This window comes from Physcomitrium patens, chromosome 10, assembly GCF_059467195.1.
Source record: "Physcomitrium patens ecotype Gransden chromosome 10, ASM5946719v1, whole genome shotgun sequence".
Classification (NCBI taxonomy): Eukaryota; Viridiplantae; Streptophyta; class Bryopsida; order Funariales; family Funariaceae; genus Physcomitrium; species Physcomitrium patens.
The window spans coordinates 7,041,744-7,185,922 of NC_143419.1; the positions used below are offsets into that span (position 1 = coordinate 7,041,744).

A 144,179-nucleotide genomic window follows, 5' to 3' on the forward strand; every position below is an offset into this window, starting at 1 on the left:
CTATATCAATAGATTCAAGAGCCTCTACTTATTTTTTAAATGAAGAATTTGTTAAAAGTTATAATATACAATTAGTACAAAAAATTAAACTCATACATGTAGAAGTCATAGACGATCATCCGTTATCTTTTAGAGATGTTAGTCATGAAACACTTCCTATAGATGTAGTAATAAATGGTCATCATAGTCACATAATTTTTAATATAATTAGATTTCTCTCTAATCCAATCATTTTAGGTTTATCGTGGCTTGAAAAAATGCTATCTTATGATAGATTGAATTTCTTATAAACTTGACTTTTCTTCAAACATCATTATGAGTTTTTCTAATCTAATAGAAAGCCATGAGTCTAGTGTAGCCAAACCTATACTTATAGGTGCAAAAGCTTTTTTGCGTGCTCCATAAGAAGGTTCGTTTCTTGTTATTGACACCACACCCATTTTTAATGATGAAAAGATTTTAAATGAAATTCTAAATTAATATCAAGTTTTTTAAGATATTTTTGAGAAGAAAAATGTAGATATTCTTCCAAAGCATCATCCATATGATTCTTCAATAGTTCTCAAAGAAAGAAATCAGATGCTATTTGGTCCAATCTATAATTTATCACAAAATGAGTTGGTTGAACTCAAGAAGTACATTGATGAGAACTTGGCCAAAAATTTCATACACTATTAAAAATCTCTTGCAGAAACTCCTATCTTATTTATGAAGGAAAAAGATGGATCATTGCAAATGTATGTAGATTATTGAGGACTCAATAAGATTACCATCAAGAATAGATATCCTCTACCTTTGATATTTGGATTTTTTGATCAATTAAATCAAGCTAAGATCTATAGAAAAATAGATCTACAAGGAGCATATAATCTGGTCTACATTAAATAAACAAATGAATGGAAGACTACATTTTGAACAAGGTATGGACACTTTGAATATAATGTCATGCTTTTTGGACTCACGAATGCACCAGCTACTTTTCAATATCTTATGAATGCTGTTTTTTATAAATTTTTAGATGATTTTGTTGTCTGCTACTTAGACGATATTTTAATCTACTCTAAGAATGTAAAAGAATATAAAGTTTATATTCATTGTGTGTTACAAAACCTTAGAAATGCGAGATTATATGCAAGATTTCAAAAAATTATAATAATATGTCAATTATAATTATCATCCATGACTTGATACTTTTGACTTTTCAAAAGTTGATAATCTTGTAGCAAGAGATTTGGCAAATTATTTGTTAGAGCTACATACAACAATGAAGGCACAGTTAAAAGAAGCTCAAGAACAATAAAAGATCAATGCAGATGTCTATAAAAAGGAACAACCACAATTCAATGTAGGCGACAAGGTATGATTACTTCATCGTAATATCAAGACTACTCATTATTGTAATAAATTGGACTATTGTAGACTTGGATCTTTTATTTTTATTTTTGAACAAATCAATCCAGTTACGTATCGATTATACTTACCAGAATCAATGAAGATTCATCTCGTATTTCACATTTCTCTTCTTAAACCATACAAGAGAAGAAGAAAAGTGCCACCTCCTCTTATAGAATTAGATAATAATGGCGCATTTGAAGAAAAAAAATCCTCAATTCAAGGCGGTGCTAAAATAGGTTGAAATATCTTATTCATTGGCATGGATACAATATTAACAAATACATATAGGAGCCAACAAAGAATCTTATAAATATAGTAAGGAAGGTAGAAGTTTTTTATCAACGATATTTATCAAAACCAAGATAAACACCTTTCCTATAAAAGAAATAAGATCTGGATAAGATAATATTCTACCTTCTATACTTATTTGTGGTTCTTATATATTCATGACGTTAAGAAGATGGTGAATCAATAGCTAGCAGATTCAACTCAAGAGCCTTTATTTGCTGACCTACCAGATGAGACATTGTAATTGTCACAACCTTCAAGTCAATACAATTAAGATGAAGATCCTTAAGAATGACATATTTTTCCTCAAATAGATGGCAAGATATAACATGTTTGGTATCACAACCTTGGAAGAGACTCTTGATGTTTGATAATTTTATTAGAGGTAGGACAAGTCTTGACGATGTTCCAAATGTTTACTTTGAAGGAAGTTATGAAGGCTTCAACAATGATCAAATAACAAGATGGTCTTCCCGCCCTAGTATAGGACACTATCGATGGCAGAGAGGTCCTATCAACCATCTTTGAACAGAACAAAGATCTAAGTATGTGGTGAATACAATTTGTAACATCATAGATTTTCTCAATATATGATGACCACTACTCATGGAACTCATCTCTAGAGGAGAGAGTAATGTCATGGACATACACATGTAAGCCAGTAATTACTTATATAAATAGATAGAAGTAAGTAAAAGAAAGTAAAAGTAACTTAATTCTATAAAATCTTCTAAAGAAGCTTCATAGATGCTGCTTTGATTTTATAGGTGTCTATAATTGATTTTTTGGATTAAAAACGTCGTCAACAAGTTGGCCATGTGCCATACATGTTGTTAGCTTGAAGACTAAGCTAACTATGTGGCATTTACGTAGAAAAACTTACCTTATAAGTCAAGACATGTGACTTGTAAAGTCAACTCATATTGGAAGTCTTATAGAACATTGCCATGTAGCGCTTAGTTAGATAATATATATAGAGACAAGATTGAAGCCTTCTTTACTCTTATCAACTCCTTTCTTGCTTTTAGTCTAGTTTCAAGAGTCTTATTTTTTCTAATCATTCGCAATAGCTATTCCAGTTCTTCCTTGAATATACATACTTTTTTCTATTTTTTCACTTTCTTTTTGATATAGATTCCATGAATTTATGCATCTTTTTTTAGTTTATTTCCTTGACAAGTAACAGTAAAGGCCTCTTCACTCTTGTCAATGCCTTTCTAATCTTTAGTCTAACTTCAAGTCTTTCTAGTCTTCTTGTTTTTGGTAATAGCCATTCTAATTTAATATTATATCATCTTTGAGTGACTTTCTAGTTCTCTTCAATGGCACAAGAGTGTATTAAAGATTTTCTTTCTTCAAGATTCATGTCTTTGATAATGCCTTGAACTATTTTCATATCGACTTGGGTTTCTTTTTAAGACCTTTGAGGTCTCTTAATAAGCAGGCCTATTTTAAAAATTCTTCTCATTATTAAAAAAACCTCCAACCGTTGTCGTATTACGTGCTTTCTTGCTCGAGAATACACCGAGCATCTGGTTGTAGGAGGTAGTATGGAGATTCGCTAATATTCAAGCAGTCTATCAGTTTTTGACTGTTGGAATATAAACAATTATAAAAATATACCGTAAATCTATACGGATGTCCTTCGACTGCTCGTCAAAATCCTTTTTACCCCAGCCGGTAGGTCTCTAGATATTACAGAGAACCCCAAACAATCCAATCTGCTAAACTCCGATACCGCTTTATACTCACGACCTTGTATCCACTGACTGTTTTATTAGATTAACCCAAAAATTTTCATTCACTCAGCATACTCAATCCTATAGACATTTTTTTAATTCTTCAATCACAGACGTAACTTCGATTTCACAAAACAGTCAAGAGTAATCACACCCACTTCATTAAAATCCCGATTCATCAGTACAACACATCGACTATTCAGCATTGATTGCCAGAAGTTCCTTTTCTGACCCTTACCCAAAAACCTTGTATTCTCCATTTTTCTTAACCTCCCTAATTCCCAAATCTCTAAATCTTCTCCTCCACCTTAACCATTTTCGAATGTTTTTTTTTCTCTCTTTCAAAAAAAAAATCCAGTTCACCAATAGAACACTGACTTTCAGCAACAATTGCCTTAGTCTTTCCAAAATCCTATGAAGAAAAAAAAATCCCAATTCTCTATCTTTTTTCCTCCGAAAGCATGAAGATAGCTCTCTCCCCTTAAAACCCTAATTCTCCCCTCTCTCAAATCCTAGCCTCTGAATTTCTTCAATCTTCCATCTTGGATCCGGAATTGGCTCCGTCGTCAGAGCTTTCTCTTCTATTTTTTGCCTTTTAAAAGGTTCTTTTTCCAGAAACAATGTTCCTTGAAGCGACACAGAGAACAGGATAGCCTGAAATGGAATCGAAACCCCCGTAATCGGAACCACATTGAGTCGCCCGACCAAATCAGGTCTCATATTAGTTAAGAGGCCCGTAGTAAGACCTAGATGTTCCCATAATTGGGTCAAATCTATCCTTCACGTCAGATTGGCTAAGAGCCCATAGTAAGACTTGGATGTTCCCGTAATTGGATCAAATTGGTCCTTCGCATCAGGCTTGCTCAGTCATCGATTTAGTCCTTTCAATTTTGTTGCCTCCCACTATTGCACTCGAACAGAGCATTTTGTTACTGGTAAGTATGCCCTCACCGACTGTGACAGGGTGTTTGAATTGGCCCCTAAATATTGGCACTAGAATCAGTCGTTGCTCCCAATATTCGAGGTAACTGAACATTAATAAAAGTCCCCTTTCTTTATATTTTCATGGTATACTCGTGTTACAACACGACATCTACCCCCTTTGAACCTGTACATCCTCCGGTATGCACCAATTTACCCAATTGCTGTTTGATTTAATATATTCTCTACGTCTTTGTCCAGTTCGTCTTCGTCACCTTCATTATCCAAATCACTTTCATCTTCTTGCTGCAGAATCTCTATACCTTCATTAAGGTCTTCCATATTCATCTCCGCGTGTCTTTGTTTAAATATTTTTACTCGCTTCCTTGCAATTGGTATTTTCAAATTTGTACCATCTAACTTCCGTAATGAGTAAGTCGCATTATCATGAACAGTTGTTACTACATATGGTCCAAACCAATGTTTTAAAAATTTCTGCAAAGTACTATATTAATTATCCAGACTATTGTCATAAACAAATACCCAGTCACCTTCCTCGATTGCTTTAGGTCTCAATCGATGTTGCTTATCGAATCGCACCTTGTTTTGTAACCTCGCTCTGTTTAACCTTTCCAATGCTATCTGCACATCTTCCGATCTTTGCTCCAATTATCAAATCCTAATAGCCAGAAGTTCTTCTCTTGTCAATCCATCTTCCCATGGTAGCATACTCCAAGTAAGTACCTTTTCTTCAATCTGCATAATTGGTTTTCGACCTGTCATAAGTTCTACTGGCATATATCTTGTCACCAAACTATGTGTTTTTCGATCAGCCCATAATACAAATAACAAAAGCCGTAGCCACTCTCTAACTTTCCCATTACAAGCTTTAACTAATGCTTTCACAATCGGTGGGTGACCACATTCGCTTTTTGCATTCCCTTTCGGATTATAAGCAGTAGTCAGTGATAGTTTGACTCCACATCTTTCAAAGAACTTACGAGCTTCTTGTGCATTTAATTCTCCACAATCTGCAGTGATTTTTCCTACGCACTCGTAGTGGCAAATGACATCTTCAAGCAAAAACCTACAAATCTCCTCTGTAGATTTTGTCTTCAATGCTCTTCCTTCTACTTGATTTGATAAATCTTCATGAGCTAAAATCAAATATCTCATCTGCCATAACCCAATCGGCATAATAACCAAATCAACAACCCATTTAAAATGAATAGCCAGAGGATACGTAGGATGAAGACCATCTCGACGTCGGATATTAGAATACGATTGACAGATTTCACATGACTCTACAAATGAGAGCACATCTCGATACATATTTTTCCACCAATATCGTTCCTTGAATTTAGCAAAAGTAGCCCAGACTCCTCTATGCCTTGTCCATAAACTATCATGAAACTCTTTTAATAATTTTAGTTTTTCTTCCTTTTTGCCTATCACTTGTTGTGGCATCTCAATTCCTTTCTTCGGTCTCTTCTATAAGAATCCATCTCGAAGAAAAAATCCATATGCTTTTTTTCTTATTTGTTTGAATTTTTTCTGTAGACCAATTCCCCTGCTTAGTCAAGGTATTCAAGTAATGACCAATATCCAATAATTCTCCTTCATAAGATTCTTCAAGAAATAGATTGTCTTCTCTGTTGAGATTTGATATTGAATAGAATTTCAATCCGACGTCATCAATGTCTTCAACCATTTCGTCCTCCCTCTCATATCTTGCTCGAGATAGTATGTTTGCTACTAAATTGTCCTTCCTAGTAACATGCTTAAATTCCGGATTTAGTGACTTAATATAAGCAATCCATCTCAACATTGCAATATCTGGCGTTGAACAGTTAGTAATCATTCCAAGCAATGGCAAGCAATCTATTTCAATTACTACTACTACCCCAATCAAATACTCCTTTTCAACTTTCATAGCCGAAACAACTCCCCAAAGTTCTCTTTTCACTTACGAATATACATGCTGATGAATACTTAAAACTTTAGCTCCAAATCGAACTGCAAATCTATTTCTACTTGAATCATCTTGACCCACAGCCCATCCAATAGCAATTGGACTAGCGTCCACAGTAAGAATCACTGGTCTATTGCACTTATAATCAACCTTCCTCAATATTGGAGGTGACATCAATAATTTCTTCAATCTTTGCATTGCCTGAATATGCCTTTCTTCCCATTTAAGTCGGTAGCCCTTGCGTAACAGTTCATATAATGGATCCGCTATGTGAGCATAATGAGGGATCCAGATTCGATAAAATACACATGCACCTAAAAACCTGCGAACCTCTGTTAAAGAATCACAATCCTCTTTCATCCTTCCAATTACATCAACTTTAGTCGGATCTGGTTTTCTTCCATAAGATCCACATAAATGTCCAACAATCACAACCTCTTGTATTCCAAATATGGACTTCATATCCGATAATGTAAGATGAACTTCTCCAAGCCGAGTTAAAATCTTTTTACAATCTTGTATATGATCAACAACATATTTGCGACACCCCCTCTTATCTAAAGTTTCATCCTTGTCTCCTTCTCTGCACCCTTTTATAGGAACATCATCCAGAAAAGGCATAGTCTTTTTCGGAATAAAATCTCTCAATACCTTATTCATCCCATTCATCATATGCACAACTGAGTTGGTCGTGCCTTGAGGAAGAATGCACATTCAAACCAATCCAAGTGGTGTCCTCATCGTTGTCATATCTCTATTTCTTTCAACAAGTTGAAATTGATCATAACTTGAATACAAGTCACCCATTGAATAGATCGCCCTTCCTGCAAATGCCTCAGTAAATTCATCCACAATAGGTCCAATTCTTGCATTCTTGACAGTTACTGTATTCACCGGTTGCATGTCTTGAATAAATCATAGTGACCCATTCTTCTTAGGTACCGTAAACCATCGACTAGAATACAGTGCAAATGAGGGTTTTAATATTTTTATCTTCATCTTTTCTTTTAATAGTTCCATCAATTTAGGTAAATGTGCCCTTGATACTGGAATCGGTCTTAGATTCTAAAGTACATGTGATAAAGTGAAGATAACCATAGGTGTTATAATATTCGGATCTACACACCCAATTTCATAAGATTCGAAGGCAAACAATCTATCTTGTTTAGCCAACATCTTTTTGAAGCAAGTAATTTCCTTTGGCAATAAAGAACCATCAGAATCAATCTTCAATTCTTCAAAAGTCTCTTTAGTAAACTAATGTCCAATTCTCATTAGATCTCTTAAACTTGCTTCTTTTGATGCTTCTTCCATTTGTTCTTTAGAATCCTTTGGTAATGGTCTGGCAACAGGCTTTACCTTCTTATCTTCCATTTTATATCTCGTCTCTATAGTGACTTCTGGTGCTTGAAAAGATTCAAGTATGGTATAAACCTCTCTCGAATGAATCTCAACAATCTTATCATTATCTCCTAATCCAATAGATGTAATCAATTCCAATGAATCTTCCAGTCCATTTTCTTCATAAACACCTAAAATCCTCTCATCATCTTGTAATGTACCTAACTTGTATAATTCTCTTTCAATATTATATAATCTTTTTCTTTCTTTTCTTTTAAAATCATCAACTTTCTTATACATAATATTTCCATTCTCCAAAATACCAATAAAATTTGCATCAAAGGTACCTTCATCTCGCGAGAATACCTCCTCTTTTGTACCTCCATAATCTCGCTTTATAGTGATACCTGTCCAAAATCCTTAAATCCTTCAACAATCTTTGGCAATGGTTTCTCCCTCAACCTATCTCGATTCCGTTCATGGTTAGGAGGTACTCTTAGAAATTGTACAGATTTCCTCCCATCTTTGCTACGTATCCTTGTATAAGCAGAACCATCGTTAAGTACTTTTGTTTCCATCCGTGTTGCCATAATATAAGGTTGTCCTAAAATCAACGGATAGGACGTTGTATCTTGAAAAAAGAAATGTTGCTCCGTCGCAACATTCCCGATCCAAATTTTGACATCTGGATAAGCTCCATATAATTTGTCCCATGTGTTATTAGTTGCTTGTATTGCCCATCCATGTTCCATATCAATTGGCTATTTTTGCTTCTTATAAAGATCTTTAGACATAAGATTTATTTCAGAACCATGGTCAACTAAAGCAACTATTGGTTCTTCTATATCTCCTACTTTCACCAATATCTTAGTAGTTGTCCTTGCTCAATACTTTCGAGTATAATGGCTCAAAGTTTCTATTTCTTTATCACTATAATCTTCAAATCGTACACGTTGATTATATCCATTCTTTTTATTTGTTGGTTGCTTGTAACCAATATCAACCTCTTCTTCATCTTTATATATTCATGCATCAATAGCATGACTCATTCCAGTTTCGCCCATTAATTACCTCTTTCGCTTAATGTTGTCAATGATAACATCATGAAACTCCTTCTTTGCAATTCCCAAAACTTCTTTCAATGTGAATTCTACCTTAATGTTTAATATATGTTCTTCCAACATCCCTTTCAAATTTGTTGCCGCTTCAATGTCAAAAAGTAGCTTATAAGCAATTGATTTGCCATTATATTTTGTCTCCCTTGTTTTTTCTTCCAATGATGTTGAGATATCCTTTACAGGCAATTCTTGTGAAGCTGCCTCCCGAGCCTTGTCTCCTCGAGTTTGCCTCTTAGAAGAATTTCCTTCTCTTGTATCATCAAAATTTCCTTGTCTCTTTTCTTCCATCAAAGCTTCATGTTGGCTCTTAGCAATATATGCATGAATTAAAAGAGACTCAACAGGATCCTCCCAACCTGTTGCACCTCGTATTGTAGCTGCAGTCGTCAATAACGCTTCTCGAGGTAATTTTCCTTCTTTCATTGTAGAAACAACAGAAGCCCAAAACTCACTAGTTTCCGTACTTCTACCAAGGTCATCATCTACTCTAGCACCATAACTTGCACTTTCTCGTGCTGTTGTTTCATGCTCTTTTAAGTAATCTTGAACTAATGCTCTCATTCCTCCCTTGCCAAAATTGGTTTGAAGAAGATCCTCCCTATCTTTCAATGCTATCTTCCCATCTTTCCAGCAAATAATTCCTTACCGTATCATATTATTAAATTCATTGCAATCTTTTCTAGTGTATAAACCGTCATCACACCAAATGCATCTTTGTACATATCCTTGTTTTGAAACATTCTTCAAATTATTTGTAGAAGTATTTTCTTCAAGTCTTGCCAATTTGATTTGAAGATCTTGCATTCCTCGTATAATTTCTTCTATCCCCATATCTACTTTCTTTGATAAGGATGTCGAAGGTTGAACTGTAGGCATTGTTGGTCGTGTTGTACGTACTGGAGCTTTGGGTGCTTGTACTGTTTTTGGAATATTGCTCCTATCCTTCCTCCTTTCTCTTTTTGTAAGCAACCCCACCGCATCTTCAACGTTCTTCCACTTTGTTGTCAATCCTTCATCTTCTTCTTTGTCTTCAAGAAGGAGTTCTAATTTCCCTTCCAATTTTCCATCAGCAGCTTGAAGAAATAGATCAACTTTGTTCGGCTCCAATGTCAATTTTTCTACCTTCGACAATTGAGAGTATTGTCTCTCAAATTCCCTTAGTAGCTCTGTTGCTTGCAAATTCTTATTGGGCCGTTCAATCCATTCCAGAAACAGCTTCTTAGTAACGCGATTAGCATCTTCCAAAAAATATTTGTCTTTCAATGCATGTGAAAAAACCTCCCATGAATTCCCATAACGATCCGTAATCGATGTAATATGGTCTCTTATCTCTGATATCATGGCAAGTCCAAATAGTTCAACCATTTTCTTCTCAGAAACCCGATTTAATTCCATTTCACGAACATAACATCTTAAATACCTTGAAATATTCCTTCCATTAAATTGATCAATTTTATTGACCACTACTTGCAATGCTTTGGTTGCCAAAGCTTTCTTTCGATCATTGCTTTGCTGTTACTGCATTGATAATGAGAAGGCTTGAAACATACTAGCAATAGATGGATCCATGTTCATACATTGTCTTTTAGAAGAACCCCCACCAGAAACTCCTCCCAAAGATCCTTCAAAATTTTTATTTTTGTTCTCCATAAAAAAATAAAAATAAAAATAAAAATAAAATCAAACGAAATCCAATATCTTCCACCTCAAGCTTTCACGTCGGGTTTACCACTTATGTCATATTACGTGCTTTCTTGCTCAAGAATGCACCGGACTTCTAGCTGTAGGAGGTAGTATGGAGATTCACTAATATTCAAGCAGTCTATCAGTTTTTGACTGTTGGAATATAAATGATTGTAAGAATATACCGTAAATCTATACGGATGTCCTTCGACTGCTCGCCGAAATCCTTTTTGTCCCAGCCAGTAGGTCTCTAGACATTACAGAGAACCCCGAACAACCTAATCTGCTAATCTTCAATACCGCTTTATACTCACGACCTTGTATCCACTGACTGTTTTATTACATTAATCCAAAAATTTTCATTCACTCAGCATACTCAATCCTATAGACATTTTTTTAATTCTTCAATCACAGACGTAACTTCGATTTCACAAAACAGTTAAGAGTAATCACACCCACTTCATTAAAACCCCGATTCACCAGTACAACATATCGACTATTCAGCATTGATCGCCAGAAGTTCCTTTTTTGACCCCTATCCAAAAACCTTGTATCCTCCCTTTTTCTTAACCTCCCTAATTTCCAAATCTCTGAATCCTCTCCTCCACCTTAACCATTTTCGAATGTTTTTTTTCTCTCTTTCGAAAAAAAAATCCAGTTCACCAATATAACACTGACTTTCAGCAATGATTGCCTTAGTCTTTCCAAAACCCTATGAAGAAAAAAAAACCCCAATTCTCTGTCTTTTTTTCTCCGAAAGCATGAAGGTAGCTCTCCCTCCTTAAAACCCTAATTCTCCCCTCTCTCAAATCCTAGCCTCTGAATTTCTTCAATCTTCCGTCTTGAATCCGGAATTGGCTCTGCCGTCAAAGCTTTCTCTTCCATTTTTTGCCTTTTAAAAGGTTCTTTTTCCAGAAACAACGTTCCCTGAAACGGCACAGAGAACCGGATAGCTTAAAACGGAATCGAAACCCCCGTAATCAGGACCACATTGAGTCACCCGACCAAATCAGGTCTCATATTGGTTAAGAGGCCCGTAGTAAGACCTGGATGTTCCCATAATTGGATCAAATTGGTCCTTCACGTCAGATTGGCTAAGACGCCCATAGTAAGACTTGGATGTTTTCGTAATTGGGTCAAATTGGTCCTTCGCGTCAGGCTCGCTCAGTCATCGATTTAGTCCTTTCAATTCTGTTTACTCCCACTATTGGACTCAAACAGAGTATTTCATTACTGGTAAGTATGCCCTGACCGACTGTAACGGGGTGTCTGAACTGGTCCCTGAATATTGGCATTGGAATCGGTCGTTGCTCCCAATATTCGAGGTAACTGAACATTAATAAAAATCCCCTTTCTTTATATTTTCATGGTATACTCGTGTTACAACACGACACCGTTGACCTATGATTATATCTACCTTGATTTTTTTTAAGTCATTTCACAAAACATAAAACTCTTTTTGATGTTTTTTAAAAAAAAATTAGAATATCATATTTTAGTTCTAAGATCCTACAACCTTCTCATTCTTCCATAGAAGAGAATTTTCCAGAAGGATTTTTTTCTTTATTATCTTTATTTTTAGATATAATAGTAGATTCTAAATTATGAGGTATTTATCTTAAATTCTTCATATTATCTATTGCATCTTTTGTGGCTTTATTTAAATTAAAATAGTGTAGACAATCTTTTGAACTATTCTCACTCTATATTGAAGTTAAAGGAAAAGAGCTAGTATATTTAGATATTATTATAACTACCAATGTTAGCATATTAAGAAGATTTTTAACATTACTAGGAACTTCTTTGTGGAAGATGTAATGTATGTGAAAAGACAAGGATTAGTCTTGAATGAATTAAAAATCTTATTCTTTAGTTGGTATTTTCAAATACCTTATAACTTGTGAAATTTTTCTTTCATTTTTTTTTTTGCCATATTGAAGTTAGCTTACATTTAATGTAATAAATCCTTTCTATGTATTTAAATTTGAAGGTAGATATTGAATTTGATAATTATTTTTATAACCATAAAATAAATTAAAAAGTCTTAAGATATTATCCAAATTTGATGTTCTGTTTCCTTCAAATAATCTTTGGTTTTTTATTAGTAATTTCTTTATAAAAATTTTAAAAAAACTATCTTATCAGATTGTCTATATACATCGATAGGATGATTTTTTCCACAATTTCTACATACAATTATATTTCCTATTCAACAATTATTAAATGTATGGTTTTATTTTTAAAGGTGGTGTATCTCTTATCATTATTGTTGCTGGTTCCTTAAGCCTTGGGTGGGGTTTTTTTGAGGTTGGAATTAAAATTTGAAATCCACTATACTTTAATTCCTATGAGGTATAGGTGATTGCAAGATTTGAATTGAATCTTAATTAGTCTTATTAGAAAGAAGACTTAAAGATGCATCTACCCTCAAAATTTTGCATTCAAATTTGGCTAAGTGATTCTAATATCACAACTCAAAGTTGATGCTTAAATTTAGCAAGGCAGCAGATCTCCTTCTACAAAATTGAGTGTTGCAGCTTAGTCTTTGATTGCTCTTTAATAAATCTAAGCTTTTTAGAATCATAACTCTAAATGGCATCTATTCTCAAAATTTTAACTCTTGGACTATCTCAAGCTTCCTAATCTTGTCCTTGAAAGTCGTGCCTTCACTTAATCACTTGAATTCAAAGGCAATTGACCCTCTTTAACAAAAATCATCACTTCTACTATACCTCAATTCTAATATAATTGAATCTTAGCTTTTTGAAATCCATACTTCATCAATTTTTTAGTAAAATAATTCTTGTAGCTTTATAACTTATGAACAATGAGGAAGAGCCTTCCGAAATAGAACTACCAAATTATGAAGGTAGAATACCATCTTTTACTAAATTAGATGTCTCTTCTTTATAAAAACTCCAAATTCTAAGATTTTTATATCTAAAAATTTTCCAAAAGAATTACTACTACTATTTAAAATTTTAAAATTTTATTCCAAAAAAATAAATAATAAACTAAAATAACCAAATGCTTACAAAACCTAGGAAAAAATTGGCATAGCTTCATCCATTAATAAGAGAGAGAGAGAGAGAGAGAGAGAGAGAGAGATCTTGGCTACCTAATTTTTTTAATACAAGCTTGTATTTAAAGAAGAGCATTGACTTTTAGCATTCTCTTCACTTCTTAAAATTACTTGAATCTTCAAAGATTTGTAGAATAATAATCTCTTGAAGTCCATGATCTTTGTATTCAAGCTTAAATCTTAGAATACAATCTTGAATCTATTCAATAAAAGAAGGAAGAAGAAATAATAATAATAATAATAATAATAGAAATAAATAAAATAACTAAGAACTAAAAATTAATACAAATTTAATCTTTTTTTATGAAAAGGAATTTAATTTTAAGCATTTAGAACTTATATATTATCTAGGTTACTATAATTAGTAATTTTTATATTAATACTAATTTTTCTTCATCTAAAATCCTTTAAACTAACCATTCATCTAATAATTACAATTTGACATTCTTAATGCATCTTTTTGTTCTAAAACAATTAATGAGTCAATTTAATGCCTCACACGAAGATGATAATATGAATTGTGGATGATATTCATGTTTGAAAGAGAGTTGTTTGGATGAAAAGTGGTGGTAAACTCCTCTTTTAAATTACATTGTTGTTTGCATCAATCTAGAGATAAATAATCATTAGACTAGTGACTAGAGATGATGTGTTATGGATGAACGTCCATAGTAGATATTTACAAAAAAAAAAAAAAAAAAAAAAAAAATGACTTCTGTGCTTGGCTTATTAGCCCCTCTCATACCAATGGGATTACTTTGTTTTAATGTGGAAAAAGCACACTTTGGAAAAATAAAATGGAACCAATGTGGTGCCCAAAGAAACTTTAGACTTCAACTATCATGTTGCATTTCATCATCATTGTCTCCAGCTCATGCTTCTTCTTTTCTTTTTCTTTATTTTTTGTGCATTTAAAATATGTATCCAAATAAAGAATCTCTCTCCCCTCCCCCCCTCCTCCCTCCTTGGTTAATAAAGGCAATTGTGGTCTTAGGGCAGCAGGCAAGGGCAAAGAGGTTTGCATTACACACATGCCAAACTTAAAAGACATGAGAAGATAACTAATTTAGGTTCCTCCAAGCCATGTCAAAGCTAGAGTGAAAATTTTCATATGAAGGCTCAATGTTCTTCAAAAGTTGCTAAATGAGCTTTACCTGAGGAACACATAATCCTTGCTCATGCTGGGAGGTATCTACCACAGGCTGTGTTCTTAAAGACTCAGCATGCCACACCTTCAAATGGACAAGGCTTCAATAGGAGAGTTGACACAGATCAATAGAAGAAGAGAAGAAGAAAAAAAAAAAAAAAAAAAAAAAAAGCCTCATGTGAATAGTAAGTGAACTGGCACAAGACAATGTAACAGATGGGACATCAATTATCTAATCATCAGTCTGAATCTCTGCCAGTCTGCCCCCACATAGTAATGGAGTTGGTGATGCCACCTTATGCCTCAGCATGAAACAGACTTTAGGAGTTTCATGCAACTGGGTTCAAGCCTCTCCTTAGTCAGCTCTGTTAACCAGCTCACCTGAATAAATGAGCTTCAGGTGGACTTTTTCTCATGCCACAGCATCCTGCTAAGCTCTGATTTCAAGGTTGAACCCTAATTTGACATACTTTTGGCAAAACTAATGTCTAAAATGCTGCTCAAGGACCAGCACATGGAACAACAATGAACATACAAAAGTTGTGCTAGGGAGAGTGAAAAAGAAAGAATCCTGCAGATTCCAAGAAGGAGCATGAAGCTGAAGCTACGACAGAAGCTCTTCCTTCAACTTTGCATATGCAACAAGCTTCATCCATGGCCAGCAAGAAACCCTAATTTGTTTTGCTAATCCTAGCTGAGAACTGTACCCAGCAGTGAATAGATTCTCACAAAAATCCATGCTTTCCTTGACCATGACAACCCAAAACCAGCAAACTAACATGCATTATTGTGTGGTGGTGGATTATTACAGAGAAAATAGTAAGTCCTCATAGACATTGTTTTAACCAACAAGCAGAACTTGTACTTCTCACTTGCCAGTGGCACAATATACACAACATGCATTATTGTCTGTAAAGTTTGAAACACTTTCTTTGTCACTGTTTATAAATTGTTATTAAAACTAATAAATTAAAGACATAAAATGAAACTTGTTCAGTTACAACTCTTAGATTTCCTTCAACCTCAGGGTCACCTTCCCACAGACTTTTTAAGAATCTTTTGAATGTGAGGTTTGGATTCATTTGGATGGAGCCAAAGAAGAGCACAATTATTGGTATTATTATTTTCATATATTTGAATGGTCTGATATTATAGGACATTTTTTCTCTCTAAGCGCTATCACATATGAAATGTAGCAATAGGAGGGCTATTTAAGACCAAATAAATAATATTGATGGCTAGCATTCTTGTCAAATGTACTTCATTATGTGGCACAAGCCTATCATTACCGGTGTCTTTTAACAAAATCAAGGAATCAATAAAAGTATTAGCAGTCTCTTGTGGGTTAGAAACAAGATCTTTACAAGGATACTACATAGAAAGAAATATCAGTATGCAATGTGATATATCTTCAAAATCATATTAATGCAAGCATAACATGTTACAGTTAGTCGCTATTTTAAATTTTATCATTATCACTTTGGGTGCGGGAAGAAAGTTTGATTTAGAGGATATCATCACCATTCATTACGTTATCGTTTAACGTTTTAACCCTATTGACAGTAACGGGACGGTAACATCCATTTGTTTGTATATTTGAAAGGCATCTCCATCGATTGAGAGTTGAATATTGCAATAATTCTGTGGACAACCATCAACACAGCCAAACATATCCTCCGTGCCCATTTGTTTCTATTCTAGATATGTTTGCAGTCCAGATAGCTTTAGTGAGTCATTAGAAGGGCCCTGTAGAATTTAGAATTCCTGCTTCAAGCATTTTGTGGCTTGCCCGCTTTGCATTCGGTTACCAGCCAAAAAAAGGAAATAAAAAGAAATGGTCATGACTCCATTCCAGCCTGTCCAAATCTGCCTAAACCTCTCACAGAGGTCACCACGAGCCTGGCTTTCCTCTGCGGTTGGTTCCATGATCCTAGCGATGTGGCCTGACATTGGATGTGCTACGAAGGCTTGGTGATTACTCAAACAGACTCGCTGCGCACCCTAAAACTCCAACGAAAACGTGTTCGAAAGGCTCAGTACAAGTGAAACTGAGAAGCTATAGACTTCGATTGGTGAATCCCCATCTCACACCGACTGCAAACCTTCACCTCCAAGATGTGCAGTTGTAATGTACAGTAAAAGAGTCCATAAATGTATATGTATGCTGAGAGGGACCCAATTTTGCGCATGAAAGTTGTTAAAGTCACAAGCCCTTTTGCCCAGAAGATTTGTTGTACTATTATGTCCAAGGGTTGCATGCTGGAAAAGCAACACCAATCAGAGGCTCGTGCAACTCGATTGGTGATTTGAGATGCACAGGAATCTAGACAACTGTGTTTCACAATTGTAATTTCTTGCAAAGCGTAGTGGATATTGGGGGTTCATTTAAGAGGTTAAGGAGCTCAAGCTTTAGGCCGTGGCGATTCAGCTATTCTACACGTTCAGCCTCTGACCTTGAAGCTCCACACGAAAGCATTCAGGGCGATAGCACAGGAAGTGAAGAGAAGGATAAGTTCGTAAATCCATGATAGTTTTTTTCTGTACAATTGGTCCTCTTTCTCCGGCACAGAGCATGGAAAGCAAAGGCTTCCAACCGAAAAAGAAAATTAAGAGTCACGGTCAAATGTGCAACCCCCCCCCCCCCCCCCCCACACACACACACTTCCTACCATATCGTTTGCTCGGTCAGAGCCAAGCTCCAAACGTCCCACCATCGCTAGCAACTCAGGCTCGCATCTAAAGGCCACCACGGGACATGGGCCTGCAAAAGTATACGTCAGAAGAAGAATAAGCTGAACTGGCGCGAGTTCACACCACAGCTTCCATCCCAGCACTTTCCCAACTGGACTGGAGAGTACATGCTATCAAATAACCATCTTTACAAAATAAGTACAGGCGATCTCCAGTTGGGATGCCGCAGCATGTCACAGCCTCCAGCTGTACGAGGTGCATAAGTCCAAGCGAACGCTGCAATCAGGTGGCGAGAAGTAAAATCTTCACATCGCAACCCATGGCTGCCAATAACGTCAGGTTCTGGGACCTATCTCGCACTGATACCCGTCATGAATGAATGCGGACGCAGGTGAATGTCATTGGCCGCCGGAATTCACTGTAGAATCCTCGTCGAGCGAGGCCGACGAGGTTGGCTTGCTGCCGTGTGGCTTTTACTTGGATGTAGATTTCATGGAGAAGTTGCGGCTCATGACCTTCACAAAGCTGCCCACGTAAGAGTCTTTGGCGCCCTTCACAGACTTGTCTGCAGACTGGCAATCCCAGAATTCAGCATCAATGTCACCATCCTCAACCTCGAGAGGTGTGTCGATGTCCCACCACTTATCTTTCGGTGCACTTTCAAAGCTCACATCACATGGAACTGTTCTCAAACACGAAGAACTCAGCATTCGCAAATCGAAGGCAGCGAGCGAGGCGACGCTGTCTCGCACAAAGAGCTCATAACCCTGAGCGCAGATACCATAAATGTAGCTTGCAGAACTCAAATTGACTGAATATTGTCTGTTGCTTGACCTACTGTCCCAGAGTGAGACGGTACACCCTGGATTGGTAATTGCTGGTCCACCTGAAACACGTATCGCACGAACTTATTAATGATGATAACGAGTTGATTCAAGTATAATGGTTGCAAACTGCAGGTTTCGAGGGAAAGGTGACCATGCTCAGGAACTAACCTGTGAACAAAGTTTTCGACAACGAGCTTCTGTCCAAGTGGACAGACTGCACCACAGGATGAAGAGTGTCGTAGGTGGTCTCCAATGCTGCGGACTCGAGATTTGCAATAGACACCAGTCCTCCGAAATCTCCGACAGCAGCAACCTTCCGCTCCCAGTTCGCATCAAAAGCAGTAGCCGCGCCGGCGTGAGTCATCGGGAGATGCAGACCCTTTATCATCAATCTCGTGTCATTGTCCCATAATCTGACAATATTATTCTTGAAGGTTACCATGCCGGCGCCGTTCATTGCAACGGGGGCAATCGGTACTCTCGTGTGGTTGATGTGGTGATTGTCGCAGACGACAGTATCGCGCATTCTGAGCTTCAACAGAGGATCCCATTTGAAAGAAGAGGCGCAGGGAACTATACACGATGGTGATGGAGGAGCTAAGAGGGCTAGGGCTTCTGTGAGAGACTGCGCCCACGAGGGTAAGAAGGCGATGACAATGGAAGACTGGGAAGCAGCGGGCAATGTACCCCACTGAATTCCCGTGCGCTTCACGACGGATGCATCACGTGCAATGCAATGAGGAAGGACTAAAAAGGGTAAGTCTTCGAGTATTCGAAAGTCCTCCCAGTTCGATCGTCTAACAAAGATCTGGACACATAAAAAAGCACGAGCTCAGTACACAATACTAATCAAATCTCCCGCATTTAGAGGTAGAAATGCAATTGATTGTTTTGTGGTCAAGACAAAGGGTGGGAAGAGAGAAGACGAGAAAATAAGCAGAGAAACTGTGCCCGCAGACAAATTGAAGATGAGAGTAATGAGTAATCACCCTGATAAGAGGGGGAAAATTACGTTAATTCAACGTTTCTGTGTCAGAAACACACTGAATTCCTTAGTCGTGCTGGATTTCGTGTGCCACACATTGAGATGGCACACAATTGATAAATAAGCATGTATTACGTGGAGCCATTGGTACGATAGCTAATACAGTTTCACTTGATGAACGAAGTGCTTAGAACACTGAAGAGACCACAGGAATCCAGTGCTGACGAGAGGAAAATACCTTGTCAGAGTAGTCGCGAGCAGCGAGTACATCTTTCTTGGCCAGCAACAGGTTCGGCGGGGTCTTCTTCTCGAAGATGAATACCATTTCCGCTGCAACCTTGCTGGCGGCCTCCGACGCACAGTCGGAAGAGCTCGACGCGTCTTCACTGCAGGAATCCCCGGAGCAGTTCACAATCCCGGCACTAAACATTCCGCTGGCGGCGACAATGCTGCCATCGGACATGGAGGAGAATGAGTGCACGCGTACGCGCACTTGACCAGGCTTGGCCCCCCACGTCCACCCGACGCTCACAATGCTTACCCTCTTCGCGGAGACAAACATAACCACAATGGTCGCCACAATCGCGACCCACGCCCACTCCAACCCCTGGAAGCCGATCGAGCCCAGCCCCATTCCTGAGCCCGGCATCACGACCCCCCTCACCAACATGTCCATATTCTCCATCGCTGAAACTCCAGCACAAACCCACTCACTCCCCTCTCAGAAACTCACACCATCGACTACCAGCTACGCACTCAACCTAACTAGACAAACACACACACAAATACCGTCGCTGCTTAAGGAACCAGAGGTCGTGCTCGACACTGAAATTGTGAGAGAAACGGAAGAGGACAGGGGAGGATGCGGGGGGTATTTGTAGTAACAGGGACCACTGGGGAGCTGCAGAAATTCGATGCGAGTGTGGTAACTTGATGATCTGTTGGCGATGGCTGGTTATGATGGTGGGGACCGAAAGCGGCTCTTTCGCTTTTACGGAGGTCCGACGGGTAGATGCTGCAAAGATGCGCGCATTCGATGGTTTTGCCTGCAGCGCACTCGCATCGTTGCATCCGCAGGATCTCGAAACTCGTGGATGTAATTGTCGGCCACGGTTGCTGTCCCCCCCCCCCCCCGGGCTCTATTTCCGCCAGGGAGGTAAGCCCGTGTTGGGCTTCCTGCGGGGGTGTATTATTTCCGCGAGTGAGGGGGTAAGTCCGTGTCACTGCCTCTCCCCCAGGCGCTGATATTACTACCATTTGTTGACTTTCTCGAACTCGTAAAACGAGCTGTTAAAAGTAACGAAAAGTATGTGGTTAAGTGAATATAAAAACATGGTTGAATATTTGATAAGCGGAACTGTTTTAATATTATTATGAAATTGTAGGTATTCTTATTGTTAGAGAATGCACAATGACTGGTTGAAAAGCTGACACATGTGATTGTACAAAAAAATTGCAACATTCATATTTGTACAAAACTTCATTGAGTATCTTCCTAAAATTTACATAACATTTCTAAAGTTATTGTTGATATGATACATATCATATTAGGCATATGCATATATGAGTATCTATTATATAATAGCTTGGGTATAAGATACAGAGAACAAGAAGCCTTCTCATTGGCCAAAATCAAAGAAATTATTATTCAACAAAAAGCCATGCATAACATGTAGAAAGACCTCTCGTTCATTATCTACATATCACATCATTTCACAATATTTATATGCCCAACAGCACAAGACCTTGCTAATATATATACATGTATATGTATATATATATATAGAGGACATTGTAGGTTTAATCAATTCTTTTGCATATTGTGCCAAAAGCTTTATTCTTCCCCTCTTTCTTTTCTTTTTGATGTTTGTGCATGTCTGTACATATTTAGTTACTAATAGTGTATCAATCATTGATATACTATACATGATTAGGATTATTACATTTTTAATGTTATAATTCTAGTTGATATTACACTGTATAGTGAAAATCAACTTTTGGACTTTATCACATATTATATTAAGAATATATATGATAACATCTATAATTAAATTAAGTTAGAATATCACTCTTAGATGGTTTTAACATTTTATCATTAAAGTAAACATTAAATGTTTACTTTAGTAGCAAAAAATAATATTAAATATATTACTAGATAATTGATTGCAAATACAATACAATATATATATATATATATATATATATGTATTTTGAAGAAAATTTAGATATTAAAATAGCTATGCCAATATATAATTATAAAACATTTATGAAATGAATAATTCAAAATTAAAGTGGATATTTTTTTTACCTATAGTTTTAATTTTATTGGTGTGTTTAAAAATCATTTAATAATATTAATGTTTGAAATAGATGGTGATTTGTTTAAACATGTCTCACTATAATTTTTTATCATCATCTTTATTTAGAAGTTATGAAGTATAAAAGTTATAATTGAGTTGAATTCACCTAAATAATTGAATTATTTTAACTTTACAAAACACAACTTGAGATATATTATTTTCATAGATATTATAATAGTTCAATATATAGAAAATTAGGCTTTGAAGTTTGAAGCATTTTGTAAAGCTTCTAAAATATTGCAAAAATAAAATATTGTCAAGGACATGAATCTCAAAGAATTGAAAAATCAATACAATCTAGTGACACTTGAAAAGATTGAATAATCATTCAAAGATGGTATAATATTAAACTAGAATGGCTATTGCCAAAGACAACAAGACTAGAAAGTCTTGAAACAAGACTAAGGACTAGAAAGGCATTGACAAGAGTGAAGAAGAAATACAATTTTTTATTCTTCTTATTTTGTGTATTTCTTTGTACGACAATCTAGTATAATGCATAGTTCGAATTAAACTTAGCCATCATTCTTTATTAACTTTTCATTACTCTCCATACCTCAATTGTATATTTGATATAATTACTGTTGGATTTTTTTTTTAAAAAAAATACATGTATTTGGATCTTACTTATTTAGCAATTGTTGGTGTTTTAAACTATCCAAGTACTTTTGAATTGCATACATAGTATTCACTTGATTGCATTAAGTAAACCCTCCTAAAAATTTGACACACAAATCCTGTGAAAAACTTATGATCTATTTCAAACAACTTCTTGTGCAAAAATTAAAGTAATCTAATTTCAGTATCCACCCAATGTTTAATTCTAACAAGATTCATGCCATAAATCACATGGTTGTAATAGGGATTGTAAATTATGAGATAATTGATGATCACTAGAATGCTTTAAATATTTCATACAATATATATTTTCAATAAATAAATGCCACCAAAATAGCTCATACTAATGTAATTTGAAGCATGATTATGACAGCAACAGCAACAGTTAGCACATCCACAAAGCTTGCATTGGATTGCATGTTGAGGAAAAAGAGATAAGGATGGCCCTTCACCGTGGCATGGCTTGACACCGGGCTCGTGGTCCAGCACTCGCCTGCCTCACATGACCGCGTATAAAATACTGTGATCCCCGTCGCTGTGCCAGTCATCGCCCAGACCTCTGCTCGAATTGCACGACCTGCGTTGCAGATTTGTTGAACAATACCAGCACCAGGCGCAAAGAATTACCAAGTCGAAATCCAAGTGACAGCGTTGGAATTTTCATTCTCGGGTATAGGTTCCGTGGTGAAGCAACGAAGCGCAAGAATACGAAATACCCTTCCGCACATGCTTCTGGATTTCCTCTAGATGCTGTGTTTCCCTTCCAGCCTTCGAGTAATTGTCGACGCTTGCTTGTCGTCCGGACAATGCTCGCGAGGTCCATTCCTTGAAGCGGCACACGCGGTGGTCCAGGTCGTCAAACGACTTCGAAAGCAGGGACTTTTGTTTATTAATTTTCCTGGCTTTGAGAAATGAGCTGCTAAATTGGGGGGTGGGAGAAAATCTTGCATGGCAAATTGGTTAACTGGAGAATCATTGCGTGGCCGGAATTAGGACGAGAGTAATTTAGGACCTGGAGTTGGAAGGATTTGCGACATGGGCATCAGGTTCCTGCGAAGGGTAAAAATTCTGCTCTGCTCAATGGAGCATGAAAATTGTCCAGTTGGTGGGCCGGAGAGAGAGACTGATGCGATGATATTGGACTGAAAGCAGCCAGAAGCGTGACCAAATATAAATCGCAGAAATTACTTGACTCGCTATAAAAAGAGGATTGTGTGTTTCCTGCGTCGCTGTCTCGTGTCCCCCTCCCTCCCCGAAACCTCCTCTTCATTTCAAAACGCTAATGTAATGGCTTTCTTTTTTTATTCAAAATGTTTTCTTGTGTGGATTTTGGACCCGCAATGGCAGCCTACCGTTGTGCACATTCTTCCGGGCCGGTATTTCTCAAAGTAACAGCGTATATAGTAGGCTTATGATTTTTATAATGAGGTTGTGTGTCACCACTGTGCGCATCACGCAGGAAGCAGTAGAGCATCCCCAGCTCTTGTTGCTGTATTTACTCTTGCACTCGATGATTAGATTCCAACACAAATTTCAGAAATGGATTTCCATGTCAGAAGGTAGCTCCAATCGTAGCAACCTTCGCGAACCATGATCGATGGACGAAAGAACCCGCCATTGGTGGGAGAGCAACCACGTAAAAAACGTACTCATTACGATTGCTGAATTGGGTCTTGGAGCATGAATCCGAACCCAAAAGTTCCAAAGTTAGTGCATTTATTGAATTCTAAGTTACCTAGACTCATGCATATTACTAAAGGACCTTCTCAGAATCAACCTGAATTTCTTTCCATATTCTGACCATGACACATGAATTTCCAAATAATTTTGATTTTAACCACTCACACAGGACAAACGATCGCATATGACACCCAGGCATATGTTGAATTTTCCGCAGCGTTAGGAATAACTGCAATCACTCCTGAATTCACAATCAACCTTCAGCACATTCCACCGGGTTGAAACGAATTATTCGTCATCGGGTTCTAGTGACTCCACCGCATTTGCATTATCTCCACAGCGTCAATATAAACGCCGCGATTGGTCGCGCATCTCCGAGAACGGTAGACCTGCCCAGAGAATGCGAAGGAATCAAAAAAGGCTGCGATGGGAAAAGGGAGCGGCATCAAGCCAGCGGCATCTTAGTTGGTACCTGTCCGCATGGAAGATTGGTTGAGCGCAATGAAAGTGAGAGAGAGAGAGCTCGTGTCGCAGCTACGGCTTCCGCTATGACTTACCCGCTACGAAGAACTCACCTACGAGCAAAGCCAATTGCAATGCAACGCGTAAGGGGCAGTGTGTAGCTTTAGATTCTAGCAAGGGCGAGGATGATGCCACAGGACTCAAAGAAACTCTCGACGATCTCGATCCCTGGAAGCTATTTTGTGTGTTGCAGCTGCTTTGCCTTCCGCATCCGCGCGACACCTCCTTCGGGAACGCACGGGAACATGGGGAACACAGAGCTGCCCGTCGACGAGGTTGGCGACGTGGAGATGAGGACAAGCGTGGGGAACACGTGCTTTTTGATGGGGAAGCATCGACCACGAAGTCCAACTCTGCAGACAAAGCCCTGGGAGCCTGAGAACGTGATGAGCATTCATCCTTATCTCGATATTCTCTGCAGCTCCAGGTTGAAGGGGCTATGATGCCTTTTTTTATTTTTATTTTCTTTTATTCCTTCTTTTTGTGTTTCGATGAAGTTCCGAGGTTGCAATTCTGGGTTCTGATTTGGACCCCCCCCCCCCCCCGTTTTGGGTTGTGTGGAAGCGATTCTCTTCCGTGCCTATCGTTCCAGGTTGCGAAGCGTTTCTTCTTGTGGCAACCTTCAGAATCATTCGCTGGGAATGTCGCGAAATTTGACTACACTTCAGGGTTTTCACATTCACAGCATTCTAACCTATTGTAAAATTATTAAAAAATGCTGCAAATTTTCGCGAACTTTACTGCTTCTGAGGAATTCACGATAGGCGGGATACAAACTTCGTGAAAATTCGGGGAATTGACGAGAACTAAAGCGACAGATGAAAGATGTGGCAATCGAACATTTGTCGTCGAAAGATTCCGCCCATGAGGACGAAAGAGAAGCACTGCTCCTGAGGCCATGAATGCAGATTGCTAATTAATTTGCATGAGTTGCAAAAGTCCGCTTTTCCGAACAGCGTGCTTTCAGAGAGTCATACACCTCGGCGGCTGTATATTGCCATGTCAGCAGTGATTGGCTGCCAGATCAGAATGCCAATAGGGGTCGAGAAGGATGGCTGCTGGGAAGACGAGAACTACAAGTTTCCAGCGGCTTTTTGATTGAGAACAGCGTTCCATTCATATGGGAACAAGTGGGCGTGTTGGAGAAGCCAGTGCCACAGAAATAAATTGCAGGATCTGACCTGGCACTTGGGCTACAGCCGTGGCGCCACCTCAGTGGGAAAAAAGACCTACCCAAAAGTTGGGGCTGACATGGCATGTAGACTTTCACAGTAATTGCCCTTGCTCACTTATCGATGAAAGTTGTAAATCTCTGAGCGGGACTAGGGATAGGGATGCAGGTGATTTGGCTTTTAAAATGGACAAAGGAATGAATAAAGGACAATGCAGTTACTTCCATATTGTCACAGGTCAAGCGTGTTACATTTTAAGGAGATTGATTGATTAAAATCCACCTTCTTGCTGGTTGGCTTGACTCGTGTCAACAGCTTGTTGTTGAAGGCTTTAGTCTAAATTCGCGGCCAGGGTTGTGTTTTTACAGCATAAGTGAGTGGGCATTACTCACGTGGGGTTCAAAATATCTGTGGGCACGTTGTGATGGGAACAAAGCTATCAATGACATGATCCCAAGTGATTGCTGTAATCCTTAACCCACGAATAAAATTCTTGCTGAAAGGGATTACTTTGAGGGAAGTGGTGAATGAAAGTCCTCTCTCTCTTCATCTTCGTTTGTTTTCTATTTTAATTTCATCCATCATTGACGTGTGTGTGGACCTCATTCTGACAATATTGATGACGAGCTTCCATTAATTTCTTTAATTATGTGATAATATTCAAATTTTATACAGTAGGATATTTTGGAGCTCGAGAATATAAAACGAAACTACGATATCTTGGACTTCAATCGCATGTATCAAAATGTTTCAATCACACATAGATGTTTGAAGCACACCAAAACTTGCTGCTTGGCGTCGCAATTTTCAAAACACTTCAAACCTAATTTACTGGGTTGTATTGAAATATTAAAAATAAAAGTGTTCATCTTGTTGAGAGAGAAAATAAGTTAGAATGATAAGCCATTAGAATTCTGTCTAAACTAGAAAGTAATGTTACAATGTAGTTTTTGTACCTTTTGAACCTATTTGTACTTTTTATTTAATCTTTTGTTTGTTTGAATTTTAAAACATTTATCATTATTATCATTATTACTATTATTATTATTAAAGAAATTCTAAATATAATAATTTGAAACTTCAATGTGACCACTAAAGGTGGCATCAATGTTTCTATTTTTATCCATGTTGTTTCACTTTTTATTTTTTAAATTTTTACATTGTAATTTTTTTAATGAATCCATATATATACATGTACATAGGTATATATATATATATATATACATATACATATATACATACAAACCATTGTGGGAATCTGTATCAAAAACTTAAACAGAAAGTTTGCATAGTTTGTTATTTAAAAAATAAAAATAAAAATAAAAATGTAACCAGTTTATTTTAGTTTTTGAGAAGAATTTTAAATTTTGTTGTTTATATTTTCCTCCATGTAGTAGAAAGGAATTCATACACGTTTTAGATAATAGCAATAAATAAAATTATATTTATATATCAATGTCAATTTAAAAATGTATTTATTATTGTTGTTATTATTATTTAAACCCTACAACTATTTAGAGGAATATTGCGGCATATTTAGACTACAAAGGTTAGAATATAAATTTTAATATCTTACAATACTATACATAGAAATTAAATATTCAATATCAAAATAAAATAATTGTGGTATGAATAACCAGAATAAATCATATCAAGTTGGATAATATGGTATTTCTTTATATTAAAATTTTATCTTAAGAAGAAATTTAAATTTGGTATTTATAATGTTTTAGAGTACAGATGTCATAATCTGTATTTTCTTAATAATACAATTTACTTGAATCCACTCAATTGTTTTTTAATTTATAATATTTCAACTAGTTATAAATGAAAATAATTGTGGCTTTTTTAAGATTTAATTTAAAATTTTCTAAACTTTATGTTGGTGTTATAGATTACTATATTACTATCAAAATTCCATCATAATTTGTGATTTTTTTTTTTTAAATATAAATACATCATGTAGAATTGATGTGATGTGATTTATTTAGAATTGGATAAATAATTAACTTAATACATTATTCAAAATACATAAGTAAATTATAATAATATATAAATATTCATTATTTTAAAAAAATCACATTTTATATATAAATGTAAAATATCATAAAAATTAATAATACTTTGGATTCTCAGAAATTTCCAGTAGCATCAAATTTATGAGCATTAGCATGTTGTGCCACCTTATATGTTGTGTGCTTAATCTGAAGTGACTCATATGAAATATCTAAGACTATCTCATTAATGCTTTTAGTTTCAAAGTAACAATGTAATGTTTTTTTGGAAATAAATTTTAGACTCCTTAAGGAAAAAGAACATGTATGTTTTTTTTTAAAAAACTCCTTCGAAGTTCAGTTTTTAGGATTATGGATATAAATGGAATTTTGAGATTTTTCCAGGAATTCATCAAAATTCTATCTCTTTGATAATCGTAATGATAGAAATATTGTATGATTTCACTTATTAAAACTATTAATACATTCTATATATATGCATATATGCACTAGAAAACCTACTATTTGAAAAATTTAAAAATTACTTAGTGATTTAAAAAGATCCAACAATAAATGTGAATTGTTAGTTCTAATGACAAAAATGACATGAATAACTTAACTGTTGTTAGTTCCCTTAATTTTTCACTTAACATATTTGTACCATATTTTGATTTCTTTCTTATTCAATTAACTTCTAAACCATAGTTTTAATTGACCTTTTTCACTTTATTACAACTTTCTAAATTTTGTTGTTATTGTTATATGTATAAAATTTACCATCAACTAATAGTGCATTGTATCAAGTTATTTTGGATATCTTTGAATTTATCAAAAAATGGCCAAAAGATATGTATATATACACACATTATCACAAAACATATTATGTATTTTTGAAAATTTTGCCAAGAGAGGTCTTTATGGCTATAAGGGATTTTTAAATAACTTGATATGCAAACAAATTAAATTGTTTTCTTCAATAATATAATTTTAGTTTAGTTAGTTAGTTATTTATATTCTATCATAAATACCAAAAATATTAAAATTTAATAATAAGTAGATATTGTATAATCTAAAAATATTATGCATGATTCTATATTCTACTTATTAATCAAAATTGCAATAAACATGTATAAAAAAAATATATTCTTTAATAATTGTGCAAAGATTTTATTACCATTATTCTTAAGTATATGGAAAGTATATAATTTATCATGAATCACCAACTTATGTTGTAGTCATTCTTTTATACAAAACATCGCTCCTTATGAAGGACATGAATCTCGAAGAAAGAAATCCTTAATACACTCTTGTGACACTGAAAAGAACTAGAAAGTTACTCAAAGATGATATATTATTAAATTAAAATGGCTATTGCCAAAAACAAGAAGACTAGAAAGTCTTAAAACAAGACTAAAGACTAAAAAAGCATTGACAAGAGTAAAGAAGGCTTCACTCTTGCCTCCATATATACTCTTAACTAGGAGCCACATGGCAATGTCCTATAAAACCTCCAAAACATGTTGACTTTGCAAGACATGTATTTTAACTTGCAAGGAAAGTTTTCTATATGTGTGCCATGCAGTTAAATTGTTTTGCAAGCTATCAACATGTGGTTAACTTGTTGATCAAGTTTTTAACCTACCAATCAACTACAAATACATGTAAAGTCAAAGCAATGTCTATGAAGCTTCTAGGAAGCTTTTCTAGAAGGTATTATGAAATTAACCTATTTTTATCTACTTTTACCTACTTCTATCTAATCATATAGATATTTATTAGAACACCTTTGTATATTTGTAACGCTCATATATAGAATTTTTTTTTATAAATACTATGAAATATCACTATTATTAAAACAATACTTAATATTTATATAGGAATATCTTTGTAGTAAAACTACTAATTTATATTATAATACTTTTTATTAATTACAAAATATTACAAAAAGAATCATAAGATATAAAATAAAATATGAATATATGATTTAATTCTAATCTATTTTTTTTATTTAATTATTTTTAAATATATATACATACAAAGATTGAAGAAATAATATTTTAGATTGAAAAAATAAAACCATATTCTATTACAATTATTATTAAAGATGCTTGTGTTAGGCTTTAAAGCATTCAAATTAACAATTCTAAGAATTATTTCTTCTTTTGTACTATATATATATATATATATATATATATATATAAATAAATAAAATTTATGATTTCTAATATAAATTTTTAATATTTTTAATAAAGCATTTAAGCTACACATGACTAGTGCATGAATTATTAAATTACACTTAAGACAACTTTATATTATAGCTATTCAAATGACAATTACCAAAGGCTAGATAACTAAAGACTCTAAGAACTAGACTAGAAGTAAGAAAGAAATTGACAAGAGTGAAGAAAGCTTTATTCTTACCTCTACATATACTATTTATTTAAATATTATATGACAACATTCTATTTGATTTTCAACACAAGTCTAATTTGTAAGACACATGTCTTAACTTGTAAGACAAGTTTCCTATGTGTATGTCATATTATTAGCTTATTCTACAAGCTATCAACACGTGTGACATGTAGTTAGTTTGTTGGCTAAGTTTCCAACCTATCAATCATCTATAGACATATATAAAGATGAAATTGTGTCAATGAAGCTTTTAAGAAGATTTTCTATAAGATATTATCAAATTAATCTACTTTTACCTATTTCTATTTATTCATATTATTTAGATAATAATATATATATATATATATATATATATTCATAATAATATCCCCGTTTTTAGGAATAAATTCTATGAAGAGCGATGATTACATGTTGAAGAAGTCCAAAATAAAGCAAATTATATTTGACACATATTCTAACTATTGTTCTTTTTAAAGGTAGTTGATAGATCTTTTAAGCCATCATTAATGTTCCATTCTAAGGTAAGAAGACCACCTTGGTATTTGATCATTATTAAAGCCTTCATAACTTCCTTCAAAGAAAACATTTAAAACACCATTAAGAGTTGTTTATACCTCTAATAAAATCACCAAACATTAGAAGTTTCTTCTAAGGTTGTGATACTAAATACATTGTATTTTACCATCTATTCAAGAAAGAACATATTATTTTTGAAGGTCTTTATCTCAATTATGTCATCTTGAAGGTTGTGACAATTGCAGTGTCTCATCTAATAAGTCAATAAACAATGGCTCTTAAGTTGAATCTATTGGCTATTGATTTTCTATCTCGTTAGTACCAAAAATACACCAAAATTACAATCAAGGATAGAAAGTTGAATGTAAACTTTTTTAAATTACAATTCTTTTATAGCAAAGATTTATTATTCTTTATTTTTATTTTGAAAGATTTTGTTGATGAAAAGTATAAACCTTCTTTGGTGCATTTGCAAGTTTCTTAGTGGGCTTTTATGTGCATTCACTAACATCATATTTCTTCCAATGAACAAGATAATCTAACAGATTTTGGTGCCACCTTGAATCTAAGACAACTTTGACCTCAAACTCTTCATTATTATCCACTTTTATAGGAGCAAGTAACACTTATTATCATCATGGTTTATTAATTATCTTGTACAGCTCAAGGAAAGTCACATGAAATACTAGATGGATCTTCATTCACTCCAGTAGATATAATCAATAAGCAAATATATTGATTTTTTTACAAATAAAAAAAGGTTCAATCTTATGATAATCAAACTTGTCTTAAAGATAAATAGTCTTAATATTACAAAAAAGTAATCATATCTTGTCATTTACATTAAATTATAGTTGTTTCATGTAATAGACATCCTTATTCATCTTTTATCATTCTTGAGCTTTTTTTAATCATACCTTCATTTTTATATATAACTCTGCCAAATAATTTACTAAAGCTTCTATCATAGGATTATCAACTTTTAAAAAGTCAAAAGTATCAAGTTATAAAGAATAACCATAATTGACAAATATAAGTGTTTGTAGAGTAAGAAAAGTATATCAAATTATTGTATACTAATTCTACTAATAATAAAAGAATTGTCTATAGACTTTGTGATTTTTATATCCTAAATAGACATCTATTATAAAAGAAGGTGAGGGATTTGAAGAGATAACAAGATCTTTATTAGATGTTGCATATGATTCTAGCAACATGGTGCCTATTATAGCTAAAAAAAATTGTTCTCCAATACACTATCTTCTTTGGCAACCATTTTCTTCATTTTGTGATTATATTGTTTTTTTGGACAATGTTAAGCAATATTCTTAGCTTCTCCATAATATAGGTATAAACCCTCTTGATGACGTCAAGCATTTTCTCATTTAATAAAAAGTTTAAAACATATCATATCAATTTCTATTTGTTTTGACATTGATAAATAAGTTTTTGAAAACTTAGGAGCTATCGTCATTATTTGACTTATTCCTCTCTAATCAAATTTTTATTCTTGATATCTTTTAAATATTTGATTGTTGTATGTAATGGCTTAAGCAATAAATTGTTCCAAAAAATCTGCTTTCTACATTGTCAATAAAATAAAAAAATCTTTGATGTTATTTTTTAATATATATTAAAATTAATTGATAAGGGCTTTGTTATTCCAATCTACGTGACAAGCAAAGTTTTAGAATTCACTAACATAAATGGTGGCTGACCATAATCCTTCTCGTAAAAATAAGAGCTAGGTCTTTGCTACTCTTTTTTAATCTCTTTCTCTAAATATGGCTATAAATACTTCTAAGAATGAATTCAAATCATAAAAGAGCTATAAATCTTTTTATTATCAAAAGTACAAACCAAGAAAGAGTGTGAATTAAAATAAATCCCTATTAGTTAGAAGCCTATATTAATTCATAATAATTTTAATTATATAAATCATATAATAATTCCTCTTAATGTTTGATTTATATCCAAAAAGTCTTATAACATTCCAATTGTATTTTAAAATAAACCACTTTAATAAGTAATTTATTCTAAATCACATCTACCAATTAACTTATGAGTGATTAAATAAAAGTTCTTCTTACTTCTTGTTAAGAAAAATTAACTTCTCAAACAATTTGAATTCACACTCAAACAATCACAATCCACAATATAAGCCACTTAACAATACAAAAAACCCATTTATACAACTTATAAAATCACACTTGCAAGAGAATTTTTTTATATAATTTAATTTAATTTTTTGACATTTTTAATTTTTAATTTTTATATGGTATTAATTATCATCCAAATTTCAAATTATATCTAATTTTTTTCATCTACAAATAATTTTCATCCAAAAATGACTTTTCACCTACACACAAGGATTCATCCAATTCGAAATAAGATCCATCTACAATTTACCATCTACATTCAACCTAAGTTCATCTAAAGAAGTTGTCGTCTAACTTAATTCAAATTTATCATCAACTTCATCCAAAATAGTTGTCAAAACCTAATTTAACATCAACCCTAATAGCTTGGTTTTAATTGTATTTAAATTCACTTGATTGTCTACACATACTGTCCTTGGAAATTCTCATAGAAGATAGAAGCGTCGTTGATGAATCCGCATGAAGGATGGAAAGCGCCTCCAATTTCGATCACCCATGGACCTTTACTTCAACCGTCCCTCCTTGAGCAAGCTCCACACAGGAATTCAGCTTCAGCAACTGCTCATCCACAGTGGACAGCTCTTACTATTAGAATCATGCACAACCACATTTGGCCTGGTGAACAACCTTGTCAAACACTTCAGTCATACCCACTTAATCACCAATTCCCAAGCTATGAGCTCAGATGCTTTGGCTTGGTCTTCCCTTACTCAATTAATGTCTTATGAATTGTTGCTTATAATGTTAGATTGATTGAACAGAGCTGGAACAAAAAGAATACTAAAACTGACCTTTATAGTACCGCCACACTAACTATTCACTACCACTATGAATGTGGATTTGTATTAAGCGTTACCAATACTTTTTAAGCTCCCTACGTCTATTCTTACTACAACTATAGTGTATACCTTCGTTGCAGCTACGGTTCTTGTTGCTACTCAAGGCATGACTAGTGTATTGCAAATGGGACACAATTGGAGCAAGGCACCACAAATTGTCTTGTTTGAGTACCGGTTGCAACAATGCAAAGATAACGACGACTTGAGTCAGTTTAATAGCACTTGTCTTGGAAGCGTCGAGGCTCGTCGACGACTCAAACTCTACCAGTTTGACTTCACTAAGGAGTCCAAATTGGATCCCACACAACTATTCATCCGTGCAGCAACTAATCAACAATGTTTCTGAATTTGATGATGACTTCCAACGTTGACACCACGCCACACTTTAAATTCTGCCAACAATTCGAAGAGGCCTTCGTGCCGACCTGCACCAAAGATTGTTAAAGAGAGTCTACGAGCTTCAAGTCCACCTTTCTTCGCAGTGCCACCAATGATGATGAAAGTAGGAAGACGGCATTGAACTACTGAGGAAATATCAATCAAGAACTACTGGCACAAGTACCGCTCACGATGAATCACAACCATATGATGTAAGGAGATTCAACAACTCCTCTCTTTCGTTCAGTCGCAATGATTTGAAGCCATCGTACTGAATCAATAAGAACAAAGACTGACCAAGCCCAATTGCCTTCGCCGTAATTCCGCAACCTCCGCTGAACCAATCAAATCGATGCCGCACCGCAAGAAAGCCACGCGTTACCAGTCTTCTACTGTAACAAAATTAAAACTAGATTCTGCTTCCCTACAAAATCGCAGATATTTTTTTAATCCATAAATTCATCCGCCACAAATCACCGCTAGAGTGTTGCACTAGCAAGGGCAACGCGATTACGAGCAGGACGCCACAACAGTAGCTAACTAGAAGGCTAACAAAAAGAAGACAAAAAACTAGTGGCTGTCAACAATCAATTTTACGCCACCACCGTCACACGAAGGAGTTTTCGGAACCTGAGCTGCACTGCAGCACCTTCTTCAACAAGCTCCAAGTTCCTCCACAATACACCAAGGAAGATAACAATGCCGTAGGAGTCGGAGCTTACGCACAAAGAATTAAAAAAATGAAAGAAGAAAAGATAGGGGGTCCGAGGCGGCCAAAATTCCTATCGGCAATGAGGCTTCATCCGCCCAGATGCTGCACTTGATTTCCGGGGTCGATGCTCACTGAGTTGATACCCGGTTCCGGATAACGTGTTGCTATTCATACCTGATACACATATCAATCCTCGTATCCATATTGCATGTGGAATCGTATACCTATCATATTTCTATTATATAGTTATTATATATTGTATTGTATAACTACTCTATTCTGACCTATATATTACTATATTCTGACTATATATGCCCCATATTTTGTACCATATCTACTATTGTATCTGGACTATAAACTGATCATATACAATCATGTAATACTAGAATCTTAAATATTCTAGATTTCTTTTAGATATTCTTAAGATGCTAAAATGAAGCTTCTATTGATTTTTAAATTTGGTTCTAAGGTCAATCTACTTGCTTCCTTCAACTACACAACTTCTTGGCATAGACTCTAGACTTTTATCATAGGCATAGGAATAGTGCTTTCATGGTTGGCGCTAGTAATGTATGAAATTTCTACCTTAAGAGTATTGACAAGCTTGTAAAGATTTGCGATAGTTGCAAATCTATTCCCACTTCTACCAAATATAACATTGATGATTTTTTCTTCTATTTCAAATAACTTAATAAATTCACAAGTCAAATTAGAGTAATTTGCAATGTATAATATCAAATTGGCATGTCTACAAAGAAGGATAACCCACTCTCATTTAGAAAAAAAATAATGTTCAAAAAATAAATGTTAGTTCAAGGTGAATAATTGGCAACCTTTGAAATATAATAATAAAAGTAAGGTAATCCACTCACTTTTAAAAAAAAGAAAGAATAATGATTTAGGACTCTTGTCAATCTTTCAATGATAAGAATTCAAAATAGATATACAAACAAGTGAAAAGTGAATAAAAAAAGAAATAAAAAATTAGAAATAGGAAAGTAAATATATTTAATAAGAAACTAGAATGGATATTGTCAAAGGCTAGAAAATTAGAGACTCTTGAAACTAGATTAGAAGTAAGAAAAGAATTGATAAGAATGGAGAAGGCTTTATTTTTGCCTCTATACATACTATCTACTTAAGAGCTACATGGCAACATTCTATAGACCTCCAACATATGTTTAATTTGCAAAACACATGTCTTAACTTGCAAGGCAAGTTTCCGATATGTGCACCACATCATTAACTTGTACCACAAGCTACCAATATGTGTAATATGTGGTTAATTAGTTGGCAAAGTTTTTAACCTATCAATCACTTTTGGACATGTATAAAGGTGATACCCTATTTATGAAGCTTCTAAGAAGCTATTCTATAAGATATTATCCAATTAACCTACTTTTATCTATTTCTACCTATTCATATTATCTAAATAACTATAAGTATGTCCATGACATCCACCCAAGTGTCACAACTTTGTGGATGTTTCAACCATTAAAAGTTGTAGAGCCTAAAGAATTGACAGTGATGGTGATAACAACACTACCAATTGTTTAAGCAATGATAGCTGAACATTCTGAAAGAATCTCAAAAGATTGTTTTGGAATGCTCATCATGGCTGGAATGTGTTATATTACAGGCACATGATTTTGGAACCATTTGATAGTTCATTTGGCTTCTTCCACAGCATTGTACTACCTAATTGGCATTTATTAGTAAGTCGCATTGCTCACCTAATGGGCACATGGGATTTGGTGGGAGTTCTATCTCATGCTTATCTAGGTTTTTGTCTTAATAGCAATATTTGAAGCAGGTTTGGAATAAAGAATAGTACTCATGAGCAACAATAGGTATCAACAATCATATATGTCACAAAACCTAAATCTTCTATCATTTGTAGAATTTTTTATGTTCTAATAGAGAAATTGATTCTACAATATAAGGTCTATGATGACTAATTCATGCTAATCACCTTTTTAAATTATTATTATTATTAATATTGTGGATAACAATATAGACATAAAAGAATGTCATGATCTGAAGATAGTTAAGCTTCCAAAGCACATTTGAAGTTCCTCTATGTTATATGATTGTTCTTCAGCTTTATGGAATCAGCTGGAAAATCCACTATGAGCATTATTAGCATTTAGATGTAAAATGGAAAAATGATTCTAACTTTTTGTAATGAGTTTTCAGATCACTATTACAATGAGATTTCTGGCATTATTATCACACTCTGAGCAAGTTCTACTTTTAAGGTATCAACTTTATTCAAAGCTTGGACAGTGTTGTGCAACACCCTGGTAGCCTTTGTAGATGAGGGACCATCTACTAGCACCAGCCCTAGAAAAAATATTTACCTTGGAAACCATATGGTCAAAAAAGAGCCTACAATGTACTTACAAAGTGGAAAGTACTTCAACCGACTCAAAAGCTAGTCAAAGGATGACCAAATGGAATCCCACAACCATCCATTTTGGTTTTAAAGGGAGTTTATGGAAAAAATAAAAATAAAAATCTAGTCTCATTTAACATCGTTTCTGGCCACTACTTCATGACATGGCTCCTGCTTTCTTTTGCCATTTAGCCTTGCTCACCATTTAGGGCGGTGATTTTGTTTTATTTATTTCATTTTTAATTTTATTTCGTGAAGAAGCTTCTAGAGAAATTTTTTGCCATATTTGTGGCATAGAACAAAGCACTGCTCTATAGTATACCAATAAGAGAAACTTGGGAGACCTTGCGTCTCTAAACGCAGATTGTGTGTTGAGAGCTTTGGAATTCAAGGCACAACCGAACCGAGGTCAAACACTTTTCGCAGAGAAAGGACACCATGCACAATGCTGCGTTGAGTTCATGTGTGATGATGACCTCGCAGTTGAATTCATCTGCAACCCAGAAGCCCATGGTTCTCTCCATGACACTGATATATTGGCAGATTTCCCTCCAGCAGGTGGCCTTTCACAAGTAAAGTTCAACACACAAGTCCGAAGTGGGTGCTCAGCATATTTCAGCAAACTTCCAACACGGCAGAATAAGAAAAATCTCTAACTGATTATGTTACTTCAATCAAGTTTTGGAGAAACAAGTCGATCGGGCTACATCCTACCAGAACTCCCCACATAAGCAATTCTCACCCAGTGCAGAACACGGAGCTCGCTTTGCCTTCTCTTACCACAATGGCTCAGGTCCAGAATGAACCTGACACGACGTTTACCTTGTACTAGACTCTAGACATGCAGACTCGTGAATGCATCCTCTCAGTGGCTTCGGATGGCTTGTTGATGTATCCTCCTGGTCCACACCGAGTATCAGCTCTTCCAACCCATCCTTGACTGCGAGGACCACGTCGAGAGTGACTAAATCCGGGCTTCATTTCCTCGTCTAGACGGTGTGGATATCATCATATCGGTATGTAGGGGCTTGGCGACTGAGTCAACGAGATACACAGACAGACAGAGATGATGTATTTGCCAGTCTCGGACTCAACCATTGTGCTTCGTTTGTTTGGGATCGAGATTGATTGCTAAACAACGATGGGAGAACAGGAGAGAGGGATTGTTTGGCTTGGCTGTTGGATTCTACCTTTTGCTTGCTTGATGCAGAGCAGTTGATTTCATGTTAGATGAGAGCAATGCTGCAATCCTTGGTGCTTGATTGAGTGTTTATAGACTTCTAAATCAACAAGTGCTGTAAAGTTTAAAATGAGCGTAAGAATTAAAATGTAGTGAGATTCAATTAAAGGTTGAATTCTAATGTTGTATGGAAAGACAAGTTGGAATTGAAAATCAAGGTGAAATAATCATAAGCAACGGATGAATGCATAGAAAAAACAATAAATGATTGTAGAAAAATTGGATGTTCTTAATTGGATTCATATAGTTTTTATATTAAAAGTTAAAATGCTAAATATTTTCATCCTTCATGAAAAATAAAAATAAAAAATGAAAATGAAAAATCAAGTAGAAGTATTAAGAATTAAACAAAGGTTGTCATTTTGAATGACATAGTATTGGTTTTTTGTCACTCCATGCATAATGATATTGCATAAAGAAACTATACACTTCTACTAAATTTGCATCACTTTCTTCTCTTCATACTTTTAGGCATCTATAATTTGTTCTAATGTCAAATTAAAGCACCACAATTTTCAAGTTATCTATCAATCTTATCTTGAACAACTTTCAACATTACTTTATTATAATATGTTAGATTATTTTATATTTTTATTTTTGATTTGAATGTCTTTATAAATAAAAATGTTTTTTTAAATCCATATTATTTTAATATTAAATATTTTAGAATAATTTTATTTCATGTCAAAAAAAATGAATATAAAAGAGAGTTTATGTATAAAAATTCCTTATTGCCAAACAAATGTTTTCTAAGGCCCTAAATTCCTTCGACTTGAAGCTAATTTATGCCTCAACGATTTCTGAATCCATACACATTTATTTTAGAGTATTTCCAAAACTAATGTAAACTTGTCTGTATTGTTTGGTGCATACAGAGAATTTTCTTTTATAAAAGTTTAGGATTGTCTTTTACTCTCTACTCATTTATTGCCATAAACTTTTGCCAAATTAACTGTATCAACATTGCTTCTTCTTTTTTTACTCTAGCTTTAAACTACACATCTTTCTAATTAAATAAGAAGTCTACAATTCATATATTATTCTACTTTGTATCTCTTAAATTTCATTGAATATGTGTAAATTACATATTTTTTAATATGTTTAAATTAATTTAAAAATATGTGTAAATTACATATATGAAATTCACACATATTTACATATGTGTAAATTTACACATATTAAAATATATGAAATTTACACATTTGTAAATTAATTTTGTTTTCAAAAAATTTCATGTATTTTAAAAGCATTTGAAGTTAGTCTTCTAATATTACATATTTAGATTAGAACACAATTTATTTATTGCATCCAAAAATATTTCTAAATTCATTTTTATCCATGCTTCTCTTTTGATTTTAGAAATATTTTAAATTTTTTGACAAAGCATTCTATAAGTTGGAATTTTTTTCTATTACTATGCTTACTATCATCTTCTAAAGATATGGATAAAGTGAGATTGTAGTGTAATACTTTTAATTGTTTCCAACTTGGTACATTTTTATTTTCATACATAATAGAAGATAATATAAATAATGCCTGTATTTTATATGGATAAAAAATGCCACATATTTATCATATTTGATCAAACTTATATGCTCAAATTATACCTAATAGATTTTAAATTATAAAAACTGAGAAAGAGTTTTTTTTTGAATAAATCAATCTAAATTTATGTTTGAGAAACAAAATTATATAAAATTCATGGTTAATTTTACACAACTTATAACAATATAAAGGCAACAAAAAATAGAAGTCCATATAAAACAAAAAATTATTTATAGTAATATATGTATAGATATATATATATAGATATATGTATGTATATCAAATATAAGAATCAACCTGAATAATAATTTTTTTATGCATTTAAAAAAAATCCATAATGAATCTTTTAAATCATATTAAAACTTGATTTATTAAATAATTATTAACACGAGTTTTTGTACATTGATTTTATATATCTATTCAATAAATTATTTATTAAATTAAAATCTTTTGATTGTAAAAACTGTTCATAAATTATGTAAATCACAAGATAAATGATGGCAAGAAGAGTTTTGGATGAAATCAAATTATTTCATAGAGAGATTTTATTTTAAAAAGTCCTTGAATAAATATTTATTTGTACAATATCCTCCACAAATCAAGGAAGAAGTATACCCAAAATTTAAAGAATTTTATTAAATGATATTTCAACTTATAAAAGAATAATTCTTTGTTTTTATATAAGATTACTAAGGTAAAAATACCAAGTTATAATGAAAATATCTAATGATTTTTAGTATGTTTTCTTTTTCTCTTCTTTTTCCTGTTTTTAGACGATAAATATCTATTAAAAAGGCAAAATAGATAAACTTACTCTAATGAATTTAAGCACAACTTGTGCACAAACCAATACTCTTCTTTTTCTTTTTCAAATAAACATCCATAAAACTATAACATATAAATTCAGAGAAAATTCGAAGTTGCTAAAAATCAACAATCAAATTTTCTCGTTTTTTTCCACACATTAATGACAACATTCTAACCACTATTTTTTGATGAAACATTTCATTAGAAGGAAACATTAAGCATTCGTAGTCCCTAGCTTCAAATAATCATTGCTTGATATTTTGTTAGCTTTGGAGAAGGTGTGCCATTTAATTGTCTTTTCATTCAAAGGATTTGTGCGTGGAACAAATAATAAAAAAAAATCGTGAATCTGGAGTTCGCTACTTTCATTTCTTGCGTACTCACATCCTGGCCGACCAAGATATATAGTGGAATGCAGAACTTAGAACTAAGCATTTGAATGAAAAGATCTATCAGACTACATATAATTCATATTAACTAGGCTATACTCTACCCACAGGTCCGAAACTAGTTTCCAAAGGAAGCAAAGAGCCGGCATACTCGAATACTTCAGCGAGCTTGAATCTGTCACACATCATCGAAGCTCCACTGAAAATGCCCCACAATTTTTCTTCGACGGCTGGTTGCTTGATGCCATGAAAGAATGTTGATGGAGTACTGTAGAGGAAAGATCGAAGATAGCGGAGCCGATTGTCGAAAGGAGTGAGAAGAATCAGTTAAATCAGCACCCACATCATCACATGGCTTCTGTTGAACTATACTCGGCGGAGAATTAGGAACGATTCATTGACGATAAGGATCAGATTAGAAGTTACAATGTCAACAACGCTCCAGTTTGCAGCATATTGCACCAACCTGCAGGTTGTAGAGCCTTCGATTCGATGTACGCTGCAGCTTCAGCTACACATACTAAATTTGAATGGCTTCAGGTTTGGAAAACTCAAGAAAAATTGGATGTGCTCAAGGTGCTGGGGCCTGCTGGCATGCTGCTCCCAGTTGAGACCAATCTCGACCACAAACGTTCGAGAATCATTCCACGGGAGCTTGCTGACGTCCTATCTTGCAGTTCCTCTCATGTAGGTTCTCTCTGCTCTAGAGCTTTTCGATTGGTCATTAGCAAAGTCGGTTGCGTGAAATAGAAGGTCTTGTTGTCCCACGGTCATGGTATCATGCTGGGAATTCTCCTTAATGAACACATTCTGCTTCTCAGATGCGATGAATTTATCTGAAGATGCCATTCTCGTGACGTCCTTTCCTGGGGTTGAATTTGCGATCGACGTCACCTCTGGTACAACTTCTGGTTATTCAAAAACAGGAAACACGATTCAGCTCTGAAGTTGTGACAAGTTCTCTGCACGGGTGCAATTCGAAGAGTACCTCAAGGCGGAGCCAGCGATTTAACGAGCCTTTAGGATCATAACACAATTGAATTCTATTTTTTCTTATACAAGAACACAATTCCACAAAATGGTAGCTGCCTAGTCTCAGAGAATTACAACAGCCAATAAGCCACTTAGATTTGGTTTCCTGGAAACAACACAGAAAACTGAAAACCTCTTGACCTCTACGGGAGTTAGCTACTACTCTAGTGAGCACAAAATAAATAAAGAAATAAGCACAGAGATAGAAAGAAATACCTGAAGATCCCACCCACAAGATGAAGAACACTAACAACATCAAGATTGGAATGCAGTGGATGCGAGACACAGGGTCAGGCCTCAATGCCTTCTTGTCGGGTGAATACAATTCCATTCCGTTAGGTTTGAGTCGCAAGTCGATGTCGCCACGGCTGCCCATGTCCACAACAATAGTGCCCAGCGAGGTTTTTGTGCGAGGCATAGATGGCGGACTCATAATCTGATCAGTTGACTGGAGAACTTCGCAATCGCCCGAGAGCTGTTTCATAGTCGAACTTGGTTGTGGTTGAATCCCTCACACCCTAACCCAAGCAAAACAGTTTTTTAACAAGATAACTGTGAACCGAGACAAGATAGATTCAGGCCCAGTTGATGGATCTCACACGAGAGTGCGAAGGAAAATCCCACAGACAAGCCAGAAACCCTCACAAACGCACTTCCCGACATTTCATGGGGAAACACAGACAAATCCTTGCACAGAAAACAGCCATGGCCTGCAGCGAAAGACAAGAACACTTCGAGCCTTTGCCCTCCCAAACATGGAGAACCACGATCTAAGCCATCAACTCCGTCCAACTGCTTTTGACTTCTGGACCCTCCCTCCTCTCACAAGAAGCTTCAAAGGAGCTGCAACGTGTGAATAAAAAAATGATCAAATAGTATCAGATCACACATCGGAAAAATGAAAGCACGCGTTGAGCAACATGAGCATCAGACGACTGAACTCACCCCAACTTGACCAAAGTGCGAACGGCTCTGACCCTTGCCGAGTGCAGCGAAGTGGAAGCCAAATATGGCAATGAGGAGAGCAGCACACTCCTACCCAGCTACGTGGAGTCGCAATTGTGCACAACAGTAGCTACAAGAGCTTTAAATCGCTATTACCGAATAATAAAGAAATACTAGCTTTCTATTGCTGCGCTCTAAGCAACCTCGTGGTGAACTTCCAGGGCGTGTTACAGTTCACGAGTCAAACAACTTGCGACTACCATCGACGTCTCTAAAACTGAAACTGTGGGCTCGCTTCAAAAACCCCCACACTAAAATAGCAAACACTTGCACACTAGCATGGTCTCATCGGGTGTCACTTATTGTCTAGCATTTCTCGCCCCACAGGTGAGCCATTACTGCAAATGTAGGCTTACAAGAAGATTGGGGACACAGTGTCCTTGGAGATTCGATGCGTTCCATGTGACAGCCTTTGTCTTCAATTCGGTGCTCTGTGTGACGCAACCGGAAGGTTTGTTCAGATGCGAGAAGCTCTGACACTGGCCTCAGCATTCCAGGATCTGTAAGAAAACAACCCCATCGCGGCTTTGGATGCAGTGAGGCTGTCAAGACCAGCACAAAGAAGACCAGGACTTGGATTCTACCGCAACGCTGTTTCCACTGTGCCGGTGTCCGCTCGGGAATATGCTTCGGGAGTGAGCGAGCGAGCGATCGCCCGCGCATGGGCACTGAGCTCCGAGCTTGACCCACCCAGTATGATGCGACCGGCAACCGACAACTGGATACCGGATACTGGGTACCGGGAAATGGAAATCGGTGACCGGAACGGCAGAATTGAATGGAAGGTGGGTGGGAGTCTGTCAGGCCGCCGAGAAGAAACTTTCTGACCGAAATCTCAGGGCATTCGTCCGTCGGTTATTTAATGACCTCGCCCTGGAAAGTGAAACGAAACTCCTGTTTTTTCGCCATGAACTAGTTACATGGTTTTGTTCAACGCTTATGGAAGTTGGATTTGTGTTTAATAAATATGGTTTCTTGACAATCTACTTTGTTGGTCTTGTAAAATGATATTTTTAGGATTACATTGGTATTAAGATCTATTAAATTGTTCAAATTTTTTTACAATCTTCTTTTTAATGAAATTAAATAAATAAATTTAGATAATTTATTTTAAAAATAATAAATCTACTTTAAATTACATGATTTATATTTTTTCATAGATTCAAAATAGATTAAAGAATATAGTTTATGTTTAAGTTTGAAGTATCCTGATTGATATGAGATATATAGATGGAACGTACTTTCTTTATCTATATTTCTTAAAAATTATTGCAATTCAATATTTACTATATATTTAAAAAAATCAAGAATTAAGAGCCAACAAAGCATGTTGGCATAGAATTTTGATTGCTATTATGTTTGAAGTGTTTTATATAGGTGCAATTATAATTGTATAAAAGCATATTTAGGTGTTAGAGATCTCTTATTGACTTTATGAAGCAATATATATATATATATATATATATATATATATATTATAAATATAATTTTTAATATGTAATAGCAACTTATATAATGCAAGTCAAGTTTTTTTTTTCTTATTGTATGATTTGGTCTTATAAATAGAGATTTTGTTGTACTACATACATCTTTCAACATGCCAATAGACTAGTACAAGAAATATAAGTTAGTTGTGTTATATGACCAATATTGCTAAATTGACTATCTACACCTTATACAATACATTCTAGGTTAGTGTCTTTTTTTTTTCTTTAGATTTTTTAGAAGTTATATCAGTTTTTTCTTGTATATAAAACCACCCAAACTTTCTATGGATTAAGAGCTTATGAAGAAAGAAGTAGATGAGTTATCCTAAAATATTTTAATTGTGTATTTTGTAGGTTTCAAATATGAAGAAGGAAGATTTAGAGTTTGACAGGATGACTTCGAAGTATTAGCAAGTGGATTTATCTTTCTTAGCAAAAATCTTTACTGAGCTTACTTCTATCTAAAAACAACTTGAGAAGAAGTCACTCATTAGATGTTATTCAATCTCTATACAAATCTAATATCAAGTTTTGCATGTTTTAATCTTAAAGATTAAAATTTTGATCATTAAGTCATTTAACTTCCAAACTGAAATTTTTATTTAAGTTCATTCAAGATCCTAACTTGGATTGTCTTAAAAGATCTTCTAAAAGACTTCTTTAGTATGGCATCACAATTTGTAGAAAAATAAGGATAAATCTCAAGGTTTATTCTTATTAATGATTTTTCTTACACATAGATCATCATATCAAAGGTTATTCAACTCTAGCAAAATAAATCCAAATATAAAACTACTTAGACTTAATATAAGAGAATGATTTAGTCACAATCTAATCATCTTATTATAACAATAAATTATTTACAAAAAGTTCAGGGTATATTCTTGATTCTTATTCAAAATACACATCTTGCTGATGTTGTAGATTCTAGTAGTTTTACATCTATTAGACATAAGACAAGGAAGAATAAGAAATGATTGTTAAAATAATAGCAAAGAATTAACTTAGATCTTTTCTATCAAGACTCTCTCAGATTCGACTTATCATATATAACATTCAAAGAAGCACATGAGAATTTTATTTAATCTCATAGTGATCATTTTGAAATCATTCAAAAGATGGTTGTTTTATAGAAGATACAATAAATAATAAAAATTATAATAAATTCTAATGCATTGTCTCAATCCCTCCTATTTAAGAACACTTCAACACAAGAAACCAATATAAGAGAAATGTATTATGATACATTAATGCCGTAAGCTAACTAAGAAATAAAAGTCATAATGTTCTACCACCAAAAGACAATGTTGGAGAAGAGTGTTGCTTTGCACCATTGTTACAATTGTAATTACAAACTTGCCAAAATAAAATATTAACAAAGTAATTTTTAATACTTTAATGGTAGCATGAGGTTGTCTTAAGTCATTTCATTGCACAATTGATTTCAAGGTGTTTCCAAATCTACATAGGAGTTTTATTCAAACCTAGTTCAAGAATGCATGATGTGAAATATGGAAAAAATTACAAGGTGAATAATAATGCATAATAATATTTTATTAGAAAGAAAAAAAAATTACAACATTAAAGTGACTAAAGATCTTAAAACATATAAATCTAAGAAATTTGAAATAATTTCTATATAGCTTTTTGCCAAACAATATAATTTCCATGAAATTTTGTGGTCTTACATTATTATAGTTGATATAGCCATAAATATAAATCAAAGTGATCAAAGAACTTTGCAATTTGAAGCCTTGATAAGAGCTTAGATAGCAATGAGATCTTAACTTGATATAGCAGAATGCCTTCAACTTGGTTCTTTAAATCTACATTAAACAATAGACCAATAGATCCATCTACTAAAGATGATCCAAAAATGGATGATCTTCTATTCATATTATTATATTCTAAATTTAGATTTTTTAAAATTAAATTTCTATCATAAAAAATATTATAATGTATAATATTATGGCTTGTTTCATTACTTGATGCTCTATTTTTAACAAAGAAATTATCTATGCCTACGTAGGCCAATGAGAATTGGATTACTAAGGCTCTTTAATTTTGAGCTGATATAGAAATATTCACATTTGGATATATCCTTGGAGACAATAATACTTATATCTCTAAAATTTATAGATATAAAACTACAAGGGCTTGCAATCATGTTAGATCTCATAGCTATAAGAATACCTTTCTAAATAGACCAAGAAGAACTCACTAATAAGATCCAAGTTATAGAGCTTAATATTACTCAAGCATCTTTTTTAGCTATGTTTTTGTCTAATAATTTACTTTCACATCAATCTTATGATGGCCTTCTTTCAACTTTATAGTTTTAAAAAACCTTGTTTTTATCTCCTACAACAAATTAAATGGCTAATAATGAAAATAAAATAAATAGATAAAATAAATATAACTTCTATAGAAAAGACATAGGGCTTTATCTTATTAATTATAATAAAATAAATAGATCAAGTTTTTATTTCTATAAGTATATAAACTTCTATATTATTTATTCAATCATAAATAATATTAATTATTAATCTTCTATAGAAAATAAAAATATGGCCTATATAAGAGATCTTTTTCTTTGAAGCTTCTTTGTAATGAAAAAATGTTGAATAAGCACTTATTCATCTTAAGAGTAAGAATATGCTACATCTTTAAAAAGTTAATTATTAAATAAAAAATTACAAGATGAACTTTCTTTCCTTAAAATTGTATGAAGTTGAAAATCATCTCTTATAACTTTTTTTGATTAAATGATCCACTTAAAGTTTTCAAATTGAGAAGTTATATTCAAAGATTTTTTCCAAAATTCAATATTTTTTTGCTCAAAGAACACAATCTATGTTATACAAGAGCTTAAGATCTAAACAATACTTTATGGTCTAATATTGTCTTTTTCATCTTAGAGGATGTCATAAATTATGTTAATAATTCTAATAGAGCTACATTGAGAGAAATATGTATATTTGTATTTCTATCAATAAAAAAATTAGTAAATAATATCAGATCTTTTATGCATATCAAAGTATTTTTGATTATTCTAAAAAATATTTTAAGAGACTCTATTGGTATTGTAAACATATATGCTTCTAATAAATAGAATAAAAAAATTCAAGTGTAGCTTAATAAAGCAAAGATTCTTTCTACTAATATTTTTTATATTTTTAGTTGAGATTAGAACATGGTAGCATGTGCCTATGACATGTCTTTTTTATGGAATTGATTATCATCTTCCTATAAAGTAAATTCTTTATAATTACTAAAATTTCATATTTTTTAATTGACTTCTTTAAAAAATAAATTATAAAAAGATCAAATTTAAAAATATTAAATTTAAAAAATAGTATAAAATCTTATTATCTTTTAATTAAATTTATTCTTAAATTCAAAAAAATTTAATCTATATAATCTAACTTTAAGATGAATATATTATATTTTAATGTATTATATATATATATATATATATATATATATTTATACCAATAATCATATAAATAATATAAATAGGTAGAAATAAGTAAAAATAGATAAATTTAATAATATATTATAAGAATGCTTTTTAGAAGCTTTATAGATATAACTTCATGTCACGGCCATAATCATGTAAGCTAATAATTACATATAGAAATAGGTAGAAGTAAGTAAAAGTAGATAAAAGTAAGTTAATTCTATAATATTTAATATAAAAGCTTCCTAGAAACTTCCTAGACGCTGCTTTGACTTCATAGGTGTCTTTAATTGACTTTTTGGATTAGAAACGTGGTCAACAAGTTGGCCATGTGCCACACATGTTGTTAGCTTGAAGATCAAGCTAACTATGTGGCCCACACGTAGAAAAACTTGCCTTGTAAGTCAAGGCATGTGTCTTACAAAGTCAACACATATTGGAGGTCCTATAGAACGTCGCCACGTAGCCCCTAGTTAGATAGTATATATAGAGACAAGAGTGAAGGCTTCTTCACTCTTGTCAACTCCTTTCTTGCTTCTAGTCTAGTTTCAAGGGTCTCTAGTTTTCTTGTCTTTTGGCAATAGCCATTCTAGTTTCTCTTTTCAATATACATACTTATTATTCATATTTTGTTACTTTTCTTTGAGTGAAGGCTTACTTGTCTGAACTGTTTTTTCATCGAGTTCTTGTCCTTGACACTTTATCTTTATATGTGTTTGATAGGTTGAAAATTTGGCCAACAAATTGGACATGTGGTACATACATAAAAAACTTGTCTTGCAAAATAGACATTGTCTTACAAGTAAGACATATATTGGAGGTCTTATAGAATGTTGCTATATAGCTCCTAGTTAGATAGTATATATAAAAGCAAGAGCAAGGCCTTCTTCACTCTTCTCAATTTCTTTCTTTTTTTTGATTTAGTTATAAGAATTTCTAGTTTTTTAATCTTTAATAATATTTATTTCAATTCTTTTTGAATATATTTATATTTTTTAAAAAAAATGTATCACTTATTTATTTACATTCTTAAAGTCTTTATTTTGTAATACAATGACTTTCAAATCTTGCTATATGTCAATAATATCTAAATTCAATATATACTACGAAAATTCTTTATAAGTGGAATGAAAAAATTCATATGCTTCTATAAATATTTTTATATAAAATAATTCTTTCTAAGCTTATAATATTCTATTGAAATTCAAGGTCAATTATAACATGCATATTCAAACCTTCAAGCTTATTTTTAAGGTTTTTATGTATAATCATAGTTTAAAAAGATTAAATTTAAGTCAATTAATTAGAACATTAAAAATAAAAAGATCACAAAATTAAAATATAATTTAAACAGAGATAATTTAGTAATATCAAAGCAACAAATCCTTTAAAGATGCTAAGATTAAACATCAAAGACACATTAACAAAAAACTAACAAATTCTTAGGATATATTATAATGAGAGCTTGTCAAGGACATGAATCTCAATTAAATAAAAACTCAATAAACTCTTGTATTACTCAAAAAGAAAATATATTCATTCAAAATTAATATTATATTTAAATTAGAATGTTTATTATTAAAGACAAGAAGAAAAAGTCTTAAAACAAGACTAAAGATTAGAAAGGCAGTAATAAAAGTGAAGAGGGCTTCACTCTTGCCTCCATATATATTATCTAACTAAGAGCTATTTGGAAATATTCTACAAAATCTCTGACTTATATCCAACTTGCTTAATATGTGTCTAACTTATAAGACAAGTTTCTTATATGTATATTATATGGTTAGCTTGTACAACAAATTATTAATATATCTAACATGAAGCTAACTTATTGGCCAAGTTTTTAACCTATCAATTAACTATAAATATGTATAAAAACAAATATGCTTCTATAAAGCTTCAAAAAAGCATTGCCATAAGATAATATCAAATCTATCTATATTTATCTCTTACTTAATATTAAATAAGTAAATATATCCCTGATACTATCTTCTCTTTCCTTCCCTCTCCTCTTCTTCTATCTTTTCTAGAAACAAGTTTCATAAGAAATGTCAATTATATTTTTAAAAAGTCCAAGATGCAATAACTTTTGTTTGTCACATATGCTGATCTTTGTTTTTTTTAAAAGTGGTTGATAAGTCCTCTCAACAATTGATAGTATCTCATATTATGACAAGAAGTCCATCCTAATATTTGATCATTGTTGACACTTTTGGAACGCCTTTCAAATAAAATATTTGGAATACCATTTAGGGTGGTTTTTACCTCCAATAATATCATCTAGCATTGGAAGTTTCTTTTAAGGTTGTGATACTAAATACATTATATTTTACTATCTATTCAAGGAAGTATATGTTATTATTAAGCATTTCCATTTCTATTACATTCTCTTTAAGGTTGTGATATCTAATATAATATCTTTGAACAATCTATTATAGTGTGGGTGATATCCAATATAATATCTTTGGACAATCTATGATAGTGTGGGTGATATCCAATATAATATCTTTGAACAATCTAAGATAGCAATATTATTAAGAAAAAAAACTTAGTTTTTTCTTTACTTGTCATAAACTTTATACATGGTACAAAATATATCATCTTGGTAATATAATCTACTATTATAAATATAAAATCATAAAAAATTGAAATTAAAAGATCCATGATAAAATTTATAGAAATAAAAAAACTATGATTGTTTTGAAATAGATAATGGTTGAAGAAGTCTCTAAGATCAGTAATGAGGAGTTTTTAATCTTCAATAAACATCATACAATTATAAAAATTCTTTAATTGCCTTTTATATTTAAAGTTATCAAAAATCTCTAAACATTAATTCTAAAGTCTTATTATATTCAAAATATCCAACTATTTAGAAGTTGTGACAAACTTAAAGAATACATAATTATGCTTTATCTTCTAGAATATATAACAAATCCTCAAAATAGAGTAGATTATTTTTAAATTTGAACTTTGAAGTATCATGATAATTAAAAAATATATATTTTTTATATTATAAAAAAGAAGATTAGATGACACATTTCATTATTTTTTTTTGAAAAAGTTTGAATGGATAGTCAATATTGATTTCATTACTAAAAGATAAAATTACTTAAGCTTTAAGAAAATAATTTTTTATTGATTAAAAGTTGCATTTTTTTTTTCTTTTAGTATAAGATAAGAATGTCTAAAAAGATATTTGATAAACTTTATTATTTTTTAGTCAATAAGTAATCTTTAAATCAAATCTTAATAAATACATGCTCCAATGGGCTTAGTAATAATTCATAGCATGTGCTAATATGAAATAGTTAAGATTCTTGTGATCCATATATACAATGATTGGATTAGAAGTGCCTTTTAAATAATGACTCTATTCTTAAAATGAATCTATAATTTTAAAATTTTCTTTTTTTGTGGATCATATAGTTAATTTTAATTACTAAAAATTTCTTTAAATAAAAAACTATTAAATAGAGTTTGTTATCTGCTCCCATTAGTAATAATATTGTACCAAAGGTAAAATCTAATGCATTTATTTTCATAAAAAAATACCTTAGAGAAGTTGATGTAATATAAGATTGGTACAAAATTAAATATTGTCTTCAAAGCTTCAAACAATGGTTTAGTTTTTTTAGTCCACTCAAGTTTATATTAAAAAGCCAAACATGTAAATAGAGTTACAACTTGAAAGAAGTTTTTAATGAAGATTTGATAATAACTGACAAACTTCAAAAAATATTATACATTTCTAATTTTTTTTGAAAACTTTGAATCTATGATAGTTTGAACCTTTTTAAAATCCATCAAAAGAATATTATTTAAAATGATGTATCTTAAAAAGTCAACTTGAATAATATGAAATATACACTTTTTTATCTTAGAATATAATCCTATATTTTTAATTTTTTATAATATATGACAAATATAAAATTTATGCTCTTTTATATTCTTAAAATAGATTAAAATATTATTTAGATAACATACAAAAATAGCATCAAGAAAGTCACAAAAATAATTATTTATTAGATATTAAATAGCAATTAGTCCATTAGTGAGTCCAAAAGACATGAAATTATATTTGAAATGTCTATGTCATTTTTTAAATATAATATTTTATTTCTTTTTTTGATGTAGATTGAATTGTATTTTTTTCATAGATCTATCTTTTTATTAATTTTTTCTTAATTGAATTAATCAAAAACTCCTAAAATCAAAGATAAAAGATATACATCTTTAATAGTGATCTTATTGAATCATTGATAGTCCACGCATATTTATAAAGATCTATCTTTTTTTTTCACAAATAAGATAAGAATTCATGTTGGAGATTTAAAATGGCATATAAAATTCTCAATCTAATTCTTATTAATGTATTCTTTAAGTGTAGCCAACTTATTTTGTAATAACTTATAAATTGATCAAAATGGCGATTGAATTCTTTCTTAAAGTTCAATTGAACAATCATATGGATAATGCTCTAAACGAATATTTAGATTTTTTTTCTCAAAAAGATCTTAATAATCTTACTTCTAGCTTGCAATGTCACTTAAAGTCTTTCCACTATTAGAAATAGATGCAGTATATATGGCAAAAGATGACATTTTTTTTATATCATGTATGAAAGCTCTTATACCTACTAGTGAATATTTGGTTGTATTAAATTTGTGGATTTTAATATGACTAAATTTTTTTTGAAATAATCCATAAAAAAAATTAAAATTATAAGATATTTAGTCTATTTTAGGATTATACTTCTCTAACCATGGTAATTCTAAAATAACTAGATTGAAAGAAGATTTAATAAAAATAAATATTACTAAGCTATTATGTTGTTATATTTAAAGAAATAGTTTTATGGATAATATATCTAAAAGATAACAAACAACCATTTATGATTTCTTCATGTATATGTAATTTTTCTTAACTAAAATTATTTCTTATTTTTTAACAAAGTTTTCACTTATAAAATAAGGTGAGGTTCTTGAATCTAACAAGATTAAGATTTTGTAGTTTTTTGGTCCTAAAAAAACTTCTATTATAAAGTAAAGTAAAATATTTGAGGAGAGAAGAAAAAATTTATTAAGTGTTGCATTAAATATTAGTTGCATAATCTCTATTGTAGCTAAAGAAGCATAATTCTAAAGTATGAAGAGTATGGTTTTATAATATATCATCTTCTTTTGCAACCATGCTCCTTATTTTGTGACTATCTTGTTTCTTTGGGTAATGTTAAGTAATGTGCTTAGATTATTCCAAAATATAAGCATAAACCTTCTTAATGATGTTAAATCTTTTCTTGCTTAATAAGAGGTTTAAAACATATTGTGTCAATTTATGTAGGTTTTGGCCTTGATTTATAAGCTTTGAAATATTTAAAAGTTGTTGCCATGACTTAAGTTGTACTTCTCCAACAAAACCTTTATTTTTGATATCTTTCAAAGAATTGATTATGATGGCTTGAACAATAAATTATTCCAATGAGTCTTTTCTTGGCATCATCAACAAAGAATCTTTGCTATTATCTTTTAATCCATACCAAAGCTGATTAATAAAGGCTTTATGATTCATATCCATATCACAAGCAAGGTTTTGGAATTTTGCAGCATATATGGTAGCTGAATGTGATTTTTATTGTAAATATACAAATTAGGTCTTTGTTATCATTTCTTGATCACTTTCTCTAAATGTGACTATAAACACTTCTAAGAATGAATTCACATTATAAAAGAGTTGTAAAATCTTTTTGATCAAAGTTATAAATTAAAAAAGAGTATTCTTAAATAGAGGCATATTTATGAATCTAACTTGAATAAATCCATCTAAGTATTGAAAAGGATGTAATTTTATATAGAGCTTTAATTGTTGTAAAAATCCTTGAAACTTTGATCTTTTTCCATTGAACTTATCCAACATACTTATCCTTGTCTTTTACATACTTCTATTATAAGACTTTTTGGATTCTCTAGTATACTTGATCTACTTGTCTCTCTCAATTGCATAATTTTTTGGTATAGACTTTAAACTTTATTATTGATTTTTTACATAGACATAGAAATAGTATTTTTATAGTTCACATTAGAAATACATGAGATTTCTACTCTTAGAATATTAATAAGCTTGTGAAAATTTGCAATAGTTACAAATATATTTTTATTTTTACCAAAAATAGCATCCAAAATTTTTTCTTCTATAAAAAAATTGAAAAAAATCTATAAGTCAAATTAAAGAATGGTAGTTTGTAACTTCTAATATCAAAGAAAAATTTCTAAAAATAAAATAGTCTACTTTCTTAGAAAAATCAGAATTAGATAATTAAAATATTAACTTTAAAGATTGATAATTTGCAACCTTCAAAATACATCAATAAAAGTTAAATAATTTACTAATTTTTAAATAAAAAAAATATTAAATTTGAAATATTATCAAACTATCAAAAAAATTAATTTAAAATAAATAAAAATCCAATACATTCTTGTATCATTTGAAAAGAATAGATATTTATTCAAAGTTAATATAGTATTAAAATTGAAAGGCTATTGTCAAAGATAAGAAGACTAAAAAGTCTTGAAAATAAGACTAAGAATTAAAAAGGCATTGAAAAAAAATAAAGAAAGCTTCACTCTTATCTTCTTATATACTATTTAACTGGGAGTTATTTGGCAACGTTCTACAAGACCTCCAACATGTATCTAACTTACAAGACAAGTTTCTTATATGTGCATTACATAGTTAGCTTGTACCATAAGCTATTGATACATACAACATGATGCTAATTTGTTAGCCAAGTTTCTAACCTATCAATCAACTATAAACATGTATTAAATCAAATATGCTTCTATAAAATTTCTAAGAAGCATTGCCACAAGATAATATCAAATCTACATATATTTATCTTCTATCTAATACTAAGTAAATGTATACATCCATGAAAAAGCCTCAGGAAAACTTATAGAAACAACATGTGAAATTTTAAAAAAAATATGACACTTATATTAGATGGAAATAAGATTGATTTTTTTAGCACATTATTTGCAACAGTTGTATTTCAATAGTTACTTAAGATTTAGAAAAAGATTACTTTTTATAAAGAATTATTAAAGGCTATATTATTTTCTTACATAAAAAAGATGTTAAATTAAGGTTGAAAAATTAGCAACCTATTATCTTACTCAAAACTATATATAAAACATATGCCAAAGTAATTCAAAAATATTCTTAATATATACTAATAGAAGTGATTCATCAAATTCAAACAATCTTCTTTTTCTTTCAATACATTTTAAGCAACATATTAATTACTCAAAAAATTATTAATTGATCCAAATTGATTTAATCAACATCTTTTTCTTTTAAAAAATTAATTTTTTTAAAGCCTTTGATAAATTCACTTGAAATTTCTTATTTTAAGCTATAGATATATTTAGATACAATTCCTAATTTTGTTACATGATTAAAATTAATTTTTAAGATAGAAGTACAATAGTAGGCTAATATGTCATGTTTACAAAATATTTCATAATTTATAGGAGGGTAAGACAAGGATGCTCCTTAGTTCTATATCTATTTATTCTTATTGATAAAAAAAAATTAATAAAGCCATTCTAAAAGCACTTTAAAGAAAACAAGCTTCATGGTATTAACATTCTTTAATGTATTGACCAACAAATAATATGTCAATACTTACAAGACTCTACTATTACAATTAAAAGGAGAATAGCATACATACTTTGATAAAGTTCATCAAATAATTCAATCTAGCCTTTAGTCTTCAAATTGATTAATCTAAATCTATAACTTATTATTAATTCCAAAAAATCAATAGATCCACTTGGATTAGTGATTTTTGATGGGCTTGTACTTCTCCCAATAACATTAATAAGCTCTTAGATACCTCTTTTGACTTATCTATATATTCACAAGACATCAACTAATTTTTTATTGACATGATGTCTTGTAAGCTTAATTATTAGTGATCCACAAAAATTAATGTAATTGATAGGATAATAATAGCAAATAATATTTTTTTTCCATTACTAGACTTCTTTCTAGCTATTTAAAATGGCTCTTTGAAAGCAATTTGGTAATTAAAATCCATGATTAAAATTTTCTTATGTGATAACATTTCTTTCTTGACTTTCTTAAAAATTACTTGATCAATCTACAATAAGGATAGAATAGAAAAAGGCCTTAGTATAGTTGATTTTTCAGAGGCTACTAAAGCATTCCTTATCAAATAGATTGTAAGAGCTCATGCTCCAAAATCTAGAACAAAATTGGCAAAGTCTAGTCTTAAATGTGCGTATTTCTAGGGTATAATCTCCCAACTTCTTTTTATGAGATATAGAATAGATTTTAATAGTGAAATATTGAATTTCTATTGATTGACTTCCACATAGATGCTCATTAAGTTGCAACTCTATATTCAAATTATCTCCAACAAGTCAAAAAAAAAATTTAAGACATAATACAATTGCTAACTATTCAAGAAGTTAGATCTAAATATCTACTTATTAATCACATTAGTTATGCTTGGTCGTTTTTTACATAGGTATTTTCTTAGAACTTGAAAAACTATACTCCAACAAGATAAAACTTATTCTAAATTCCAAGATTAGATTGGTTCATATACCTTGGAAAAGAATCAATTGGTTCATACAACTTGGATGAGAATCAATTGTTGTATTCCAATTCTCTACGCAATACAAAAGTGTTGAAGAAGATAATTAGTTCTTTTTACTAAAATTTATAAAATTAAAATCTTCTAGATAGGTATTTAAGCTTCTATACTACAATGATATTCTCTCTTAAAATCAAGCAAACCTACAATCCAAAAATAATGAGACTTTAGTCCTTGGTTTTAAAAAAAATAATTAGAGTGGCTTATAAGACTTCTTAAATACAAAAAAGAAAAAAGAAAAAAAAATGCATGAAATTTTTCTATGGCCCATTGTATGAGCTGATCTTTGAGCCTAAATCATATTCTTAGGCAATAATAAAAGAGTTCATAATATATTCATCCAAACTTAGATAAAAGCTTCTTCAAAGAAATATCTCCACTACTAACCTAGAAACAAAAAATGCAGTATACTACTAAAACATACTTCTTGAAATAAAATGACATATGATCCCAACTACAATCCAAAAAAGAAACAAACTTTATTTGGTTGCAATGGCAAATGAAGTGGTTGTCAACACATGAAAAGGCAAATTAGTTTAGTTATTGAGATTGATTGCGTCAAACAAAATTGGCATGCTGAAATTCAAAACCATTATAAACTGAAGCATGTTCTATTGTTTGTTCAAAAGTCATGTTGACATTCAGACAGGTATTTCTTTTAATGATTTTCATGTGATCAATAATCAACTCTCACAAGGATGAAAACAAATAAATCGAAAGTATTAAGTAGAGAATTCATAACGCGTATTGTGAACATAACATTTGTTAAGATCCAGATCATACTGTTTCAATCATACATAATTTAGTGTGTTGAAGGTGACATCAAATTGATTTGTAAATACATGATTACTCCAAATCAAAAGTGCTCACACAATACCCACAAAAAGCAGAAATCACGGCGACATGGGCTAAATGAAAGCACTAGGGAGCACAATTCAACTCTGAAATTTGACTTGAACACAGATTAATGCTACAAAATTCCCACGACAACAATTCCAACGTGGACGTTCTGACGACGAAGACGACAGCTATGCATTTTAACACAGCAGATAAAAACCTCAGGTGATGAAAACAAAAGTCACATATTAAATGCACACTGAACATGCTTAGGGAATCCAACTTTGCATGGAAGTTAAGCAGTAGTCTGCTCATTAGCACCCCGGGTGCTCAGCTTCTCAGAAGGCGAGAACGCCGGGTCTACTGCGACTTACAATGCCTTTCCATAACCACTGTTGCAATAGTTACCAAGCTGAACTAATCTGTCCCATTACAAAGTGGGTGAGAGAAGAAAAGCCTTGTACATATTGCAAATCTGAAAAGCCTGATGCAACAAAAGCTTGTCAGTGTTGATGAACTGCCATGCTTGGTTGCTCCCAAAAAAGTAAGTATCTGCCTCTGCTTGCGAACGTCGACTGCTAGGTTAGACTCCACTAAAAGCTCTCGAGATCAACTACAATGTAACTACTCTATCAACGATCAAGGACCACTAATTTCGTTTGGGTGACGATTCTTATGTCAATTAGGCCATCACTTCCTTCGCCTTCGCCACCACGTTGTCGACGGTAATTCCGAACTCCTTGTACAGAATGTTGGCTGGGGCACTGGCACCGAAGTGGTCTACTCCGATCGCCCTGCCCTCCAGGCCGACGAATCTCTCCCAACCGAACGTGGCGCCGGCCTCCACCGACACACGGGCCGTCACATCAGAGGGCAACAAAGATTCCTTGTATTCCGCGCTCTGCTCCTCGAACAACTCCCAGCAAACGAACGAGATCACCCTCACGGTCTTGCCCTCGCCCCTGATCACGTCCGCGGCCTTCGCGGCGATCTCCAGTTCCGAACCCGAAGCCATCAGGATCAGGTCGGGTTTGTTGTCCTTGGAATCATCCGAGATCGCGTATGCGCCGAGCTGGACATTGTCGATGGAGGTTCCGGGCAAGTTGGGCAGTTTTTGTCGCGACAAAGCCAAGGTCGATGGTCTCTTCCTGTTCAGCACTGCCACCTTGTAAGCTCCCGAGGTCTCGTTTCCGTCCGCAGGCCTCAGCATCAACATGTTGGGCATGGCCCTAAAGCTGGCCAAATGCTCAATGGGCTGATGGGTGGGACCATCCTCTCCCAAACCAATCGAGTCGTGGGTCATCACGTAGATCACACCAGCCTCGGCCAAGGCGGAAATCCTCATCGCCGCCCTCAAGTAGTCAGTGAAAATGAAGAATGTGGCGCAGTACGGGATCAGACCACTCAAGTGCTGCAGCATTCCGTTACAGATAGCTCCCATGGCGTGCTCCCTCACTCCAAACCTCACGTTGCGCTCAGCCGGGGTGCTCTTCTGGAAATCTCCGAACATCTTCATCAGGGTCATGTTCGATGACGCCAAATCGGCACTGCCACCGATCAGCCCTGGAAGGGTCCTGGCCAAGGCGTTCAAACATCTCTGGGACAAGTTGCGGGTGGCGTCACCAGCGTCCTCGGGGGTGAAAGACTGCATCACACCCACAAATTCCATTACTCTCGATAAAGTACCATCAACAGCCTGTTCAGACACCAATTACAATTTCACTTCCACTCACATTGCACAGGCACATAATCGCAAACCTACCCAGTATCGCAAATGTTAGATCTTGCCAGACTTAACAGACCACAACTGTTGAAATCTTGCACTACCAAGCAGTCTGATTTACTTACAGGAAGAGCCTTGTCCCAGCCTTCGGGCAATTCACCGCTGATCAACTGCTTGAACTCGGCACCTTCTTCAGGGTACTTCTGTGCGTACTCCTCCACAGCAGCTTCCCACTCGCTCTGGTACTTGGTTCCCAGGTCAGTGTGCTTGCTCCAGTGGCTGCCACAAAGAAAAACATGCAGAGACATGTGAGACACCCTGCGTTCTAATGTTACACCTTTGACACATCGCTACATCTGCTCAAGAAATTTACTGCAATGGAACTACAATCGACGACTTACGGTAAACACTCTAGAACAGCCCACCCCCTGCAATCATCGTCCACAGAGCCACATTACAACCACGTGCTCGGGAAAAACATCCGCAATTACACTCACCTCTTGACTTCATCGGGCACGTGGAAGGGCTCATATGGCCACCCCAGGTTCTGCCGAGTCGCCTCCACCTCCTTGCCTCCCAACGCCGCACCGTGCACAGCATACGAGTTCGCCTTATTCGGCGATCCGAAACCGATGGTGGTCGTCACCTTAATCATCGTTGGCTTGTCTGTCACGGACTTAGCCTCTTCGATTGCGGCACGGATCTCGTCGTAGCCGGTGTTGCCATTCTTCACCCAGATCGTGTGCCATCCCAAAGCCTCAAAACGAGCATCCACGTTCTCCGTGAAAGCGATCTCGGTGTCTCCGTCGATCGAGATATGGTTGTCATCATACAAACAGATCAACTTGCCGAGTCCCCAGTGACCCGCCAGCGAAGCCGCCTCGTTAGAGATACCCTCCATGTTGCAACCGTCTCCCAGAATACAGTAACTGCATTGAGAAAACAATCCACATTGGTCATCGTTCGATTCAGCAATCCTCTTCAGCGCTGTAACACAAGTCAGCCTCTAACATTATATGAGCGGAATTAGAGCAAGTTACGCCACAACAATCCAGGGGATACCCGGATTATACCGCCTTTCACACTAGTGCTAGCGCAGCCAGCAATGCAATGTGTCTCTTACGTGTAGTGGTCCACGATCTTGGCGTCAGGCTTGTTGAAACGGGCAGCCAAGTGGGCTTCGGCCAAGGCCAAACCAACGGCGTTAGCGATACCCTGGCCGAGAGGACCGGTGGTCACCTCAATACCGGGGGTCTCAAAATTCTCGGGGTGCCCAGGGGTTCTGCTTCCCCACTGCCTAAACTGCTTTAAGTCTTCTTCCTGAGAACACAACACACAGCGCCAATCAACACACTTTCACGAACCGCACAATCAGTCCTTTCCGGCAGACAGTGTCTAACTGTAAGACGTTGCTTTTCGGAAAATCTAGGACCACTCCTTTTCAGCTTAATACCTTGTACCCATCTGAAGGAAACATCCTGTTCGACACTGTTCAAAACGGATTCGGTTCGAAGTCCCCATGTACTGGTGCGAATTCGGAATACGGAAGCCTCAAAAACTCTCAAATACCTCATCTGAACAGATTGTAATCAGCCTAAAGTTGGCGCTAAAAAAAATTCCCAAGTCTATGCTTCCCCTTGTCCAAAAGGCAGCAGTCAAAGAGTACATACATATATTTACAAAAAACCTGAGACGCTGTACACCAGTCTCGGTAGGTCAATGAGTTCGTAAACATACCTGAACACTGTCGTACCCAGCGAGGTGGAGGAGAGCGTACTGGAGCATGCATCCTGCCGGGCCAATACGCATTGTCAGTCAGTGACAAATCTACGGCATTGAGAGTTCAATTGGGTTCCTTCAATTTTCACATGCGGCTAGCGACATTCAAATTTGAAATAGCAGTGATTAATTCAGATCCCAGATCATGAATGAAATGATATTAGCCGCAATTGCTCACCGTGGCCAGCAGACAACACGAAGCGGTCCCTGTTAAACCAGTAGGGATTCTTCGGATTGTACTTCATCACCTCATCGTACAAAATGTGCCCCATGGGAGCGCACCCCATAGGCAGACCAGGGTGACCAGAATTCGCCTTCTCCACGGCGTCGATAGCCAAAAATCGGATGGTGTTAACCGACTTCTCCACCAAGGCGTTATCAGTCTTCTGAGCGGTCTCCACAGAGGCAGTGGCGCGCACGGACACCTTCTTCCCCTTGCGTGCATTCCGAGCTGGCACGGCAGCGTCACTGCTCACGCCCTTGGAAGCAATCCTCAATCCAGCAAACTTGTTCAATCCCAATCCCTGCACGGAAGCTCCCAGGCGTTCACCCTGAGCAGTTCCGCGCACGGCAGCAGGCGCCACAGCGCCTGCAACCGCAGCCACATTACACCTCGCCGCTGCCATGATTCCCAGCGCTCCTGAACCCAAGATCTAAGCAAAGAAGAACAACTAATCTCAGGGAAACGCGACGTGACGAGGGAACCGGGAGCCAGCCCCGACGCAGGTGACGAAGCTAAGGAGAGAGGGGGGCAAGAGGCAGGGTTAAAAGGATTAGCAGGCGAGGGGGAGGGGACAGGGATTGATGCGGAGCAAAGCAGTGCTGGGGTAGGAGTGGGATGATGGGCGAACGGGATCCAACGGGTCGTCGCGGCGTAGCCGCGAAACGGGGGAGCGCGACACAGAGGGCGTGAGGGTGAGGCCAGGTGAGGCTGGTGGGTGAGGATAGGGCACTCTTTTTTGCGAATGCCCGGATGGGTGGGTGGAACGAGTGGCTGCTGGTCCGCGGTGAAGGTGGTCCATGGCTGTGGCCGCTCCCCCGGTGACCGCCCGTGCCTTCCCCGGCCCCCATTCGCTCTCGCGTTATCCTCCTCCCCTCCTCTGTCTCCGCATCGCCCTCCCCCTCTCTCACTCTCTCTGCCCCTCTTTCTCTATGTGTGTGCATGACTGTGAGTCTTTCACATGTGTTTCTGTACATTTGGTTGGGAAATATCTCTCACATGTTCTTGTGTTGTTCAAGGTTGGAACCTCGGCGACGCATCTTGGTTGTGCATCTGCCCTGCCACTTGCCTGTCATTTTGCTATAGATGCTGGTTTTGCCATTTACTGCACCTCAGCGAGTGAGATAACGAGTCATGTGGTTAGCCAAAACCCTTCTGATGTTTCTAAGCATCTTGTGTGCGTACAAGAAGGAAAATTAGTATTTCCACTGTTTTTTCCACATTTGTTCCTAAAATATAAGTTGCAATATGTGCAGTTTAATTGATTTGTCATTGTCATCAATTGTGTTTAGTTTTCATTTATGTGATTGTACTTAGGCATTTGTCAATTACTAATTCTTCCCTTCTGCTTTAAATATCACCAAGGTCATAATTCATGAATAAAAGTTATGTATATATATATATATATATATATATACATAAAGAAATTCTCTACGTGAATGTTGCGACATAATATTTTGAAGTATAAAAATAAGAAATCAAGAATACCACATCTCACAAATACTTTTAGTATGTAAAATAAATAAATATATATATATATATATATATATATGCTAATGCCTAGATCAACTTATTTATTCTGCAATCTGACTTGATTTATTTATTTTCTTAAGAAAATGCTCTTTGAAAATCTCTCTTGAAATTGGAATATAAACAAAAAAAAAGGTAATCAAAGCACCTAACTAAGGTGTATATAAAATTCCGAAACTAAAGTAGAATTCAGGATTTCAACATATTAAATTATTATATTTACAATGATATTTTGTTTTTAGATTTCAATGAAATTTATAAATATTAAAAAAACAACATAAATAATAATATTAAAAAATTTACGATTAAAATTAAATTCATCTATACAAATATTTTTTTTAATTTTATATTTTAATAAATACATATCAACACATATGTATATATATAATGAACTTAAATGAACTAAATCAATATTACATCACATAATGTTGTGAACTAGGTCTTAGAATACTTGTTAAAAACAATTATATGAAATTGGTCAAAAAAAACTAATGCATAAGTCTTAATTTGTTTTGGAAGATTTAAATATTCTTAAAATATGTGACAAAAAATCCATGTAAAAAATAGTTAATTAAAAAAAAAACAAAAAAAAAAAAACAAAAAAAAACAAAAAAAAACAAAAAAAAACAAAAAAAAATGATTTGACATAAAACACTGAAATTAAATATTGTAGATGCTTAAAAATTAATTTTTTGGGTCTTAAAAATAATAAATAAATAAATAAATAATGATAAGATTTACAGCAACTTTTCCTTTATGAATTTATTATATTTTTAAGATGAAAATAACACGAATTTGTTTTTTTATTATAAAGTATTTATAAAATAAAATAAAATTTATTTATTTATTTATTTATTATATAATAAAAAGAAAAAAATTATACTTGAGATGATGAAATCTATAAATTGATTATAAACTTGGTTTAGATAGATTATTTTTCTAAAATTTGGAGCTTTTCCTTCTAATTGATGTTGTTGTCTAATCAATTTTTTAAAGTTATGCTTTTATAATCAAAATAACAACGACCTAACTAAAATTCCAAACATATAAATTACAAAGTGATTTTTAAATATTACCAAATCTTTAATAGTAATGTTATTTAACTATAAAGAATTAAGGATACATAAACAACATATACATGATTTATTATTAAACAATGATAATAGAATGTGCACTATAAACCTCAAACTCTAAAGGAATTTTGACAGGGCATGTATGGTTTACAAAACACAATAAATAAGTATGTTATTTGTAAGCATAACTTAAGAATAAAATAAAAAGTTGGCCATTTGTAAGTATTCATTTTTTTTAAAAGTATAATTAATTATAAAACCTATTTGATTGTTCTTATATAAATCCTAAAAACTACAGTTCCATATATTATAATGATCCAGATACAACTTAAATATAAAAAAAAGTATTCTAATAAATATTGTCTAAAAAAAAATTAATTACTACAATACTTATTTTTTTTTAAAGAAAAAAGAAAAAAGATACTTATGCTTGTTAAAAAATAATAAAAAAAATCTTTGGTTGTAACCAGTAATTAATAAGTATAACACTTTTTTTTTTTTTAAATGAAATGATACTTTCAAATAAATAATATTGAAATAAAAAAAAGTGTTTGACTTTAATGCTATTGTAATTCTAGGATACAAAGAACAAACTGTTTATATTTTAAGTATACGTATATTTTTTTTTCTTTTCTTAATGTAGCATTTTTTAAACATTTGTATATTGTTTGAATGTTAATTGGCTTATTATTTGTACAAATCAAACATTATTTTTTTAATAAAACCACATTGTTTATAATAATAAATACAGGTTATATATAGGTTATATATTTTTTTCTTTCACTTCTAATGATATATATATATATATATATATATATGTATATGTATGTATGTATGTATATGTATGTATGTATATGTATGTATGTATATGTATGTATGTATGTATGTATGTATGTGTGTGTGTGTGTGTGTGTGTGTGTATGTGTGTGAGATACTATTATCTCTTTCAAAGTTTAAAATCCTTGAAAAAAATATTTCTTGTCACATTGGTGTATGAGGAGCCTATGGAAATAAATATACAATAATTATAATATCTATGTAAAATAGTTTATTTTTTATATTTATAGTTGTATATATTAGTGAATTATTATTGATGAATAAAAATTACCAATCCTTGAATGCTTTTAAAGTTAAGACACAAAATTATTTTATATATATATATATATAGTAAAATACTAAATAGAATGTATTATCGTATTTATTATTATATTAAATTATTTTTTACATTAACATATCTTTAAAAAATTATTTATAAAAATTTATAGCTTATATTAAAACAAATAAGATATGTGTATAAATAAGTATAGTTATATTTGATTTTTGCAGAAATCTATCAATATTATTTCTTTAAATAATAAATTTTATTAGTACATTTTTTATGTTTATTTTTTTTTATTAATTTAAAAACCTTTTTGTGATATTTATCAAAGAAATTCATACTCAAATATTTTTTTCATAGAAAATCTAAATATTCACTAAAATAACACAAGATAAAAAATTTTAAAACATGATGCTAAGTTGGTAGTTAAAATGAATGTACGTATATATATATATATATATATATATATAAATTAAATTTTCAGAATATCATAATGATAAAAATAAAATATATTAATAAATTGATAACAAAAGTATTCATATTTTTATTTCTTTCCATAGTTACTTAAAGATAAAAGCTATATTCTGAAACTAAAATATTCCATCAAATAAATAAACCAAATTTTATTTGCTGCTGATTAAAAATATTCTATACATAAATTTACATTTAATATACAAAAACTGGCTATTAATGGTCTAAACTTGATTTTGTTTCATTTATAAATATTTTTATCAATTAAAGTTATTATGACCTACTAAAGCTCACATTTTTGAAGGGGACAATTTAATTGATTTCAGTTTAAGTGAAAGATATTAACATCACTTTTTATTTCATACATAACACAATAGGGGGTTTCAAACATTGCACTTTCACAAAACCAAATAACTAAGATTCAACACGTGATATTTCTAGGATCACTCAAAATATCAAATCCAAATATTACCATTCAAACTTTATTATTCCTTGATATTTTGATTTCAAAATCACCCACCTCACAAGATAGGTGATTTGGTGAAGTATCAAGTGATATTTCAAAATATCACTAGATACTTTGAGCAAATATCATGGATTACATATTATCCAAAAAGGCCATGTTTGAAACCCTCTAATGTGTTGAAATTTTTGTAACATAGGACAATGACACAAATATCTTTAGCAAGTTTGAAGCTTGCAAATTTCGGACTTATTGAAAGCTAGCATTGAGATTGTCGACATTGTTCATTCACATGTTAACGTCACTTGCTACCTGTAGAATTAACTTGAGAGAGATTAATTGATGGAGTTCGTAAAATCATCTGTCATTCACAAATGAGAATCCTAGAACTCTGGTTCATTTTGTCTTTATGAGAGATTATGAATTTAAAGTGGGTACTGCTTACAGAATTCTAAGCATCCCCAGATTCTCATGGCCACCGAACAGCAAACTCCAACATCCATAGAACCGATCCTTAGAACCGAGGTGGAGTGCAGATGAGCAGGTTTTCAGGTTCAGAATATAAGGGAAGCAGAGACTCGGGGGCCCCCTTAAATTTTTTTGTGTGCCATTTACCTTTGTGTCCGTCACTGAACCTCTCTCTCACTCACATATATATATATATATATATCTAAATGTGTTCAAATAAAACTGAGATACACACAATGTGTATTAGATAATGACACCCTCAACCATACAGCGTGGGTACAGCTTAGAAGGTAGGAATTAAGCTGTCACTGCCTCTATCAAAAGTGTAGTTTCAGCAGACAAGTTAAATATAGTCCTGGTTAATGACATGCATCCAAGTAAAGGTATTTTCTCAAGTTGGGCAAGACTTGTCAGAACTACCCCACACAGTAATCAAAGCTAAACGCACAAAAAAAGACAAAAAAAAAATAAACTCTTAACCACTACATGTAAGAGATACTACAGCATACATGACAAAGCAGGTACATAAAAGAAGCTGAGTCACGGGCCCAAAACAAGGCACTCAACCACACAAGATGGTCATTGAATTTCTAAGCACAATATGCTGCTCTCATTACTACATGCTAAGTAGACAAAACAAAAATGAAAAAAATGAAAAAAATGAAAAAAAAAAAAAAATGTTGGATTTAAGTTCCTACCTACCAGGATTGTTGGACCAATAGACATTACTATTTGGACCAGGAGTCATCATGCCCGGACGAATGGCTCCAGGCTGCATATAAACAGGCTGTGGAGGATTACTGTAGCAAGGGATTCCTGTCACTATACTAGGACCATTCACGGGCCATTGACCAACAGGTCCCCTACCATCACTACCTGGATGCACTGAGCCTTGCACTTGTCCCTGTCCTTGTGACTGTTGCATTTGCCCTTGTCCTAGTTGCATTTGTGTTTGTTGCATTTGGTTAACTTGTGAATTTCTAGTATACTGTGCTGGTGGAATGAAAACTCCAGTCCCAACAGGCTGATGTGGAGGTGCATACATACCCATTTGCTGGGGAAGAGGATAAGAGGCTATGGGTACCATATTAACCCTTGCTTGATACATACCTTCTGGATGTTGGTAATCACCTGCACGATTGCACACCGCTGCCAGTAAGAATTACGAATAAGAACTCAAAATTACAAACGAATCTGAAGCACCCATAGTGTGTAACATTAAAGAGTTCATGACAGCAGCTGCATCTATCCAATAAAATAGAGCAAGAAGAAAGCGCGAACCTCGACTTAACGGTAGATGCACACCAGAATACAAACCTGCTGCTTGATGAGACCATCGAACATTGGAACCTAGATATGGAGCAGACTGAACTTGGTGAACCTGAGGAACCTCCCCGTGAAGTGGTCCACTTGAAGGGCCCCAGTGTGGAGGACCACCTGACCTTTGTGGTGAAATTTGTGGAGGCTGCTGCTGGATAGGCCTTACCCCAGAAATAAAATCGTGATGTGGAGACTGATAAGGCAGGGGCTGGCGCTCATTGTAATTAATCATAGAAGACCTAAGGTCAGGAACCTGGGAGTAATTCATGTCAGAACGAGGGGACCTATTCCAGGAGTTTTGCCTGTCTGGGGAAGGATGGAATTGTCCTCTATGATGTTCACCACCAGGTCCCTTGTCTCTAGTAAAGTCTCGAGAAAACACTGGTGACCCTAAAGAGTTGCTCCTCTGATGCCCCCTTCCAGCGGCACGTGCCTTGATTGCATCGTCAACTTCAATCTGCACATCATGTGCAAACCATGTGTTTGGATTTGTCACCTTGAGAAAATCGAGATCGAATTTCACGTTCTTCCTAACTAACTTCTCAAAGAGAAAACATTTTTCGAAGTAATGGAAGATTCAAACCCATTTGAACATCCAAACTGTATCCAGAAACGTTCCTCAAAGTCCAAATTACAACGGCATCAAAACTACCAACACGAACTTCTGCTGCAGTAATCAACATGCATGCTTACCATGCTAGCAGAGTCACTTCTTGAAAATCTACCTCTGCCACCTCCTCTACCTCTGCTATTACGTCCACCTCCAGGCTTGTGTCGATTACCACCACCTCGACCCCCGCCCCATCCGGCATCGCCGCCCACCCCGGCTTGATGACCCTGCTTAGCAGCTTGCTTCTTCATCCTTTTCGCCTCTTCCTCCTTCTCATCATCAGAAAACTCCTCATCGTCTGATAATTCCTCGTCATGCTGCCCGGAAGCGTCATACCCTTTCTTCCTCAACTCTGTGTCATCTTTAAGAACAAAGTTCGCAAATTCTTGCACAAATCCAACCGTCACGCCTCGTGAAGCTTTGTCCGGCACATCGGCCGCCTTGTTGTATCGGATGACGTAGTAGGGTTTCTTAACGGGTCCGAATACTTCATCTACTATCCCTAAAGGTTTTCGCTGTTCACTTAGCCACAAAATTGAGCCTTCGTTCAATACCATCTCGTGTTCAACGGCTTCCACAATAACTTGTTTGTCCATGATCTGTCATTGAGAGTGCAGAGTGTAAGACGAACTTTTGCAAGTCGCAACACATGCAGAATACGTAAAGACGAAGTCGGCGTCGTTGGTTCTCCTATTGAAATATCTGACATTTTTAACACACACCCACGGCAAGGCTCCATTCTAACTCTAGACTGTAACGATATGTTGAAAGAATACATTTTTTAACAGTTACAATGGTCGATCTAAATGTGCTAAAACGTTGACCGCAACATAAGCTCAATTGTCATGTAGCGTCTTTTCACCCGTTCGTTACTAGAGGTGGGGAAGTAAAACTAAACGAGGAGCTGCTTTACTTTCCAACAAAGGGCATTGATGCAGTAAAACTAAACAGAAGTCTAGGGAAGTTTTCTAATCTCGCACAAGATCAGACTCACAAACAAACCGTCGCTACTGCGACTTTTTCTCCTGACTCTAATCTAGCCCTCAATCTCAAGCCCCGGCGGCGTCAAGCTTTTAAAATTATTACGCTTCAGTAAATGCGACAAATTATTTGCGAAAGACTTACAGAGGAGACAACGCCAACTTCACGTGGAACTTGATTAGGCTCCAAGACTGCATCAATTTCTGACACAGGAGGCAAGTCCTGCATCCCAACCCCATTCACCACCAAGACCTTCAATTCAAGCCCTAGATCTCATGAATCCCGATCCAGAACTTCTAAGAGACCAATGTATGTTACGCAAAACAAGTCAAGGAATAGAGTATGAGTATTCCCCAGAGCAGGCAACAGGTCAGGTGCTCATCAGTCCTGGACCTCAAAACAAGAAATCACTTAAGCTCAAAGTCATGAAGAACACCGTCACTTCGTTTGCAGTGCGGGGAGGCTCTGAGGAATCATCTTCCTCGTCACTATCCGCCTCATTTGCTCGCCGAACCATCTTCTCCAGATGCTCAGAGTTCTCTATAAAACGTTTCTGCATATCAGCAGCATTCACATCGTCTTCCTCGTCGCTGGATGCGTCCGACGACTCGCCACTGTCCACAAGCGGATCACTATCTTCTTCCACCATACCCTTACCATTTTTGCCGGCTCCCTCCTCATCCTCACTCTCATTCTCCTCCTCGCATCCTTTCGCAACCCCGTGGCCGTTTCCATGAACTGGGGTCTGACTGAAAGCCTCAGCAGCTTCTGCAGCAAGAAGCACATCCTGTGGAATACAACCATCTATGTCGCCCGTAAGCAGCACCTGCTGGCTGATCTGCATATTGGACTCTCCTTCCTCCTCTTTGCTGCATCCAGTGCGTTCCTCCAGTGCTTTCCTACTAGTGATCCCAACGTCACCCCGCGATCCCGTGTCCGACATCCTCCCACCTCCGTTCGATCCCAGCATTTCTATGTCATATGTCTCCATAACTATCTCCCCCGCCTCCACCTCCATCTCCGATCCCCCCTTCCCCTCCCCCGCCATCATTCCTTATCACGCGTCTACCCTGCCTACTCCTTTTTTTTTTCACAACCTCCCCTGGCCAACCTAAACGCCCACCACTCCCTTTGCACAAAAGCCGTCCATCTGCTCTCAAACCAAACCTTCACAACCCTTGACTTCCCACACTAACTCCCTTGCTCCGCTACTCCAAAACCCCCGGCGCTTCCGACACTTCCCTCCCTTCACGCACTAATCATTCCCGTGCCACGCCTGCCAAATCACCCACACTCGCCTCCGCCACCGGAGCTGCGTGATGAACTCACTCTGTTTCGCTGTGCCAACTCTCGTCTCGCTCTCGTCTACCGATCTCGTCTCCCCAGCTTTGCATTTTTTTTCTTTTTTATTTTTCGTTCCTGTGCAGCAACATCCGTCGCCTGCCCCAGCTTCCCTTTCGCATACTGTAACTCATGCCTTCCAATCTTAACTTAATCATCCCTGTCGTCAACTCTGCTTCTGTCGTCATTATCAAGGTCGCCCTCCCCTTCCGTGCGTGGGGCCACTCCCGTCTGCTCCCCTCCATAATGAAGGTCCCCAAACCCCGTGATTGTCTTTCCCCCTTTCCCCCCTCTCTCACTCTCTCTCACTCAGTCGCCCTCTCTTTCCTTGTCTCTCCTCTCGCAGCAACACTGCATCTACACAGCACCCATACTCTATTCCCAGCATGTAAACCTTTTCTACATTTTTCCTTCACGGCCTTGGGGCCAGATCGACCAAACCGACTATGCCTTTGCATCATCGCTGCGTCATGGTTGTAGGAGAGCACCGCGAAAAGCAAGGGCTTTCTTTACATAGGAAAACATATCCTCATGTTTCCCGTCATACTCGTCCTTTCTCCCGTTAATTTATCAATTTTTGACGCTATTATGCTTCGGCATCATTAAAGTGTCAGGGGGCTACTTTTGCGTTTGGTAGCATTGGCGTATCGAGTCGAGGCTTCAAGCTCACGCTTGAATGCATGCTTAGCAGTCGATGGACGCTCTCCGTGTCGTCCGGTCACGCCTTCTTTGCATTTAGTGAAGATTCGGGAAGGGTTGAGCTCCACATGGCGAGGTGATTTGGAGGGCTTCCATGGACAGGTCACTGTTGCCACAATGAACCGGTCTGTCCATTAAAAATACCCTCGATTTCAATAATGGAAACACTTCCGCATGGGTTGCGATCTGTTGGGTGAGAGACACGCCCACATTGGAACACTCCAATGATACCGATGCGGTCAAACGATTTTTTTTTTTTTTTTCTCACAAACTGTCGAGATCATTTCCCGACATTCGGGACGCCCGAGCGGGTCTCTTCCGCAACAGGTTTCGGCTCAAGTGTACGGTGACTGCAGTGAGGTGCATGTTTCTGGAGACGAACTTATCCAGCGATGCATGGTACTTTGCAGCCCCTCTGTTGCCGCATTTATGGAACCACTCAAGCCTTTGCACAACTAGATATTCAATACGTTTTGGAATTATGTTTCCTCTCTCTCGTTAGACGCAACTTTCACAGTCATCATGTCCGAAAAGCGTTCCATTTGCATGATCCAGCTAATCTGACAGTGCAGAACGGTTCCCCAGTAGACTAGACATTCATGTACCATTAGGGGGAATACCAAACGTGTTGAAAACCGTAGACAGGCGCATCAGAGAAAATATCAAACCTGCACAGCGAAGCTCTCTGAGTTCCTGCTCAAGATGCACGCGCTTTGGTTCACGGCGATCATCACCGTATTAATTCAATTTTGCTCATTCACGACAGGAAGAACCGTTTGGTACGTATCGACTTGGCGCTTTATGTCTTATTTCTTCAAATGTTCTTAACGACTGGGTCTTAAATTATGACTTCCACATCCTCACATTGGGCAGCTCATGCTAAGCTTTTGCTGATGCCTTAGAGTTCTGACAGTGATGCTCTTGTTAAGCTACTTTCGTTACAGAACTTTACCAACGTAGGAAATAGGCAGGCTCTTTTCCTTAGACACGTATCTGACAACCTTCGGTTGTCTACTTCGTATAGCCTACATCTGCGTGGCATTGTCTTGCAAGTGTTTATTGACTGGTAATGAAGAGTACTCAAATAAAGCCCGCTGCAGAGTCAAAAATAGAAATCCTTCTATTGCGACAGGGGTCGCATACTGCACAACCTACTCCACATGGTCAGATGTTTTCGGAGAAACCCTTGCTGGATGCACTGTTACACTCACTATTTCCGGCTGGATTGTGGCTGGATTGTAACACCATTAAGGAATGTCAATATTGTTGTGCAACAGAGGTCACCGAATGTTTATCTGTACAGGATTCAACAAGAATCCATTTGAACTTCTCCATAAATTGTTAAATTCAAAAAAAAAGGTACATGAGGATGCAGCTAGACTCGGTAGTGAAAAACTGCATCCGCTGCATTCCTGAGATACGAAGTCATTTTCATTCGAATCGAAAGAATTCGATTCGTTCACACCACCACCAGCATTCAGTATACAGTAGTACTGATCACTGCAGCAATGACTGGCTTACGCAGGGGAGGCGCTTAGTCAGAAGAGAATAGATTTATATAAACAATTTGAGTCCTACTACTAGCCCTGTACAGTCCCTAGCAAGGGGACTCAAGGCTCGACATGGACTGGCAACAGTGGCTCTCAAACGCAACCTAAGCTATGTTCAAACAAACGCGAAAGACTATCCACTGTCCACTCTGAGCCCTCCCAGACCGATGCTCTCTTACAGCACTCATGGCTGGGGCACCTCATGTAATCACTTACTGTGCAAACAACTGAAGCTGCAACTCGTAATGGTAATGCTCTAATCGTACTCCAGCTTTTCTACAGTCATTACGTTCTTAGGATATACAGATTTGAACTCAAGCCTTGAAACTCTTATCAGCTATAACCTGAGATGACCCTGCAGGTCACCTACGGAAGTCAGTGAACTGCCAATCTTCATTGGTAAGCTATCATTCGTAAGCTTCAATTACAGCAGCAAGGTACATGCGCAAGGTCCTTTTTAACTCGAGCGTCCAATTTGAGAGGATCAATGAGAAAAATTAAAAACAAGTTTACCGGCACTCCTTCAATAAATACATGGATGGACTGAATTGCTCACAGCCACCTCCTCCCACCATGAGGGTATCCTCCCCTCCCACATTCAAACCTAGTGCCGATGCTCCTCGTACTGGAGTCCCGGTAATTCCATGCTCTGGTGAAGGCTGCAACAATGATTGACAGTTCAAATCAGTTCATAACAAGGGCGGGAACACTTTCAAGGTCACAGGATCAAAGAAGAACAAAAGATAACTTCCAATGTGTTATCAATGTGATGCAATTCTTACCAAGAGCCAACTAACTAGGGCTGATGCAGTTCCGTCGCTCTCAACCAAGCTTCTCCTGTTCTCCTTCATACTATGCCCCTTGCGACTTGAACTAGTCCGCAAGCGATATAGAGGAGAAGGCATGGGCTGAACTGGAGGCTGTTTGGCAAGCACTTCTTCCGCTTCACTGTAGGCAGGGGTGTTGTGTTCATTACTCTGCCGCATTAAGCCTAACGCATCGTCCACTCCATCTTCCGGAGGAACTTCCAAGCCCTGCTCAAGAAAATACATTCAATAATTAATACCTTAACCATGTGATGATTTTCAATTGCAGTGTCAAGATCAAGAAAGGACAAAATTCACTAAGTCTCGTTTGGTCGGCACCCAGTGGGACCAGATGCAACGTTCTAATGGAGGCGCTCTTAAAGTGAAAACAGAAGGTGCTTTACAACAAGAAGAGAAAAGAGATTACGATGAACAAGTAACTTACGTCCATGAAAGCCAAGGCTCCCTCCTTCTGAGCTGACGGAAGCGGGTCTAGCCTCCATGGTGACCTCCATAATGGAGATGCAAATCTAGGCGAAGGAAATCTAGGGGATGCAAATCTGGAATCACGAAGAATTACACCACCATTACTGAGAACACCAACGACGATATCGCTATATACAAAGCAACCACATTTCAAAGTCGAATACAATAGCATAGACGCTGACCCAGAATTCAGGTCAGGTATGCTCACATATTAGTGGTGTCGAAATCTTGTAGCCAATCTTTTCCAGGTGTGTGCTGGAGAATTGTAACACCAGGGCTGAAGCAGGCTGCCATAGCACAGGTAACAGATCCCCAAGAACTGAGCGTGGCTGCATTCCCAGGAGACATGAGCTCCCATTTATTCGAGACTTTAACAGAAATGGAACCTCCAACGCTGTCTCCAGAACCGACAGCACTGGTGTCGCATGACTGTCTTAACTCCCCACGTCCATGTTTACCTAGAACCATAGCACCCCCGTGATTTTCTGAGCTATTCGGATGCCCTTGCCCATTCTGTCCGTTCTGTTGCTGCTCTGTGAGTACTGAACCTTCCTGCTGAATCCAAGACACTATCAGTGGTGCTGTCACAACTTCACAGACGAAAAATATAGTGCTAGACACGGCGAGTAGTTCGGACGAACCCTACGCCACAAAATATGGCACACAACGAAGCTTTGCGCAGGCTGCACTGTCAAAAGTGAACAACACCAACCTGAGATTTGAAACCAAAGTGCGATTCTCTAGCACCCGCCCTAAATCCTTACCTTGGATGTTTGCGCCCCATTCTCCCATCTAGAACCAGTGCTATACTCGAGGTTTGATCCATGGGATCTGCCTCTCTTGTTAAATTTTCCACCGGCATTTTCACGAAGAGCATTACCAGAGACGGATCCCTCCCTGCTAACTCGCGCAGAGAAAGTTGCGCCACAGCCCTCACCACCGCCATTACTACCCGTAGTGCAGTCCTGAGACTGGTTACCGGTATTTCTAGTAACTTCAGAATCAACCCTGTTCGACAATTTGCTTGCAGGAGAAACAAACAGAGCAGTCCTTGCTAGACAAGTTTGATGCAAACCAGCTGGTTTGGATGATTTACCAACTAAGGTCCCCTGAGAAGCTTCAGCTGTCTTAAGGTTATTACCACATGCACCAGCAGCATCCACGTTATCTGCAGTGGTCTGGGCTTCCTTGAACTTCGCGTCTAGCTTTTCGCCAGAAGTTCCGGTTTTCAAGGGTATTAAAATCTGACGTGGCCTCTTGCGCAAGATTGAAGGCGACCCACTGAAGCTCCTGGCGGCACTACGTAGTTTAGACTGTGGACTCTTGCCTTGGAAAGGTGACTGAAGGTAATTGGGAGGCGTGATGCAGTTGCCAGCAGGCATTATCATATGGCGTACACCCAGGGGACTGTACGCCTGAAGCGAACTCACCAAATCGTAACTCATAAAAGGAGAATCGGCGATTCGAGGAGGCTCATAGAATAAGCCATCGCTTCGTTCCAGGACTTTACTTTTGTCTTCCAGGTCTTCTTCCGTAACCATGGGGGATTGTAACTGGAACTCGTCCACTGCTTCACTAGCAGCTCGAAGGAGATCGTCAGATGAAAACTCGGACAACTCTTGGTCCATAGCTTGCTCCAGAGCTTGTCCCATAGGCTCCTCATGCTGAGATTCACAGGGAACAGAGGCTCCGGAATCTTCAACAGCGGTATCAGCCTCAGTAGCTTGACTGAGAGGAAGGTTGCACCTACTCAACTGCTCGTAGCTGGGCATGGAACCCGTCATGGCCAAAGTCTCTCCACCAGATGATACCATTCTGCCACTGAAAGAAGTCATTGGCTGCATGTTACTGAGAGGCTCCATGGACATGTGACTGGATGCGAAAAATGAACCCAAGTTCGGCAGCGGAACAGGCATTGCTGAGCTCATGTAAGAATGCGAACCAGACTCAGGCGCTGGATTAAGAGAGAAGGAGTTCGAGAAGGAAGGTATCCGAGTGAGCTCAGCATTAGACAAAGATCGCTTATTTTGCATCGATGTGACCAACTGATTGGTAATGGAATTTGATTGAGATGATGAACCAACAGGAGGAACTCTAGAAAATCCTCCAGAGTACATCGGGGCTTGCCCAGATGACCAACCCGAGAACCCTTGCGTCTGCCCATTTGGGTCATTCTGAGACTCCTCTTTCTTCGGTTGCAGATGACTCGCATTCCTCTGTTGATCCTTCCCACGATTCGAATACATATCAAAATGAGGAGGAGGAGGAGGTGCCGAACCGGTCGATTTCGTATCTTGCTCTCCGTAGTGGGATGTGCGCCCCACAGCATGAGCATTCGAATTATGTCTGCTTGGGCCGGAAGATGTGGTAGCCTCACTCATGGGTGGACCAGGTCTTCCTCCGATGCTTCCAGAGTCGGCTTGCCCCGCCCCAGCACCAGAGTTCATGGACTGTTCTTGCTGTGCTTGATAGACAGCCAGCGCTTTAGAGATTGGATCATTTGCCGTCAAGGGATCCACTTTCTTCTTCATTGTGCTGTTCCAGTGATTTTTTATCGAATTGTCCGTACTGCAAAAGTCCGGATGGGTACAACAAAAATTATAGTAAGGATCAATGATAAGTGTCCGCCAATTTAGACTTCGGCTGTGCATGGAAGTGGAAGAACAAAATCTATTTCTCAGGTAGGAAAAAATCAAATAATTACCGCCCCGGCAAATATTTGGCGATTTCAGCCCACTTGTTTCCATATAGTTGATGAGCACGGATCAATGCCAAATCCTCTTGTTGAGTCCAAGCCTCGCGCTTTATACTGGGATTGAGATGATTGTGCCACCTGAATCATTCAACGAACTGCAGTCAGACAGGCTACATAAGGTCAACCGTGCGACAAAACAAGAAACCCTGAGGACAGTTTTGATAATAGAACCCACAATTTAGGTCCTCGTGAGCCCACCTTTCTCGACATTGTTTTCCAATTCGACCGGGTAGGTTCTGAGCAATCACAGACCATTTTTTCGCTCCATATTTGTTCACAAGTTCCATGATACGATCGTCTTCCTCTTTAGTCCAGGCGCCCTTAACCAAATCCGGATTAAGAACCTTCTGCCATCGATGCAGGCATTGCACATCTGTTCGATCCGTGAAGAATTCCGCTGCAAAATGAGGAAATTCAAGGTTGGTGGTTCTTTCCCAGGTTAGGAGGGCGTTGGACTGGGAAACATCGAAATCACACGAAAGTTGTGCAGAGTGTATGACAATTGAGATTTACAGCAGACAACTCACCAATTTTCTTCCAATTTTTCCCATTGAAGCACTGTACGGCTCGCCTCAAAGTCTCGTCCTGCAGAGTCACATAGCACGGTTTAGGAATGGAACAACCTTAACCTCTAAAGAGTGATCCTTCGGATGTGAATTATGTAGGCGCATGTATGGTACTAGCTCGCTACCTTTCATAATCAGGTCTGTGACATACATATGTTCAGATTGGTGAAAATGGTCCAGTGGCGAGAATAAGACACTATGCATGAAATTGTGATGAATTTTCTGTTGTTGGCGGATATAAGGGGAACAGGAAAAAAATGTTTCTCACTCGTCACAAGAAGGGCCTACCTCTTCTGGTGTCCACCCCCCCTTTGAGGATCTTCGAGTTGGACCTCCTGTTCGACTGTCATGTGAACACATTCAGGTCAGAGGCGAAGGCCATGTCCGAAACAACTATCACAGGACATCACATACTGTTCGCAACATCCTCCAAATCTCATTCCCATTATAAAATTACAATTCCGAGTGTATTACGGCTTGAGCAAAGGACCCAAGTAGGCCATGTCAAACATAAGCTTCCCAAATCATCGAACATAATTGGCGGCACGGTAGCACTCATTCTGAGGGCCAAGAGTACAGAACGATCTAACAATTATTTTGTTGGGATACTTGAACAAAGTTTAACCTGGCTTAGGAGATTGCGGTGGTTTTATCAGACATATTTAAAAAATAAATATATCTGTAGGCGACGTCAGGGCCCAACTGACATTGTCATCTTTCAAATTGGAGTACACGGTTAAGATGTCGAAATTGATTCCCGCATTGAGTAAAACACAAGCATTAAACCTCTCTCTCCACAAGCCCGGACAATACCACTGTCTCATCTTATCGGATTCCTACATATATCGGCGACACGCTCCATTGAACGCATTGCGAAACACCAGTTCAACTTTAAAAACATTGAAGATGAAGACAGCTCAATGAAAGCGTCGCCGATAGTAGGTTAAGGCACATTGGTACGCTAGAAGTTACCAGGTCCTCTGATACTAAGCTTAAATGCACATGTTTTGCAAACGCCCATGTGCTTCGCGTTCTAAGCTTTCTCAAAGTATGTTGTGAGAGAACCGCTACAGAAGTGAAGACAGGGCGGCGAAGGAGAAAGAGAGTGAACATGGAAGAAGTGGAAACAGAGTTTGAGAGACAGGAAGGAGTTTGACTCAGGGCGCATGCGCTTAGGTACCCATGAACAGGAGGAAGGTGGTGGGAGGTATCCTCGTCCGATTCTGGGGCAGATGTGCAGGCTGAGGACCTCTGCTGCATATTCTCATTGCTACTAGAACTCTTCCCCTTCACAGTCAAGCTCGCCATCCTCCCTGCACTACCCTAATCCTCCGTGCAGTGAGCACAACAATCCGTCACCCGCTGGCGCCACCACGACGCGCAACACCCTCTCCTCTCCTTCGCATCAGCACCCTCCTAACCCCCTTTCTCTTTCTCCCCTCTCTCCTCCTCCATCCTTCGCCAAATTCATTCAATACATGACATCCAAAAACAAATTGGTGATTCCAACCCAACACCTGCGTTTGCACTCAATCAAGCTTCCATCATACACATATACACTTGTGCGCTGCCCCGTTCCCAATGTCGCAACACTCCATCATTGCAACTACACCAAAACTCACGCGCCTGTCGCCTCGCAAAACCGAAAACCAGAAACGAGGCTGGGCTGAAAGCCAGTAATGACAGAACAACGCACCAGAAACCAGCGTCCACCCCTTACTGAGCCTTTCTATCACTCAGTCTCCTTTTTGAAAAAGCTCCTTCACTACGACCGGTCGCCCACCCCTTACAAGGCGGCATCCACCTCCGACCCCCAGACGCCATAACCTCCCGCCCAGTGGGACTACCAGGGCGCTTTCCAAACGGTCGAATGTGGAGATGACCTAATTGGGCGTGTAACCGCGACTCAACTCTCAGCCACCGAGTCCCGCCCGCTCTCACACCCCATCTCGCATTTCCTCTTCTGGCGGGGCTCCCCGCATTTGGCAGGACTAGGCAGGTCAGGGCAGGGCAGGGGCTGTGAGATTCAATTGGCCCCTGGTGCGGCCCACCCCAAATCTGTTTCGAACTTAGTTACTGCGGAAGAACCGTTTCAAAACCCTTGCATCCTTCCCTCATTTTGAATTTTCACTGTGTCAGAATCCTATGGAGACCTCGTCAGCACCTACACAGGTCCTCCCCCTCTACTTCCCGTTTCCGTAGGGGTCTACTCACCTCTCCCTTGCAGCCCGCTCCTTCACTTCCGCTTGCTAATTGCTCCTCTATCAGTATCTTGTATTTGCCATTTTTGCTGTATCTCCCCGTTATTTTATGATTTCACAGCGTCGCCATTATTTTTGGGCACCAAAGCGCAGACCATTGGCCACCCGGAACGATGCCGGTGCCGGTCACATCAACGTTGCTCGGTTATAGGACTCTTGTCTTCCCTCAAGCACCTGAACTTCCTTGTTATTTCTGACTACTTGAATTCCGTAGAACCGAATCCATTCCACTGTTACTCGAGCAGCCTACATGCATTCAAGAAAGTGTGGATCACGACCACGAGGTGTTTACTTTCGAAGCTTTCCCTCTCTGACGTCTCCGTTGCTTTTCCCAGAGTTTGAATGTGACGATGAAGTCTTTTCTCCTCCTTTTTTTTCCCATGTCATGCCCTCTCTCACAGACCACGTCATTTCATTGCATATCATCCCTTGCTTTTGCCTTTTCATGACGTGTGCAGGATTTCAAATATGGACTAGGTGGCATGGTGCAGAAAAGCATAATCCAACTCGAGGCTTGTTGGAGGAGGTTTGTAGCAACTCTTTCTTTCTTAAAATTTTCATGTCTCAGCGAAGCTTCTGCATCGATCGCCTCATGTCTTCAGCAATATTGGATTTGTTGCAGACATTGCAACTGGTGCTCACTCACATGACAATCTGGATTGGATATCTTTCCAGATGTCCATTACTCTCTCCAGCAAACGCCAAGTTGGGTTTTTGCTATTGCTATTTTCATTGTATATGTGTCGATCTATCTTGTTAGATTTTTTTAGTCTATTCATAAGTGTGGAATAAAATGTGTGTGTGTGCAGAAAATAGTGACAACGATGTGTAGGCTACCATATGAGCAATGTCATTACTAATTTGAGTACGAATTTGTTCTAGATTTGTGATTATGTATCATGGTTAAATTAATAATGGTTCTCATTTTTTAGATGTTTTAAGTTTCTATTAACAAAAAGTATAATGCTGAATATCGTACAACATGGTAAGTTTTCTTCGCTTTGGAATGAATTTTTATATTTTTAATCCCCTTTGTCATCTCATTGATACTACGCAATACTGTTTGAGAAAGACAAACATGCTGCAATATGCTGCATCGTTAGTTATAATAATTTTGAGTACTTCAGAAATCAATAGGATTTTTGTAGAAGACCCAGCACTGTACCCAGCAAACCATGAAAAAAGAAAGTAGACAAAAATATACTGGTCAAAACCAAAATCCAAATGTGAAAAGCTGAATTCTCCGAGGGATGTTTTTTTCCACGGTGGATCTGCAAAAGGCCACCAGCAGTGGAAACCATGGAACTGTCTTCCTCCGCAACTGTTCCCAAGGCTTGACATCAATTGACCCCCACCCCACCCCACCCCTTTGTGGATGGAATTGTTGTGCCCTCCCACAAGCCATCCGAAATGCAACGACTCCCGGCCCTTCCCTCCTTTCAAAAGGACTCTAGTGTGAACAGAGGACCCCCTTCTCAACCCACATGAATAGGCACCTGCTTCAGTGTTTTCCATTCAAACTTTCAAATTTCCTTGACCTTGGGGAATACAATTACCCCGTGGTCCGCATCATCATCCATTTACCCCTCCGATTAGGGTGAGAGGAGGGCCCATGGTAAACACGTGTTTCAACGTCGAACCCAACTGAGAAAGGCTTTCGGGAACGTGCACAACATTCACCGACTGATGGGTGTTGATGGATGAATGTACCGGAAACTGGGGGTTGAAGCCGAATGTCCGAATTTAGATGAAGTACCCTGTGCTTCTACCATTCCGGGTTCCAAACTGTAGAGCACAAGTAATGCCATGTGGCAAGACAGTGAGAGAGAATACATTGCTTTTGTGGGGAACTTGTTTGGGCCGAAATAATGTGGCTCGAGAGTTTCGAATTTTGAATTTGGAGGGCAGAGGTTTGGTGCCTCGGTTTTCACGGTGACTGTCCAGGCACTGCTTGGGGGTGTCTTATCATTTTCATTTAATGTTATTATATAAAATATATATATTTTTAAATTGGTGGGTATCATTCTCTCACAGCCACACACACACACACGAATGTATTTGTATGTTTGTATACATATATATATATATATATATATATATATATATATGTCAAATGACACATCCAATCTCATTGGTGCTTAAAAGAATGGTTCCAAGTAACAAAAGGATGAATGCAAAACATTGACTTATTATTTGTGCTAATCATCCAATTTTATTCAACATCAAAATTAATTCAACTGTATGATTGCAATGGAATGTGGTGTAAGTCGCTGTGGAATTATCAATTGGTTTTTATTGTGATAAATGATGATCTCACTATGTTAAAATTCAAAAATATCTCCCTCCCGGGAAGAATGTGGTTTGAAAGTTGTGGAGTCATGCTTGACCTCTCGTTGCACTTTAATATTATTTCCGAAAATTGTATTTGACTTTCAGTAATAACTTCTCGAGTCTGATTTTAACAGGGCAGTCAATGAAAAATGATAATTTTCAACCACTGCTGTCTTCAAACTTGGTCTTTGATTGGTTTTATGAAGCCGATGAGCCCATTAATTCACAATTGGTTGATTGTGTTCACAGACAACAGAATTTTGTAGAAAACTAAGTGCATTTGTAAAAACTTGATCAGTATACACAAACAACTTGTAGAAACCTTTTTCTATTTTTTGCTGTTTTAAAAACAGAATATCTACCTATCTATTTTATTTCATTTTACACCTTCTTGGTGCTCTAAGTCCTGAATGAGAGTGTTCCAAAAACAGCTAGTCTTCATTAAAGTTTCATCTGGTTAAGTAGTATTCTCATGATTTAATGTGTTCAACCCTAATTTTGAATCCTGCTGTAATTCAAAGCATATGAAATGAAGACTTAAAATCTAATGCTTGCAGTTTGTGGTGTGGGCTCTCTAACAATAGGAATAAGTTTCATATCTTCTATGATGTTTTCTGCTCCAATTCCTCATTCATGTAGGTGGATGAAGTTTTTGGTTTTCCAATGAAGTGTGGAGTATTCAAATTCCCAAAAACAACAACAAATCCACTGTTACGTTACAATAATACTTAAAGTATAATAGTAATATGATAGTAGATTGGTAGTGTAATGCTCTGACATTCACATTTCCACAGTTTTCTTTTCATCAATATACACTCACATGAAGGACTATGTTTTGGTTTTACAAATAATGTGTTCAAGAAAGTTCTTAATGTGTAATAATGGACCATACATTAATGAATGTTGTCCATACAGTGTATCCAAAAACTATACGGAAAGCTTACTAAGCAAATGAAAAAGAAAAAGAAAACACAAACAGAACAAGTAATGAATAAAGAACAAATAATCAAAACAACACATATGCATGAATCTGATGGTTTCAATTTGTACTGTATTCTTGAAAATTTTATTAAAAGTATACACTGTGAATTTTTTTAGTGCAGTAATAATAGCATGTGTATTTTCTGCACTTATATATAGAAATCAACTTTTTGCCTTTAATTATTAATAAAAAATCAATTTTAAAATGTATTCAAAATAATTTAATAATATTAAAATTTTTATTCAAAATTTTATTATTTTTTCAAAACATTATTCTAAATTGTATTCAATAATTATTTGAAATAAATTCATTATTTTTTCAAATTTTATATCTTATATAAATAAATATACGTAAATTAAATTGTAATTTATATAAAAATTAAAAAAATTGCATCTTAGAACTATGCATATAAAAATATCAACTTAACAATATTTCATTTATTAACCAAATGTTTTAAAAAATTACAACATGATGTAAAGTAATTTTAATTGAGTTTTAACACTTCTTCAATGCACTAGTTTTAGTTCAATGTAATAGTCTTGTTAGTATAATTTCTTACAAATTCCACTCCTAAGAAATATAAGAACTTTATCTAATGACTCATCTCATATTAATTTTCTAAGTTTGCTTTCAAGAAATTCATTTTCTTCAAAGTGTAGATCAAGATGATTAAATCATCAATATAGAACACAAAAATCAATAAGAATTCTTTTGATTGCATCATATATATGAAATGATTAGCATCACTTCTTATAAATATCATATTTACAAAGAATGTGTCGATACTTTAATACCATGCTTTGATAATTTCTTGAAATTATATAAAAATTTCTTCAACTTATAAATAAGGTATTGTTTTTCTTCTTTAACATTTCCTTGAGGTTGATTTATGTAGATGTCTTCTTCTAACTTTCCATTCAAAAAAACCATCTTTACATCCATTTGATGCATATCTAAATCCTTTGCAATCTTAATTGCTAGAATAATTCTAATGGTGGTGAATTTGGCTACAGAAGCATATGTCTTATTGAAATCAACACCAACAACTTAAAACTAGCCTTTAGCAACCAATCATATTTTATATTTTATAACAACATCCATTGCATCTTTTTTGATTCTAAACATTGACTATATTTAATTGTCAATCAATTAAATATCAATTTGATAGAAATTGAAATAATTACTATGTTTTATTGTCCATAAAGAATTAATATACCTTTTTTATGGTTTTTTTTACTTCATAATACTTGTGGATTTCATAATATTATACAAATTTAATGGATAAAAAAGAAATTTAATAGTGACATGTTTTTGATTTATTTGATAAAAGTTGTAATTCTTCCATTATTCATTAAGTAGTCTTTTTTTTTTTTTTTTTTTTTTTTTTCTTATAGAATATGTCATTTCATTTGAAAAAGATTTGCCTTAATGTATTCAATTGTCTCTTTTAAACTTCTTTTCTTTTTAAGCTTGTCTTTTTTCATTCAAGGATTGATATTCTTTATCATTGTCATCTTCAACATCTTTATTTTCTTTATTATTAGTCCAAATAATTGTAGAAACTATGCTTTCTATCTTTCTAGGCTCTTCATCTTGTTTCACATTTTCAACATCTTCATTTCTTGTTCCTTGCTAAAATTAAAGATATATCCACAAATTTATTATTATTTTTATTATAAAATATCTTCAAGTGCTCACAAATATTTTTAAGGATCTTCTTCATATTTAAACACATCAACCTATTATGAAGGACATAAATCATAACAAAACTTTAAAGAAGCAATTTACCTCTTATAGCACTTAAAAAAAAAAAGTTGAATAAATCAATAATAGATATAAAACAAAAAACAAATTGATTATTGATAAATATAAAGAGACTAGAGATTCTTAAGTTAAGACAAGAATACAAAATAGGTATTGACAAAAATAAGAAAGGTCTCACATTTATTCCATATATACAATCAAATTATAATATTATGTGACAAATTTTTATAGGTCATCTAATATACATCCAAATAGAGAGACATATGTCTAATTTATTAGATAAGTCTCCAATGTCTTTATTACATGGCCAACTTTTATCACAAGTAGTTAACATTTGCTACCTATGACCAACTTGTAAAACTTGTGGTCAATATATGTCACACATGGCTAATTTATTGGCTAAATTTTCAACCTATTAATTACATATAAATAATAATAAAGTCAAATTTACATTAACAAATCTATTAAGAAGACTTTTTTAAAGCTATTATGAAATTTAATTATTTTTATTTCTACCTAATTCTTTTTATTCTTCTAATTACTAATACCAATATTCATATCTCTGATACTTTATATGCCTTAATACCTTTATAATATCCAAAAAATAATAATTTTGTATTTTTTGCATCAAATTTTAACCTCATAAAATCTAAAATATTTGCAAAAGCAATGCATCAAAAAAGTCTACATGTATAAAATATAAAGTTTTCTTCTATTCCATTTTTTTTTATAGTCATTGATGTAAGTGTAGTTATAGAGCACCTATTCCTTATATTTAGTACATTTACTACAACTTCCATCTAAAAGTCATATCCAAAGTTTTAATCATGAAGCACACTCCTTGCCATCCCAATAATGGTTCAAATTTTTCTTTAAGCAACTCCATTTTTTTGTAGAGTGTAAAGAATTGATATTTTTTTGAAAATATTTTTAATTTTTGAGAAATCATAAAAAATCTTTAATAAATACTTATAAGTACTATTTGTATACAACATCTTAATCTTGTATTTGTATTGCTTCTTTGCAAGTGTCATAAATTCCTTCTATCTTAAGAAATACTTATTTTTATTTTTAAGAATGATAATCTATTCAATTCTTTAAAAATTATTAATATATTTGATAAATTATCTTATTTTTCTTATTGATGGCATCTTTATTGGTCAACTAACATCCAAATGCACAATTTTTGATAACTTATCTATATGGATTGCAACTCTATTTAGACATGAAGCATTTTTTTATTTGGCTTAAATCAAGCCTTTACAATAAGAATCATTATATTAATGGATGATTAAATAGGATCCAAACTATTTATTATAGATTGAAGATCTTTCATCTTTTCTTCATTCAAATGACAAAGGTATCAATTAAAAATACCAAATTTATCTTGATCTTGTGGAAACCTAGCAATTACATCTATTTCAATTGTATTCACCTTCTTTCAATAGATAAAGTAAAATTTTTCATCTCTTAAAGTTATGGAAAAATTATCACAACATAATGTCTTTACAAAATACCTATTTGTATTAAAATGCACCTTAAAACCATTTAAAACAAGTTTGTTCATTAAAAAGAAGTTTTTCTTTATATTGAACATATGTAAAACGTCTTTCAATCTGATCTTCTTAGTTTGGTCTTTTACAAAAATCTCCACCATAAGAAAGTACATTTTAATGGCTTAGACCATGCCATTGTTTTCCATCAAAATTCTTGTTTCTAAAATTTCTTTATAAGCAACAAACATATAGTTTTATATTATTATGTCCTTGGTGGCATCCATATCAACAATCTACTTTGATGTAACAGCTATGGAGATGCCTTTACTTGCCATTAATAAATATTTATTTTATCTATATTTATAACATATATTTTACTATTTTTTCTAATTTATTTCTTAACTATGTAGTAATTTTAAGTAAAATGATATAACTTTCTACAAATAAAAAAGCTCCTATATTACTACATTAGTTGAAATAGAATTCTTTTTTTTATCTTAAAAAGATAGTCAAATCTTAATTTGATTTTTTTTTTTTTTTTTTCCACCTTAGTCACTATATAGAGAAGTCTAATTATCTATCAAAGACAAGAACATGATAAAGAAAATTAAACAAGTGAGACTGCTTTCATACAAAGATGAAAAAATAGAAATAACTTTATATATATATATATATATATATATATATATATATATATTAAGAAAGAAACTGGAATGGCTATTGCCAAAAGCCAAGAAAACTAGAGACCCTTGAAACTAGACTGGAAGCAAGAAAGGAGTTGACAAGAATGAAGAAGGCTTCACTCTTACCTCTATATATTCTATCTAACTAAAGCTACGTGGCGACATTCTATAGGACCTTCAATATGTGTTGACTTTGTAGGACACATGCCTTGACTTACAAGGCAAGTTTTTTTACATGTGGGCCACATAGTTAGCTTGGTATTCAAGCTAACAATATGTGTGGCACATGGCCAACTTGTTGACCACGTTTGTAATCCCAAAAAGTCAATTAAAGACACCTATAAAGTCAAAGCAGCATCTATAAAGCTTTTGGGAAGCTTCCATATCAAATACTATATAAATAACTTACTTTTATCTATTTCTATTTACTTCTACTTATTTATACATATAATTATTGGCTTACATGTATATATCCATGATATTACCCTCCTTCTAGGGACGAGTTCCGCGAGGAGCGGTAATCATATGTTGGAGAAATCGATGATGCGACAAATTATATTTGCCACATACTCTGATCTTTCTTCTCTTTGAAGATGATTGATAGGGCCTCTCAACCTTAGATGGTCTTCCCACCTTAGTAAAATCACCAAACATCAAAAGTTCCTTCCAAGGTCGTGATACCAAACGTGTTGTAACTTGCCATCTATGCGACAAAGAACATGTCATTCTTGAAGATCTTCATCTCGATTGCATCATCTTGAAGATTGTGACAATTGTAATATCTCGTCCGGCAGATCAGTAAATGAAGGCTCTTGAGTCGAATCCGCTGGTTATTAGTTCTCTATTTCTTGAGCGTCACAATTAGAAAGAAGCTACAAACAAGGATTGAAAGTAGAATGTTATTTTGCCTAGATCTTATTTTTTTTATAAGAAATGTTTTAATCTTGATTTTGATGGATGTCATCGATGAAAAGCCTCCACTTCCTTTGTTGCATTTGTAAGATTCTTTACTGGCTCCTATGTCTGTTCACTAATATCATATTTGCGCCAATGGACAAGATATTCCAATTTATTTTGACTCCGCCTTGAATCTAAGACTTCTTCCAATTCAAACTTTTAATTATTATCCACTTCTATAGAAGGAGGTGGAGCTTGTCTTCTTCTTAGTATGTCCACTGTCTTCTATGGTTCAAGAAGAGATACATAGAATACTGGATGGATTTTTATTGATTCCAGTAGATAGAAACAATATGCGACTGGATTCATGCATACAAAAATAGAAAATGATCCAAGCCTTCGTTAGTCCAACTTATCAAAAAGACGAGTGGTCTTGATATTGCGATGAAGTAACCATACCTTATTATCGATGTGGAATGGTGGTTGTTCATTTCGATAGACATCCGCATTGAACTTTTATTGTTCTTGAGCTTCTTTTAATTGTGCCTTTATCGTTGCATGTAGCTCTAACAAATGAAGTGCCAAATCTTTCGCAGCAGGATTATCAACTTTTGAAAAGTCAAAAGTATCAAGTTGTGGATGATAACCATAATTAGGAAAAAAAAGGTGTTTGTTTTGTAGAAGAACGTACCATGTTATAGTAAGCAAACTCTGCCAATGGCAAAAGAGTTGTCCAATCATCTTGTTAGTAGTTAATGGTACATCTTAAATACTGCTCGAAAACTTGATTAACATGCTCCGTTTATCCATTAGTTTGAGGATGGAATGTCAAAGATAGTTTTATATCCACTTTTAAAATCATGAAAAGAGTGTGTCAAAATCTTGATACAAATTGAGTTCTCTTATCTCATAATATCATTGAATAATCTATGATAGCAATAGATATTGTCAAGAAAGAGCTTAGTTGTTTCTTCACACGTGATAGATTTTGTACATAGTAAAAAATGTATCATCTTGGTAAAATGATCTACTATCACGAATATAGAGTCATAAGAACTTGAGATTGGAAGATCCATGATGAAATCTATAGAAATAGAAGACTATAGTTGTTCTGGAATGGGTAATGGCTGAAGAAGTTCGTAAGGTCTATGATGAGGAGTTTTTGATCTTAAGCAAACATCACAAGATTGTACAAAATCTTTGATTGCTTTCCACATTTGTGGCTACCAAAAGTCCCTGGATTTTAGTTCCATAGTTTTATTGTATCCAAAAAGTCCTCCCGCTGGAAAGTCAAGACAAGCTTGAAGAACACTTATTGAGCTTTACCTTCTAGAATATATATGCGTCTCTCAAAATATATTAGATTCTTCTTGAATTCAAATTTGGAAGTATCATGAGACTTTGAAGGATTTTTCTTAGTATCACGGATAAGAGGATCAGAAGATATACTTGACTGAACTTGCTTAATGAAAGTTGAATCAAGAGTTAATATTGATTTCATTGCTCGAAGATGAAGATGCTTTGGCTTCAAGAAAATTATCCATTGTTGATCAAAAGTAGCATCTCATTCCTTTGGTACAAGATAAGATCGTCTAGAGAGTACATCTAACAAACCTTGTTGTTTTCTTAGTTTATAAGTGATCTTGAATTTGAATCTTGACAAAGACATACTTCAACGAGCTTGGCGACCATTCAAAATACGTACTAACGTAAAATATTCAAGGTTCTTGTGATATATATACATTGTGACTGGCTAGAAGCACCTTCTAGATAACGGTGCCATTCTTGAAACGAATTTATAATTGCAAGAAGTTCTTTGTCCTAGATCACGTAGTTAATCTCGGTTGTTGAAAATTTGCTAGAATGAAAAGCTATTGGGTGAAGTTTATCATGTGTTCCCATTTGTGACAATACGGCATGCAAAGCAAAGTCTAATGCATCTGTTTCCATAAAAAATGGCTTAGAAAAATCGATGCGATACACGATTAGTGCATAAATAAAGGCCGTCTTTAGAACTTCAAATGCTACTTCTGCTTCTTGATTCCATTGAAGTTTGTCTTTGCAAGTCAAACGTGTAAGTGGAGCTGCAACTTGAAAGAAGTCTTTGATGAAGATCCAATAGTAGTTGGCAAATCCCAAAAAGCATTGGATATCTGTTACCATTTTTGGGATCTTCCAATCCATAATAGTTTGAACTTTCTTAGGTTCCGTCATAAGTCCATCAGTTGAAATGATGTATCTTAAGAAGTTGACTTGAGTAATATGAAATACACACTTTTTTATCTTGGCATAGAATCCTGCATCTCTTAGTCTTTGTAATACTTGGAAAATATGAAGTTCATATTCTTCTGGGTTTTGAGAATAGATTAAGATGTCGTCTATGTAACAGACAACAAAATCATCAAAAAACTCCCAAAAGACATCGTCCATTAGATGTTGGAATATTGCTCGTGCATTTGTAAGTCCAAAAGGTATGACGTTGAATTTGAAATGTTTGTACTTTGTTCGAAACGCAATCTTCCATTCATCTCATTCTTTGATGCGTACCAAATTGTATGCTCTCTATAGATCTATTTTTGTATAGATCTTAACTTGATTCAACTGATCAAGAAGTCTAGATATCAAAGGTAGTGGGTACTTGTTACTTGATAGTGTTTTTGTTGAGTCCTCAATAATCAACACACATCTGCAATGATCCATCTTTTTTCTTTACAAATAAAATTAGAACTAGTGCTGGAGATTTGAAATGGCATACGAAATTCTTAGCCAAATTCTCTTGAATATACTCCTTGAGTTCAGCTAACCCATTTTGAGATAAATTGTAGATTGGTCCAAATGGTGATTGTGCTCTTTCTTGAAGGTCAATTGAGCACTCACAAGAACAATATTCTGGAAGAGTATGCACATTCTTTTTCTCAAATACATCTTGAAAATCTTGATATTGGCTTAATATGAAACTTGAAGTCTTTCCACTAGTAGAAATAGGTGTGGCATAAATGACAAAAGGTGATCCTTCTTTTGCAGCATGCATGAAAGTACTTGCACCAACAAATATATGTTTAATTACACTAGAGTTATGACTTTTTACTTGATTAATTACACTCTTAGTTATACTTTTAGAAAAGTCAAGACTATGAGAAGTCTAATCTATTTTAGGGTTATATTTTACTAGCCATGATAAATCTAAAATGACTAGATTAAAAAGAGATCTAATGATATTAAATATTACAAAGCTACTAGGACCATTAGTTGCTATTTCTATAGAAAGGATTTTTTGAGTAACATCTCTTAAAGGCAATCGACGACCATCTATGACTTCTACACGAACAAGTTTAGTTTTCTTTATTAAAAATATGATATGTCTTTTATCAAATTTTTCATCTAAGAAACATGTTGAGGCTCCTGAATCTAGCAAGGTTGAGGGTTTGAGATGTTTAGGTCCTAGAATTACATTTATCGTAAAACATGGAAAGGGTTCTGAGGAGAGGATAGGACCTTCATTAGGCATTGTATAAGGTTCTAGGTGCACGGTCCCTATTGTAGTTGGACAAATTCACTTTCCGACATGCTATCTCTTTTGATTGTCGTACTCCTCATTTTATGGTTGCGTCGCTTCTTTAGACAATGTTGAGTAGTGTGCTTAGGTTCTCTGTAATATAAGCACAATTCTTCCTAATGACGACAAGTCTTTACTTGTTCAGTGAGAGGTTTGAAACGTACTGCATCATTTGCATATTCTCTACTTCTGAATATATGTATTGAAGAGATGTTGGTGTTGCTATTGAATTATAGTAATGTTGAGGTTCACTTGTACGGTTCTCAGATCGAAATTCAAAAAGGTAATTGTTACACTTCACAACAAAGTCAATTGTTTGATTTAATGTTTGAGGATCTGGTAAGTTGAGCATTAATTTTTTTACCTCATATTATAATCTATAGAGAAATTGACTAATAAGTGGAGCATCATTCCACTTGATATTAATTACAAGTTGTCAAAATTGTAAAGCATATAATATTACTGATCGATTGTCTTGTTATAAAATACGGTTGCAATACGAATTGTATCATGTTCTCCATACAAGGATCAAAACTCTGCCAAAAAAGCCTCTAGATTATCCAATATTCGATCTCGTCATTCAAAAAAAGATAAAAATCATGATAAGGTTGAACTTGAAAGAAGCGTACCAATGAATTTAACTTGTGATCTTGAAGTTGTATAGCTTTGGGATTGAAGTTCAATCACAAGTTATACTTGATTAATAAATCATCTAAACTTTGATCTAGTGCCATCAAACTTCTTGAGTAGGACAATTCTTGGTTCTCTAATATTGGAAGGATATTCCACCATAAGAGAAGGAATATGATTTGGTGTAGATGTTGAAGTAGCTCTAATCATTTCTACATCTTCACTTTCTGCCAGTCTTGTTGCTCCCTATAGTGGTAAATTGAGTTGATGCATCGTAAGCATTAACTCCCTCAATTGCTCTTGCATTTGTGCCATTGCATTCTTCATTTCAATAAGTTCTGCTATGATAATACTTAGAAAAGAGAAGATGTCTAATATTGTTCAAGACAAATAGAAGAGAGGACTTGAGAACAAAGAAAATACTAAGGATAATATAAGTTTAGAAGAGGGTAATCCGCAACTTCTAATATGCTTATGTCTTATCAAGAAAAATAGATAATCCACTCTTAATCAAGATTAGACAAAGCTCTGATATTGTAAGTATACTCTTATCAATCTGTGAAGGACAAGAACATGATAAAGACAAATAAACAAGTGAGACTTCTCTCAAAGAAAGATGACAAAATAGAAATAACTTGATATATATTTATTAAGAAAGAAACTGAAATGGCTATTGCCAAAAGTCAAGAAAACTATAGACCCTTGAAACTAGATTGGAAGCAAGAAAGGAGTTGATAAGAGTGAAGAAGGCTTCACTCTTGTCTCTATATATACATTCTAAGTAAGGGCTATGTGGCGACGTTCTGTAAGACCTCTAGTATGTATTGACTTTATAGGACACATGCCTTAACTTACAAGGCAAGTTTTTCTATATGTGGGTCAGATAATTAGTTTCGTATTCAAGCTAATAACATGTGTGGCACATGGCCAACTTGTTGACTATGTTTCTAATCCCAAAAAGTCAATTAAAGACACCTATAAAGTCAAAGCAACGTCTATGAAGCTTCTGAGAAGCTTCCATATCAAATACTATTGAATTAACTTACTTTTATTTACTTTTACTTACTTCTACCTATTTATACATGTAATTATTTACTTACATGCATATATCCGTGACACTATCACATAGTACATTGTGATTTTTTTAAATTTAATAGACTTTATTGCTTCAAAGAGGTCATTGTAGAACTTTAAAACACTCATAAGCAAGGTCATGATAATATCACAAGTCATCTAAAGCCTTCTTAATAATTACTTATTATTTTGCAATAGCCTTAAGCTTGTTGACATGAGACATAATATATATATATATATATATATATATATATATACATATATATATAAATATCTTTCTCATTGTAAAAAGTATGATAGATTCTTTTTTTTTTTTTTTTTTTTTTTTTAAGTATTAGAAAGAGTCTTCTGTGCTATTGTTGGTCCTTTATAAAAGATGAAATTAGCAAAATTGGCTTCATCCAAATTGATAGCAATCAAGCCAAAAATCTTCTTTTTATGTTATTAAAAATTATTTCTTTTATTTATATTAACATGCATACTTGAAGGATATTCACTTTCATCAATACTATCCTACAAATCCAATAAAGCCAACAAATCTTCTATTTTTATTTTTTAATCGTAAAACTTTTTTTTCCTAAAGCTCTTAAAATTAGCAAAAAGATGTTGCTTCAAATGTTAGAATTTGCTCTTTGTAAACAAATTAGTGTTTTTTATTTTCAAATAACATTCAACATCATGTTTAAGAATTCACACAAGTTCTATAAGTAATATCAACATTTCAAACATTTCAGATTAGTCACTTATAGATCACTTCTTTGCATATAAATCATCTCTTATTATAGTAATCTAAAACATCATTTTATTTGGATTTAGATTCTTAAGTAATATTCGATGTTATTAATACATTTTTATTTGTATATATTTTTTAAAATAAACATTAATAATATTTTAAATATAACTTAAACATGTGAGTTCTAAATAATCAGTTAAATTTAACTTTATTTTTGCCACTATTATAGGTATATGTATATATAAATATAGAAAGAAAGAGAGCCAAAGAGAGAGGTTTTATTTATTTACTTTTTATTAAAATTTTATTTATTATTACAACTCTTACAAGAAATAAATGCAGATTATATATATATATATATATATGAAATTTTTTTTTATTTTTATTTTTATTTTTAAACTTATTAAATTTCATTTGTTTTGCTTTAAATTAAATGAAAATTTTTCTCTTCTTGACATAGAATTTTTTTATTTGAAATAATATTTATGATTCAAATATTATGTTTTCTTTTGAATTTTGTGTAAAATACTTGTATTATAAAATTTCTTTTAACAGAATAATCCTTTTCTATTAATTATTTTATTAAATTTATTTTCTATTTGTACTTTTAAGTAGCTTGTATATAAATTACACATCATAATGTATTTTAATGTTGAAAACAGTTTTGGATTTTTATTTTTCTTAAAACAAAAATATTTGAAATCATTCAGATTGCTTAGTTTAAAATGTGAATATTTAGACTTAAAAAATTATTAAAAAATTAAGTAATTGTCCGTGATTTTAAAAAAAAATCTCCTTATTCTATAATTAAATTTTTAGATTCTTTATAACCATTACAAATTAATTGTAGAAATTTATAAAATTTATATGTACTCAAGATCATGAGTGTTTCTTTAATGAATTCATTTAAAAATACCTTCCATATTTATTAGATAATTTTAGAAAATCCAACATATTCTTTGATAAAACAGCTACAAAGATAGAAAAAGATAGAAAAAGGAATAAAATGAAAACCGGACTTCTCTAAATCATTTTTTAAAAATATTTTCTATTTAAATTTAAAAATTATATACTTAAGTTTTCTAAATATTATTACCACAGCCTTAAACAACCTCTGATTTTTTAATAATATAAATATTCACCAGAAAAACATATTTTAAATGGTCGCAATTGAAATCCTGACTACAAAATATCAACCTTCTTTGAATGATTCTAATTCAAATATGTGACATTTTGTTGCATGAGGATAAAGGAAAAGAAAAATGAGGAAAATGCACCATCAATAATAAAATAATTGTCTTGTTTTGTTTTTCTCTTATATTTTTGCATTTAATATCATATCCGCTTTATTACTAAACTATCCCAGATCATCAAAATAAACACTTTAATACAATTGTACTTTGAAATAAATGTATTTTAAAATTAAAATTTAAAATGAGATATTAAAAAGTGTCATGCTACTAAATCTCTTCAAAGTAAGAATTTACCAAGGAAAATATCTCGCCACTCTTTGCCTAACTTGTAGGAACTCAAATCAACTCGCAACACAACACCAGCAAATGCTGGACTTAATGCACAAAGTTGTGCAAGTTGCTTTTAATCTGGTGAGCACACTGTGCCTCTGTGCAAGTTCGGGAGCGCCACCACCGACCCACCCACCACTCCTACAGGTCAGCTAAACTTTCACTTTCCCATCCAGAAAGGCCGTGCATGTTTATATTATTCATCCAATTTCGATGACGTTCATCTAGAATTCATCCAACTGGACAGTTTCTTCGTAATTGAGGTCCCCATCTCGGTGGGCTGCAGTAACAAACGGTCATCTGCATCATGCTCTAGGATCCACCTCCACGTTACGCTTTGAAATAGTTGACGAATTCTGCCGTTGTTTGCTGGTGGTAAGCCGCATCCGATTCCCATCGCTGCAATTTTCTCGGCATTTTATAATTGGGTAGGATTGTCCTTTTTGACCTTGTTCGAGACTTTCCACAAGGGATATTTTTTAGTGGTGGAATTAGGGTTTGTATCTGGAACGGAAGTTACCACTTGCGACAAATCGAATTGGGTGTGGGAGAGATTGAGGTCAGAGGGTGGGGATGGGAAATGAATTGGGTCTTAACGAGATAAAGCTTTTTAGTAAGAGGGGCCAAAGATGTTGGGGGTGTTTGGCTCTGTTGGCCACGTTGCATGTATTGGGTGGAGGGATTGCCTCTACTGGGACAGCCAGGACTTGGCCTGACAGTGGGCGAAGAATAATCTGTCAGGTAGGTACGCTTGATCGGACCTGTTAGTGAAAGTTGTGGAAAAATTGATGCGTTTTAGTTGTACACGGGTAGATGGTGGGAGTCACCTATTGAGCGGGGAGGTTGGATAGTATTCATTTCACATGAATGCTGGGAATGATGGCTCCAGAAAGCCTTGAATGCGCATGTAGGAGGAGTGATAGACATGGCGACATCTCAAAGAGGTTTGGAGAGCTCTTGATATGAAACGGTGAGTGAGCGTTTTGCTGCGTTAATGCACTATGTTGGAGTCATTGTCACATGGAAGTGGCTTTCTCTGGGTACTCACGTAGGGGGAGTGGTTTGTAATGTTGCAGCATGAAGTAAGTTCTTCCAGGTTGTCCGAAAGTTCAGTCATTTTGCAGTGTATGTCTCGGTGCAGGTCTGAATCACTGCTGTCCAGTGTCATGGTTGCTTAGGTGTGCGGCTTCGAGTCAATTACTGGAATATGTTTTTGAAAAGAGGTTTGCAACAATCACCTCTATTGGGATCGCGCGGGGGTTGTGTCGTCATCCTTGACCCCAATTGTGTCAAACGTGCCTCTCGCTTTCATCTTAGGGGAAGACACAGAATGCTTTTGTTTAAGCATATGAAGCACTGAAGATGCCGGTCGAAGGATGGACAATGCAGATTGTACCGCTGTGGCCTGGGAACAACATTTGCGACCATCCCGGGATGATCCAGGTATGTGGAGTGGTGGATGGGCGCAAGGAGTGTGGGGTTTTGGGGAGTGGGTTTAGATGTGTAGAGTTTGGTATTGAAGGTTGGAGGGAGTGGAATTCATGTTGCTAGGACGCAGTGGGCGGAAATAATTGTGCATCCGAAGTTGATGAATGCGCGCGTGGGTATTGCAGATGTTTTTGGGACACAGCGGGGTCACTACACGGAGGGGAACGAGCTGCCACGGCTGGTGTATGTGTCTCTAGAGAAACGACTCGGGTTCAAGTATCACAAGAAGGCCGGTGCCACGAACGCGTTGGTGCGGGTGCCTGCGGTGCTAACGAAGGCGACTTTCATCCTGAGTCTGGATTGTGATCATTACATCAACAACTGCAAGGCGCTCCGGGAAGATATGTGCCCTTTGATGGATCCCATCGTGGGAGGAAGAGGGTGTGCTACGTTCAGTTTCCTCAGCGGTTAGATGGCGTTGACAGGAACGATCGAAATGCCAATCACAACACCGTTTTCTTCGACGTAAGTGTAGAAGACAGCGTGAATTCCGACATGGACAGTCGTGAGGGCGGGAGTGTGCTGCATGTTGTGGATATGTCCCGTGGTTGTGAAATATGGTTTGAGAACGCGGTGGCGGTGCAAGGTTGAGGTGGGGTTCAAGTCAAGGGGTGTGAGCTCTCACAGGGGCATGTACAAGGTCATAAGGCGTAGAACGCTCATTTCGAATTCTCAAAACCTCCTAAGCACTGGTGTAATCGATCTGGCGTACTGTCGCATCTTGCTTTCCCAAAATTTTGACCTTTACGCCTCACCAGCTGCGATGGATTCACTACAGATGAGATCACAGAGATTACGAAAAAATGAAGTTATAAAATTTTGCTCTTTACTTTTCATCAATGTCATTTGATGTAGAAACTTACCAGGGTATCATGTGACGAGTGTTCGCGAAGTTCATGTGGGCTTCGAGCAATCTTTCCACATGCCAAACCAGAAACGGGCTTTGCATTTCAATCTTCAGTCATGTGATTAAAAGTCGATTCAAAAGCACCAACGTTGTTGAGATTTACGAATGTGCAGGTACTCACAAACTTGGTGAGTAATGCAATTAAGTTCACTGAGCGAGGCGACACAAAGAGCACATGGAAGCGCGTCAATGAAATGATTGTATGAGCAGACCAGGATAATCCAGTTGTGGTGCAAGCAACTAATGTTCTTTGCTGACCAAGTGCGTAAAAGTGAGATGACCTAACGTTGTTGGATGTATCCTCCAAGTGAGTGTGACCAGCACAGGTTGAGAAAGGTTTTCTGTTTCTCATATAATGGCTTCTTTGAAGCGCACAGGGGCATTTAGAAGATGATAAGGCCCAGAAAGTTCATTTCGCATTCCCAAAACCTCCTGTGCACTCCGATACTGGGTTATCACATTTCTTAAGTGCTTTGAGTGGGGTTTTGGGTTTTTGGTTCAGTGGCTTTCCCTTAGTTTTGGAGTACTGAGCGGAGATGGTTTCCGAGGCGGTGGTCGGTGTGGCCCTTGTGGCACAGGTGGACCTTGTTACCCTTCGCACCAATCTCAAAAAATCCGTGGCCAGATTCACTCTGTTTATTCCTTTGTCTCCCTTTTAGTTTTTCAGCTCCTAAGTCGTGTTCACTGCAGCACGTGAAATATCCCTGCACAATTTTCTTCTTCCCTTTTCTTTTCAGAGGCAAATCTGTGTTTCCGTTTTCTGAAGCAACTGTGCAGGGTGTGAAGTGCTCAGGGTAATTCTCTGGTACACCGTTGCACTACAACATTGTATGTTTTGCATGACTGCCGTGATTTATACGTGTTTTTGCAGCTCCATAAACGTCGATTATCGATCTGAATCTTTGGGTAACATTGTGAAGACAACATTAGCTGTTGACCCTGAAGTACACTACTCTTGATGGTGCTTACTGTTCATGGATGTAATCTATACGTGGCTTTTGAGATCTATGCAGAAGGCATAGTCTGGGAAGTATTAGTGGATTGCAATGCGTACTTTTGGATTAGGCAAGGTTCTATCTGCGAATTGTACATCTCTCATTCTTGGTCAAAGCATTCCTTATGCTTAACATTTGTTACATTTGCTTTACAGTTGCAACCAGACAAGGTTCAAAGGGAAATGTCAGTTCAAGGGGTTCGTGATCAGTTTGAGTGATGGTGCATCTTGCTGCTTTACAGTGCGTGGGACTTATACTGGGTGGGTGTTTTCGAGTATTCATGTTCGAGACCTTGATGGCGAGTCAGTATTTGAATTGAACACAAGTTTGTGAAGAACGTCGGTTTGCAAATGTAGAAACTCTTCATGTGCCCTTTCTCAAGCGGTGAAATAGAATCAAGTGTCTCTCTACAAGAGGAAATGTGCCACGATCTCAACTTCCTTTGAGGAGAGATGCACGACATGAACATGTTGGACCATTATGAGGAAAACGTGGGTTCCGGAGTGGTTTGGCAGTTTCGGGAGCAATGAAACTGACACTCTCTCCATCTGATCAGAAACTCTAGAATCTATCACAAAAGATGTTCTTTCAACACCTTTGTGAAATGAAAATTCTCTCAAATGAAAATTTTAGAAAATCATAGACAGCGTGGTTCCAACTGAAGTTCACCTTTAGCTTGTGTAATATTATTATTCATTAACGAACTTTACTCCACCCGTTGTTACTTCGTGTCAAATACGCTAGTTTATCGTATTACAAAATTGTGCATTTAGACACTTTTGCTTAAATTATATTACTTTGGAAAGGTGCAGAGCTGAAGCCTCTTCATTGAAGAAGATTCTAGGAATTCCTAATCTTTATCGCACTCTCCTCTGGCAACTTCACACATAGCAATCACAGGCGGCAGGAGGTACCACCTCGAACCCATTTGTGCCAAGTCGATTGGCTTCGATCAAAAATATCGAACATCTGGTTGACGTGGCTATGCCACGACGGACGGCGGGGAAGATTCTCAGCTTTGTGTGCCAACCATGCTGCCGGGAGCCTGCTATTCGCCGATCCGGTGTTGGCTTCCATCATGCTTCCAATCCTAGAAGCCGGAAGCTATTGGACGCACATCATCTGGACGGATGGAGATCCCGGTCTGCGCGACGGAAGCACAGCACCTCAACTCTGGCGACACAGACCACAGAGTAAAAGTTTGTTTGGCTTTGTGGGGGGAAACCATTGCTTTTCAGCCGTGATGCTCTGTTTAATGGATTGGAATGAACTGGTAAGCAGGTTCGTGTAACCTTGCCCGATCGATGGGAGCCGTCGGGGTTGTAGAGGTCGTTGACATGAGACCGTCGGATATGGATTTTCTCTGACAATCATCTGGACTTATCACTGCCTGTGGGTCAGTTGGTTTGCAAGAGGATGCTGCGGAGGAGCTGTAATTAGCAGTCGAGGTCTTCACACGCGCCGTAGAAAAGTGTCCTTATCCAATTCGTGCCACGTGAGTCTAGTTGGGGGAGTTCGCATGCTTGGCTACAGCATTGAGCCGTCTCATTCGCCGACGGTTTCTACATAAGGGAAGTGCACATGCTGACTGATTAGAGTTCTCTCACTTACAGCTTCGTCGAGAATTGCATCTCTATTGGAGTAGCCTGTTGTTTGTTTCGGGAGGTCGATTCTTGGGTATTCGTTGCAGATTTGGAGTGCAAGAGGTTCGCGTCTCGGCTTGAGATCCAGAGAATTTTGGAAGGCAATCGGAAAGGTTTGTTGCTTTAAGGTATTCATGGCTTTGATAATGCAAGCGTTCGGGTGCTCGTCAACCTTCACTAGTGGAGCGCCATTGGTAGGAGTGCGAAGATCGCCTTCCGTGTGCAAGCGAGCTGGAACTTTGTCTCCACGAAGCTCTCTTGTTTTGCCGGTACCTAGCGTCCTCCTGGAACAGATGTCTGTAGTCGTACATGCATTGTGATTACGCAGGTTGATGTGTGCTATGAAGATCACAGGATTTGATCATTTTTCAATGTGAGTTTTAGAGAAGTAGGTTGATTGTTGAAGTTCTCATTTATATAATGTGATTAAGCAGGGTGGGGACGAGTGCTACTTGTCACGAGTGGACTACGAAGACGTTTCCAATCAGTGGCTTTCAGCAGATTTCTTAGACCTGCGGTTGCGATCTTCAGGGTATTTTCTCTTCTGTAGCTTTGCATTTCGGAGTACCGTAACTTACCATCAATATATCACCAACTTTTCGTGAGTCATTTATATTCCTTTCTAACTCCGCCTGAAAATACGTCAGGTTGATTTGCAATGAGGCCGTTCAAGCTCTTCAAAAGCATTTCCAAAAGAAGGGCGTGAAGCAACCCGGTGTTCACGAAGCGAGCGTCGCATCAAGCAATACCAATCAGCAAATTCTGGTATGCCCTACTAACACTCCTTCCCTCCTCTGCTACACGCATTGTCACCATAATAATCTGTTGCCGCCCTTCGCTTTGCCCCTAATGTACATGTTCGTCGTGCTGCAAGAGCAGGCCTCGTCGTCGGCATGCCAAGTGAAGGCTCCTGCTATACCCCGGGTGGTTGTATTCGACGAAGCTCTTTTCGCTCAACTGTACAACCCCAGCACCATATACACCACGACGTGCAGCATTTTGGACGAAACATTCTGTTGATCGACACCAGCGAGTTCGACGCACCTCGAGGCGCAGCCCTAACCTGCACCGTTGACAACAATGGGTGCAGGGAAGCTGTTATGACCTCGACGTGGCTTGATCACGCACTCTGTACAAATGAAAAATTGTGCTGCCATGCCTCTACATTGCGAGGTTGTAACATATGTTTATAGAGGTCAGATCTTCCTGTATAAAACTGTCGTGCTTATCAACTGCATTTTCTCAACCTGCTTGCTGCATGTGGACTATCAGTGACGGAAACGGAAGGCTACTGACGATCATAGCTATTAGAGTTTTAGGTTCAACAGGCTTGGCGTCGGTTCGAGGCATACCTTTGTGCTCGTTTCACTGGGATGGGCACTTTAACTGCAAGGCTAGAGACTATTTAGGGTTTTACTTTAACCTTTTCCCCCTCCATGTAGCAACACAGATGAGCATTTCGTCAATAAGAATGCATTTCTAAGCACCTTTTGAAGGATTTGCTGCAACACCTTTAATGGTTTGTTTTTGTGGCCCTCAGCATTGTTGATTGTTGTGATGCTATTGCACTGGGTGATGACTCATTAGCCACATGTTCCCAAGATTTTAAGCCCAGATTTTGTTAACGAGACGCCCTTCTGTCTAGGTTTCCTATCTATTGTGTCGGGTATGTACTTGTAGTCTGGGTATCAATTTTGGACGTCGATAACTTTTTTTTGTGTAAGAGAGTTGGACTCTCCTTTTCTCAGCAGTAAAGATTGAAGGCTCCTGTAGTGGAGAAGTTGAGTCATTGTAGAATGTTTGTTTTCTTTTCTTGGTTCTCTTATTTCACTATAGAGCTCTGTTGTGTTATGATACTATTATTACTTGGTATGCTTAATATGGTATCAGAGCGGACAACTTAGTAGAGAGAGTCACGACATGAATAACTTGTATGAACAGAGATGTGCACAATAGACCTAGTGATAGCACAATCAAAAATGCGAGCTGGACCAGAGAAGTACGAGTCATGGAAGAGCACAATTCAAAGTGTATCAGAGAGAGGATTTATGGGAGGTAGTTGCCCTGATTAAAACCATTTCACAGAGACAAAGCACATGGCAAGCAGTGTCTAACAACGAAGCCTCACCAAACACGACAACGATAAAGCATGAGCTGGAGGAAACAGTCACACTTGAAGCAGTCGACAACATCACCACGCCTTAAACATCTCATGAACAAGAGCATCTTAGAAGGAGGAAAACGAGAGCTATAGGCTTCCTGAAGCTGTCACTGATTGACATGATAGAATTATTCATCTTAATCACAACCGATCCTGCAATTGCATGGAAAATTCTTGCTAATGTTTACTCAACGCAGACAATTGCGGATGTCATGAAAACTCTTAATAAATGGGAGAACCTTAGGATGATGGATGGAATGATGGTATCTGTTTTTGTAAAATACGTATACAACCTCAAACAATTTGAGAGAAATCAATGAACTCCCATCAGATATAGTGGTAGTTCAAAAAGTGCTGAAAATTCTTCCAGCAAAATTTGAAACCTTTGTAAGAGTGTTGCGATCTGAGGACACACCGATCCTAGCAAATCTGGCAAGCCGTTTGCACATGGAGGAAATGACAATAAATCCGGGCAAAGAGCAGAACGGAGAAGCACTTGTATTGAACTTTAGCAAGAATGGGTTATTGATAATGGCGCATGAAGGCACTTTTCAAGAAATCAGAATGTATTTTCAAATATGTAATTACCGTCTCAACATAGTGCAGAGGCCACGACGGATGGCAAATCGCACAATGTGAGAGGACGAGGAAATGTGGATATAATTGTTTAAAACGAAGAAAAAAACTGCCTCCAAGATGTCCTTTACGTGCCAAGTCTGAAACAAAACTTGCTATCAGTTGGAGAGTATGTACAAAATACTAATCAGTTGATCATATTTTGGAAGGAACAATGCTTGCTCTTACTCAAACAAATCCGCCAAAGATAGTGATATAGGGCTATTGAGACGAGAAATCATGACTGTACAAGGTCAATAATCAGAAGAACCTGTAGTTGGCAGTCTTCGTGAATCAAAATCGAACGCTAAAACCAAAATAGTCTGAGCATCAAATCATGTATACTTTGCAGACTTCGGATCAATTTACTCAATTATGGCATTGCCCCCTTGGGCACGTGGAAAAATCAACAATCATTTGATAAACTTAGAGCTTACTCCTACATTTACTGCAACTCCAATTGTGTGTTAGTACTGCCTTGAAGGAAAGCAGACCCACGAATCAATAACCAAAAATGGAGCTAACAGATCCAAAAAAATACTAGAATTAATACATGCAAATTTGTGCGGTCCATTGCCAGTTATGTTATCATGTACAAGATTTTTTTTTCTCTTTGTTGATGACCACTCTAGAAAAATGAGTATTTGCTTTCTTAAAAATAAGAGCCAAACTTTTGGTAAATTTGTTGAATTTAAAACCATGATTGAAAGGCAAACAATCATGGTTCAATCATGGTTTGAACATAGAAACAAATCAAGCAAATAAGGACGAATAATAGAAGAGAATTTACATCACAAGAATTTTTGAAATATTGCTTGAAATATGGTATTACATGACAATATATGCAACCACATATACCCCAACAAAATAGAGTAGTAGAAAGAAGAAATCCTACCATCATATAAAAGATTTGAAACATGTTATTATACAAAAAATTACCTATTTATAGCATGAAGCAGCAAAAATGGAAATATATTATTAAATATACTACCAATGCATATGAACTATCAAAATAAATTACCAAAAGAGACTTTTTGAGGTAACAAACCTCAACTCAATCATCTAAGGATTTTTGGTTGCTTATTTTACATACATATAAGTTGTCATTTAAGAAATAAATTACAATCAAGATTAATAGTTGGCAATTTTATAGGCTATGACAAGTAAATTAAAGCATATATGATATATCTACACCATTCATGTAAAGTTATACTGTTTAAAGACAATGTTTTTGAGAAATCAATTTTTTTGAATTATGAAAAATCTAAGTAGAACAATGAGCTAGAACATTCTTCATAAGAGTACCTTGATCCTAAAAACTATGATAAAACAACATTAGAAACTAGCACCATACTAGATTTGTTAGAAAAATCATCGTCTCACCATATTATTGCTAAAAATATAAAAAATGGAAAACATGTTGTCTTATTCAGATCTACTCCATTGACGAGAATCTTATGATGATTGGAAAAGGCACTGCTTTATCTTTAGATCCTCTTCCAATAATATAAAAAATCATATCGTCTTCATCATTAGCATCTCTATACTAGGCCAAACCTACATGGTTGGCAACAAAAATAGAAAAAACTTTGCTATCCATAAGATTCAACAAAGTAGAAGACCCCAATATTTTGAAAAAGAAAATTCAAAGAATTTTTTTGTTTTTACCTCAAAGAAGAGATAAATGAATGATCCATCTTTGAAATAAATAATGACATATCATCCTCTAAAGAATCTAATTTACTCAATTCTAGCAATAATTTGTCAATTCTAGCATGAACAACTCCTATTGTGATAGGAGTTGATAGATTAATCCAATATCCAAGTTGGCTATGTAACTATTTTGTAGAATTTATGTAGAATCTAAATTTAGAACCAATATCATATTACAAAGTTTCAAGACAACAAAGATAGATGCAAACAATGATAGAAGAAATAAATTCTACATATAAAAATGAAATGTGGCATTTTGCAAATCTTTTGCAAGATAAAACTACTAATTCTACAAAATGGATTTACAAAGAAAAATTAAATACAAATGGATCACTATAAAAATACAAAGTCAAATTAATAGCTCAAGGCTTTGAGTAAAAGAAAGAAATTGACTATAAAAAAAAATATTTGCACTAGTAATAAAATGGACAATAATTAGAGCTGTGATATTAATTGTAGTTCAAAAAATTTAAAAATTATGTCATATGGATGTCAAATTTACATTCTTTCATAGAGAATTAAAAGAAGAAGTTTATGCAATCCAACTTCAAGATTTTGAAGTATGAGAAAAAGAACAAATGGTCTGTAGATTACAAAAGGTATTATATGGAGTTTGACAAACACCTCAAGCATGGTATGAAAAAATAAACTCTTACCTAAAGAAGTAGGCTTTTAATAAAGTACAAAAGATCACAATCTATACTCAAGACTATTACATGGAAAAATCATTCTTCTTGCCTTTTATGTAGATGACCTTCTCATGATTGGTAACTTTAAAAAAATATTGGTGAAATTCAAAAAAATAATCACATGAAAAATTATAAATGTCAAATTATTAGAAAGAAAAGTTACTCCATATTTAAAATAAAAATACATGTAAATAAAAAAAGATATTTATGATACAAAAAGAATATATTCAAAATATATTAACAAATTTTGGAATTAAATAAACCATTACCAATACTTCTCTTTTTGTGGTACTATAATTTCTTTCAGCCTTGATTTAGTAATAAATATGCATAATAAATGAATGAATCTAATTATGCAATAAAATTGCCAAAAGACTATCAATTGCTTTATTTGTAGTATCGCAATATTCATGAAATGTTTTATTTCAATATGGAGTAATTGAAATTGAAATAAATAAATATATATATATATATATATATATATATATATTTTTAAAGCCTTAAAAGCTTTTGATATTTAATGATCCATATATACTTAATACTATATTTTTTAAAGTTTTTTAGAAGTTATGATTTATTTGCAAAATATTATACAAATCTTTGGTGATAACTAGTAGAATCTATAAATTTTTACATTCTTTTAAAATTCTTTTGTGGTGATAAAACCATTATAACTTATATCTTGGTGGATCTATTAGTAGTCCTTCTTTATCAATAATATGACTCAATAATTCACCTAAAATAAATGAAAGGTGCATTTTTTTGAATTAAAATTAATTCCATATTCTTAATATCTTTGAAGGCACTTTTGTAAAGACTCCAAATATTTGATTTGAATTCCATACATACTAAAATTGTCAGGAAAAACTTGCATAAAATCATTCAAATATTCTATTAAGGCATGCATAACTATTCTTTGAAATATATCAAGTACATTTTTCAAATCAAAGGATATTATTCAATATGCAAATGGTTCTTATTTTGTAATAAAATAAGTTTTAAGCTGATTTTTTTTATAGCCATTGGAATTTGATTATAATCATTGAATCTATCAAACATAAAATACAATTTTTATCCAATCACTATTTTAAATTATTACACTAGTAAAATATAATCGAAAAGGATCTATTTTTGTGACTTCATTAAGTTTTTTATAACAATATAAACTTGGATCTTGCTATTATTTTTAAAAATAATAACTATTAGAAATAATCATTATATTTGATCCACATGATAAATAAATCCTATCTTAAGTAATTTATCAATTTATTCTTTTATTTTAACAGCATAAGTTAGATCCATTCAATATATTATTCATTTTTTTTTTTTTTTTTTTTTTTTTTAAGCATTAAGTTCAAATTCAATTCAATGTTCACAAATATAAATAGATATTTATTTTAAATCTTCATAATTCCATGAAAAATTATCTTTGTATTTTTTAATTTTTTTATTATTTCTTTATTATAACCTTCATGATTTTGTTTTTTTTTTTGTTTTTTTTTTTTTTTTTTTTATCTTTATTGTTCTTGGTTGAGCTTCAATGTTTAGATTTACTTCATCTATTTAGTATTTAATGCTGATAGTCAAACTTATGATATATTTTTCTTTAACGACCACTATTGCTAGACTTGTATCTAATTCTCTTGCTTCCATTCTTATTCTATTTTTTAAAAAATTATTAAAGTATTATTAGTCCAATCTTGATTAGACCTTACTTTTTTAAGCTATAGTCGACCTAATAATATAGAATAGCTTTAATTTTTTCTATTTTTAGAAATATCATTATAATTTTGTAAATAAATTTTCTTACTTGCATTCATAAATCTTTGATAATCTCGATTGGAGTTATTTTTTATTAATTAGTTGTTTTTATTATCAAAGATATTGATTCAATCTTATTATAAATTAGCTTTTTATACAATTCACTTGAGATAATATTTATTCCTAAATCTCTATCTAATAAAACATCTTTTATAATTTGATGTTTAATTTTTACAATTATTATAGACATTTTTGTATCATGATCTTGATTTATAATATAAACGTTTGATATACTAGATTCAAAATTACTTTAAAAAAAAATGCCTCTATAATCTTTTTTTTGCAATATAGAGCTAACTTCAATAATTGTCCTTTAGATATATTTTCTTTTATTTATTGAAATAAATATCCTATTATTCTTTCAATTTTTTCACTTTTTTTACTTTTTTTCTCTCAATATTTTTACTTACTAATTCTTCTTTAGCCTCTTTAAGTGAACATGTTTTTAAAATTAAAATTTCTCCAAATTTCTTTTGTAATTATTGTACTTCTTTAGTTATATCTTTGTGTATCCTTCTCTCACTTTTTCATTCTTAAGAAGCTTTTTTCTATAATTTATTTGAGTTAATAAAATCAAGTTAGTTTCTATTTCTAACTTTTTCTTCTTCATTACTACAACTATTATTTGGTACTTCATTCTCAATTCCATTCTTATTACTTTGAACTTGGATTATCACTCAAAATTTTGAGATTATTTTATTTGTGGCTACAATAGGATGTTTACATGTTTGTGCCTCTCTAGCCTCTTTGGGTATTTGAGCCATAATTAACAATCTACTTTTATATGTCTATTTTAATGGCAATAATAACATTGAAGCTTGTCACCTCCTTGTGCTTAATTCACATAGCCTCTTCTTGATGAATTTATATTCTTGTCTCTTATATATCTTCTTTCATATCTTGGCCATAATTTATCTTCATAATAATTGGATCTATATTTTTTTTTATAAGAATATATATATATTTTTCTAAAATAATATTATTCTTTATAATATCTTTATTCTTATAATATTGTTGATTTATAGGTCTTTGACTTCTATCTTGATTTGATATATATTTCTTTTTATTAATTTTATTCTTTTTATATTATTTAATTATGATTATACTTAAAAAATTTCTAAACTTTTATCTTTATAATATCAATTATAAGCACAATCATTAGTTTGATGTATGAATTTTTGTATTATATATCTTCTTGTTTGAGAATGCACTGGACACTTGGCTATAGAAGGTGAAGTTGTATATTGCAATTATCTAAGAAACTCTAATAGGTTTCAACCATTAAGAAATAAGTAATTTTAATTTTAATGTAAAAATATTTAAAGTCAATGAAAAGTTTTCAAAAATATTATTTTTAATTACCTCAAGAAAATACAATTCTAATTGTCTTATTATTATTATTTTTTTACAATTTCCATTTTTTTTTTAAATCCTAATCTTAGGCAATGAGCTTCAATAAGCTATAATACATAATTTAATTTTTTAGTTGATGCAAATTTTTTCGTACTAGTGAAATAATACGTCTTTTACATGCTTAATAAATTTCAACCTAATTCAGCTTACAAATCATGAAAAAATTGCAAAAGAATCATGTTGGTGTCCCTTGACTATCAACTTGAAGGTTAATGACAAAGTTTGAGCTACAATTTCTTTGTCTCTAACTGTTAACTTTAATTCCAAATTGATATTTAGCTTGATATGTTAGTCTATTAAAAACACACCATTTTTTTTTAGTTCCAACAAGTAGATCTTTAGATATTGCAAAAATCCTACTTAACCCTAAACTACCAAATTTTAGTATCTCCTTGTATTAATAACTAAGTATCTCTCAATTACATCATTAAAATAATATATAAGTTTATACACAATTAGCACATCCATTCAACTATTTATAAATAAAATTTGAACTATAGAAGTCATATGCATTTCATAAACTAGCCAATAGTGCTAGTCCTAATTTTTTTGCAAAAATCCAAAGTCACCAATATAAATCATAACTTTGCACAACAATTGCAAAGTCATCTCAAAACCTATGAAAAAAATTTTACAACTTTATAATGAGCTTAAAGCCAATTCTCCAATTTAACTCTTTGATCTCAAAAATCTCCCTTACTTTGTCCTAAGCAGCCATTTTAGAGGCTAGAGGTTTGACTTCAACCCTGACCTACAAACAATCATTTCTTGAGTATCAATCCAACCTTTTCTAAGAGTCTTTTAGAATGACACTATTCTTAAATTTATCTTAGAATTGACCATACTAAATATTTATCTAATGTATTTTATTTTTATTGATTTGTGGCATTTTAAAGATACTAGAAGAATTTTTTATAACCTAAAAGATAAAATTTGAACCAACCTTTAATCTATTAGCTATTAAAATAAGAAAATAATATAAGAAAATAAAATAAGAAGATTTTATAAAAGCCTTGTTTAAATATCTATAATTATTATTAAATCAAAATAATAAAATATAAATCATAATATTATTTTTGTTTACATTTTTATCATATAATCATGTTACAACTTAATAGCGTGTTATTATTTATATAAAATTTCATATGATATTCAAAAGAAGAATGCCTTTTATTATTATATTTCTTACAAAAAACATATATTCTAAATTTCTTTGATTTAATACTTAATTAAAATATCTCTTTTTTTAATTTTCTTAAATTTTCTTTAATTATCTTTTTTTTCTTGAATTTTTTATTTCTTTTCTTTTTCATTTAAATCTTCATTCAAATCTTTTGAATTTGTACCATAAGTTTTTTCATCCCTATATATACTTAGTTCAATCTTTCTTGTTGATTGTAGAGCTTCTTTTCATGTATCTATTGGTAATAAAGCTACATACTTGCCTATTTTTCTTTTTATCCTATTTAAGAATAATTTTTTTAAAAATAGGTTATAAAATTGAAGAATAAGTTTATTATTTTCTTATATTATTCTTTCAAATAATTCTTTTATATGCTCATCTTTCTTTTACTTGAGATATAAAAGACTCTATTACTCTTCTTTTCTTTGAAATGAATAGTGAGTGCATTTCTATGTTCTTTCTATAAAAAAAAAATCTTATAGGATATTGAGCATACTATTCAAATGTCCTCTTTTTAAGTATTACTAGAAAAAATATTAATTTGTTTTTATCTACTATTTCTTTTTCAGCTTAAGAAATTATTAGATTTATTAATATATATATATATATATATATATATATATATATATGTTAGTAAATTTAAAATTATCTTTAGGTAGTTATAAAGTAATTACTGAGAAGTTATAATTATTTTTTTCTACAAGATATTATAGAAGGCTTTTATCATTATAATGTAATCAAATTATTTTATTAATATACTTCATGCTTATTTTATTATTTTTAGTATTTTTTCTCTTATATAATATGAGAGCACTAATTTTCTTTCATTTTCTTTAATGTAAGTAGAAAACTCCATCCACTAAAACTTCTCATAATTCTTTTCTTACTCCAATACTACCTTCATTTTTTGCAAATAATTATTGCATTTGGAGTATTAAAGTGGAGGCTCTCTTAAATCAAGTAGAATTATGGAAAATAATTAATGGCTTTGAAATTGCATCCAATACAAGTAATTTGGTGCAACATTATGCGTGAAATTTAAAAGATGTCAAAGCTCATGCAAAAATATTTATGCATTGTGGAGTTAAGAAAATTATGATATTACACAAATTACCTATATTAAAGACAGTTTGAGATTATATCAAGCATATTTACAAACAATCTAATAAAGTTTCTTAGATACATTTGCACAAGAAGCCTTATTATTTAACTATGGACAAAAATGAAGGTCTTTATTATACTTCCGTATGGCAATATATGTTGATATTCTTGATCATCTATGGTATCTAAATTTTGAAGCTAGTAACCACATGTCTACTTTGAGAGACCTTTTTAATAACTATATTCTACTTACTACACCAAAATTTATTTTATTAAAAAATAATTATTTTTATACTATTTAAGGCATTAAATTTATTATTTTATAATTTAAATTTGATCAATAAATATAAATTTTAAATATCTTATTTTGACTCTTGCCTAAGCCAGTATGGCTTAAGTTAGCAAGGCCAAGGCATACATGATCTTAACTAGCATGGTTTAAGCCAATGCAGCCCAAGGCCACATGGTCGCGTTTTTTTATCAGTATGACTTAGCTCGGCATGGTCCATGACCACAAAATTCAAGTGAGTGGAGCTCAAGCATGCATGGCTTAAGCCAAAGAGGTCCTAAAGAGGCCAGAGAGTGCTCAGAGTGTTGTTACTTAGAATAGACCAACCTTAGACAATAGCCAATAGTATTATACTCACTCCATTTTCAGTTCAAATACTATTATGATACTCTGGCATCATTATTTGAAACATCTTAATTACTTCAATATATAACATATGGTATGCCATCAATTTATTTTTAAATTATCTTTATCATCAAATAATTTATTCTTTATAAAAATTATATTTATAATAAATATAATAAAATGCCTTCATTCAAATCACTTACCACACATGCCACAATATTTTTTATCTTGGTTCATTCCAATCATTATGGTCTTATGGCTACTTCTTCTTTTAGAAAAGCATATTATTTCTTCTTATTTTTGGATGATTATTCATGCTTTATTACAATCTTTTCTCTCAAATTAAAATCCATTTTTTTTTTTTTTTTTTTTTTTTCAATAATATCATCACCATATTATTATTCAATTTGAATTATCTTTATTAATCTTTTGAATGGATAATAATTATAAATTTACAAATAAAATATTTTTAATTTATTTTGAGCTTCATGGTGTTAATCAACATTTTACAACTTCTTATATTCCTTTTCAAAATTGTATAGTTGAATATAAAAATTAGTCTCTTATCAATTTGGCTTATACCATGTTAGATGTGGCAAATTTCAATACTAGTTATTGGGCCAAAGTAATTTTTACTGCTTGTTATTTACAAAATCTATCTTATAATTTTTTTTGCTATATATTCCTCCCTATGAATGATGGACTGATATTAAATCAAACTTCCATCACTTATAACTTTTTGGATGTTTAGCTTTTGCTAAATTATCCAATACTAAACAAATACTCACTTATCAATGCTTGTTTCTTGGCTATGTCAAACTTCTTCACATTAAAGATTATTGGATTTATGATTTAGAAATCCATAAGATCTTTATAAGGTTGAGATGTGATTTTGAATAGAGATTCTATATTCAAATCTATTTCTACTACAAAGTTCTTTTTCCTCTTAAAAGATGTGAATGATTCCATTCTACCTAATAAAGAATACATGGTGCTATCTAATCTATTAAAGTTATCATAGATACTTTATATACCATCTACAACACCAAATGTGACTCTTGTGGTTAGTTCATTTTTATTGGTAGCTCCATTGAATCAATAAGTTATGCCTTCTTATTTACATGATTTGGATACTTCATTTGAATAAAAAATATAATCTTTTCGTTTTTATTTGGATGAATCTATTTCATGGCTAATTTTTAATTTTAAACTTCCATTCTTTGTAGATCATGGTGGTCAGGAAGAGACTACCTCAATAGACAAGCTCAAAGTTTCTTTATCACTCTCTCTTATATCTCTCTTATCCAATAATAAGGTCATTGGCACTTCTAGTTTTATGCCTTCTTTCTCTATTATTTCTTCCATTGACTTCTCATAAGATTTTTCAAAAGACAAATCACTTTGACAATCCATAAAAATCACTTATGGGACTTAAAAAGAATCCAAGATTAATGACACTACTTTGTATGTTGATAAAATTTTAACCACCTTAGCAGATCTACTTTCAATTTATGAAGTACCTCCAAGTAGAGATGCTTTTTTTAGCATTTAGCTATAAAAAGAGAATATAATTTTTTAATCAAGAATGATACATAGGAATTAATACATCTTGCTTCTAATTACTCTATTGTGAATATTAAATAGCTATTCTATTAGAAATATAATTTCAACAATTTTTTAATATTCTTTAAAGCATAGTTTATTGCTCAAGGTTTCTTGTAATAAGAAGGCCTTGATTATCATGAGATTTTTTCTCTCGTCATCAAAATGACATTTCTTTGCCTTTTCTTTAATTTAGCTACTTATTATGACTTTTATATTCAACAAATAGATGTCACTACGGCCTTCTTAAATGGATTCTTAAAGAAGAAATTTACATCACTCAACTTGAAGGCTTTATTATACCATGTCATGTAAATAAGATAAGTCATTTATTTAAATCCTTATATGAATTAAAACAAATTCATTGCATATGGTATAATCTATTTGATGACTTCTTAGTCACTAATAGATTTTTAAAATAAATTTTGGATATAAATATTTATTATAAATGCTTATTTACATCCGTTTACATACCTTTGACTTTATATTGATGATTTTTTTTAATTTCAAATGATTTATTTTATCTCATTTTGATTAAATAATATATATATATATATATATATATATTTTTTAATATTTTTTTAATAAAAAAAACAACATAATTGAATACATCTTAGGTATTTAAATTTTTCATAATTATGCCACCCTCACTTTAATTCTCTCTCAAGACAATTATATATTGGATATTTTAAATTATTTTTCTATAAAAAATTATCATACTATTTTTATTCTTTTTAAAGTTGATATTCACTTTTTTCAATGTCTCAACTTTGTGGATAGGAATATTGAATTCTTAGCATTAGTTCCATTTGTACATGTCATTGGAAGTTTACAATACATTGTCAATTTTATAAGGTATGAATTAATATTTGTCAAGCATCATATGACATAATTCATACCTAAGCCTAGTCTAATATATTGGATGGCTTTAAAATGCATACTTCAATATTTCAAAAGAACTTAAAATTTTGGATTAGTTTATTTGAGCTCTTCTTCGACATTTCTACTAAAACTTTATGATTGGAGTGATATAGATTATGTAAAAGATGTAGATGCTAAAAAATATACTTTTGGATATTTGTTTTACTTCAAGTCATTTTTTTTGAGTTGGCATTCTAAGAAACAAGCCATGGTAGCACAATTAAGTATATAAGCAAAATATATTGCAATAAAAAGATCTTTAAAAAAATTGATGTGGTTTCAAATTCTTTTCAAAGAAATTAAAAATCAAGTAAGCTTATCAAGAATAATTTATTGTGATAACCAATCATGTATTGTAATAACATAAAATCTACATTTCTATGATTTCATGAAATATATTGATATTAATTACTATTACATTAAAAAAAAATTAAAAAAAATAAAGTTATTTTGTAGTTTATTCCTACAAATGGAATGTTATTTCTCTCTTTTTTTTATCTTATTTGCTCAATCCTTTTAATTTGATGTGCAACATAGAATTATTCCATACTATCTTTATTTATGGTTCTTAATACTAATGGTAAATTAATAAGTTTCATTCAAAAATATCAATCATCTTCATTGAATTATCTTTGTTAATCATATAAATTTAATGAACTTAATTATTAGAGATAGTAACATATTCCTATGTCACGGACACAAAATACAGACTTGAAATCTAACAAGAAGTCCAAGAAGAAGTGGCAGAACTAGATTAAACAGATGAGTACAAGAACAACACCAGAAAGGTGAGCTAGAACTCCAAGAGATGTGTTGTCGAGACTGAAGAACTCTTCAGCCTCGATCCCTATATATACTCTTACTTAGGAAGCTTCTCGAGCTACTTCTATTAAGTAGGAAGCTTCTAGAAGGTTCCAGAGGCTTCCTTTTTAGAAAGTTTTAGAAACTTCTCGAGCTACTTCTATTAACTAGGAAGCTTCTAGAAAGTTCCAGGGGATTCCTTTCTAGAAGCTTCTAGAAACTTCTCTTCTAGAAGGTTCCAGAGACTTTCTTTCTAGAAGCTTTTAGAAACTTCTCTCTAAAAGGTTCCAGAGGCTTCTCTTCTAAAAGGTTCTAGAGGCTTGTTTTCTAGAAGGTTCTAGAAACTTCTCTCTAGAAAGTTCTAAGGAATATGTCCCTAACATCACCCCCTCCTTTAGCTTCGAGGTCTCTGAGAAGCAATGTTGTTGATTAGTACCAACGCAAGAAAATGAAGATCTGTCGCATAACTTCTGCTATGAACTCCAACTGTTGTTCACGAGGCAAGTGGTTCATTGACCCTTGAAGCCAACGGTAGTGGCCCACGCCTTCAACTTCTGACCAAGCATGAACTTTCGTGTCTTCATTGTGAAATTGTCCTGCAAACATGCCTTCTGGTTGACCATCGTAAGCAGGCTCAATCTCAAATACGATCACCAGTGATCGGTTACTCGGTATCCTCCGTCGTCGTCGTGGTACATGTAGTTCTTCATCTCGGGGTCGCCTTCGTGAGCTACTCGGTTGCGATACTCTGACTGGCATAGTATCTATCTCTTGGCTATCCATATCAAAAGACCAAACTACGATCTATCTTAGAGAAAATAACTACATCAACTATGAATTTTGCTGGTGCTCTCCCCTTTTCTTATATTGTTGGGAGAATAAGCTTCAGAAAGAAGCTATCATCTAATTGATTTAGGTTTATCGGGATATCATTGATGAAACTCCTGTACCTTTTGTGGCACATTCGCAAGATTTTCAGCTGGCTCCCACGTTCGCTCATTAATGTCATAGCCGCACCAATGAACAAGATATTCTAACTTTTTCCACCTTCGCCGTGAATCCAATACCTTTTCAACCTCGTATTCTTCGTGGTTCTCGATTTCAATACTAGGTGGCGGACATTGCACTCTTCCAGGAAAAGATGACTCTTGATAAGGTTCCAACAGAGAAACATGAAAGACTGGATGTATCTTCATAGAAGCCGGTAACTCCAGCCGGTATGCCACTGGATTAATTTGCTTCTGGATGATAAATGATCCCAATCTTCGATAGTCCAACTTATCACATGGTCGCTTGGTCTTGATATTTTGTCGAAGAAGCCAGGCTTTGTCTCCAACTTTGAAAGTAGGTGCTGGATTCCGAAATCTATCTGCAGACGTCTTATAGGATTCTTGAGCGGATTGTAATTGAAGCTTCAACATAGTTTGAAGCTCTCATAGTTGCTTTACAAATCCTTTAGCTGCTGGATTGTTATTTGTTGACGGACTCAATAAATCAAGCTTCGGATGATACCCATAGTTGGAAAAGAATGGTGTTTGTTGAGTCGACGCATGGAGGGTGTTGTTATATACAAACTCGGCTAGCGGTAGATATGCAGTCCAATCGTCTTGCTGATAGTTGATGCTGCATCGTAAGTACTGCTCCAAGACTTAGTTCACCTGTTCCGTTTGGCCATCAGTTTGAGGATGAAAAGCTGAAGAAAGCTTGATATCCACCTTCAATATCCCAAAGAGAGATCTCCAAAACTTTGATACGAACTGGGTACCTCGATCTGATATGATATCATCTGGTAGTCCATGATATCGATACACATTATCGAGAAAGAGTCTTGCTGTGACTTCACTGGACGATGTCTTCTTACAAGGAACAAAGTGTGCCATCTTCGTAAGCCGATCTACCATGACAAAGATGCTGTCAAATGAGTTTGATGATGGCAAGTCCGTGATGAAGTCCATAGAAATTGAAGACCATGGTCGACGTGGAATTGGCAATGGCTGTAGAAGTCGATAAGGGCAATGCCGAGGATTCTTAGATCTTGAACAGATGTCACAAGAGAGAATAAAATCTTTCACATCCTTCCACATTTGGCGCCACCAAAAATCTCGGGAAATAAGCTCCAAGGTCTTATTGAATCCAAAATGTCCCGCAGCTGGAAAATCATGGCGAGATTGAAGAACTCGAAGTCGTGCTAGTCCTTTTGAAATGTACAATCGCTCTTCAAAGTATAAAAGATCTCCCTCCACCTTGAACTTGTCGTCATTGGTACGTTGCTTGATATCAATGGCTACTGAATCTTTAATGGTCAAAGCACGTACCTGGTTTAGGAAGTCAACATCAAATGATACAATAGTAGCACAAAGTTGAAATCTCTCTGGCTTCAATAACGTTGTACATTGTTGATCAAACGCTGCTTCTCCAGCCTTTGGTGCAAGATACGATCTCCTTGATAAAGCATCGGATAGTCCTTGCTGCCTTCCAGATCGATAAGTGATAACAAAATCGAATCTAAATAGTGACATATTCCACCGAGCTTGATGCCGATTTAAAACTTGAGCCGTCATAAAATACTCCAAATTCTTGTGATCCGTATATACGGTTACTGGATGTGCAGCTCCTTCAAGAAAGTGACGCCATTCTTCGAAAGAATCCACTATAGCAAGAAGTTCCTTATCGTGGATCTCATAATTGATTTCAGCAGCAGAGAACTTCCGAGAATAGAATGCAACTGGATGGAGCTTCTTATCTTCACTCATTTGTGAAAGCACAGCTCCCAAAGCAAAATCTGAAGCATCAGTTTCTAAATAGAAGGCCTTTATAAAGTCTGGATGTACCAAAATTGGAGCTGTAGTAAATGCTGTCTTCAAATCTTGAAACGCCTTCTCCGCCAAAGTTCCCCATTCCAACTTATCTTTGCATGTTAATCGAGTGAGAGGAACAACAACTTGAGAATAATTCTTGATGAAGATCCGATAGAAGTTAGCAAAACCAAAAAAGCATTGTACGTCTCTAACCGTCTTCGGAACCTCCCAAGACATGATTGCTTCTACTTTCTTGGGGTCCATCTTCAAACCTTCTATAGTCGCAATGAATCCCAAAAATTCCATCTCCGTCTGGTGAAATAAACACTTTTCTAATTTGGCATATAGTCCTCACTTGCGTAGTTTCTCCAAGACCAAATGAACATGCTCTTCATGCTCTTCCTCGTTTTTAGAGAATATTAGAATATTGTCTAAGTAGATGACAACAAAATCGTCGAGGTGTTCTCGAAAGATGTCATTCATCATATGTTAGAAAACCGCTGGAGCATTGGTAAGACCAAAAGGCATGACATTATATTCGAAATGACCATACCTTGTACGGAATGCTGTCTTCCACTCATCTCCTTCCTTGATTCGTACGAGATTATAAGCTCTTCTTAGATCAATTTTTGTAAAGATCTTCGCATGTCCAAGTTGTTCTAAGAGACTAGAAATCAAAGGTAATGGGTAACGATTTTTCTTTGTTACCTTGTTGAGGCCTCGATAGTCCACATACATCCGTAATGATCCATCTTTCTTCTTCACAAATAAGATGGGTGCTCCAGCTGATGATTTTGAATGACGACTGAAGTTCTTGGCTAGATTCTCGTCGATGTACTTTCGTAACTCTGCCAACTCCGTTTACGATAGATTGTAGATTGGACCAAAAGATGGTTGTGCTCCTTCTTGTAAGTCTATGGCACAATCATATGGTCGGTGTTCTGGTAGTATGTCGGCGTTCTTCTTTTGAAACACGTCTTCAAAATCTTTATATTGCTCCGGTATACTTGCTGTTGAGATCTTCTCCTCGGTAGTTTGAGCCCCATAAATGACAAATGGAGTTCCTTCCTTAGATGATCTTATAAACGCTCTTGCTCCAATGAATAAGGATTTCTTTTTTCGAGGTTTTTTACTAGGTTTTTTCTTGGGTGGTTTTGTGGGAAAAGCCATCTTCCGCAACCTCTAATCTATCAATGGATTATATTTTTCCAACCAAGAAAGACCAAGAATAATAGGATTTGATGGGGTTCTAATAATATTAAAAATAATATGACTACTATAGTCTTTAAACGTTACTTCTATAGGTTTTGATTCATGGGTGATGCTACCAGACAATAAAGGTCGCCCATCTATGACCTCAACATGAACACGTTTTGATTTTTGTACTAAAGGGATCTTATGACGCTTTGCAAATTCTTCATCTAAAAAACAAGCAGATGCTCCTGAGTCTAGTAGTGCTAAGGTTCTCAGTTTTTGAGGGCCGATGAACAGAGGGATTGTAAAACAAAGGGCAGGTTGGACAGAAAGAAAGGAACCTGATTGTTGTTGGGATATTTCATTGTCCAGCCGCACGGTTCCTACTGTGGCTGGGCATCCTTGTTTTCCTAAACAAATACTCTCTTAGTCTTGACTATGCCTCGATTTTGCTTTTTGGGGCAGTTTCCGACTTTGTGGCCTTCTCCACCGCAATACAAGCATAAATTTTCCTCCATACGTCGCTTTTTTTCTTATATAGTAAGAGATTTGATATGTATCGCATCAATTTGCATGTCTTCCACCTCTGAATGCGAATTCATACCGCTTGCCGACATAGTTGGAGCATGGCGAATTGTATGTTGTCTTGAGCGTTGGTCTTGGCAATGTTGGAATAGGCGATTATCGCACTTCACAGCTTTGCTAATGGCTTCATTGAGCGTTCGTGGATCAGGAAGAGTTAACAGCAAATCCTTCACATCATCTCTTAAACCCCAATAGAATTGACTCATCAACGCTTCTTCATCCCAATTGATGTCGCATACTAATTGCCTGAAATCCGAAGCATAGACTGATGTAGAACGCATCCCTTGTCGTAGCGACCGGATCTTTGTTGTAGCCCATCGAACCTTATCGTGTTCACCAAATGCTTCCGCAAATGCTTCCAAAAAGGTTTTGAAGTTGTTTAATATGGATGATCATTTCTCAAACAAAGGAGCAAACCATGATAGAGCTTGTCCCGTAAGTAAGGTTCCAACAAGCCCAACACGTGACTCCTCCATTGGATATCGTTCGGGCTGTAAAACTGTTATCAACCTGATTTGATTGACGAATCCTCGAAACTTAGAACGTGTTCCATCAAACTTATCTGGAAGGCTAACTCGAGGCTCCTTATGTTGTAGAACTAGTGGTTCTTGTCGAACCTGAGGTAAAGTTGTTTCTCCAAGTACCAAAATTTGAGGCTGGTGTAGTTTAGATTGTGCTATCCCAGATACTCCATCATTATGAAGCCTTGCCACCACTCCTTCAACCTCTGCAGTTCTTTGTGATAACGTAGCGAGGGCATTCATAATAACATCTAACTTAGACTTTGAACTTTCTGTCATACTAATGTCTTGACCTCCGGCTATTCTAAAAGAAGGACAAAAATGACCCTATAAGAGGCAATATTGGTTTATAGGAGGGTAATCCGCAACCTATAAAATGCCTTAAGAATTTTAAGAAGAGGGGTAATCCACTCTCTCCAAGAAGAATAAGACTCCAATATTGTAACAGAAGAAGTATCAATTTAGAAGAGAGTAATCCGCAACCTCTAAAAAATGCTAGTATACCTTCAAGTAGAGGGGTAATCCACACTCTACTAAGAAAGAACTAGCTCCGATATCTCAAGTTAGTGGAGTCTCGACAAACTGTCACGGACACAAAATACAGACTTGAAATCTAACAAGAAGTCCAAGAAGAAGTGGCAGAACTAGATTAAACAGATGAGTACAAGAACAACACCAGAAAGGTGAGCTAGAACTCCAAGAGATGTGTTGTCGAGACTGAAGAACTCTTCAGCCTCGATCCCTATATATACTCTTACTTAGGAAGCTTCTCGAGCTACTTCTATTAAGTAGGAAGCTTCTAGAAGGTTCTAGAGGCTTCCTTTTTAGAAGGTTTTAGAAACTTCTCGAGCTACTTCTATTAACTAGGAAGCTTCTAGAAAGTTCCAGGGGATTCCTTTCTAGAAGCTTCTAGAAACTTCTCTTCTAGAAGGTTCCAGAGACTTTCTTTCTAGAAGCTTCTAGAAACTTCTCTCTAAAAGGTTCCAGAGGCTTCTCTTCTAGAAGGTTCCAAAGGCTTGTTTTCTAGAAGGTTCTAGAAACTTCTCTCTAGAAAGTTCTAAGGAATATGTCCCTAATATCCTATCATAGTCGCCAAATAAATACCAAGATTCTTACACCTTGAAAATCATTAGATATTTCTTCTATATTTTGACATAGAAACTATTCTTATTCTTTTCATAAGTCCATAGAGTTCTTATTTTTGTCAAGATTGAAGTCAGATAATTCAATCTTTAATCTAGTTTCAATATATTTGTTAATTTTATCTTGTCTTATTCTACCCAAACTTTAAAGTTCTTATATTGTCATGTTGCAATACGACTATATGGTAAAAATATAAATATAAAAGATTTATTAATATTTAGTCATCTTTGATGTTAAAAACAATGGCCAATTCCAATGCCAATATTCAAGGGCCAGTTAATGTCACCTCATTGCAAGCTGTACCACCAAATGTGACAACAACGTATGCTCCATCGACGACATCGAACCAAATATCCTTTGTACCAACGGAACGATCAGGATCATTTTCTAACCTTACGTTGTCGTATTACGTAAAGTCTTGCTTGAGAATGCACCGAGCACCTGACTGTAGAAGGTAAAAGAAAATTACAACAAAAGGTCCTAATAATCCAATAGGATTATAAAAAATTTATAATTAAACATTAACAATCATAATCAAACATTAAGCAAACTCAATTAAATTTTATTGAAGAAACACAAGGAAATCCTAAAGAAATATAAAAGAATATTAAAGAAAACTTAGTCAAATCCTAACAAAAATCTAATAGAACCTTAAATTCTAACCAAATCCTAATCTTAATCCAACCTTAATCAAACCCTAGATAAATCCTAAATCCTAAATCAAACCCTAATCAAATCTTAATCCCTAAACAAATCCTAATCCAAATCCTAAATCCTAAACCAAATCCTACTCAAATCCTAAATTCTAAATCAAATCCTATCCAAATCCTAAATCCTAAATCAAACCCTAATCCAAACCCTAAACTCTAAACCAAACCCTATCCAAATCCTAAATCCTAAACCAAACTCTAATTCAAACCCTAAATCCTAAACCAAACCCTAATCCAAATCCTAAACTCCAAACCAAATCTTAACCAAATCTTAAACCAAATCCTAATAATTCCTATAATAGATTTAAACCTCAATAACTAATGAATAAACCATTGATCTTAACTAAAATATTACACACTTCTAACAAAATAAGTTGAAAACAAGTAAAAAAAAATTGAAAATGATCGAAGTTATCAAATTGAAGATATCCTCAAAAATGTGCTTGGATATTGAACGGCCTCCTTCTTCAATCTTGATGCCAATCTTCCAGAGACAATATCTCTCCTTTGAACCTTTTGATTGATTTCAAAATTCTCATACGCATAGAAAAACAAGTTTAATATCCTCTCACATAAGTTTCAATCCAATTCAACTAATAGATTACAAAAAATCTCAAAAATCCCTACTAGATTTAAAATTCTACTTTCTGAGACCTTGACCCACTTAAACCTCAATATTCCTCAATTCAACCATTAGATCAAGCTCAAATTTACAACACATATTAAACACAACTATAATCATAAATCCACAAAATTTCACTTGTAGATCTATTACAGAACTCTTGAAATCATCCAAATCATAAATCCTATTTTATTTCATAAAACCCAAGTCATCCGAAACAAACCTCAACTTTGCAAAGCTCTTACAAAGTCATATCAACTCCAAATCACCCAAAATCAACTCTTATAGAAAGCCTATTCAGTGTGCTATCAAATCTCACTCTTTGATCTCCAAAAAAACCCTAGAGTCGTCGTCAAAACTCGGTTTTGTGCCCTAAGATCTGATTTCGACCCTGGTTCATAACTGGCCCTCTCTGGGTATCAATATCTAGGTTTTCTAAGTAACCTTTTTTTAGAATTTACTCTTAACTTCCTTTTAAAGATGCCTATGTCATTTATTTTTCCAATCTACTTTGATTTGCCTTACTTATGGTACTACAAAGTAAGTAGAAGTCACCTTTCTAAAAGGCAGCATTGGTACCTTTTAATTTTTCTATCCCTTTGACTATTAAATATGTTTCTAAGATAATTTGTTCTAATACTTTGAACTAAGATCTCCTAAATTATAATAATTTCTACACTCTTTCACCTATTAATCATGTTATATCACGACAATGTGGAATAAGCCTAGTAGGTATATACAGGTGGACACACCCAATATGCCTGATGGAGGTGCAAGAAGACTACTTTGTTGTTTCCGTTGTAGACATATTGGTGATTATACTAATGAATGTCCCAATCCCAGTGCTAATGATAATTATGTGCCAGTGTATGGGAATAGCAAGCAGTCGGGGCATACTTATCATCAATGTAATGCTCTGTTCAATTTCAATAATCGAGATCAGCAGATCCAAAGCCAGGGAAAAATTGAAGGGTTAAATCAAGGTCCTCAATATTCTCCGATAAATTAGATAGAATGAGTCCGAGCCATTCTTACAAAGAGTCAGAAAAAGAAAAAAAGACTAATTCAATATTCGAGTGAGTCTGATGTGAAGGGTCAATTTGACCAAACTATGGGAACATCCAATCCACGTTCTAGTATGGGCCTTTTGTCCAGTATGAGACCTGACTTGGTTGGGCAATCCAATGAGGTCCTGAATACGGTGTCGTGATGTAATATGACTAGTAGGTGAAAGGGTGAAGAAATATATCATGTTTTGAGGATCTCACTTCAAAAATATTGTAGCAAATTATCTTGGAAAAATAGATATTAGTAAAAGGGTAGAAAAATTAAAAGTGCTAATGCTGCCTTTTTACAAATTATGCTTCTATTTACTTTGTAAGGCCATAAATAAGGCAAAACAAGGTAGGTTAGAAAAATAAAGGATATAGACATATGTAGGGAAGAGTTAGGAATGCAAATTAATAAAAATTACCTCAAGAAGACGAAAATTGACACCCGGAGAGGGCCGGTTATGAACCAGGGTCGAAATCAAACCCTGAGGCACAAAACCGAGTCTCGACGACGACTCCGGGATTCTTTGGCAGATCGGAGAGTAGGATTTGATAGAAGATTGAATAGAGTTTCTATGGGCATTGATTTTGGGTGATTTGGAGTTGATATGACTTTGTAAGAGCTTTGCAAAGTGGAGGTTTGTTTCGGATGACTTGGTTTTTATGAAATAAAATAGGGTTTATGTTTTGAGTGATTTCGAGAGTTTTGTTGCAGATCTACGGGTGAATTTTTTTAGGCTCATGGTTATAGTTGTGTTAAATACATGTTGTGAATTTGAGCTCGACCTAACAATTGAAGTGAGAGATATTGAGGTTTAAGCGGGTTAAGGTCTCAGAAAGTAGAATTTTAGGTCCAATGAGGGTTTTTTAGAATTCATGCAATCAACTAGTTGGATTGGAGTAAAACTTATGTGAGAGGATATTAGAATTGTTTTTCTATGTCCATGAGAAATTTGAAATCAATCGAACGGCACAAAGAAGAGAAATTGGCTCTAGAAGGTTGGCATCAAGATTGGAGAAGGAGGCCGGCTAACACCCAAACACATTTTTGAGGTTTTCGTCAATTTGGTAACTCCGATCCTTTTCAATCTTTTTTTTTTTTTTTTTGTTTTAAACTTGATTTTTAAGAAGTATGAAAATTTTGAATTGAGATCAACGGTTTATTCATTAGATATTGAGGTTTAAATCTGTCATAGGAATTATTAGAATTTGGATTAGAGTTTGGCTAGGATTCGATTTAGGGTTTAGATTAGGGTTTGGTTAGGGTTTGATTTAGGATTTGGATTAGGGTTTGATTCAGGGTTTAGATTAGGATTTGGTTAGGGTTTGATTTAGGGTTTGGATTAGGGTTTGGATTAGGGTTTAGGATTTGGTTAGGATTTAGGGTTGGATTAGGGTTTGGATTAGGATTTAGGATTTGATTAGGGTTTGATTTAGGATTTGGATTAGGATTTGGATTAGGGTTCAAGATTTGATTAGGATTTGATTTAGGATTGGGATTAAGGTTTGATTTAGAGTTTAAGGTTTGAATTAGGATTTAGAGTTTGGTTAGGATTTGATTTAGAGTTTAGGATTTGGATTAGGATCTAATTAGGGTTTGATTTAGGATTTGGATTAGGGTTTAGGGCTGGATTAGAGTTTGGATTAGGATTTAGGGTTTAGTTTAGGATTTAGGGTTTGAAATAGGATTTGATTTAGGATTTAATTTAAGGTTTGTTTAGGATTTGACTTAGAGTTTAGGATTTATTAGGGTTTAAGATTTAATTAGGTTTGGTCTAAAGTTTGAGTAAAATTCAATAGGGTTTTAACTAGAATTAAATTAAGGTTGAATTGACATATATTTGAGTAATATTTGTTATCATTCTAATATTTCTTTAAGAATTTTATTGTTTGTTTGAAATTTCTTTGAGTTTTTTTGAATTTGATTATGTTTATTTACCATTATTATAGTCTAATTAAAGTATTGTTAGTATTCTGTTAGAATTAGGATTTTATTATCGTAATTTCTATTCTTTCTTCTATAGCTAGGTGTGCGGAGCATTCTTAAGCAAGACTTCACACATTACGACAATGGAGGCTTTGGTTCCATTTCAAGCTGTTTCGTTCTCTATGCCATTTCGAAGAAACATCCTTTCCGTGGAAAGATCCTCTTAGAGGCGGGAATTCTATGGAGGCGGGTTTGTTGTTCCAATTCTTAGTCCAAGGCGGAAGAATAGGGGACCTCATGGAGTTAAAAGAGAGGAGAAGAAAAAGAAGTGGGCATTCAGAGATCAAGATTTTGGGATTGAAGAGCTAGCTTCAAGCTCCTTCGAAAGGTGTAGAATTGGGTTTCATAGGGTTGGGAGGACTTTGCAATCATTGCTCAAAGTCAGTGTTTGTATTGGTGAATTGGATTTTTGCAATAAAGTAAAGGCTAGTATTCTTGACTGTTTTGTAAAATTGGAGAGACATCTGTGGTTGAAATTTCAGAGGTGTCTAGATGGTTGAATATACTAAGTGTATGCAAAAATTTGTGATAATCTTATAATACAGATAGAAGATATTTGATCATTAGTATAAAGAGGTATCAGAAGTTGGCATATTGGAGTTGTTTAGGGTTTTTATAATATTTGAGATCTACCAGCTGGAATAAGGTAAATTTTGATACAGTAAGTTGAGGACTTAAAGGCGGATTTGCACACAAAGTTTGAATGAGAATTAACAGTCAGAGAAGGAAAAATTGCAAGTTAAAGTTCGTCATCAATCTTCTAGGCAGCAGTCAAGGGACTTCAACATGGATTTACGGTGTTCTTGCAATCTGTAAGTTGGATTGGATTAAACTTGAGCATTTAGAAGACTTGTAAAGACACTAGTGGTAGAAGTTTCACAACAATTGGATGGTCAGAATGAGAATTACAACTTGCCGAGGCTCGCTATCTAGGATTAAGACTTAAAAAAAAAAGTAATAAAATAAATAAATTAATAAAATAGAAATAAAAATAAAAAATAACAAAAAGATCTGTACTTATAATATCCAAAAGCTATTAAAAATAGTATTCTTAGCACTTTGTATTGGGATTAAGCTTTCATATTGAAATCCAAAATAGTTTGTATTTAGATAGTTGGAACCCACTAGACTACTTGGATACTTGTAAAAGATCTTTTTATCTTCTACAGCCAGACGCTTGATGTGTTTTTAAGCTAGATAGTATGTAATACGATATAAGTGGTGAACCCGATGTGAAATGCTTGAGGTGGGAGGTATTGGGATTCATTTATTTTTGTTTTTATATTATGGAGAATGAGAATAAAAATTTTGAAAGAGCTTCAAGTGGAGCTTCTTCTAAAGAATAAGGTATGTACATGGACCCATCGTTTGCTAGTATGTTTTAAGTCTCATCATTATCTATGCATTTAGTAAAGCAATGATTGCAAAGAAGCTTCAGCAACCAAAACATTACAAGTAATAGTCAATAAAATTGATCAATTTGATGGAAGGGATATTTCAAGGTATTTAAGATGTTATGTTCGAGAAAAGAAATTAAATTGGATTTTTAAGAAGAAGATGGTTGAATTATTTGGATTTACCATGATACTAGAAATAAGAGAGCATATTACATCAATTATGGAGCATTATGGAAATTCATGGGAGATTTTTCCACATGCATTAAAAGATGAATGTTTCTTGGAAGACACTGATCATGTTACTGAGAAACTATTTCTAAAATGGATTGAGCGGCCTAATAAGAATCTGCAAGCAACAGAGCTACTAAAGAAATTTGAGAGGCAGTATTCTCAATTATCAAAGGTAAAAAAATTGACATTAGAGCCGAACAAGGTTGAATTATTTCTTCAAGTTGCTGATGGAGAGTTACAAGGAAAATTGGAGTTGCTTCTTGAAGACAAAGAAGAAGATGAAGGATTGACAACAAAGTGGAAAAATGTTGAAAATGTGGTGGGTTTGCTTGCAGAAAGAGAAAGAAGGAAGGATAGGAGTAATATTCCAAAAGCAGTACAAGCACCTAAAATTCCAGTACATACAATACGACCAACAATGTCTACTATTCAACCTTCAACATCTTTATCGAAGAAAGGAGAGATGGGGATTGAAGAAATTATACGTGGAATGCGAGATCTTCAAATCAAATTGTCAAGACTTGAAAAAAATACTTCTACAAATAATTTGAAGAATGTTTCAAAACAAGAGTATGTACAAAGATGTATCTGGTGTGATGACGTTTCACATATTAGGAAGGATTGCATTAAATTTAATAATATGGTGCAGCAAGGAATTATTTACTAGAAATATGGAAAGATTGTATTAAAAGATACAAAGAATCTCTTTCAAACCAATTTTGGCAAAGGAGGTACGAGAGCATTGATTCAAGATTATTTAATAGAATATGGAATAGCAACATAAGAGAGTGCAAGTTATGGTGCTAGAGTAGATGATGACTTTGGTAGAAGTATAGAAACTAGTGAATTTTGGGCTTTTACTATTTTCACAATGTAAAAAAGAAAAATGCCTTGGAAAGCATTATTGAAGACTGCAGCTACAATACGAGGTGCAACAATTTGGGAAGATCCTATTGAGTCTCTTTCAGTTCATGCATATATTGCTAAGAACCAATATGAAGCTTTGATGGAAGAAAAGAGACCAGGAAATTTTGATGATACCAGAGAAGGAAATTCTTCTAAGAGGCAAACTTGAGGACACAAGGCTCATGAGGTGACTTCTCAAGAATTGCCTATAAAAGATACTTTTGCATCATTAGAAGAAAAAACAAATGAGACAAAAGATAAGGATAAATCAATTGCTTATGAGCTACTTTCTGATATTGAAGTAGCAAAAAATTTTAAAGGAGTGTTGGAAGAACGTATATTAAATACTAAGATGGAATTCACATTGAAAGAAATTTTGGAAATTGCAAAGAAGGAGTTTCATGATGTTATCATTGACAACATTAAGAGAAAGAGGCAATTAATGGGCAAAGCTAGAATGAATCATGCTATTGATGCAGGATTATATCAAGATAAAGAAGGAGTTGATAATGGTTACGAGGAATCAACAAATGAAAAGAATGGATGTAATCAACGAGTACGTTTCAAAGATTATAGTGATAAAAAAATGGAAGCTTTAAGCCCTTATACTCATAAACATTGAGCAAGGGCAAGTACTGAAGTATTGGTGAAAGTAGGAGATATAGAAGAATCAATTGTTGCTTTAGTTGACCATGGTTCTGAAATAAATCTTATGTCTAAAGATCTTTATAAGAAGCGGAAATGGCCAATTGATATGGAACATGGATGGAAAATATGAGTAGTTAATAATACATAAGAAAAATTATATGGAGCTTGTTCAGATGTCGAAATTTGGATTGAAGATGTTGCGACAGAATAACATTTCTTTGTTCAAGATACAACATCTTATCCATTGATTTTAGGACGATCTTATATTATGGCAATATGGATGGAAACAAAAGTACTTGACAATGGTTCTGCTTATGCGAGGGTATGTAGTGAAGATGGAAGGAAAGCTGTATAATTTCTAATAGTACCTCCTAATCATGAACGGAATCGAGATCGGTTGAGGGAAAAACCATTGCCAAAGGTTGTTGAAGGATTTAAGGATTTTGAGGAAGTATTACTATAAAGGGGGATTATGGAGGTATAAAAGAGGAGGTACTCTCACGAGATGAAGGTACCTTTGATGTGAGTTTTATTGATATTTTTGAGAATGGAAATATTATGTATAAGAAAGTTGATGATTTTAAAAGAAAAGAAAGAAAAAGATTATATAGTATTGAAAGAAAATTATGCAAGTTAGGAACATTAAACCCTAAATTCCTAAACCCTAAACTCCTAAACCCTAAACCTATTGTCAGACCTTTATCAGAAGATTCTAAGGAACAAATGAAAGAAGCATCAAAAGAAGAGAGTTTAAGAGATCCAAAGAAGATTGGACATCAATTTACAAAGGAGAATTTTAAAGAATTGAAGATTGGATGTGATGATTCTTTATTTCCAATAGAAATTGAATATTTTAAAAAAATACTTGCAAAACAAGGTAAATCATTTACTTTTGGATCTTGTGAAATAGGATGTGTAGATCCTAATGTTGTTGCTCCTATGGTTATCTTTACAGTACCTCATGTGCCTTGGTACTTAAGGCCAATTCCTGTGCCGAGGGCACATTTACCTAAATTAGTAGAATTATTGAAAGAAAAGATGCGAATAAAAATTTTGGAGCCTTTCTTTGCTCCATATTCTAGTCGTTGGATTACAGTGCCTAAAAAAAATGGATCGTTATGTTTTATTCAAGATATGTAGCCAATGAATGTAGTAACTATAAGAAATGTATGTATAGGACCTTTAGTAGATGAGTTTACAAAATTCTTTGCAGGAAGGATAATTTATTTAATGGATGATTTATATTCGGGTTATGATCAATTTCAACTTGCGCATGGGAGTAGAGATCTAACAACAATGAGAACGCCCCTAGGATTTCTTAAAATGTGTACTCTCCCACAAGGTGCTACTAATTCAGTTGCACATATGATGAATGGGATGAATAAGGTACTAAGAGACTTCATTCCTGAAAAAACTATGCCTTTTTTAGAGGATGTTCTTATCAAAGGATGTAAAGAAGGAAAAAAAGATGAAACTTTAGATAAGAAGGGATGTTGCAAATATGTTGTTGATTATATACAAGATTATGAAAAGATTTTAACTCGACTTGAAGAGGTTCATCTTACACTTTTAGGACCAAAATCTACATTTGGAGTACAGGAAGTTCTTATTGTTGGATATTTGTATGGGTTTTATGGAAGAAAGCCAGATCGAAGCAAAATTGATGTAATTGGAAGGATGAAGGATTCATGTGACTCTTTAATAGAAGTATGCAGATTTTTAGGAGCTTGTGTATTTTATTGTATATGGATTCATCATTATGCTCATGTAATGGATCCATTGTATGAATTATTACGTAAAGATTATCGATTTAAATGGAAAAAAAAGCATCATGAAGCAATACAAAAGCTGAAGGTGTTATTGGTGACACCTCTAATTTTAAGAAAAATTGATTATGATTGCAATAGATAAGTAATTCTTACTGTGTATACTAGTCCTATTGCTATTGGATGGGCTGTGGGTCAAATTGATTTAAATGGAAATAGATTTACAGTTTAATTTGGAGCTTAAGTTTTAAGTACTCATCAACGTGCATATTTGCAAGTCAAAAGAGAACTTTATGGAGTTGTTTCGGCTATGAAAGTTGAAAGAGATTGGTGCAGTAATAGTAATTGAAACGGATTACATAATATTACTTGGAATGATTACTAATTGTTCAATGCTGGATATTACAATGTTAAGATGGATTGCTTATATTAAGTCATTAAATCCAAAATTTAAGCATGTTGTTGAAAAAGATAATTTAATAGTAGACATGCTATCTAGAGCAAGATATGAAAGAGAAGACGAAATGGTTGAAGACATTGATGATGTTGGATCAAAATTCTATTCAATATCAAATCTTGACAAAGAAGACAAACTATTTCTTGAAGAATTTTATGAAGGAGAATTATTGGATATTGATCATTACTTGAATACATTGACTAAGCAAGAAAATTGGTCTACAGAAAAATTTAAACAAATAAAAAAAAAGACATATGGGTTTTTGCTTCAAGAAGGATTTTTATAGAAGAGCATTAGCTTGTGAAGATTTATCAAATCAAGTAGAAGGAAGAGCATTGAGAACAAAATCTATGGAAGGAATTTGTAGATTTTTGCTTGAAGATATTATTTGTTACTACAGATGTGTAGGAAAAATTACTACAGATCGTAGAGAATTAAACGCACAAAAAGCTTGTGAATTCTTTGAAAGATGTGGAATTAAACTATCACTGACTACTGCTTATAATGTTGAAGGAAATACAAAAAGTAAGTGTGGTCACCGACCGATTGTAAAAGTATTAGTTAAAGCTTGTAATGGGGAGGTTAGAGAATGGCGACAACTTTTGTCATTTGCATTATGGATTGATCGAACAATTCATAGCTTAGTAATGGGATATATGCCTATTGAGCTTATGACAGGTCAAAAATCAATTATGCCAATTAAAAAAAAAGTACCTACTTGGAGTGTGCTACCATGGGAAGATGGATTGACAAGAGAAGAACTTCTAGCTATTAGAATTCAATAATTAGAGCAAAGATTGGAAGATGTGCAAATAGCATTAGAATGTCATAGGAGGTCTTAGAAGATTCTAAGAGACTTTAGATAATTTAGGAAGTTATCAAAGAAGGATCTTAGGCTTGCTTTGTTTTCAAGCCTCATGAAAAGTTTTTAAGAAGCTTCTAAGGACCTAGTATATATAGGAGTTGATGCTGAGAGGATCTTTGGTCTTGAAAACTCACTTCTTATGATCTAATTATAATCTTCTTATCTTATATTCAGTTATTGTTCTAATATTGAGCTAACTCCATTTTTTAGTCTTGAATCCTTATCTTGTATACGATCCCTAATAGTTTGTCAAGTCTCTCATAAAACAATATTAGAAGCTTGGTCTTTTTTTGATAGAACGTGGATTATTTCTCTTCTTAAAAGTACTATAGCATTTTAGAGGTTGCAGAATATCCTTTCCTAGATTAATATTATTCTTTTTTTAATATAATTTTGATTTTTTTTCTTTATACCGTAGATTTTATTTTTATTTTTATTTTTATTTTTTCTTTGAATACATCTATTTTTTTAATTTTTTAATAACAGAAGGTAAAAAATTTAATATAATAGATTCTAGAGAGATCAAGTTAGATTCTATTATTATTGTTCTTGAAGCATTGAGGCTTAGGACAGAGACTTTTCTTGAAGCAGAATAAAAAACTATATATGATCATACATAATGGTCAAGAAGCTAGAGTGCCTCAACTACCACATGAAATGTCAATAGAGGTTCTAAATTCTTAAACGATTATATTTGCTTCAACAAACATGGAAGGTGCATCTACTTAAGGTAATGATCTGATAACAACAACAGCAAAAGAACCAAAGATCAGCCTTCTAAAAAAGTTTAATGGCACTTGTTCAAAATTTTGTGGCTTTCTAAACCAAGTACGACTAATCATCTTACTTCAACTTCAACAATATTCCATTGAAGTATCTTATATTGGTTTAGTTGAAACCTTGCTCTCAAATCAAGCTTTATCTTGATTTGTTCTATTATTTAAAAAAAAAATTCCTATATTACATAATTTTGAAGCATTTTTGATAACATTTAGTGAACATAATATGGTTCTTTCTTCAACAATTAAAATTTGAAGCCTTTGATAAGGAACGTGTTCTATATTAATGTATACCTCAGATTTTTGATAATTAGTATGTGATATAAATTGAAGAGAAGATGCATTGATGAGCTAATTTCATTGGAGATTAAGAGACAATGTCAAGGACTTATTGTTGTCTATGTCAGATCTTCAAACATTAAATGAAGCCATTAGTCAAGATGTGAAGTGTGATAACCATTTATTTCAATGACAACAAGGTAAATATTCTTCAATTACACCACATGTATCCACTAATTATCTTATAGCTTCTTCATCATACAATTCTAATGAGCATTTGGAAGCAAAAGATATGTAAATTAATGTAGTTTGTTTCAAACTTCTTTCCAAGTAAGAAAAAAAGTATCAAAGGAAATTTGGCCTATGCTTATATTATGAAAAACTTAGCCATAAGATTAATAATTATTTAGAGAAATACCAGTATACATATCAAATGAAGAAAGCAAGCATATCATCAAAAGCTTTGTAGAAAAATGAAGGCATCCAACCACAATAAGGACCGTACAATTGGATTCTTTACTATCACAAATCAAAAAAGATCTTATACTCTTTCCTAGCTTTTTTTGTTGTTTTATTATACATGTACAGTTAAGAATCACAAAACTAGAGTATCATGCATTACTTGACTCAAAAGCCTATGTATGTTTTATTGATGAAGAATTTTCTACATCACACAAAATTTGTATAGTCAAAAAATCCAAAGCCGTACATATAGAAGTAATAGATTGTCTACTTTTATTCTTTGGAGATGTCACTCATGAGATGATTCTATTAGAAATAACCTTCAAAGGCATATAAGGATTTTATAGATGTATTTGAAAAAAAAAATATTGACATCCTATCGAAGCATCGCTCTTACGATTCTATGATTGACTTTTAAGAAGGTGCTCAACCACCATTGGGACCTATCTATAATTTATCGTAGAATGAGCTTGCAACTTTAAAGGATTATATTGATGAAAATCTGGTTAAGAATTTTATTTGACATTCTAAGTCGCCAATTGGTGCTTTGATATTATTTGTAAAGAAAATAGATGGATCTTTATGGATGTGTGTTGATTATTGTAATCTTAATAAAATCATGGTAAAGAATCAATATCTATTTCCATTGATATCCAAACTTCATAATCAACTTAGCCAAGCAAAGATCTTTATAGAGATTGATCTACGAGGTGCATATAACTTGGTATGTATTAAGGAGGGAGATGATTGGAAGACATCATTTTGTACCAGGTATGGATATTTTGAATATAATGTCATGCTTTTTGGACTTACCAATATATCAGTCATATTCCAATACTTAATGAATGACATGTTTTGTGAGCATCTTGATAACTTTGTTGTGATCTATTTGGATGATATTCTAATTTTTTCCAAGAATCTAGAAGACCACGAAAAATATGTCTACTTTATATTGAAAAAACTATGAAATATTGGATAATATGTAAAATTAGAGAAGTATATTTCATACACCTCAAGTTTAATTTGTTGGATATATTATTTCCAATAAAGGTTTTTTTTATAAATCTAAAGAAAATACAAGCAATCGTCGATTATGCAAAGCCAAAAATTGTACGTGATCTTCAATGTTTTTTTAGATTTACAAACTTCAATAGGATTTTTGTTAAGAATTACTCCAAGATTTTTGCTTCACTTACATGGTTGACATGTAAGGACAAGCTAGACTAGGGTCCAAAAGTAGAAAAAGCTTTCCAAAGCTTAAAAGATATTTTTACAACAGCTCTAATTTTGATACATCCAGATTTCAATAAGTCCTACTTTATAGAGACTAATGCCTCAAACTTTACATTAGTGTAGTCTTATTGCAATTTGGAGAAGATAGCAAACTTTGTCTAATTACATTCTATTCTAAAAAATTCTCAACAGCAGATATCAACTATAAAATCTACAATAAAAAATTACTTGCCATCATGGAATCTTTTCAAGAATGGTACAATTTGTTTTGAAGGCGCCTCTCATCAAGTCACAAGAATCTTAAATACTTCATGTCAGCCCAAATCTTGAACTATTGCCAAGTGTGTTGGAGTATATCTTTATTACAATTTGACTTTTGAATCATGTATCAATCCGAGAGCCAACAAAAATTATCACATGTATTGTCAAGACGTTTCTACCTTGAATCAAAAGAAAGCAAGGTAACATATGATTAACATTAAATAATCTTATTAAAGCCCAAGTAATTTCATCTTCGAGCAACTAATGTATCAATACCTATGGATTTATCATTTCTTCATCAAGTTTGAAAAGCCTCAAATACAAACCTTCTTGTCGTTAACATCAAACATCTTACTAAAAATCTTTTTATAGAATCTTCTAAATTCAAGATTGAAGACAACCTCTTATTCTTTGAAGAATACTTTTTAATTCTTGAAGGATCAACTCACTTGTACGTTCTTCAAACATGCCATAACTTCCTTGCATTTGGATATTTTGGATTCAACAAGACCTTGGAACTTTTATCTAAAGACTTTTGGTGGCCTAAAATATGAAAGAACATTAAAGAATTTGTACTATCATGTGATACTTGTTCAATATCAAAGAATCCTTGACACCGACTATATAGACGTATTCAAACTCTTCTTATTTTAAGACAACCATGGTCATCTATCTCTATAGATTTTATTACAAATCTTCTACCATCAAACTTATTTGATATTATTTTCATAGTTGTTGATCGATTGACAAAGATGGCACATTTTATACCTTGCAAGAAGTCAATTACTAGTGAAGAGACAACAAGACACTTTATTGAGAATGTCTATCATTATTACAGATTGTAAGATGATATTGTGTGAGATCATGGGCCACAATTTATATTAAGGTTTTGGAAGGCATCCTTCAAGATTCTCAAAGTTGGTATCAACCTTTCTTCTGCCTTTTATCTTCGAATTGATCACCAAATGGAGCAAGTCAATCAAATTCTTGAGTTATATTTGAGATGCACTAAATTATCAACAAGATAATTGGACTTTCTACTTATCATCGATGGAATTTACATATAACAACACAATCTATGTATCAATATAATAAATACCATTCTACTCAAAGTACAGTCATCATCCAAAGTTAGATATGATAGAACCTTCAAAATTGGCAAATCCAATAATAAAGAAGTTTGCTATGAAGATGGCCGAACATCAAGCAACCATAAAGACTCACTTTGAATGGGCTCAACAATATTATAAGCTAGTGGTAGATGAATTGAAGAAGAAACATCCTCCATTCCAAGTTGGTAACAAAGTGTGGCTTCTTTGATACAATATAAAAATGATCAGGCCATGTGATAAGTTGGACTATCAAAGGTTGAGACCATTTATAATTCATAAACAAAACAATAACGAAATTCATTTCTTAGAGTTATCTTCATTTATAAATATTTATCTAATCTTTCATGTTTTACTTTTGGAAAAGTATAAAAAATCAAACATGCCTAGTCAAAGACAACTGCTACCTCCTATGATTGAAATCAATGATTATATTGAATTTGAGATAGAAGAGGTATTAGATTCAAGGATAAGATATAGAAGGCTTGAATATCTGTTCTATTGGCAATGGATATGATATCAACAATTACTTGTGGAAACTAGTTGACAACCTTGTAAATATACAAATAAAGGTACAAAAGTTCCATCAACGACATCCATCCAGACCAAAATTCACAAAATGAGGAACAATAGCTTTGTAAGATAACTTCATCATGAATAGATTCTTAGTTTTTGGCCTCATAAAAAAGAGAAGAAAGCAACATGTGAATAGGTAGTTTTTTTAAATATTTAGAATAGTATAATTTAGTAATTCAAGTTTACGATTATAGTCTATTTATATTCTTTTGGTCTTATTTATTTTATGTGATATGGATAGTCAAGAGATAGACAACATGCCTGTCATACCATTTCAATCAAGATGACCTATTAGGGACTATATACAAGACAAGGATTTAAGACCAAAGAATAGAGTTAATTTAATATTAAAATAACAACTAAATATAAGACAAGAAGGTCATAAATAGACCATAAGAAGTAAGTTGTTAGGACTGAGGATCCCCTCAGCCTCGAGTTTTATATATATTAGGTTCTAAAAAGCTTCTTGAGAAGTTTCTATGAGATTTGAGAATAAAATAAGTCTAAGATTCTTCTTCAATAACTTTATAAATCATCTTAAGCATCTTAGAATCTTCTAAGACCTCCTACGACCTTCTAGAACTTTCTTAGAATCTATTGAAATCTTCCAAAATCTTTTGGAACCTCTTAGAACCTTCAAGAGCCTTCTTAGAATCTATTGGTATCTTTTAGAATCTTTTGGAACTTTCTAGAATCTTTTAGAATCTTCTTCAATTCTATGTCCATGACATCACTTCTTCTTCTAGCTTTGAGGTCTCCAAGAAGCAATGTTGCAGTAACCTAATATATGCACAAGAAGTTGAAGATCTGTCACATGGTGTCCATTATATATTTCAATTATTTTTTGTAAGATAAATGGTTTATAGGCCTTTGTAGCCATTGATAGTATCACAAGCCTTCTACTTGTGATTAAGCATAAACTTCAACATCTTCATTATGGAATTGTCCTACAAATACTCTTTCTAGACATCCTTCATAAGTAGATTCTATTCAAATACAATTACCATGATCTATTATTATGTATCCTTCAATGTCTTCATGGTTCAGATGGTTCTTCATCTCAGGGTTGTCTTTGCGAGCTATTTGGTTGAGTTGGTATGACTGGCAAGGCGTCTATTTCTTGATTATCCATATCATATAAAGTAGACAAGACCAAAAGAATATAAACAGGCTATGGTCGTGAATTCAAACTATTGACTTATACTATTTTAAATATTTGACAATAATTGCTTCTTCAGAGGTTGCATCCTCTCCTTCTTTATGAAGCTAAGAACTAAGAATCTTCATGGTGAAGCTATCTTACTAAACTACTATTTTTTATTTTGCTACTTTTGATGTAGATGGATATTGTTGATGGAACCTTCAAACCTTCATTTGTGTATTTATAAGGTTGCTAGCTAGTTTCCATGTACAATTATTGATATCATGTCCATGCTAATCGACCATATATTTAAGCCTTCCATATCTTATCCTTGAATCTAATACCTCTTTTATCTCAAATTCAATATGATCATTGATTTCAACCATAGGAGGTGGTGGTTGTCTTTGACCTAATATGTTTAATTCTTTATACTTTTTCAAAAATGAAACATGAAAGATTAGATGAATTTTCATAGATGAAGGTAATTCCAAGTGATAAGTTACGTAATTAATTTGTTTCTGAATCACAAATGGTCTCAACCTGCGGTAGTCCAATTTATCACATGGCATGATGGTTTTTATATTGTACCGAAGAAGCCATATTTTGTTACCAATTTGAAATAAAGGATGTTCCTTCCTCAATTCATCTGCCAGTAGCTTATAATATTATTGAATCCTTTCTAGGTGAGTCTTCATGATTGCTTGAAGTTAGGCCATCTTCATAGCAAACTCATCTACTGCTAGATTTGTCAACTTTGAAGGCTCTATCATATCCAACTTAAGATGATGACTGTAGTTTGAGTAGAATGGTATTTGCTACATAGATGCATGGATTGTATTATTATATGTAAACTCTAACAACAACAAGTAGGAAGTCCAATCGTCTTGTAGCTAGTTAATGGTACACCTCAAATATTGCTCAAGAATTTGGTTGATCTGCACCATTTGGCCATCAATTTAAAGGTGGAAGGTAGAAGAAAGATTGATGTCAATCTTAAAAATCATGAAAAGTGCCTTCAAAATCTTGATATAAATTAAAGTCCATGATCTAACACAATATCATCTAGCAACCTATGGTAATAATAGACATTCTCAATAAAGAGTCTTACCAACTCTTCATTAGTAATTGACTTCTTGTAAGGTATAAAATATGTCATCTTGATCAAGCAATCAACAACTATGAAAATAATATCAAGTGAGTTTGATAGTAGAAGATTTGTAATGAAATCCATAGAGATATGACCATGGTTGTCTTGAAATAGGAAGGGATTGAAGAAGTCCATATAATCAATGTTGAGGGTTCTTTGACCTTCAACAAGTATTACATGATAGTACAAAATTTCTTAACATCCTTCCTCATTTTAAGCCACTAAAAGTTTTTAGACAAAAGTTCCAAGGTCTTGTTGAATCCAAAATATTCAAATGCAAGGAAGTCATGGTGTGTTTGAAGAACGTATAAGTAAGTTGGTCCTTCAAGAATGAACAAGCATTCTTCAAAGAACAAGTAGTTGTCTTAAATCTTGACTTTAGAAGACTCTTCAAGAAGGTTGTTGATAAGATACTTGATATTAAGAATAAGAAGGTTCATATTTGAGGCTTTATGAACTTGATCAAGAATCGATAAATCCACAAGCATTGATACATTGATTGCTCTAATTTAAAATTATTCATATTTTAACAAAGTTGTCCATTATTGATTATATGCTACCTCGCCTTGTTTTGATTCAAGGTAGGAACATCTTGATAATGCATTAGATAATCTTTGTTGGCTCTAGGATCAATATGTGATGTAAAAGTCAAATTATGATAAAGATATACTCAAATGTACTTGGCGATGGTTCAAATTCAAGTTGACATGAAATATTCAAGATTCTTGTGATCTGTGTATACAATCAACTCATGAGAGCAACCTTCAAGAAAGTAGCACCATTCTTAAAAAGAATCTATGGTGGCAAGTAGCTCTTTATCTTAGATTTTGTAATTAGTTTTTGTTGCTAAATTTTTTTTAGAATAGAATGCAATTAAGTGAAGTTTATTAACTTCTCCATATTGTGACAAAATTGCTCCTAATGCAAAGTCGGGCTCCATAAAATAGGACTTGTTGAAACATGGATGTATGAAAATTAGAGCTATTATGAAAGCATCTTTTAAGCTTTGAAAAGCTTTCTCTATTTTGAAGCCCTAATCTAGTTTGTCCTTGCATGTTAACTGTATAAGTAGAGCAGTAATTTTGGAGTAATTTTTAACAAAAATCTTATTGAAGTTTACAAATCCAAGAAAGTATTGGACATCAAGTAAAATTTTTAGGTTTGCCTAATTAATGATTTCTTATACCTTCTTTGGATTCATAAAAAAATCTTTGTTGGAAATAATATATCCAAAAAATTTGACTTAAGATGCATGAAATATATACTTCTCTAGTTTTTCATATAGCCCAACACTTTATAGCTTTTTCAACACAAAGTGGACATGTTTTTTGTGGTCTTTCAGATTCTTGGAAAAGATCAAAATATCATCCAAATACATCATAACAAATTTATCAAGATACTTGTAAAATGTGTCATTCATTAAGTATTGAAATATAGCTAGAGCATTAATAAGTCCAAAAGGTATGACATTATATTCAAAAAGTCCATACCTAATACAAAATGCTGTCTTTCATTCATTTCCTTCTTGAATGTATACCAAGTTATACATGCCTTGTAGATCAATCTTTGTAAAGATCTTAGTTTGGCTAAGTTGATCAAGAAGTTTAGATATCAACAACATTGGATATCAATTCTTTACTATAATTTTATTAAAATTGCAATAATCAACACACATTTGTAAATATCCATCTTTCTTCTTCAAAAATAATATCAAATCACGAGTTGATGACTTAGAATGTCAAGTAAAATTCTTAGCCAAATTTTCTTAAATATAATCTTTTAAAGTCGCAAGTTCATTCTAGAATAAATTGTAGATGGATCCAAACGGTGTTGTATTATGTAATGTTTAGCTTGAGAATGCACTGGATATCTAGGTGTAGAAGATAAAGAAAAAATTGCAACAAAAAAGAATTAATAACAATAATTGGCTTTAATAATAGTAATTAGTGACAATAATCAATAATCAATAATCAATAACAGTGACCAAAAACTAATAGTAGTAGCCAATAGCCGATAGCAATAACCAAAAATCAATAGCAGTAATCAAAAACCAATAGCAGTAACGAATATCCAATAGCAGTAGCCAATAATCAATTACAATAATAAATGTCCAATAGCAATAACTAATATTCAATAGTAAAAACCAATATCCAATAGCAATAACCAATATCTAGTAGCAAAAATCAATATCCAGTAGCAATAACGAATATTCAATAGCAAAAACTAATATCTAATAGCAAAAATCAATATCCAATAACAATAATCAATATCTAGTATCAAAAATCAATATCCAATAGCAAAAACCAATATCCAATAGCAAAAACCAATATCCAATAGCAATAATCAATATTTAGTAGTAAAATCCAATATTCAATAGCAATAACCAGTATCCTTCAAATTTACAGAACTTTAGCACTCAATTTCTTCCAATCCAACTGTTGGATTGAGCTCAAAGTTTTTGAGAACCAAGATAATATTCTTAACTTTAAATGGATGATAATCACAATAATATGCTCGAGTGTGGGTCAAACTTCTTTTCCAAGTTGAATGCGGAATTTCTAGTGCTAATTTCTTCTTATCGAACCATTCAATCAATTTTAAAATTCTCATGTACAAAAGAAAACGAATTTACTACTCAAATACATAATTTCTACTCCAATCCAAATAGTAGGTTGTAAGAAATCTTAAAATCCACACTAGACCTAAACTTCTACTTTTTGAAACCTTGATCTACTTAAATCTCAATAATCCTCAATTCAATTATTAGATCTAGCTAAATTTCATAATACATATTAAACACAACTATAACCATTAATCCACAAATTTTTACTTATAGATCTGTTATAAAACTCTTGAAATTATCCAAAATGTCAACCTTATTTTATTTCATAAAACTCCAAGTTAACTAAAAATAAACTTGACTTTGCAAAGCTCTTACAAAGTCATTACAAATCTAAATCATACAAAAATAATGCTCATAGAAACCTTATTCAATATGCTATCTAATTCTAGTCTTTGAATTGCAAAAAAAACCCCAAAATCATCATCGAGGCTTAGTTTGTGCCTCTGGGTCTGATTTCAACCCTGGTTCATAACCGGCCCTCGCTCAATATCAATATTTAGTTTTTTAGGTTATTTTTGTTAGAATTTATTCTTAACTTCCTCCTAAAGTTACTAATATCATTTATTTTTCTAATCTATCTTATTTTGTTTTATTTATGGCCCAACAAGTAAGTAGAAGGCCATTTTGTAAAAAGCCATATTAAAACCTTTTAGTTTTATTACCCTTTTGACTATTAACTATATTTTTAAGAGAATTTTTTCTAATACTTTGAACTAAGATCTCCTATATTATAATAATTTCTATACTCTTTCACCTATTAGTTGTGTTACATCACAACAATAATGGTTGAACACCTTCTTGAACGTCAATTGCATAATCATAAGGGCTATGCTTCAACATGATATTTGCATTTTTTTTTTCAAATATATTTGTAAAATCCTTATACACTTCATGAATTATTGTTGTAGCAACGACATATTTCAATTGTGAATTTGTGTAGACAACAAATATAGTATCTTGTTTGATCGCCCTCACAAATGGTCTAGCTGCTATAAATAAATATTATTTAAGTTTTGGCTTGTCAGGTATTAGAAGCTTTTTCATAGATCTAGAGGTTCTATGATCTATTAGAAGAAATTCTAACTTTTGAGATATCCAATCTATCTGTCAATTGTATTTTTCAAGCCATAATAATCCTAAAATGATTAGATTTGATGGTGATGTAATAATGTTGAATATTATTTGACTGCTATGGTTGTTAAAGATTATTTCTAATAGAATTGTTTCATGAGTGATGTCTCTAGAGGATAAAGGTCGACCATCTATTACTTCTACATGTACGACTTTGGATTTTTTGATTATACAAATTTTATGTGATCTAGAAAATTCTTTGTCAATAAAATAAGTAGAAGCTTCCAAGTCAAGTAATGCATGATAATCTAGTTTTATGACTCCTAATCCTTCATGTATAATAAAAAATGAGAAGGGCCAACAAAGAGTACATGATCTTTTTTGATTTGTAATATTAAAAAATTTAGCCACAAGATTCTTACTATCACTAGATTTCTTTGTTTTCCTACAACACTTTTGATGATGTGGTATCACTCCTCATTCAATATGTATACTGACATTTCTCTAAAAAATTATTAATCTTATGGCCAAGTTTTCTGGAATATAAGCATAGGGCAAGTTCTTTTCAACGCTTTTTTTCTTATTTGAAGTAAACTCCATCAATTTATATATCTTCTGCTTTCAACTATTTACTAGAATTTATTGGTGAAGAAGTTGTAAAATAATTTGTATATATATGTGGCATAATTAAAAAATATTTATCTTGTCACTGTTGAAATAAACAATTATTATACTTTACAGCTTAACTAATGGCTTCATTGAGTATTATAAGATCTGACATAGACAACAATAAATCCTTGACATTGTCTCTTAATTTCGAATAAAATTGGCTCATCAATATATCTTCTCTCCATTTTATATCACATGCTAATTATTGAAAATCTGAAGCATACATTGATGTAGAGTGGATTCTTTATTAAAAGCTTTGAATTTTAGTTGTTGAAAAAAAATCTTATTATGTTTACCAAATGCTTTCATAAATACTGCCAAAAATGCTTCAAAATTATGCAATATAAGAAAATTATTTTCAAATAATGGAGCGAATGAGGATAAATCTTGATCAAAGGGCAAGGTTCAATCAAACAAATATAAGAGGCTTCAATAGAATATCATTGAAGTTGACGCAAGGTGATTACTCGTACTTAGTTTACAAAGCCATGAAATTTTGAGCAAGTGTCATCAAACTTTTTTGAAAGGCTGATTGTTGGTTCTTTGTTGTTATTGTTATCAGATCATTGCCTTGAGTGGATGCACCTTCCATATTTAAAGTAGGCATAATTTTTTGAGAATTTAAGACCTCTATTGTAATTTGATGTGGTGGTTGAGGCACTCCGGTCCCTTGACCATTATATATGGTCATATATAGTTCTTTATTTTGTTTCAAAAAAGTCTCTGTTCTAATCATCAATGCTTCAAGAAGAATAATAATAGAATCTAATTTGATCTCTTTTGAATTTTTCATATTGACTTTTCCACTTTTTGCTATAGAAAATCAGAGAAACACATGCCTTCAAAAGAAAAAAACTTGATTTATGATATAAAGAAAAAAAAACCAAAAGAATATTTAAAAAAGAATAAAATTAGTCTACGAGAGAATAATCCCCAACATCTAAAATGCTATAGTACTTTCA

General features: G+C 34.1%; 8 protein-coding genes and 2 long non-coding RNA genes across 21 annotated transcripts; 4 read left to right on the forward strand and 6 right to left on the reverse strand.

The window, feature by feature from the left end:
- Window positions 1-17,183: 17,183 nt before the first annotated feature.
- On the reverse strand, window positions 17,184-20,109 carry LOC112288041 (uncharacterized). Its single transcript, XM_024531819.3, has 3 exons — window positions 19,428-20,109; window positions 18,373-19,012; window positions 17,184-18,263 (listed from the first exon to the last, which is right to left on the reverse strand). Exons 1-3 carry the CDS (start codon window positions 19,872-19,874, stop codon window positions 17,851-17,853), a joined length of 1,500 nt encoding a protein of 499 aa, XP_024387587.1. The 5' UTR covers window positions 19,875-20,109; the 3' UTR covers window positions 17,184-17,850.
- Window positions 20,110-32,835: 12,726 nt separating this feature from the next.
- Window positions 32,836-36,063, reverse strand: LOC112287395 (uncharacterized). Of its 2 annotated transcripts, XR_002971240.3 has the most exons (3): window positions 34,137-34,647; window positions 33,634-33,886; window positions 32,836-33,180 (listed from the first exon to the last, which is right to left on the reverse strand). It is a non-coding gene; the product is annotated as an uncharacterized LOC112287395 (long non-coding RNA). The 2 variants fall into 2 exon arrangements; XR_002971239.3 differs by lacking the exon at window positions 32,836-33,180 and having other exon boundaries at window positions 33,343-33,886; window positions 34,137-36,063.
- A 4,756-nt stretch (window positions 36,064-40,819) lies between these two features.
- On the reverse strand, window positions 40,820-43,461 carry LOC112288081 (uncharacterized). 4 transcript variants are annotated; one of them, XM_024531920.3, is made up of 3 exons: window positions 43,321-43,461; window positions 42,176-42,477; window positions 40,820-41,835 (listed from the first exon to the last, which is right to left on the reverse strand). In XM_024531920.3, the coding sequence occupies exons 2-3, from the start codon at window positions 42,441-42,443 to the stop codon at window positions 41,594-41,596; spliced, it is 510 nt and encodes a 169-aa protein (XP_024387688.1). In that variant the 5' UTR covers window positions 42,444-42,477; window positions 43,321-43,461; the 3' UTR covers window positions 40,820-41,593. The 4 variants fall into 4 exon arrangements, with proteins under 4 accessions (XP_024387688.1, XP_024387689.1, XP_024387686.1 ...); XM_024531921.3 differs by lacking the exon at window positions 43,321-43,461 and adding an exon at window positions 42,905-43,046 and having other exon boundaries at window positions 40,820-41,832; XM_024531918.3 differs by lacking the exon at window positions 43,321-43,461 and adding an exon at window positions 42,905-43,046.
- A 14,193-nt stretch (window positions 43,462-57,654) lies between these two features.
- Window positions 57,655-61,655, reverse strand: LOC112287251 (transketolase, chloroplastic). The gene is made up of 6 exons (XM_024530081.3): window positions 61,109-61,655; window positions 60,889-60,941; window positions 60,275-60,471; window positions 59,649-60,080; window positions 59,277-59,430; window positions 57,655-59,073 (listed from the first exon to the last, which is right to left on the reverse strand). Exons 1-6 carry the CDS (start codon window positions 61,554-61,556, stop codon window positions 58,111-58,113), a joined length of 2,247 nt encoding a protein of 748 aa, XP_024385849.1. The 5' UTR covers window positions 61,557-61,655; the 3' UTR covers window positions 57,655-58,110.
- Window positions 61,656-66,790: 5,135 nt separating this feature from the next.
- LOC112287609 (uncharacterized) lies at window positions 66,791-70,332 on the reverse strand. Of its 2 annotated transcripts, none has more exons than XM_024530770.3 (5): window positions 69,602-70,332; window positions 69,310-69,387; window positions 68,268-68,783; window positions 67,572-68,031; window positions 66,791-67,385 (listed from the first exon to the last, which is right to left on the reverse strand). In XM_024530770.3, exons 1-5 carry the CDS (start codon window positions 70,214-70,216, stop codon window positions 66,949-66,951), a joined length of 2,106 nt encoding a protein of 701 aa, XP_024386538.1. In that variant the 5' UTR covers window positions 70,217-70,332; the 3' UTR covers window positions 66,791-66,948. The 2 variants fall into 2 exon arrangements, with proteins under 2 accessions (XP_024386538.1, XP_024386537.1); XM_024530769.3 differs by having other exon boundaries at window positions 67,536-68,031.
- Window positions 70,333-72,739: 2,407 nt separating this feature from the next.
- On the reverse strand, window positions 72,740-79,066 carry LOC112287608 (transcription factor MYB3R-1). 3 transcript variants are annotated; one of them, XM_024530767.2, is made up of 11 exons: window positions 78,549-79,066; window positions 77,657-77,711; window positions 77,330-77,387; window positions 77,001-77,199; window positions 76,752-76,880; window positions 74,812-76,615; window positions 74,256-74,599; window positions 74,007-74,121; window positions 73,538-73,789; window positions 73,269-73,414; window positions 72,740-73,110 (listed from the first exon to the last, which is right to left on the reverse strand). In XM_024530767.2, the coding sequence occupies exons 1-11, from the start codon at window positions 78,674-78,676 to the stop codon at window positions 73,089-73,091; spliced, it is 3,252 nt and encodes a 1,083-aa protein (XP_024386535.1). In that variant the 5' UTR covers window positions 78,677-79,066; the 3' UTR covers window positions 72,740-73,088. The 3 variants fall into 3 exon arrangements, with proteins under 3 accessions (XP_024386535.1, XP_024386534.1, XP_024386536.1); XM_024530766.2 differs by having other exon boundaries at window positions 74,256-74,602; XM_024530768.3 differs by lacking the exon at window positions 78,549-79,066 and adding an exon at window positions 77,994-78,113 and having other exon boundaries at window positions 74,256-74,602.
- A 710-nt stretch (window positions 79,067-79,776) lies between these two features.
- LOC149988245 (uncharacterized) lies at window positions 79,777-80,512 on the forward strand. Its single transcript, XR_016505091.1, has 3 exons — window positions 79,777-79,913; window positions 80,088-80,155; window positions 80,439-80,512. It is a non-coding gene; the product is annotated as an uncharacterized LOC149988245 (long non-coding RNA).
- A 15,369-nt stretch (window positions 80,513-95,881) lies between these two features.
- LOC141045848 (cellulose synthase A catalytic subunit 9 [UDP-forming]-like) lies at window positions 95,882-98,332 on the forward strand. Of its 5 annotated transcripts, none has more exons than XM_090253640.1 (3): window positions 95,882-96,268; window positions 96,440-96,741; window positions 96,912-97,776. In XM_090253640.1, exons 2-3 carry the CDS (start codon window positions 96,675-96,677, stop codon window positions 97,196-97,198), a joined length of 354 nt encoding a protein of 117 aa, XP_090109766.1. In that variant the 5' UTR covers window positions 95,882-96,268; window positions 96,440-96,674; the 3' UTR covers window positions 97,199-97,776. The 5 variants fall into 5 exon arrangements, with proteins under 5 accessions (XP_090109766.1, XP_090109767.1, XP_073392805.1 ...); XM_090253641.1 differs by having other exon boundaries at window positions 96,051-96,268; window positions 96,461-96,741; window positions 96,912-98,332; XM_073536704.2 differs by having other exon boundaries at window positions 96,108-96,268; window positions 96,616-96,741; window positions 96,912-97,746.
- An 808-nt stretch (window positions 98,333-99,140) lies between these two features.
- On the forward strand, window positions 99,141-100,258 carry LOC141045846 (uncharacterized). The gene is made up of 3 exons (XM_090253942.1): window positions 99,141-99,199; window positions 99,589-99,969; window positions 100,090-100,258. Exons 1-3 carry the CDS (start codon window positions 99,141-99,143, stop codon window positions 100,256-100,258), a joined length of 609 nt encoding a protein of 202 aa, XP_090110068.1.
- A 36-nt stretch (window positions 100,259-100,294) lies between these two features.
- LOC112287725 (uncharacterized) lies at window positions 100,295-101,829 on the forward strand. Its single transcript, XM_024531057.3, has 4 exons — window positions 100,295-100,600; window positions 100,766-100,863; window positions 100,979-101,096; window positions 101,211-101,829. The coding sequence occupies exons 1-4, from the start codon at window positions 100,466-100,468 to the stop codon at window positions 101,349-101,351; spliced, it is 492 nt and encodes a 163-aa protein (XP_024386825.1). The 5' UTR covers window positions 100,295-100,465; the 3' UTR covers window positions 101,352-101,829.
- The last annotated feature ends 42,350 nt before the right edge of the window (window positions 101,830-144,179 follow it).

Coding starts and splice junctions, on each gene's coding strand:
- LOC112287608 (XM_024530766.2), bottom strand. CDS start 78,676: ATGGCGAGCTTGACTGTGAAGGGGAAGAGTTCTAGTAGCAATGAGAAT. Junction 77,388..77,656: donor GGGGGTGGACACCAGAAGAG/GTAGGCCCTTCT, acceptor GTGACTCTGCAG/GACGAGACTTTGAGGCGAGC. Junction 73,111..73,268: donor TATTTATTGAAGGAGTGCCG/GTAAACTTGTTT, acceptor GGTGACCTGCAG/GGTCATCTCAGGTTATAGCT.
- LOC112288041 (XM_024531819.3), bottom strand. CDS start 19,874: ATGGAGAATATGGACATGTTGGTGAGGGGGGTCGTGATGCCGGGCTCA. Junction 19,013..19,427: donor CTCGCGACTACTCTGACAAG/GTATTTTCCTCT, acceptor TTATGTGTCCAG/ATCTTTGTTAGACGATCGAA. Junction 18,264..18,372: donor GTCGAAAACTTTGTTCACAG/GTTAGTTCCTGA, acceptor TACGTGTTTCAG/GTGGACCAGCAATTACCAAT.
- LOC112287725 (XM_024531057.3), top strand. CDS start 100,466: ATGGCTTTGATAATGCAAGCGTTCGGGTGCTCGTCAACCTTCACTAGT. Junction 100,601..100,765: donor GAAGCTCTCTTGTTTTGCCG/GTACCTAGCGTC, acceptor GTGATTAAGCAG/GGTGGGGACGAGTGCTACTT. Junction 101,097..101,210: donor ATACCAATCAGCAAATTCTG/GTATGCCCTACT, acceptor CTGCAAGAGCAG/GCCTCGTCGTCGGCATGCCA.
- LOC141045848 (XM_090253640.1), top strand. CDS start 96,675: ATGGACAATGCAGATTGTACCGCTGTGGCCTGGGAACAACATTTGCGA. Junction 96,742..96,911: donor ACCATCCCGGGATGATCCAG/GTATGTGGAGTG, acceptor TGGGTATTGCAG/ATGTTTTTGGGACACAGCGG.
- LOC112287251 (XM_024530081.3), bottom strand. CDS start 61,556: ATGGCAGCGGCGAGGTGTAATGTGGCTGCGGTTGCAGGCGCTGTGGCG. Junction 60,942..61,108: donor CGTGTTGTCTGCTGGCCACG/GTGAGCAATTGC, acceptor TTGGCCCGGCAG/GATGCATGCTCCAGTACGCT. Junction 59,431..59,648: donor GTGCCCGATGAAGTCAAGAG/GTGAGTGTAATT, acceptor TCTTTGTGGCAG/CCACTGGAGCAAGCACACTG.
- LOC141045846 (XM_090253942.1), top strand. CDS start 99,141: ATGCACGACATGAACATGTTGGACCATTATGAGGAAAACGTGGGTTCC. Junction 99,200..99,588: donor GTGGGTTCCGGAGTGGTTTG/GCAGTTTCGGGA, acceptor TAGCAATCACAG/GCGGCAGGAGGTACCACCTC. Junction 99,970..100,089: donor TGGAATGAACTGGTAAGCAG/GTTCGTGTAACC, acceptor CCTGTGGGTCAG/TTGGTTTGCAAGAGGATGCT.
- LOC112287609 (XM_024530769.3), bottom strand. CDS start 70,216: ATGATGGCGGGGGAGGGGAAGGGGGGATCGGAGATGGAGGTGGAGGCG. Junction 68,784..69,309: donor AAGTTGGCGTTGTCTCCTCT/GTAAGTCTTTCG, acceptor TCTCAATGACAG/ATCATGGACAAACAAGTTAT. Junction 67,386..67,535: donor GCATCTACCGTTAAGTCGAG/GTTCGCGCTTTC, acceptor GCAATCGTGCAG/GTGATTACCAACATCCAGAA.
- LOC112288081 (XM_024531920.3), bottom strand. CDS start 42,443: ATGAAACAGCTCTCGGGCGATTGCGAAGTTCTCCAGTCAACTGATCAG. Junction 41,836..42,175: donor CTTGTGGGTGGGATCTTCAG/GTATTTCTTTCT, acceptor TTGAATAACCAG/AAGTTGTACCAGAGGTGACG.